Source organism: Tetrao urogallus (assembly GCF_951394365.1).
Source record: "Tetrao urogallus genome assembly, chromosome: 20".
Classification (NCBI taxonomy): domain Eukaryota; kingdom Metazoa; phylum Chordata; class Aves; order Galliformes; family Phasianidae; genus Tetrao; species Tetrao urogallus.
Genome location: NC_136833.1, coordinates 365,836 through 503,289, shown reverse-complemented (window position 1 = coordinate 503,289; position 137,454 = coordinate 365,836). Strand labels below are relative to the sequence as shown.

At 55.6% G+C, this 137,454-nt stretch overlaps 11 protein-coding genes across 12 annotated transcripts; 8 read left to right on the top strand and 3 right to left on the bottom strand.

Moving 5' to 3' along the window:
- Positions 1–12,276: 12,276 nt before the first annotated feature.
- LOC306954187 (fibrinogen-like protein 1-like protein) lies at positions 12,277–15,799 on the top strand (the record flags this gene model as incomplete). The annotated part of the gene is made up of 4 exons (XM_079545253.1): positions 12,277–12,391; positions 13,122–13,265; positions 14,425–14,469; positions 15,171–15,799. 4 exons carry the CDS (start codon positions 12,277–12,279, stop codon positions 15,797–15,799), a joined length of 933 nt encoding a protein of 310 aa, XP_079401379.1.
- Positions 15,800–20,659: 4,860 nt separating this feature from the next.
- Positions 20,660–35,240, top strand: MLXIPL (MLX interacting protein like; the record flags this gene model as incomplete). The annotated part of the gene is made up of 16 exons (XM_079544959.1): positions 20,660–20,955; positions 24,221–24,327; positions 24,499–24,581; positions 24,836–24,925; positions 25,594–25,638; positions 25,858–26,056; positions 26,393–26,473; positions 30,332–31,135; positions 31,372–31,445; positions 31,805–31,979; positions 32,561–32,673; positions 32,830–32,949; positions 33,160–33,287; positions 33,622–33,745; positions 34,806–34,935; positions 35,131–35,240. The coding sequence occupies 16 exons, from the start codon at positions 20,660–20,662 to the stop codon at positions 35,238–35,240; spliced, it is 2,679 nt and encodes an 892-aa protein (XP_079401085.1).
- A 329-nt stretch (positions 35,241–35,569) lies between these two features.
- TBL2 (transducin beta like 2) lies at positions 35,570–39,692 on the top strand (the record flags this gene model as incomplete). The annotated part of the gene is made up of 7 exons (XM_079545121.1): positions 35,570–35,687; positions 35,761–35,891; positions 35,959–36,143; positions 36,544–36,695; positions 37,756–37,882; positions 38,720–38,872; positions 39,236–39,692. The coding sequence occupies 7 exons, from the start codon at positions 35,570–35,572 to the stop codon at positions 39,690–39,692; spliced, it is 1,323 nt and encodes a 440-aa protein (XP_079401247.1).
- Positions 39,693–40,206: 514 nt separating this feature from the next.
- Positions 40,207–42,689, top strand: BCL7B (BAF chromatin remodeling complex subunit BCL7B; the record flags this gene model as incomplete). 2 transcript variants are annotated; one of them, XM_079545176.1, is made up of 6 exons in its annotated part: positions 40,207–40,298; positions 40,666–40,741; positions 40,849–40,945; positions 41,723–41,893; positions 42,104–42,183; positions 42,597–42,689. In XM_079545176.1, the coding sequence occupies 6 exons, from the start codon at positions 40,207–40,209 to the stop codon at positions 42,687–42,689; spliced, it is 609 nt and encodes a 202-aa protein (XP_079401302.1). The 2 variants fall into 2 exon arrangements, with proteins under 2 accessions (XP_079401302.1, XP_079401303.1); XM_079545177.1 differs by lacking the exon at positions 41,723–41,893.
- Positions 42,690–46,326: 3,637 nt separating this feature from the next.
- On the top strand, positions 46,327–57,056 carry MKS1 (MKS transition zone complex subunit 1; the record flags this gene model as incomplete). Its single annotated transcript, XM_079545251.1, has 17 exons — positions 46,327–46,406; positions 46,480–46,657; positions 46,908–47,063; positions 48,038–48,135; positions 48,332–48,460; positions 48,769–48,873; positions 49,269–49,377; positions 50,178–50,234; positions 51,025–51,067; positions 51,576–51,638; positions 52,372–52,442; positions 53,204–53,273; positions 54,526–54,633; positions 55,114–55,247; positions 56,146–56,228; positions 56,311–56,408; positions 56,890–57,056. The coding sequence occupies 17 exons, from the start codon at positions 46,327–46,329 to the stop codon at positions 57,054–57,056; spliced, it is 1,749 nt and encodes a 582-aa protein (XP_079401377.1).
- Positions 57,057–61,375: 4,319 nt separating this feature from the next.
- Positions 61,376–106,311, top strand: STX1A (syntaxin 1A; the record flags this gene model as incomplete). The annotated part of the gene is made up of 10 exons (XM_079545169.1): positions 61,376–61,405; positions 71,046–71,123; positions 72,212–72,311; positions 89,671–89,745; positions 91,723–91,796; positions 98,910–99,018; positions 103,512–103,585; positions 103,846–103,983; positions 105,803–105,913; positions 106,234–106,311. 10 exons carry the CDS (start codon positions 61,376–61,378, stop codon positions 106,309–106,311), a joined length of 867 nt encoding a protein of 288 aa, XP_079401295.1.
- A 3,674-nt stretch (positions 106,312–109,985) lies between these two features.
- On the bottom strand, positions 109,986–114,255 carry BUD23 (BUD23 rRNA methyltransferase and ribosome maturation factor; the record flags this gene model as incomplete). The annotated part of the gene is made up of 12 exons (XM_079545151.1): positions 109,986–110,040; positions 110,190–110,279; positions 111,206–111,267; positions 111,499–111,544; positions 111,754–111,839; positions 112,406–112,456; positions 112,778–112,874; positions 113,560–113,656; positions 113,728–113,810; positions 113,901–113,996; positions 114,085–114,122; positions 114,208–114,255. 12 exons carry the CDS (start codon positions 114,253–114,255, stop codon positions 109,986–109,988), a joined length of 849 nt encoding a protein of 282 aa, XP_079401277.1.
- A 124-nt stretch (positions 114,256–114,379) lies between these two features.
- Positions 114,380–115,151, top strand: DNAJC30 (DnaJ heat shock protein family (Hsp40) member C30; the record flags this gene model as incomplete). Its single annotated transcript, XM_079544931.1, has 1 exon — positions 114,380–115,151. One exon carries the CDS (start codon positions 114,380–114,382, stop codon positions 114,992–114,994), a length of 615 nt encoding a protein of 204 aa, XP_079401057.1. The 3' UTR covers positions 114,995–115,151.
- A 5,157-nt stretch (positions 115,152–120,308) lies between these two features.
- VPS37D (VPS37D subunit of ESCRT-I) lies at positions 120,309–121,501 on the bottom strand (the record flags this gene model as incomplete). Its single annotated transcript, XM_079544964.1, has 4 exons — positions 120,309–120,701; positions 120,851–120,933; positions 121,047–121,218; positions 121,379–121,501. The coding sequence occupies 4 exons, from the start codon at positions 121,499–121,501 to the stop codon at positions 120,309–120,311; spliced, it is 771 nt and encodes a 256-aa protein (XP_079401090.1).
- Positions 121,502–124,282: 2,781 nt separating this feature from the next.
- On the bottom strand, positions 124,283–128,148 carry LOC306954184 (fibrinogen-like protein 1-like protein; the record flags this gene model as incomplete). Its single annotated transcript, XM_079545250.1, has 4 exons — positions 124,283–124,911; positions 126,093–126,155; positions 126,896–127,036; positions 128,145–128,148. The coding sequence occupies 4 exons, from the start codon at positions 128,146–128,148 to the stop codon at positions 124,283–124,285; spliced, it is 837 nt and encodes a 278-aa protein (XP_079401376.1).
- A 4,016-nt stretch (positions 128,149–132,164) lies between these two features.
- On the top strand, positions 132,165–134,833 carry LOC306954183 (fibrinogen-like protein 1-like protein; the record flags this gene model as incomplete). The annotated part of the gene is made up of 4 exons (XM_079545249.1): positions 132,165–132,221; positions 132,433–132,496; positions 133,082–133,201; positions 134,199–134,833. The coding sequence occupies 4 exons, from the start codon at positions 132,165–132,167 to the stop codon at positions 134,831–134,833; spliced, it is 876 nt and encodes a 291-aa protein (XP_079401375.1).
- Positions 134,834–137,454: the final 2,621 nt, after the last annotated feature.

The following is a 137,454-nucleotide window of genomic DNA, read 5'->3' as shown; positions in this document are numbered from 1 at the left end:
TTTGGGTACGGTCAGACGATATCAATATCCCTCCCTCAGTGACCCTTATCTATTCATGTTTAAATCCAGAGATTATGCTGTTGAAGAGCAAGCGGCTCCCTTGTATAATTCATTCAAAATAATTCAACACCATCTTTCCGAGTATCTGCGCAGTTCCTGTGGCTGCATCTCCTGCTGAGCACAGCAAGAGAGCCGTGTCGGGGCTACCACCCTGCTGCTGGCTGCTTTCCTTCTTACTGCGGTAGCTGTCACTACGTGGCTGCTTCTGCCGCACCTACTCCTGCAGTCGCTCTGCAGTGGCTTCGCCTCCAGTGGGCGTTGGGTTTCCCATCTGTGGATCCATATATGCGTCTCCTGCAAGCATTCAGATACTTCCCTCTGTAGTCTTCTCTTCGGCCCAGCCTGAGATATCCCCACTGCAGACTTCCAGACTTTCAGAGCACCTGCTGCTGAAGCTGAGCACCTTTGTGCTGAGGAAACAGCACCGTCCTCTGCAACGTGTGCTTTCATACAAATGAGAAAACCCAGCATGCTGCAGGGCAGCGCCATGCTGACTCACAGACATCAAGAAGCCACCAGCTTGTGTCAGTCAATGATGAAATGGATTTTTGCACCCTTCCGGCTGCAGGAGTGACCTTGCTGCATTGCAAAGAGCCTTCCTGGTTACCATCACCATAAAACAGTATTTTCTGCTGACCCTTGCAGTGCCAGTCCCCCACTTACTTAACCCAAATGAACCCATGCCATTTCCCTGTGTTGTGTATTCTGGACGATATGCAGAGAGCCTTCACATATTCCCAACAGCCTTGAAATTGCAATTTGTTCTCATATGAAACCATACTGATGGCTCTCCCCTATTTTTGCTGCACTCTGCAAAATGACCCTCTTTCACCTCTTCGTGGCCCTGAAGCTGAGCTGTGAGTGCAGTTTGCCAACGTTGTTTTTTTCCATATTTTATTTTTTCACTCAAACTGAACACTGTTTTGTTTTGTTTTGTTTTGTTTTGTTTTTTGTGGTTGCTTTTTTTTTTTTTTTTCTTCAAAATCTTTCCCCCCAGTAATTTCCAAGTTCCTTAGCAGTCAAATTCCATTCTTTGGTGGAAGTCCATTTGCGTGCTGAGCTGAAGCACCTTCCAAGAACACAGAACTCAGACTGTCCTCTAGGGTGTCACTTCTTGTCCCTCGCTCTGCATTTAGGACAAAGGCTCACTTCTGGCAGGCAGAGTGCAGAGGTGGGACAAGAATTAAGACAGCCGATCGTTACGTGTTCCGCACTCACACAGAATTGGTCATCTGAAGGCTTCCAAGTCCTTCCTACTCCCAAGCTGCAGTGCAGCCCCTCGTGAGGAGCCTGCTGGAGGTGGCACTGAGCAGGCTGGGCTGCCACCTTTTCTGGGCTTGGGCTTTTTCCAAGCAGCTCCCTGGCACCAGAATGTCAGCAGGAGCTGCTGCTCCCTGCAAGCCTGCGGGGCTGCCAGCAGTGCTGATGCTCAGCAGCTTTGTGCCAGCACTATTAATCTGCAGCTCTCTAAGCTCTTGACAGCTATTGAGTTAATTAAAGTTTACACTCTCCCTTTGGACTGAATGAGCTAAAACCCATTTTGGTTTGATGGAGATCTTTTCAGTGGTGCTCGCTTATAGCCTGGCTCTCAGGAACACAGAAGCCTTTTCCCATCACTCTCACAGCATGAAAAGACCCTGGAGGGTTTGTAACTCACCGCTAACTTCCCTCAGTGTGATACAGGAGGTGATTAATCGGATAAATTGCCACAGAGCTGTGTTACCTGTTCTAAGCTGCTGCCAAGTGCTCCCATTAGTTGCCTTGTGCTGCGCCTCACTGTAACCCAAGGTGTCAGAAAATGTCAATTTTCTGTTCCTGAAAAAGTGTGTATAAAAAAACTTTATGACTGCTTAAATGCGATTCTGCAGCTTTTATTTCCGACAGAGAAGTCTCTGTGTTTCTATGGAAGATGTTACGGTGAGAAACAGTAACAGAAGCCAACTTATTTTGATACTTCCATGGCTTCTCCAATACTTCTGCCCCTTAGCGATCCCTATGATGTATAAATGAAGCTATCCCATCTAGCAGCTCAAACCTAGTCAGAAATGCAGTTCAGTTCAGGGTAAGTCAGAACAGCTCCGATGGCCATGGGAAGACCAGTCTTGAGGCAAAGCTCAGGCCTCTGCCCTGTCTCCAGCGATGGGAGCCCGCTCTCCAGGCTGCTTTTTTTTCCCCATCCTTCTGCTCCTTGCCAGCTGTGAGGCACCCGAACCCCTGTGCTTCCACACATACAGGTGTGGGGTTTGGCTCATGCGGACTTAAGAACTGGGACCAGAGCTTGAGCAACTGAGCCAGAGCTGTTGTCCTTTTCTGCAACATCTAAGAGCATCAGCGTCGCGCTCAGAGGCACAGCTGATGGGGTCACCGTCCATGGAGGTGTTCAGAGCCACGGAGATGTGGCACTGAGGGATGTGGTGACAGACGTGGTGGGTGCATTGGGGTTGCTCTTAGTGATCTTAGAGGTCTTTTCCAACCTTAATGATTCTATGATTCTATGAAGCAGAGAGTTCTGTTCTGAGTATCCTTTGACATGCAGAAATCAGTGAAAGTATTTTTACATGGTTGTTTAACAGGCTGGAGATTTTGGTAATGCAGTGATGCCCAGCACTGGATGTAGCTACAAAGGCATCTCTTTCTCCCTCCACCAGCTGCAGTGCATGGATCAAACAGTATGCTTGGAGAAAGGAGATGGTACTGTAGTGACAGCAGAAATCAGATCCAGCCCAGATGCTTCTGTGTTGCCAGAGAGGTCCCAGGTGCATCAGCCCATTGGCTTCCTGCCTTCCTGCTGCCACCTCACCACACCAAGCAGAGAGAGATTAATACATTAATAGATTACTACTGAGAAAGAAAAAAGCTTTGTTATGTTTATGCTTGCCCTTACTTGCTGCTGCTGCCAGAACTGAGATTAATGCCATAAATCCAGTGGTGAGTTTAGGAACTGCTGTTGAGGTTTCCCATTACCTCTGTGAGATGCTGTAGGAGCTGTAGGAGTTATTTTCAAAGCAGTGGGGTTGCAGCCGGTGGAAGAGAATGGCATGGGGCATCTTGTAGGACTTGTTTTCATTGCTTTCAGCTTTGTCGTACACCAGCTGCTTGGGTTGGAGTTCCTCGTGTCTCGTACCTGCCACCCTGGGCTGCAGGGGAAGGTGAGGAGGAGAAAGCATGGGTTCAATGACTGCTGGTAGGTGGTGGGATCTTGGGCATCAGGTGCAGACCTGGGGCACAGCAAAGGTTGGGCCAAGAAGGAAGAGCCCGTGGAGAGGTGGGGAGATCTGCTGCCCTCTGTGCCCCTCACTGGGCCGTGCCTCCATCCCAGTACCCATCATATCCACACATTCTCGACCACATGACATCAAAACTGTTTGGGGATGGTTTCCAGGGGCTGCTGCAGACCGAGTTTCCCGGTTGCCCAGGAGATGGCAGTCCTGCATTCGGACAAGATATGCAGGCAGTCCCCAGCCGGCGCCCGTCATTTACTGGAAAAGGAAACCCGAGTCGTTGGCTGTGTGTTTGGCTCTGCTGGGGAGGGAAAGGGCTCTGTCTGCAGTGACTGGTGCTCTATCCTGAGCTGAACAAGAGACACTGCGGTTGGGAGGCGAGTCCTGGATGTGCAGCCCGGGAAGCGCAGCCCTTCACAGAGACTGCTGGACATTGGCAGCAACAGTTTGGGATCTAGTTCTCATCATCCTCCTACTCTAGGTACTAGTGGGTGTACTCTAGGTACTGGTGGGGATATGCTACATATGGTGGGAAATTCAGGATTACTGCAATTTGTCTTTGCTCTTACAGATCAGGAGGCACTAAAATTTATTTTATTTGGATTTCTTTGATGTTTGCAAGGCAGAAAGTTGAACCTATCAAGGGAACCCATGGTTGAACCAATCTCTGTTCTTTCTCAGCAAGGGGTGGGTAAGTGATGTGCCAGCCAGGGTGCCATCTCCATGGGCACGACCGATGTGTGCCACCTCCCAGCTGCATGTCCTGGGCTGCAGCTTCAAAATTCCTCTTCCCTTTATTCTTCTCCTTGAAAGAAGCAATCAGTGTTGGTGGTGGTGAGGTGGTGCTGCACAGAGCAACTGCAAGGAGACTTCAAATGGCAAATGTGTCACAAACAGAGCTGGTACCTGTGGGGACAGCTGTGCCCAGTGGGTTTCACCAAAAGGAGCATCTTCTCAGATGAGGAGTTCCCTTGTAAGAGAAATCAGCAAGGGAAAGAACTGACCTTCAAAGCAAGAATGAAAACTTGCCAGGATTGTTCATAGGGTAAAAACAGGACTTTCCCTTTTCCACTGTAGTGGAAAAGGCTGTTGCAGTGCTCTGCTTTGCAGTGCAAGGAGTGCCGGTGGCAGTCATGCTGCTGAGCTGTAAGCTCCCTTGGGAAATGAGGATTCTTCATCCCTTTTCTCTTTAAAATCACAAAAGCAGCAGCTCTAAGTTCCCTTATTTAAATTCCATTCTTTAATAATAGCTCTGTAGTCTTCACTCTTTAAACTCAGAAAATGTTTACATGAAGTTAACTGAAGTTACCAGTTATTTCTTTGTCACTTTTCTAGTGGATGGCAAATGTTGTTCTTCAAACTCTTGCAAGTCTAACATCTTCTTTCCAAATGTTTCTTTGCAAATGCATAAGATCAGTGCCTCTATGCAATCACCCACAGATGAGCATGAGATGACTCCATGTACAGACAGCATCCAAAAATCTGCCTGGAATGGCTACTGTAGAGAACCATTTAGCAAGGATTCCCTCCCTATTAGCTGGGCAAGTTGTTATTTTGAGATTCCTTTGCAAACTCAGGACAAGAAGGCAACCTGTTCCCCTGACCCATCAGTTCTTCCATTGTTGCCTTCCTCAGGCTGAGGGCTGTAAGAAGCACTGGCATTAACAGGCAGTTTTAAAGTTGGAAGATGTAGGTAAAGGAAATAGAAATGTTTGCATTCATCTGGAACAGCCTTCCTTTTAAATCCTGGTGTGGCTAAAAGGATTTATGTGAGCAAACGAAATGAATACAAGAAGGAGATAGAACTGCCTCTCGGAGAATATTCTCATATTACCCTTTATAGAGACAGAAGCAGAGCTGCAGGTTGGACAGATGTGTGTTTAGAACGTGAGCCTGGGGAGCTGGTGACCCACAGGAGCAGGCAGCCAGTGAAGTGTGCTGGAGCCATGCTGCTGGCTCCCAAACACCGGCTTTGGCTCGCAGATCTGCTGGCTTCTTGCACTTCCTCGGGGCATTTCTTTTCTTTTCTTTCCTTTTCTCCCTGATGAACCCTTGAATTCACGGGACTCTGGACACCATGTTACAGAATCACAGAATCGTAGAATCACCAAGGTTGGAAAAGAGCTCTAAGATCACCATCCAACAGTCCACCTATCACCAATATTTGCCACTAAGCCGCGTCCCTCAGTACAACATCTAAACATTTCCTGAGCACTTCAGGGATGGGGATTGTTCAGCTGTTCTCGGTATCTGCACCTGAAAACTCTCTCCTCTTGTCTTTCTGCAGCATGACGAGTGATGAGCAGTTGTTCCTGTGTCACCTTCCCCTCCTTCCCATGACTCAGCCCCCTCTGCTCTTGCAGCTGCTGGCAGCCCCACTGTCCTGCAGCACCATCCCCGGGCCCATTGCCCTGGGTTGGGGGCCAGGGTTCCCACCCACCATGCCCACGTTTGCTGGGAGGCAGCATGGGGCCCTCAGTGCATTGCGCCCGGAGCTGCAGGTAGCCCGGGGCCCATCTTTCTGATAAAAAGGAGAGAGCCAATTAATTCTGGAGCCAGAACAGCCACAGAAGAGGAGACTTCAGGGAGGATTTAGCGAGCAGTGGCCCAGATACATCAAACCGTCTGCAGCACAGTGCAGTATCCCATTAGGGCTCCTCTGTGTAACAGCTGATGTTACTTATCCTATTAGATGACTGACGCTGCTTTGATGTATTCCCAGGAGACTGGGCCATGGTTTTCCCAGGTGGATTTCTGCCACCCCTGACGTGAGGTTCGTGCCCACCAGGCAGGGTTCTGAAGTGAGGATGAGCTGCGTGGCTCTGCTCCTTCCCTTTGCTTGGAGGTGTTGTCCCCAGGCGTGCCAGCATCACTGCTCTTTCCCTGTTGCACTGGGCAGGCTCCTTGCTGACCAGGGAGGCTGCTTTGCTCTGCTGAGTCTGCTGGCCTTGCGCTGGAGCTCTCCTGCCTCCAGCCTGGAGTTAATTCTGCTGATTCCCGGTTTCTTCCCAACAACATGAGCTGTTCACCTCCACCAAAAGGTGGAGTGTTTAGCTAATCAAAATCCATTCTGAAATTAGGGACTGATCTGTTTCTGTTGGCATTACCTCACCCACTTCCTCCAGGTCTGCTTAATGCAGATCCCCACACATCCACTGCGGTTTTGCCATGCTGAGGGTCTGCTAGGCAGAATGAACTTGAACTTTGTTCACGCTCAGCTGGGGCTTGGCTGAGCCCTGACAGAGCAGCAGGGCTGGAGCTGTTCTCAGATTAATGGGACAGAGCAGAAAGAAAAGTCACATTGCTGCCTACCACCTGGGGAGCTGTGAGATGCAGCCTTGACCTCAAATAGTTCCTATCTGCAGGCAGAGAGAAGGGAAGAGGCTGCTGTGATCAAGTGCTGGAGCACTGCAAAGAAGCAATGTTTTGTTAAACTGATAAAACCTGGCACTCACATCGCTGCAGGGCTGCACATACTGTGAGTGCAGATGAAAATTCACTGGCTTGGAAGTAAAAGGGTGTTAGAAGTGCCTCTTTGGAAGATGGCTGCGGGGTGACATCTGTATCATCTTCTGTGCGTGGGCTTGGAATGTGAAAGATATTTCTGGAGAGCTGAACCTTACCAATAAAGCTGGCTATCTCCAACAGCCAATAAAGCTGGTGAGCTCTGACAACCAATGAAGATGGTAAACTCAAACAACCTCATGTCGTGTCCTTGTGAACCCATCACCCCGCAGCGACCTCACATCTGCTGTGCTGTGGGGTGATGCACGCAAACCCAGTGAGGAGAGTCCATCCAGGAGAACGTGACAGAAGTTTGGCTGTGGAATGGGACCAAAGCTCAGCATAGCTGCTGCACTGCAGAGCCATTAAACGTGGTTTGGGATGTGCAGATAACCCTGCACAGCTGGGGGACAGCGCGGTGGTCAGCGTGCAGGGAGAGGGAGAGATACGACTAGAGATCCCAGCCAACATTTTGAGTTTCAACCCCAGTAAGATTCCATCCCCAAACAGCCCTTGTCACTCAGCCTGGTGCCAGTGCCACTTTTCAAAAGCCACATCCCAAACTGTCCCTCTGCTGGGAGAAAGAAGAGGACAGACTCTTTAGCGGGGTCTGTTGTGACAGGACAGGGGGAATGGTTTCCAACTAAAAGAGGGGAGATTTAGATAGGATGCAAGGAAGAAGATTTGTACACTAAGGGCAGTGAGGCACTGCACAGGTTGCCCAGAGAGGCGATGGTGCCCCATCCCTGCAGACAGCCAAGGTCAGGCTGCAGGGGCTCTGAGCACTGATGGAGCTGTGGGGGTCCCTGTGCACTGCAGGGAGTGGGACCTGATGGCCTTTAGGGGTCCCTTCCAACTCCAGTGATACCCTTGGCAGAGGAAACTGGCCAAGGAAACAGGAAAGGACGATGGTACAGGAAAGTGCTGCAGCACCCATGCAAAAAGGGACCAGCAGAACATATGCAGATAAGAAGGCAAGCTTTGCCTTCTGAATTAAGGATCAGGAAGTAGCAACATGGTCATAAATATTGCTTTTCAATAACTGCGCTTGCAGGCATTGAATCCATCGAAACCTAAGAGGAAGGAGAGGTTCCTCCATGAGTGAGATTGGAACCAAAAGCCCCTTCCTCATCGTGCAGATGCTCATAGAGCCTGTAGGTTATCACGAGAACTTAGTTCTGGCCCATACTCAGATGATAGTGGATTTTTAGTCCTATCTTCCCGATACATTAATGTTTGCTTTAAACAAATCTAATCCCTCTTTATAACACCATAAGAAAGCACAGAATGTGGCATTTATATCGCAGTAAAATTTTATGTGTTTGCACAACTACTTGACAGCACAAACATCGGTGTTTCCTTAGGGGATGCGCTTTGAGGTTTCCTGTGGGGAAATGGGACCGCTCACAGCTCGCCACTGGGAGACAGGCATTTTCCCTATTGCAGATGCTCCAGAGGCCAGTAAGGAAAAGGAAATTGTCAAGGGCAAGAGCTACCTGTACAACAGGGGATTGTATCTCACCATCAGCACACAGCTCCTCGTCCTCTCTGCAGTCACACTGGGGATCGACTCCCTCTGAATTTGTTGCTCCAGCACTGTGCAGGGGAGCGAAGCAGAGCCTGTGCTGGTGGGTGAGCTGCCCTATGGCTATGGGCATGGTGCCTCTGGGGAGCAGACTGAGTCCTGGAGAACTCATTCTGTCATTTTTCTTAGCTTGGATTTTGGCAGAGAGGCAATTCCAGGCACACCGTGTCCTTCAGAACTCTAAAAGTTTGTCATCTTCCTCATGATCCTCCATGGGTCAGAGACTCCTGTCTCCTCAGATGGGACTTTTGCGAGCCTAGCGTGGCTTCATGGCCACCCCAGTGATCAAAGATCTGGTGACTTGTGGCATTCACACGGACCCATCAAGAACCATGAAATGCTGGGCATGGATAATGTCCCATCCCTATCAGAGATGCTGTTCAACCATCTCATCTGTGCAAAAGTGATTTTGAAACATCATGTAAGAGATCATGCAGGTGGGAAAACATCCCATTTTTTGATTCACACAGTAACTTTCTGGAAATCCTGTCCATCTCCCTGGGTGCTCTGATCCAGTGGCTGAGCTGCAAGCTGGTGCTCAGGAACAGCTCTGGAGCTTTCCTGAGGAGATCTGGACTTCTCCATGCAAGCAACACAATTCAATTCTGCACACTCTGCCTAAGGAGAAGGAGATTCTCCTGGCACCAGGTGCTCCCCAGGGTGATGCTTGGGATCTGAGAGTGGGACACAAACAATCTTGTGTTTCAGCTGGCCCCTGATATGACAAGGTAGACCATTTCCACCATCGTTTTGGTTCTGCTTCATGCCTGCTGGACTCCCATTGAGCCACGCAACATGTTCGTTCCAGAAGGAAGCAGGGATCTCACTGCACCCAGCTCCTCGCCACCTCGGCACAGATCCAGCAGGAGAGACTCTGGCGTGACAGGGCACTGCACTGAGCGGGGCTGCATCTCCAGCATGAACACTGAAGTGACAGGGGGGAGCTGAGCAAACATCTTGGAAAGCAGTTGGTATGTGCACAGGAGACCTGCGTTGCACACGGGGAAGCGCACCGATGAGCTTTTCTAAGAACTTGCTTGCCACTCTGCAGCTGGAGCAATATTTGCTCTGGTCCTGATAAAGGCTCTTATCAGAGAAGATCAATCTGCCTGCTGTGGGGAAGTGACCGTTTGGGTTACAGCCCTGTTACTGGCAGTCATCTGTGTGCCCTAAGGTGAGCACAGGACCAGCCCTGGGGCAGCGTCAGCCGCACTCCTCCCCAGCATCTGCAGCTATAAATCCTGTGGTTCAAAGCGTGTCTCCAGACACATCCTGGGCTTCTGAGTGTTTCTGTGGAGGCAGCATGGGTGAGTGCGTGTGAAGAGCAGGGTGGGTTGCCCCCTCTAAACCCACCGCACCAGCAGAGCCCTCCCTTTGCTCCTGTGGATGGAGGACTGGCTGCCAGGGCAGTAGGATGGCACCAGGTACTTCACAACAGCAGTGGAACTGTGCTCTACACTCACCTTGTCCCTTCTTCCCACAGCTTCCCAATGTGCTCCCCTCCTGCTGCTTGCCTGTGTGGTGGTCCTGCCTGCCCTGAGTCTCATTGGTGCTGCCCAAGACCTGACCCTCCTCAGTCGATCTGTCTCGAATAGCAGTCCATCAGCTCTCAGCGTGCTGACAGACGGTAGGTACATGAAAGGCCTTCATCTCTGCAGGCAGAACCATGCTCGGGCCCATGCACAGGTGTCCTGCCCTCTCTCTGTGTCTGGTAGGATGGGGAAGGTTGGTCCTGCAGGGAGGTGGAAGTTGGGCTGGCTCAGCAAGCAGGTCAGAAAACCTCTGCTGGCCGCAGTGGTCTGGGGTAAGGAAAATCGGGTCCACAAATAGCACTAAGTGCCACCAGTGGTAGAAGAGCATGACTGATACCCATTTGGCTGGGTATCATTGGCCATGCCCAATCTCTAACGCAGCAAAAATATTTGGAAATGGGGACTTTAGAAGATAAAGGCGCCTTCTCCAGCCAGGAGGTGTTAAGGCTTTACATCTTACTGCTTGGGCTCCACCTCTGGAGACAGAAAGCATTTCCTGATCTGAGTTCCAGCTTTGCTGGATCTTCCCTACTTCTTCCAACTCTTCTCCGTGCTGTTGGTTTCCATGTCACAGGCAAGATCCGCCTGGTGAATGGCTCCAAACCCTGCTCTGGACGGGTGGAGGTCTGGTACCACAATGAGTGGGGAACAGTGTGTGGCGACAGCTGGGACCTGAAAGATGCCTCTGTGGTCTGTAGGCAGCTTGGCTGCGGGGAAGCAGTGTCAGCTCCATCTCAAGCTTTCTTTGGAAGTGGATCCGGACCTATTTGGCTGGATGATGTTAACTGCATTGGGAACGAGAGCCTCCTCACTCAGTGCACACTGAGGGCCTGGGGACAACACAACTGCAGGCACAGCGAGGATGCAGGCGTCGTGTGCTCAGGTAGAGCGTGCTGCTCTGTGTCCCTTACTAATATCCAACTGCAGGTGTGTGATGGGATGCACCTCTGTCTTCTTCGACGGGGTCTTATTAGATTCCCCTCTCCCCTGCCACACTGGCCAGTATGGGGTGGGTCCAGTGCCACTCTGTGTGGAAAAGGGCCTCACAGCATATCTCACCCCAACCCCACTCCAGGTTTAATGCTGACAGAGGTGAGGAAGTGCCCAGCACAGGCTGCAGTGCTCGTGTGTGTGTGTGTATGTGCACCATGCAGGTGATGAAGGCACCTGTGTGCTGGCAGAGGCTGTTCTTCTCTCTCCTCAGCCACAGGAAGGGGCAAGGTCCTTTTCACATCCCTGTCCAGTCCAACTCTGTTTTAGCCACACAGTCCCTTTCAGCATCTATATTGTTCTCCGAGTCTGATACCAGCATGGTCCAGTGGGACTGTTGCCCTTCTCTTGGGGCCACCTCCTGCCAGGTCCTGTTGGAGAAGATGAGCAAAGGTCTGAGGCCAACCCAGTCGCACTGTCAGGAGAGCGCATTGACCTCTCTGGGCTGGGACAGCTGAGAATCTGCGAGGTGCTCTGGCCAGTTGTCTGTCTGTTCTTCCACAAGATGAAGGCGTGCTCTTTTTCTGTTGCACAGCCTTTTATTAAAGCACACTCTCTCCTGCCCCAGGTTGGCCCAAGGACTGCAGTGAGCTCTCTGCAGGCAGCCCCAGCGGCGTCTACATCATCCAGCCCTCAGGGCTGCACCCCCTCGTGGTGTACTGCGAGATGAACGTGACGTGCTTTGGGCAGCTCTGAGCACAAACTTGGTTCCTCAGCAGCACCCTTCCCTTGCACTTCCCTTCCTTCTGCATACATTTGGTGGCAGCTCAGGGGGCTCTGCTGACCACCTGCTCTTCCCATGGCACGCAGTATGAGCACTGCCCAGCAGTGCTGTGCAGGCTGCACGTGCTCTGGGAGAGCATCCTACATGGTCCAGGAATCCATATGGGATATGGAGCCCTACACACATTCACAGAGCTCTTCAAGCAGCAATTAGAGCCAGCAGAACCACATCGGGTCTGGTTAACAAGTGAGAGGTCTCCCTTATTTCACAAAAGCTCTCAGGGCTGCTGGAGTCTCTTTCACTACAGCATATTTTGTGGTGCCAGCAGGTCCTCGCCTCAGATACCATGTGTCACCTTGGTGCTGACGTGTGAGGACACAAAGCAACCAGAGATTGTCCGAAGGAGGGCAACCGGAGCCCGAAGCACCTGGAGAGGCTTTGCCATGCAGCCTGGGTCAGGGATGCCTTCAAAGGGTTTGGTGTCAAATCCAGTAATAACGCTCCTTATCTGGAGCATTTGCCAGTCCAGTGGAGTGATGTGCAAACACGGGATGCCGGCTGCTGTCTGGTTTAGGATCTCTTATCACAGAAAGGTGCAAATGGGGAATGAACAGCGATGCTGACACACGAGGGCAAACAAACCATCCGTCTCCAGCCGGGATGATGGTGGAAGGCGGAGCGCTGCCCTCACCCGCCGAGCCCCATATAAGCACGGTGCCTCCAGGCCAGGCACCTCGGCTTCCCGCTCCACAGGGACCCTGCAGCAACATCATGGGTGAGTGCGTGCTGGGCGCTGCGCGGATGCCCCCCCTGCGCCCCTCCTCCTCCGGGCTGCTGCCGCCTCTGCGCTGGGCTGTGGGTCAACGCGGCTCCTGCTGCGCACCCGCCCTCTCTGTCGCCTTCCTGCTCCTCGCGCTCCCTCCTCTGTTCCTGAGCGCACTTAAACCCACCCCGCACCGCGCTGTGTCGTGAAGTGCCTTATATTTGTGCCCAGAGTATCGAGTGCATTTATAAACAGAGCGGAAGCTTAGTTGAGGTGCTCAGCAGCCGTCGGCCTGAAGCCTCTTAGGGCACGGGAGTGGAGCAGGCACGCTGCAGATGCTCATCTATGGGGCTGGCTGCGAGCAAGCTGTCGGGGAAGCTCCTGATCTGACACAGTCTGAAGGAGTCCGATTGGTCAGATTCCCAAATGCTCCTCATCTGATTGTGGAAGCCATGGAGTCCTGCTTTGGCCAATGCTACAGCTGAACAGCGTGACTCCATCCCTGGAAGCTGCACTTTCCCCATGGAAAATCCCCATCCCTGTAGGCTGCAGACAGTTGCGTACTTTTGCAGAATGTTTCTTTTTATATTTCTGCCCCTCGGTAAAGCACAGCGTAATTAATGCTGTGGCTTTGTCTGTTCTACGAGTTTGTTCTAACATTTGCTGAGTTTATTTATCCAAAGCTCCCTCACCAGGAAGGCTGGGTTTGCACTTCCACTCACTGTGTCTACTCTCCCTGCAGCTGCTCATCACTCCGGCCTCCTGCTCTGTACCTGCATGCTGGCCCTGCTCGCCCCTCTTCTTGCTGTGCAGATTGAAAACCTGACAAGACTGAAAGCAAATCTATCTGACATTCTTAATCTCCACTCAGATGGGCACCATCCTGGTACGTGTTTTCTCTCTTACACCCCTGAACACTGATCATCCGAACACCAGGAGCCTCCTGCTCTCTGCGCAGAGGGGAGGTGTGGAAGGGAACGGTGGTGAAGGGCAGACACGCTCAGAAAGAACAGGAGCTCAATCACATCTTCCTCCCATTTCAGATATTCTCTCCACACTGCATGATCTGGAAGTTCAGCCTTCTTTATTATTGACAAGATGTACATGGTAGCTTTATCTAGAGACCTGCAGATATCCAAAGGAAGACCTTTTCTCTGTAGTCTGTCTAAACCCCTGAAATGTCACCAGGTCAGATTGGATATTAGGAGAAATTTCTTCTCCAAAAGAGCGGTGCTGCAGTGGCACAGCTGCCCAGGGAGCAGAGGGGTCCGTGGAGGTGTTCCATGGGGATGTGAACTGAGGGACGTGGGCAGTGGGCACGGTGGGGTGCGTTGGGGTTGGGGATCTTAGAGGACTTTTCCAGCCTTAACGATTCTGTAATTCCGTGGAACTTCAGTCACTAACCAAAATGCCTTCTGAAGATTGTTCATGGCTAAATGGTGTAATAAATGAGTCACACCAATAACAGAGGTCACTGTGGGTGTTTGAGGAATGCAGATTTATGAATATGGATGCTGTGATTTCTTTATAAAGACAGCCCTGCTATCACTTTGCTTTGAGCTCCTGTTCCTGTCTGAAGGTTTTTGAAGCATTTTGTGAACTGAACACATGAATGCCTTCAGTCTGCACTGAGGAGCTGGTGACTTCAGCTTGGGGGGTTACAGCAACATCACTCAGCAGTTTGATCTAATTCCACGCAGTCTGCTTGCTTCTCAGTCCCTCTCCTCCAGCAGTCTTTCCCTGTACTCATCACTGCTGCTGTGGTGCAGTCCACACCAGGCAGCTCTGTGAAGCCATAATGCTGAGTGGACCAAACAGTGCAGCTCAGCGACTCATCCTCTGTAGTTCTGCCTCTCCAGGTGCCTCATTCCTTTGAAGAGTTTACAGTACAAAGCTACCATATAAGAAGAAAATGGAGCCGGGTGGCATTGCTGAAGTATCCTACCAACAGCAGTGCTAGAAATAACAGCCCCTGGAAGCCGGAGTTACTTCTGTGCCATGGCACAGGGCTGCCCAGCTCACTCGTTTTTCTTTTCCCAATGCAGGTGAAGATGAAGGAGACATGCAGCGTGGCAGAGCCAGTGGCACAGGTCAGCACAAACAGCCCATTCCCTGCAGGGTTCCGGCACTGGGACGTGCAGGCAGCGAGGGCCAAACAGCAGTGGGTGGGCACAAACCCAGGAACAGCACGGCTCATCTCCTGTTGGGCAAAACTCAGTGCAGAACTTTACATAGAATGGTTCCTTCTGAGATCCCAAAGGCCTCCCCAGCCTTATGTACACCTCACGCATCCTCTCCTGCCCTGTGAAGCTCTGCACGGAGCAAGCAGAGGATGCACCTCCCAGGCTATGCCAACAGGAGGTTCTCCCCTTCCTGAACCCAGAGATGAGGTGGATCTCAGAGCTGCAGGAACAGCACGCTTTCTCATTTAAGTTTCTGTAAAATAAAGTAAAAAAAGCCCTCACCAGGCTAAGCTTGAGCCCCTGTATTATTAGAAGGAAGGATAATTGTGAAAACTGGGGAAGGCTGCAGAGACAAAGATCTGAACAAAGAAAGAGAAGTAAATAGTCTGATTGCACGGCCAAAATGCATCCATGGTTTTTTAATCACTGTGTTTCCCTTACAAAGGTTTTCTGTTCATACACTTACAGTGGGAAACACAGTGACAGCCTTTTTACTGCATGGCAAATTTCCACATCTGCAAATTTTTTAGCAATCAGTCTCACAGAAGCCAACAAGCAGACCGGGTGTCACCGCGCCTGTTGGTTCTCCGTGTTTTAATCTGCCCCAGGTTGGCCCAAGGACTGCAGTGAGCTCTCTGCAGGCAGCCCCAGCGGCGTCTACATCATCCAGCCCTCAGGGCTGCACCCCCTCGTGGTGTACTGTGAGATGAACGTGACGGACGGGGGCTGGACGGTCATCCAGAGGAACAGCCACAACACAGACATCACCTGGGCCGAGTCCTGGAGCACCTACAAGTACGGCTTCGGGAGCGTGCGCGGCGACTACTGGCTGGGCACCGAGTACATCCACCAGATCGCCAAGCAGAAGGTCTACCAGGTCAGGTTCGTCATCTCAGACAACGCAGACAACGTCAAGTTTGCAGACTACAACCTCTTCAGCGTGGAGGACGAGGCCCAGGGCTACCGGCTGCGGCTGGGCTCCTACGCGGGCACAGCAGGGGATGCCATGGCTTTAGCCAATTCCGCCACTGTGCACGACAACATGAAGTTCTTTGCTAAGGACTTGGATCAGGACACCAACAGCGGGAACTGTGCTTCCGCCAACGGGGGCGGCTGGTGGTATTCGTCCTGTTACTCCGTACGGCTCAATTTCAAGGGCGGCTTGACGTGGAGCGGTCTGTGCAGCGGCAACTGCAGAGCTTCTGCCATCCTCATCAAACCAGCTACCTACTGCTAGCTGCATTTTCCTTTCCTTTCTGTCCAACCTGTGGCTAAGACTTGCTCGGCAAAGAGGTGGAAAAGGTAAAACGTGTCATGGCCAGACCTGATGCGTCGTGGGTCTTTGCTAGGTTTGTGTCCCAGCTACTGAAGAAAATGAGCCGTCCTCCACTTCTCCCTCCTGTAGGTCTCTCTGCTCCTCAATTCAGCCTTTATCCTTTTGCTCAGATCCGGGTCATTTTAATTGTGTTAATAATCAGAACAGTTGCTCCCAAAACCTGGAGTTTCCAGATGTGCAATGTGCCTCAGATAAAATGTGAAACAGCCAAACTGCAATGCATCTCTATGGCTGTGTGAGCTGACTGACATCTTTAACTTCAGACAAACAACACAACTTTCACTTGTAGAAAGATTAAAATCTCTTGATCAGGATTGCACAAATTTCCACTCTTTGCCTTCTGTACTTCAGACTTAACGCTTGTCAAGTATCAAAATAAATCTGTATTCAAAGAACTATCCCAAGTGTTAACATCTATTTCAAGTCTCTGCTGTGCTCGCACAGGTCACCATGTTCAAAAGCTTCCTCTGCTGAAGCCCTGCTTTCCCATAGGACAGGCGTTTGGGAAGGAGCTATGAATTAACAGCTTGTGTCCTGTGCTGCGAAGGGCAGTGGAGTTCAGCCACTGGAAATGGGAGGGGATGGGAAGCCAAGAGTCTGCGTGAGGACTTCTGTCTTCTCTCACCTTCAAAACAGAGGGTGCTGTGAGCTGTGAGGTGTGATTGGAGCCATCTACACACATAATTTGAAGGATTTCAGCGGCACACAAAATGATTGTCCTGCTGGAAAAACCGACCAAGTGTCCCCCTGGCTGTGCGCTCTGCCCTCCCCTCCAGGCAGCCAATGCCCAAGTGCACCTTGCCATCTTCAATCTTAAGCTGCTGTCTAATGATAAAGCTTTGTTAAATCACTATATTACATTTCTTTCGGGTCCTCTTCAGCAAGCTAGAGCGAGTTGTTTTTAATGAGCTGCTTTGTTTGTCTGCAGTCTGGAAAAGCAAATGTGTCCTTGTGAATGGCTTTAAATGACAGCCCCAAATCCCAGGTGCACCCAGTGCAGGGTCAGGGAGCCCAGAGGTGCAGAGCTGTCCTGCTGCTGTGGAAGCACACAGCAGGGGAAAGCTTTGTGCAGCAGGCACGTAGCAGCAGATACATCAAGTCGGCCCTCTGAGCACGAAACAGTCTCAAATGTGCTTCAGTTATGGCACGGACCAGTAGGAAGCCAGAAGGCTCTGACCGGTTCCATCCCCCTTGTCGGCCACTCCTGGATGCAGCCGTTCCATCCATTACACCATCAGCCCGCAGGTGCAAAGCAGCGTTTCCCATACAGATCACAGCTTGCGTTGGTCTTCAAAGGATCAGTGTGTTTCTTTGAAGGAAGATGCTGCTGTGCTCCCTGCAGTTTCTGCCGTCCCCAGAGAAGCCCAGCCACCTCGTCCTGTGGCAGCACTGATGTCAGAGGGCGCAATAAAATGTGACGGCAATGACCAAGAAGTGACTGGAGAAGCAGGGAGTTTTGCTGCTGACTTTTCTCCAGTCTCCAGAGGATGCCCTTGTCCCGGGGCTCCCCAGGCGGCCGTGGGGAGTGAAGGAAGTGTGGCCGTGCAGGGATGGGCAGGGAGAGCCACGAGGTATTGCCTGGCAGTTCAGCTGCAGGTTGCGATTTGCTCTGCTATTCGCCCTGCTCTGTTCCACTGGTGCAGGGTGGGATACGTGGGAGAGAGAGACTGAGACCTCTGGAGGAGGAAAACACAAGAATTACATCGCGCGGGTGTCAGAATTCTTTCCAAGAAGAGGAAATACAACCAACTGTCTCTGAATTAGGGTTTCCCAGCCCTTTCCTGGAGAAGGAATGGACCCTACACCTTCCTCCAAAAGGCCTTGCTGTTCTCTCAGTCAATACTCTGCATTCTGACCCATTGCCTTCTTTCTGCCCATCTCATCTCCAAGAGCAACGTGATCCCTTCTCCTCCTCTCTGGGAATGCTGCACTGTCAGCATCCCTGTGGCTCTGCAGTGTTCTCTCCAGCCCAGGCCTCCCTACGCTGCAGGACCCAGAACTGCACACAGGTCCCCAGGTGCAGCCCTACCAGCGAGGGGACCTCACTTCTCCGGCACTTGGCCACAGTGGAGCAGAGCCTGCCTGCGTGCCAGGACTGTTCAGTGACTTTGGAGTTTGTCCTAAGATTAAGGCCTTAATGTGACCCATATAACACAGCACTGAGCCATCAGATTGCCGTCTAGGCAACAAAACTGCAGCACTGCCTCCTGCTTTCACTTTCTCTATCCTCTGCTGAGTTCTGGGTGGCTTCTGAGATACTTGTTGGAATTTTCTTAATTAGAGAAAATCCTGAGAAATGGGTAACAGTGGGCAGAGTGAACCGTTTGGGGTGAGCATGGATGCTGCTGTGGCACTTTGGAGATCCAGCCTTCCCAAATGAACGTTTTCACAGCAGTACTGTGGATGATGATGCACTGGAAGCACCGCTTCGAGTCCTCAGCTCCAGATGTGGGGCTGTATCAGCAACACCTTCATCAGGATTTCACAGACTTCTAAAATTGGAAAGTAATAGAATGGGTTGGGTTGGAAGGGACATAAAAAATAATCTGTTTCCAACTGCCTGCCACAGGCAAGGTTGCCAGCCACTAAATTGGGCACCAGCTGAGGCTGCCCAGAGTCCATCCACGGCCTGGGGCACCTCCAGGGAGGGTCACCCACAGCTCTGGGCAGCAGTGCAGCGCCTCACTGCCCTCTGGGTGAAGAATTTCCATCTCGCATCTAATCTACATCTCCTCTCTTTTAGTTTAAAGCCATTCCCCCTTGTCTTATCAGCAAGACACAACCAGCACGGCACCATCTCTTTCACCTGCCAAGGAAGAACCTCTGCAGGTACTGCTGGGTGGGCTGCATCCCTGTGCCATGCGCCAGCATCATGCAGCCCACTCTTTGAATATTAGTCACAGCTCCTCTCACCAGTTCCTGTGCATGCAATGGAAAACAGAGTATGAGTTTGGAGAGAGTTGCCTGAGGGTAGGAAGGCCCCACAGAGGGATGTGGGCAGGCTGATCAGTGGGCAGAGGCCAATGGGATGAGCTGCAACAGGACCAAGTGCCAGGTCCTGCACTTGGGTCACAACTGCGCCATGCAGTGCTATGGGCCTGGGGCAGAATGGCTGGAAAGATGCATGCAGGAAAAGCATGTGGGGGTGTGAGCTGATACCCACTGACCATGAGCCAGCAGCGTGCCCAGGGGGCCAAGAAGGCCAACGGCATCCTGGCTTGTGTCAGCAGTGCTGCAGCCGGCAGAGCAGGAGCTGCCCGTCCCTCTGTGCCGGCCCTGGTGAGGCTGCATTCAGTGCTGCGTTCAGTGCTGGGCCCTCACTGCAAGAAAGACGTGGAGGCCCTGGAGTGCGTTCAGAGAAGGAATGGAGCTGTGAGGGCTGTGGAGCACGCGTCTGATGGGAGCGGCTGGGGGAGCTGGGATGGGTCAGAGTGGGGCAGAGCTCAGGGGAGGCATCACTGCTCCCTGCAGCTGCCTGAAAGCAGGTGGTGGGGATGGGGGTTGGCCTCTGCTCCCAGGTAACAGCGATAGGGTGAGAGGTGATGGCCTTAAAATGCACTGGGGGAAGTTCAGGTTGGATATTAAGAAAAATTTCAAAAAGAGCAGCAATGCAGTGGCACAGGGAACCGTGGAGATGTGGTACTGAAGGCTGTGGTTATGGACATGGTGGGGTGGGTTGGGGTTGGATTCGGGACCTTAAAGGTCTTTTCCAACCTTAACGATGCTGTGATTCTAATAAAAATTCTATCACCGTTCCTTTTCCTGGTCCCCCCAGCTCTCGTGTTCTGAAAACTGCTGAACAACCATTATCAAATTATTCCTTATTCCCCTGCAGTCCTAGGACTTTCCACGGCCTCAATCTCTTTCCGAACACGGGCATTCTGATACGACCAACCTTCTATCGCCGTTCTCACTTCTGATTACCCAACTTCCTCACCTCTGTGACTTTTTCCAACTGTTCATGCCGGGAAGCAAACCGGCACACACCTTCTAGTTAAACAGCAGAAGCGATGTCTTCTGCTGTGAGGCCTGGGGCACCGGCAGGGATGGGGCACCCGCCGCTCGGGGCAGCAGCACAACGCCTCACCGCCCTCTGAGTAAAGAACTTCTTCCTTATAGCTGCTCCAAACTGCTCTCTGTTAGTTCAGAGCCACAATCAGCCCTGTCCTATCCCCGATACCTGCCGGGTGTGACCGCCCGGCCCGGCACTGCCAGCCCCCTCTCCCACATCTCCGCACGTGCACGTCCCTCGGCTGTCCGCAGCTCCGCAGCACGGCTCAGTGACTCCGCGAGCGTTGTGCAGAGCTGGATGCCCGTTGCTATAATTTGAGTTGTTTGCGTCCCTTAATCTGTATTTGTTCCCTCGGAAGTGCAGGGAGACGCACGAGGGCAGAGGCGCTGGGTAAACACCGCGCTGCTCTCCCTGCCGGCACCCGATCAGCTCCGGGTAAACACAGCCGACCGCCAGCGAGCGGTGGGCCGGGCGCCGGGCCGAGGGAAGGCGAGCCGCGCCGCGGAGCCCGCAGCCACGAACGGCGGCCGTGGGCGGGATCAGCGCGCCGCTATAAGTGCGGCTCAGCGCCAGGAGCGCCTGCGCAGCCGGGCCGGGCCGCACCGCGTGGCTGGCGGTGCCGGCGGGCGAAGTGCGGTGAGCCGCAGCTCGGGAGCGCGTTGGCCGTGCGGCCGGGCCGGAGGGGCGCGCGGTGCCGCGGGTTGGGCGCTGCCGGCACGCGGACCGAGGGCTCGTGACGGCGCCGGGCGATGGCTCGGGCTCAGCTGGGGCTGCCGAGCCCCTTCGCGCAGCCCCCGGTCGGACCGTGCCCCGACTCCGACTTTGACTCCGATTCCGAGGACGCGACCGCGGGCGGTGCGGGGCCCGGCGCCGGGCCGCAGAACCCCTCGCAGGTCATCCATAGCGGCCACTTCATGGTGTCATCCCCGCACCGCGACGCGCTGCCCCACCGGCGTCAGCGCCGCGCCGAGCCCTCGGCCGCCGATCCGCGGAGCATTGACCCGACCCTGACGCGGCTCTTCGAGTGCATGAGCCTGGAGTACAGGTGAGTCCCAGGGCGACTCGCTGATCCCCGGCTCTTTGGAGGCCCCGGCCCTGCTGATCGCCCGTTGCTGATTGCTAAGTGCGAGCCGATGGATGGTGTCCCGTCTGCTCTTCTGTTGGGCTGTGATGTGATGTCTGCTCACAAAATGCCGTCCTGGGAGGTTTCGGGGGGAAGGAGCTGGTGCTGGGGCAGCTGTCATGGAGCAGCTGGGAACTTCTTCCTGTCTTGGCACATCTTACCTGCTGTCCTCCAGGAGAGCTGTCGTCACCTCCTGCAGCTCTCGGCCTTTGGCCGGCCGTCCCAAAGCTGTACCCACTTGTCATGTTGCTCCAGCGCTCTGGACAGGATGGCTGCACAGTGCTTTGCCCAGGGCCTCCTGAAAGCTTCTCCCCTTTTCTCCAGCGAAGTCAGATGAGTGACTGTGCGTTCCTCTGGCCACACACATCACCCAGGCCCATGGGGACAGAGACCTGCCATCCCACATCTTGGTGACAGCAAGCTCCTGTTCCTTGCGTATTAGTGCCTGGGCCCGTGACCTTGGACCACATCCCCTCTTTCACCAAGACCCCTGAGCACACTCTGAACCTTACAGCAAAACTGTTGGTACAGCTTTTCCAAAAAGTCCCAGTGAAAACCTGGGATGGCAATCTGCTATTGATGCCTTGTGAAAACAAAGCCTGAGCAAAACAGGAAGTTCTGCCCATCTCCTGGTCCCACACCAGGTCTCACTTTCAGTTGCATCTCTGGCGTGGTGCACGGTGAGGTCACTCTCAGGAGCTGGTGAGAGCAGAGCTCTGCAGGAACTGGGTGATGCAGCCCATGTTCGCTCTTGTCATCGGCGTGACAGCCAAGATGTCCCCAGCTGAGTCACCCTGGGTGCCACGTATGGGTGGCACTGATGCACAGGGTAGCCCCACTTCCCTTTTCTGTCGCAGCCCCACAGCTGCCCTACTTGCTGCATGGGGCTGGAGATGCCTGCATTGCCTTCATGTGCACTCTGAGCTCCAGAGCTTCTGGGGCAGAAAGGAGGGGGGCAGGTACATGTGGCTGGGGGGTGGAGCAGACAGGAGCTGTATGCCGTCCAGAGCTCATGCTGCAGACATGGCTCCATCCCTTCAGGTGTCTTCTGGCCCCTCCTGGGCTTCTTTTCCCTCCTGCACTGAGCATGACAGCCCCAGGGCCATCACCGTGCCAAGCCGTAGCTGAAGTTAATGGCAGCCCTTGGCGAGGAGGATTCACAACAGCTACAAAGTGTTAATGGCACCCTTGTTGGCCATCCCAGAGCCTGGAACATCAGCAGTATCTCCTGGCTGCATTGTTCAGCATCCACGGGAGAAGATTTTGGTTGGCCCTGGATTAAGAGTAGCTGTGAGTAGTGGAATCCAGCCAGGGAAATTTTGCCTCTGGATTGTACCCAAATTCACCCTTGGTTCTTCCCTTTCATGGATGCCTTTCTGTCCTTCCATGCTACCCCTCTCCATCTCACAGACATCATGTTCTGCAGCTCTCCAGTACCCTAAAAAGAGAGTCACACCAATCAGAGCTCAGGTTCTGCCTCCTCTGGAGGCTAAGGACTGAGAAATGGTCACTTTTCTGCCCACCCGGACTGGCACTGTCTCTCCTGCCACAGAACAAGGAGGGGCTCTGCTGCTGCTACCTGCTGCTCCATGTGGTGGGAGGGCCAGGGGGGCTCACGTCAGCAAGGAGGGCCGTCCCTTGGCCTTCTCCCCTGCTGCAGCCCGTTTCCTTCATGCACCAACTCATTCCTTCCCCCTCCTCTTGGCGTGGAGAGGGAGCAAAATACTCATTTTACTGCACCGCAGGGGCGGCAACACTTGAACTTCTGAGCAGGCTGAGTGCATCACGGAGCAGACAGGAGCTGCTGGCTGCAGAGCCAGGGCTGGGCACAGGCTGAGCTCCGTGTGCCACAGCCGGTGGTGGGGCTCGTGATCCCATCCCTGCAGGGCAGCAGGACACCTGTGCTGGGCCAAGGTGCTGCCGCATCCCAATCCTCTTGTGGCTCAGTGTAGCGTTCACATCCATCTCCTCTGGGCAGAACTTCAGTAAAGGGTGGGGCCTCCTTCAAGGCAAACCAGTGTGCAAAGATCAGCCTGATAAGCTCCAAAACAGAAGGGAGAGATTCTCAATAATGGGAGAAAGAAAGCAGGCTGTGGCAAGGCCCAGAGGCATCTCCCCCCGTCCCCAGCTCCCGCAGCACACTGCAGCCCCACCAGCCCCACGCAGGGCCATGCACCCTGCTGCAGTGCAGGGCCGGGGCTGTGGGCTGGAGCTGCTCCTTTAAGCCAGTGGGCGGCGTGGGCAGCACCAGAGAGGAGTGTGGCTGGTAGCCTTGACCAGCAGGAGCTGGCCACGTGCCGGGGAAAGCCGTCCTTTCCATTGGCTCCTCTGCTTGGCAACGCTATGCTGTTTGTTTTGTGCCACGGGGAAAGTTCAAAATCCCTGCTGATAGCAGAGTGGCCAGTGCAGAGATAGAGCCTTAACCCTCTGCAGGCCAGAGTGGTGGGGACAGGGTCCTTCCTGGGCCCCAGGACTGAGCACAGAACCACATCTGCATCTCTCCCTGCCCTTCCTGCGGGCAAGAGCTCTGGCCCCCGGATGTGTTCCTACGTCAGCAATTGGGGGACCTGAGGGGTCTCTGCTCAGTATCTGCCTGTAGCAGGAAGAGCGGCCATGTAAGCTACTTTGCTCCACAGAGCTGAGGGACAGGATGCCCCGGGGTCTTGGAAGCAGCAGTGGGGGAGCCCTGACAGAAGCACTGCAGAGATGGGGCCGAGCAATAGCAGTGCTGAGCTCCCTGAGGACACCCTGCTGTCACCTGCTGAGTGCTCCAGAGATGTTGCGTGGGGTACGGCACACCTACCAAGCCCAGCCGTGACCTCATCTCCTCCCTGCATGCACAGGGGTCAGTGGGATCCAGAGCAGCACAGAGATCATTAAGGGACAACCTTTTGACTGGGGAGGAGTGCATGCACAGCGCTCCATGTGCGGATGCTGCCCATCAGAAGCAGCTTTGGTACAGCCGTGGGAGCAGCCAGCATCACCTGGGGAAGGTCAGGAATCCTGCAGCTGGGGATTCCCACCTCGGAGCCACATCTGCAGACTTGGGCAATCAGTGCCTCTGTGTGCCGTGCTGTGATCCCAGGGGCGCTGGAGGCCTTGCAGGATCAGCAAAGCTCCCAGACTGGGGTTGTGCCAGGGGTCCCAGCATGGTCCCCTTCAGCTCCTCCTCTCCTCGATGTTGCAGTGGGAAGCTGGTGTCACCAAAGTGGAAGAATTTCAAGGGGCAGCGGCTGCTTTGCCGGGATAAAATCCGCCTCAACAATGCCATCTGGAGAGCGTGGTACATCCAGTGTGAGTACAGGGCCGGAGCCTCTCCTGCTGAGCACCCGGCTACCCTGCAATGGCACAGCGGGTGCCCAGCCCTGCAGGCAGCCCACCATACCAGCACCCAGACACACGGGTACCCTCCCCTGCGCAGGGAGGGAGCTGCGGACGAAGCCAACTGTGTTTTCCCCTGAGCAGATGTGGAGCAGAGGAAGAACCCTGTGTGTGGTTTCATCACCCCCCTGGAGGGGTCAGAAGCTGATGAGCACCGCAAACCAGAGGTAGAGTATGGGCTCTCATGGCACCTGGGGCTGGGAGTGGGTGCGGAGGACACAGCGAGGAGCTGAGGACACCGCAGAACTCCCATCCTCGCTTGCTGTGTTCGTGCAGTTTGAGGGAGAAGGTGTTGGTGATGTGTCCTGAGGACACATCAGGGTGCCGGGGGCAGGCATGGGCTGGCTGTGGGTGCAGGGCTGGGACCGGGGGTTGGCCCCGGGGTGCCGTATGGCCGTGAGCCCCAGTATTGCCCCTGCAGGCTGTGGTGCTGGAGGGCAACTACTGGAAACGGCGCATCGAGGTGGTGATGAGGGAGTACCACAAGTGGAGGACCTACTACAAGAAGCGGGTGAGTGGCTGTGCGCCTGCTGCTCCTGGCGGCGGTGCAGTACCTTGGCGTGCCCAAAATGGAGCTGATGGTTGTCCCCACGGTGATGGTGGCTGGGTTTTGGTGGCCCCATCCCCGGCCATGCGCAGTGCCGCAGCGCGCTCTGGCAGCCCGGATCGGGCTGGCTCTGCCCGGTGTGCTGCTCAGCCAAGGCTGGGCTTGGCAGCGCACCTGCAGTGCACGTGCTGCAGTGGGACAAGCAGCACTCGCTGCGGGGCCTGAGCTGGGCTGGGATTCGCTGGCAGCCGCAGCTCAGCCAGGCAGCACGTGTAACAAGGCCTGGTGTCCCGGTGTCACCCTGGTGTCACTCTCGGCCGTGATAATCTAGTGGTGGTTTAGGTGGCACCAGCTTTGGCTGCCCGCCACACGGGGTGGAGCGCGGTGCCAGCCTCCTCCTCGCTCATCTTGAAAAGGCTGGGGCGCAGCCCTGCACTGCTGCACTTAGCATTGAGGGCAGATGTGAAGCGGTGGCAGCCCGGGCCAGAGCCTGAGCAGGCAGCGCGGTCCTGCGGGTCTGCCAGGAGGTGACCGAGGGCCGGAGGACATGGCCTGCTGCTCCCTCACCCTGCCCAGCTCTGCCCTGTGCCCATCTCTGCTGGGGGCCGATCCAGGCTTTCTTCTCCTTCCAGCTCCGGAAGTCCAGCCGGGAGGGAGAGCTCTCCAGCCCGAAGCAGGTGAGTCTGCTGGGGAAGCGCCGGCAGGGACGGTCGGACGTCCCTGCACCAGGCAGCCTGGGAGAAGGGCAGGTGAAAGCTGTTGTTGGTGATGACCCCAATGGCTGTGGGAGGCATCGGGGTGCTGAATAGCTCTTTATGAGCACCAGCGAGCCAACCTGGAGGCCTCAGGCTGCCTGCAAGAAGTGCCCACTGGCTCCTTTGCACCATCTCATGCAGGACGAGGATGCCTGGAGACCAACGGAGAAATGGTGCAACCAGCTCTTCTGCAACGTGGTGCCCATGCTGCTGGGGGACGAGGAGGAGGAGCCGGGGGGTAGGCAGCACTTTGACTTGGACACATTCCTCTCGGACATCTCTGACACCCTCTTCACCATGACACAGATGCCCAGCGCCCACCAGGAGCTCCCCGAGGATGGTAGGTGACCCCCATGGGGCTACGCTCTTGCTGGAGGAGGAGGAGGAGCAGGCAAACAGCTTACTCATGGCACGTTGCTGCCTCTTGGCTTCGCTCCAAAAGCTGCAGCCTTGCCCAGGGGTTTCTGGGCCCTGAATGAGGCCTCAGAGTGCTGCTGGGCAGAATGGTAGGAATGGGATATCTTCAGAGGTTGGGTCCCTGTGCTGTGGGGCAGAGTGCAGCCATGCAGGGTGAGGCTGGGTACTGGGATGGCTGTTGGTGAGGTCAGCAGTGCCAGCCCTGAGGTGGGGAGCTGGGAATGCAGCACCCTAACACTGCAGCTCTGTCTTCTTCCAGCATATATCGGGAATGCTGACATGATCCAGCCAGACCTGGCACCTCTGCAGCCCAGCTTGGATGATACCATGGAGATATCAGGTAAGAGCCAGCCTGCACACCTTGCAGCCCAACACAGAGCTGAGCTGGCCTGACAACAGCAGGTGCTGCTGGGGAGCCAGAAAGCACATCTGCTGTCTTGATCAAAGCAGAGGGATGGGAAGGGGCTGGGAGCCATGGAAAGGGGCTTCTGCAAGCAGAAGGTCACATCAGGAATATGAAGCTACCTGGGCTTGGCTGCAGACAGAGAACAGCTATCCCCACAGATGGAGGAAACTCAGGTTCTCTGACACTGTTCCTCTCCTCACTGCACTCTTGCTGGAGGCCCTGTGCAGAGCTGCTGAGACCCCACGATGGGCTGTGCTACATCCTCTGAGGACGGGTCACGGTCCCTGCCAGGTTGGCCTTGAAAACCAAGTGGCACTGGTATCCAGGGCAGGCAGAGGGGCAAGCAGGGGACAAGCAGGCCATCCCGGCGGCGCCTCCTCCCACAGTGCTACCACCAGGACCTGCCTGTGACACAGGGCACTGCTGGAGCAGTGCGGTGTCCGTGAGCGCCGCAGAGTCAGTCAGGATGTGACCTTGTCACGTGTGCACTGTGCAGTGTACCCACGGCTGTGCCAGGGCCGGGCACTGCTGGTGTGGTGCCACATCGGAGACCTCAGATGCGCTGGAGCTGGTGGCATGGGCAGACTTTGCAGGGTGGGACCCCACAAGCGGCCTCAGGCAGCACCAGGCCTCGGGAGCCCTCGGAACACGTCCATGCCCTGCACACAGCCTGCCCAAGGCTCCTGCCGTGCTGCAGCCGCCTCCACCTCCCACTTCCCTCTGCTGGAGGAAGCACAGGCCCTTGCACCACACAGCCGCCGGCTGATGCAAGACCAGATGCTGGTGGGGAGCAGGGCAGCCATGGGGCAGGCTGCTGTGCCAAGGTGGGAAGCCCAGGGCTCAGCCCTCACAACTTCTTGACCCCACATGGCCCTTTGGGCTGAGCCACAAGCAAACCTCAAAGGGGTCAGAATGACACCTGAGAAGTGTCCTTCCCCTCGCATATCCTGTGTGGTGCCGGAAGGCTGTGCTGACCCCTGAAGCAGCACCTCCTGACAGTGATGCAGACCCAGTACCTCTGTCCGTGGGCAACGTTCCCTCGTGCTGCTGGTGTGAGAACAGCGTGGCACAGCCTGGGAATGGCACGTGGCACCATGGTGCCCATCCAAAGCAATGTATTTCTATGTGCATTTTCCCCAGGGTGCTGCCTGGGATAAAGCCCCAGCACTGTGATGCACGATCACAGTGGAGGTGTGGGTTGTGCAGGGTTGCAGCTTTGGCCACAGGACTGTGGGGTAAGAGGATGAAGAGCCCCTTTCAGGAAGAGGGCTGCTGCCAAACTCTGGGCGCTGCGTGCCAGAGCTGAAATGCCCCCAGCCCTGAGTGATGCCCCCGTGGCCACTTTTGCTGGCACTGTACACAGGGCCTGGGTCTGTGCCTCACAAACAAGGCCAGCAGGGCAGAGCGGGGGCTCAGGGCTCCTGTGGGGTCACGGGGCCATTCTGTGTCTGAGGACCGTCACCGAGCTCGGTGCCTGTCAGTCAGCAAGCACAAGCCAATCCCTAAATGAGGAACCACGTCGTGTCCTCAGTGGGTGCCAGAGCACAGTGTGGGGCGGATGGAGAAGTCCTGATGGCAGAAGCGAGGGAGCAGCCCAGCCCAGTGCCTGAGTGCTGCTGGCACTGCGCTCCAGGTAGGACCTGCACTGGGGCCCTGGGGCCAGGCTGTTGGGGTGGCATGACCCCATGGCACTGCCGTGCTCTCCCGGAGCCAAGGGCCAGCAATGGAGTGTCCCAGCCTTGGGAGCAGGCTCTACAACAGGGGTCTCTTTGGAGAGCAGCCTGGTATTGGAGCAGAATGCTGAAGGCATGGTGTGCTGACCGCATGGGCTCTCATCCCCCAGGTGGCATCATGCTCTGGCCGCACTGCACAGCTTGGCAGCAGGTCTGGGCAGAGTGAGCAGAGAGAAGCATAGGTGAGAGCTGCAGGGTGGGGAAGGGATGGATGAGGTGGAGGGCAGGGGGCTGCCACCTGTTGTGCCAGGCAGCATCCACCACCCACTGTGGCAGCACAGCAAGCGAAACAAGAGGAATCGAATCTGCAGAGCTGGCCATCAGAAACGCTTTAAATGCATGCATAGCTTCAGTGCTGGCAGCAGGAGATGGCACAGCATGGGCACAGATGAGGGCTGGGGGCAGTGTGGGGCCAGGTGCTGCACCCCATTGGGCTGCAACCATGCCTGGCTGTGCCCCTGGAGGGCAGCTGTGGCTCTGTGGTGCTCTGAGTGTTCGCTGTGTCCCAGCCCCAGCCTGCGTGGGACTGGGACCAGGCAGAATTCCGCTCTGAGGAGGAGGATGAACTGCTGCCCTGGAGGACAGTGGAGCTGGGAGGCTCTGAGTGCCTTGGAGGCCATTACGAGCATGGGAGTGCTTGGCAGCACTGCATACAGCCGACTGCCTGTAGCCGTGGGCTGGAAGAAGGAGGGTGGCAGTGCTGCTGCCCGCCCCTGTGAGGGGTGTGCAGCTGAACACCATTCCCAGCCAGGGCACATGGGCTGCAGCTGCTGTGTGCAGGGCGGAAGGGAAGGGGCCATGTCAGGGCTGAGCAGGGCAGGTGCAGCGTGCTGTGTGGCACTGCTGGGATGGTCACGGCATTTCCCTCTGGAGGAGCATTTGTTCCTCAGGTGTAGATTCAAAAACTTGTCAGGTCCAGAGGCTTTGGCTGTCCCAGCCAGGGCACTTCAGGCATGGGAGCCTATGCCAGAGCCTGGAGGAGCTCCTGCAGCATGGTTGGCACCAGGGGCATATTGGATGGGCAGGAGCAGCCCAGATGGGCTCAGGGCAGTGAGGGCCTGAGCTTGCACTGGAGCACGCACAACGGAGGTGTGAATGCTCATGAGCTGGAGAGCTGCTTGGATGCAGACCCCGTGCCAGAGGCTGTCAGGCGGCTGCCTGCAAATCCACCTATCACTCCCACTCTGTCTTACAGGGAAATGCGTGACCAGCAGCCCCATCCTCCCCAGTCACCTTCACCTTCTCCTGGTGGCAGTGAAACTGCACTGGCACGGTGCTGGCGGGCCCCGTCACTGAGCAGAGCTGTGTGGGGTGATGTGCCTGCAAAGCGTGTTTCAGTGGGGAGGTGATGCCCCAGGCAGCAGACAGCGCTCCGTGCCACGGCGTCTGGGCCTGCGGAAGCATCAGGGCTGTGGGAAGGAGACAGGAAGGGAGAGGGAGTCGTGGCTGGGTCACGGGGCTCAGCTTCGGGAAGGCCATGGGATGTGGTTAGCCACAGGCAGCACGCACTGCAGCACTGGGGCTGGGAGGCAAACGCTTGCCCCAACTCCAGTGGGACCATCCCCTGCGGCTCCAGGACAGTGCGACCCACAGGGCTGCCCCACATCTGCCCAAAGCCAGCTCTGCCACTGCCCCACAGCACAGGGGCTCAGTTTCTGCGCTGCTCAGGGCTGGCTGTGGGGGTGCAGGGAGAGCCCAGACCCCTGAGATGCGGTCTCAGCTGTGTGTTGGGGACGGGGTCTCCACCCCTGGGTGGTGTTCCTGGGCGGGTTTTCCTGTCCCAGTGTGCATGGCAAGGCTGGGCTGAGCGCGTGAGCTGCCTCTTCCCTCCCACCATGTGAAGCTCTGATGTTTCACAACCAGAGCACCAAATCTGCCTGCAAAGCCAGGAGCTGATCCAGCTCTGCCAGGTGAACGTGAGGCCAGCAAATCCCTGCCAGTCCTGGATACAGCATGCGGCTCCCTCCAGCGTGCCCCAACCTTGCATCCCCCTCTCCAGCGGCAGAAGCACTCCCTAGGCCCCCACCACCCATCACCATCTCTCTGCTTCACCCCGCAGATATTTTCATCAGCCATCGGCCGCTGCCTGCGCAGATGCCACTGGGCTATCAGGAGCCGCCCTGCTTTGAGCCTCTCTATGGCAGTGGAGAAACTGTGCCCGCCAACCCTGATGCCCCGCTCCCACCCAGCCCTCTCCTCCAGGTGAGCGGGACCCTGGCCCGTGACCCATGGCCACCGGTGCCCGAGCCACCCCTCCTGACACAGCCATGTCCCCCACAGCCCAGTGATGCCACCCAGCTCAGCCTCCACGGTGCCTTCTTTGGCCCTGAGCAGCCGCCGCTGGCCCCCGAGCCCCTCACCGCTGTGCCTGGCTGCCTCAGCCCCCAGCTCAAACCCAAGCCCTTGCTGCAGTATGGTTTCCCTGGCAAGTGCCTCGGCACGGAGCCACTCGGCCTCCCTTACGCCGCCCCCAGCCAGGCCCCTGGCGCACCATTACTGGGCTCACAGCCGCCGTTTTCCCCTGCCTCCGCACCCCACTCCAAGTTCCCCTTCACCACCTCGCCCAGCCCCTCACTCCTCACCCACCCTGCATCCCCGCTGTCCGCGCCGTGCTTTGCCCAGCACACCCTGGGCCTGGGCTACGCCATGGACGTGGTGCCCCTAGGGTACCCCAGCCCAGCCGCGCCCCAGCACCTGCCCCCCGCCGCGCCACCTGGGCCCAGGTTTGCTACCCCAAAAGGGCCGACCCCAGGCGAGCGGCCGAAGATGAAGGCCGGCAGCACCAAGGCAAAGAGGCCGGGTCCCCCTGTGACTACACAGCTGACAGTGTCCAACGCCTGCCTGACTCAGCTGCTGGCCACAGGTGAGAGGCAGCTGGGGAATCGAGGGTGGCAGTGATGGGGTGATCTGGAGGTAAGCAGGGGTGCTCGGGGGTGCTGGGAGAGGTGGGCTGCTTCCTGCAGCTGTCACAGCCTTCCCTGGGGCAGATGGACAGATGGGCTGGTGCTCAGGGCTGGCACCGCCATGGAGCAGGAAAATGTCACCAAAGCACTGACAGCCTGATGCAGAAGTGCTCTTCTGCTCTCTGACTTCTCGCAGCCAAGCAGGAGCCAGCCTTCGATGCCCCACATGTGCACGGCCCCGCACTCACGCCTGCGTCCCCAGCCTCTCCGGTAAGCACCCACCTATCTCCAGGTCGGGGACTGCTCCTTTTGGCTGGGAATTGCCTTCCTGTTGCTGAGGAATGAGGAGAGTGGAAAGAAAGCAGCACTGTGTGAAGCTCTTTGCAGAACAGAGTTTGATGCACATGGGGCTTGTGGCCAGGGTGCTGGGGGGCTCAGAGTGAGGCCGGGTGGGAGTCAGCCCCAGTTAGAGAACTGGCAGAGCAGGGACAGACCTCACCTTAGGGCCCTGTGGGGCTCCCTCCCCAGTCCCACTGTGGGTTTTGAGTAACCAAAGGGGCTCTGTAAACCTGCCACACATGGAGTGCTGACCCCAATCTCCTTCCTGCTTTCCTGTCTTCTCTCTGCAGCAGAGCAGAGTCCCTGATGTTCCTGCTGTCTTCCTGCCCAGAATGGCCCAGCTGAGCTCAGTGCTGTCTCCTGGCTCCAGCCCTTCGCAGGAGGTGCCTGTGATGCAGGCAGGTGCTGCACCAGGGCCGCTGCGGGTCCCCAAGGAAGAGCGGCTCTCCCCAACACCGGTGTGTGGTGAGTCTGGGTGCCCGCAGGATGCCCCATATCCTGCAGGGAGCTTGAACCAAATACAGTTGTTGGTTTTTTTCCTGAGAAAGCTCAATTTATTTTTTATTCCTACTGCTTTTAATTAACCACCTGAATGACAATGATTTCATTCTGCTGGGGAGGGTGCCGACCTTTCGTCTGGCTCCTTCTCTGGGGGGCAAAACCATAAACAGGAAAAGACAAAATGTAGCAAGTGTCAGAATGTGGTTTTGAAAACCAGAGCTTGGTTTTAAGGCCGGAAACACCCTGCTTTCACCCACAGAAACCAGACTGGGGCAGGAAGCTCCCTGCTCATTTCCACTTCCAGTTGAGTGCTGTAAACCACAGCCCTCAGGACTCTCTCCAGGTGGTTTCCACTCTGCTGGAAATTTAAAATGTCATGTCACAAACGCTTCCATTTGTTGTAAAAATGAAAGTGATTTGGGATGAGATGGGGCAACAAGACGCGGTCAGACACGGGGCCATCAGCTGAGGGGTTGACTGCCCCAGAGCCAGGACAGTACTGCAGTGCTCGCACTCTCCTCAGCGCACCCCCTCTCATCCCCCAGGCAGTGACTGGCCCAAGCCTGGCCAGGTGTCCCCAGGAGCTGCTCCACCACCCGGTACCACCACCTCCCTGCACCACCCACCATCCCGTCGGGGCAGGCCCGACTCCAGCAAGGTATGGTGGGAGCGAGCGTTGCCTTTTACAGGGGCAGCTTCTCCTTGTGCACCCCCTTCCCACTGACCCCACATTCATCCCCACCCTTGATGCATGCTTGGGGCCAGCCTGTCTCCAATGCAGGGAGAGGCCCAAGGCCATCTCTGCTGCCTGCAGATGGAGAGCCGGCGCATCACACACATCTCTGCTGAGCAGAAGAGACGTTTCAACATCAAGCTGGGCTTTGACACACTGCACAGCCTGGTGAGCACGCTGAGTGCCCAGCCCAGCATTAAGGTGAGCACACAGCGCTGCACGGGCTGGCGCTGGGCATGCAGGGACGCGGGACATCGCTCGGTGATGACATGGCCGTGGCTGCGCCGGCGTGCACGCACTGTACCTAGGGCCTGCTGCCCGATGCCAAGGCTCAGCAAAGGAGCACGTGGCCCCTTGTACCCTGCCTGCCCCAGGAGCTCCCTGCGCCATCCCACGTCTGCCACCCTGCAGGTCAGCAAGGCCACCACCTTGCAGAAGACTGCTGAGTACATCTGCAAACTGCAGCAGGAGCGGGCGGCCCTCCAGGATGAGGCGCAGCGGCTGCGGGAGCAGATTGAGGAGCTCAACAGCTCAATCAAGTAGGGGGGCATGGCTTGGGGGGGCAGCAGGGAGCTGCTGCCTGCGTCAGCACAGCCAGGCAGGGCAGATGGCAGTGCCAGGGGCAGCAGGCTGCAGCATCTCTTGTGAGCACTGCCTAGATCCTGCGTTTATCTGTGTTCCCTGTCGTGGGGCAATGCTCAAAAAGCGGTGCTGTGTGTGATGTGCTGCCCTGAGAACAAGATGCTGTCTGCTTGAGACGTGCAGAGCTACTGAGCCCTGCTGCACACTGGGGTCCTCTTCCCGTGTGGGGCAGCTGCCGTGTGCCCCACAGCCTTATACCTGCGGCCCCACAACACTGTTTGTGCCCCACAGCCTGTGCCAGGAGCAGCTGCCAGCCACTGGGGTGCCCATCACGCGCCAGCGCTTTGACCAGATGCGCAGCATGTTTGACAGCTATGTGCGCTCCTCCACACTGCACAACTGGAAGTTCTGGATTGTATCCTTTGGGACAACATGGGCTTCTCACTGCCCCTTCCACTGTACACCAGGTCCACTCTCCCCTCCAGCTCCATGTGGGATCCCTCCTGCTTGAGAGGCTCTGTGGGCAACATGTGGAGGAGACATGCTCAGATACTTAGAAGAAACTCCTGTTACAAGAGAGCAACCAGAGTAGGAATAAATGGCCACTCCTTGGGGAGCAGGGGAGTCACCAGAGATCTGAGCTTGGGATTGCCATGCAGGCATTTGCTCCCAATAACTTGTGTTGAGATGCAGCAGCCATCTGTTAGAGACTGGGAAAGGATCAGACACAAACCCAGGAACATAATGGTTTCACCTGGGTGGCCACCATGGCTTACCCTGGAGAATGGGGATTAAGTTGGATACAAATATTTGCATGTTGGAAGGATGGAGGGGAAAAGGAATGGTTGCCAAGGAGGTCAGAAGGCCGGGCCATCTTCTCCATGAAGGGGGATTACACACATTGTAGCCAAGTCTGAAAAGACCATGAGGTCTGCAAATTGCCTGGCGGTAGAGGCGCACGCAGAACATGCACAGACAGTAGCAAGCAGCCCCTGACACAGGTTTTGGGAGATAGGGTTCCTTCCACAGTGCAGTGAGGGTACTGAAGAGGATTCCAGGATATGGGTATGGTGGAGGCACCTGCTGGGGATTACTGCACACACAGTCGCCACCCCCCAGCATTGGGTGCACCCAAGGGAGCACACGTGCTGGGTGCTGCACCCTGCTCTCAGGCACCTGCAGAGGGCATGGCAGGAGCTGGCTCTAGGCCTTGTTTAGAAGAGCTGTCCTGCATTGGGGCAGCCCTGGCTGCAACATGGGCTGTGCCTTTCAGCCTCTGGTTCCCCACACACTGTGGTTCCTTGCCTGCGAGCAACAGGTGGGGCTTTGAGGGCCCCTTCCTGGCTGCTGCCACCCTGGAGGCCACCGAGTTGCACAGGGCACCCAGCACAGCTGCATTGCATGCAGGAGAGGGCTGTTCACACCAGACAGGGCACCACAGCCATCACGATGCTTATCTTTAACCACTTCAACAGTTCAGTGTCATCATCCGGCCCCTCTTCGAGTCCTTCAACGGCATGGTGTCCACGACCAGCATGGAGAGCCTCACGCAGACGTCCCTGGCCTGGCTAGAGCAGTACTGCTCCCTTCCGGCGCTTCGGCCCTGTACGTGGCTCCGTGCGGCCCCGCCGCTCCCGATGGAAGCCGGAGGCCCCGGCATAGGCACCGCTCAGTCCCTCGGCGCTGCTGCCACCGCTGCTGCTCATTTATGAGCTCGGTGCCCTCATAAATGACTGCGGCGAGACCGGGGGCTGCCACCCGCCCCTGGCCGGGTCCTGATGTCCCCGCGTCTCCCCGCAGCCATCCTGAGCTCCCTGCGGCAGCTGAGCATCTCCACCTCCATCCTCAGCGATCCCGCCCGAGTTCCCGAGCAAGCGGCGCGGGCCGCGGCCAGAGGCGGCCCCTCCTAGCGCCCAGGGACCGGGCCGGGCAGCGCCGACGAGAGACAACGGAACAATTCGGGAGAGGGAGGGAGGAAGGGAGGAAGGGAGGAAGGGAGGGAAGTGCCACCGCAGCACCATGCAGCGCTCGCGGAACCCGTCCGCGTCCGCACCATAAAGCCCTCGGAAGTCCGCAGCGCACCGCTCCTCCTTCCGGCCGTGTGGGGCCAGCGGGGCGGGGCCAGCAGGGGTGTGGGCGGGGCCAGGTGGGAGGGGCGCGACATGGAGGGGCGGAGCCGCGGCTCGGCGCACGCGCGCTGGGTGTCGCCGCCCGGCGACGCTGAGGTGGCGGCGGGAAGATGGAGGCGGTGGGGCTGGGCGCGGGGCTGGGGCTGCTCCTCGCGCTGCTGCTGCTGGCGGCCGCCCTGCGCCGCACCGCCCCGCGGGGATCGCCCGCCGCCCTGCCGCGGGATGAGGGTGAGTACGAGTACGAGTACCAATCCCTTTCCCCCTCCGTCCCGTGCCCCCCGCTGAGCCCCGCTCCCCGCAGGCGCCGGGGCGAACGGCCCCTCCGCCGCCAGGCCCGAGGGCCCCCGGAGGACGAAGCCGCCGGTTCGGGCGCGCAAGGAGAAGCCGGGACAGCACAGCTTCACGCACCGCCTGCTGGCCGCCGCCCTCAAGGTACCGCGCCGCCCCGCCGGAGCCCCCCGCCCCCGCCCCGCCGCCCCTGACCGCCGCTCCCCCGCAGGGCCACAGCGGTTCCGTGAGCTGCCTGCACTTCAGCGGCGGCGGCAAGTACCTGGCGTCCTGCGCCGACGATCGCACCGTGCGGCTCTGGAGCACCCGCGACTTCACGGCGCGCGAGCACCGCTGCCTGCGGGCCAACGTGGAGCTGGACCACGCCGAGCTCGTCCGCTTCAGCCCCGACTGCAGGTGGGGCCGGGAACCCTGCCCGCCCCTCGCGGAAGTCCCGTGGGGGATCGGCAGCGCCGCCGATGCGGGACCCGCCACGTTAACGCGGTGCTCGCCGCCCCGGTGCGAGGGCTGTGTGCGGGGAGCTGCGAGGGCCGCGGGCTGGGAAGGCTGCGTGGAAAGCTTTCCTTGGTGCTGGTGAAGCGGCTCTGCAGAGTGGAAGGGATGTCACTTTCAGGTGTTCCCTTCCATTCGGTGCCGCGGTTGAGCTAACACAGGGAAAGCTTGGTGCCCTCATAAAACACAACTGATCTGTCACCTTTCCTCCAGGTGCCCCGAATGACTGATAACTCACCTGCCGTAGCTAGGCTGACAGTGGCAACCTGCTGCTTAATGGCTCAGTTACCGTCCTTCCACTTAGGGCGATCATTGTCTGGCTGGCAAATGGAGAGACAATTCGTGTCTATAAAATGACGAAGAAGGACGACGGCAACTTCACCTTCACTGCTTCTTCTGAGGACTTCCCAAAGAAGCACAAAGCTCCTGTCATTAACATAGGAGTTGCAGAAACAGGTATGGCAATGGCGAGCTGCTCACCTACTGCGGCCCTCCGGATCCACCTTGGTTTCCTTTTTGAGCAACAGCTGCTGGGTTGAAAATGTTAAGAATTCTTGATTTACCCAAGGGCTGCTTGATTCTCTGTTTTTCTGGTTCTTATGTTTTAGCCTTTGCTTACTACTGAGTGAGTTGGAAGACATAATTGGAGGAGAGAAATTTCTGTGTAAGCTCAGAATTACCTGATTTGTACAGGTATTATTTTAGGCTTTTGGGAACACTGCTGAAAAGAGATCTGGTCTCAGTACTGAGAGCATTGCTATTCTCTGGCTTGGCAGTCTTGCTTTAGCCAGTGAGAAATGTCTCCAGTGAAGTTCCGGGATTCAGGAGCATAGGATGTACCTTGGACTTCTGGTGTCTCCTAGAACAGAACCTGAGGAGGGCGAATGTTGATGGCTGAGGGCTTGGTGGATTCATGCTTCAGCTGTGTGACAGTGAACAGTTGGCAGTGGGTGGATGCATGTTCCACTCTCTAAGAGAAAAGCCCATAAAATTTTAAATGAGGTCTTTGTTTGGCTGCAAGAGTGAAAATTGAAACCCTGTAACAAGTAGCTTGAAGGTAAATTTGTAACTCAGTGTCCATGCTGAGACAAACAAGGGGAAGCACTGCAAGTGGAAACCAGCAAATACCCAAAATGCTGACACCACCAGTAATCAGGGACAAAAGTAGTGTGACTTCTAATCAGCTACAAGTCTACGATCCCTGACTTGAAAGCTTGAGATACCTCTTCTGGTTAAAATACAACTTGATCAAGTCTGCTACATTACCTGAGCATAGTACTGAGCTCAGCAAGTGGGATCTGAAAGATACTGGGCAGGAGGTGAGCCTGCTGCCACGGCTTTTCACTCTGTGCCAGGACAGAAGCACTGATGTTTTGGTGCTGCTTTTTGTTTTCTTGACAGCTCTGATGCAGACAGGTTGCTCTGCTCAGGACTGTTACAGCTGTTGGTGACTGTGGCAGCTTTAGGCCTAGGAACTCTCCTGATCTCTGCCTTTTTTCCCCTCCCTGCTCTCCAGGAAAGTTTATCATGACAGCTTCCAGTGACACCACCATCCTGATCTGGAACCCGAAGGGTGAAGTCCTTGCCAGCATTAACACTAACCAGATGAACAATGCCTATGCTGCTGTGTCACCCTGTGGGAGGTGAGGAACATGCAGGTATTCCAGGCTGCTCCTGCTGAGTTGGAAGCCATGACAATAACCAGGAACCACTCTCCTTCTCAGAGGACATCATCAGTTCAGAACATCTGCAGTTTGCTGTCACTGTAATGCAATTTTCTGAGGGTTCCACGTTTTTCTAATGATTCCTGCTCCCAGGAGGAGTCTCTCTGGGAGTGCTGACTCCCACCCGTGGTCTCAGACATTTGGTGCTTTGTTGGAGTGTCTCAGTACTGCTGCTCCTGCTGACCACCTTCTGAAGCACTGAGGAGAGCAAAGAACATTGGCAGTGATGGCAGAGCTGGGCCAGGGCAAACTGTTTGTGCAAAGCGAGTAATGTTCCTAGCAGTTGTTTTTAAATTTCTAAATATTAATAACAAAATTGGAATTTTTACAACCAAGAGGTTACTTATCAGGAAAACCTTGTTCTTGGCTCTGTCTCTAACCTGTTGCTGTAGCAGGACAGTTGTTATGCACCAGTTACAGTGACTCTTTGGGTCAGAGAACTTAAGTTTCTTAATTTTTACTAAGGAGTTTCTCTTAAGGCTGTTAAGTTGTAGAGTTGCCTTGTCCCCTGGTGGCCTTCCATAGTGTTCCCTTTACCAGCCTGGTTTCAGTGAAAATTGGAAAACTCTTTTCCAGCAGACCAAAGCAAAGATTTGAATGTAGGTATCTGGTTAGGACTGATTCACAGAGCACTTTCTCTGCAGCCCTCGAGAGGCAGGAGGAAGAGCTCTGCAGTGCTGTGGCTGAGAGCTGACCCTATGACCCAGCCACAGCAGTGCTCTGTAAGAGCCTGGCTCTGTTTTTTATTTTATTCAGGTTTGTAGCATCATGTGGCTTTACTCCTGATGTAAAGGTTTGGGAAGTGTGTTTTGGCAAGAGCGGAGACTTCCGGGAAGTGACCAGGGCTTTTGAGCTGAAAGGCCACACTGCTGGTGTATATTCCTTCTCCTTCTCTAATGACTCAAGGCGGTAAGCGTGCTATATCACTGTGTGAAGGAGTACCCTAAGGACACGTGTGCTCACCCCCTTCCTGTGTGCCTGAATTGCCCATCCATACTCAAACCTGTGACCACTCCTGCCCCGGGGGCCTCCCTGGGTGTCTAGGGACTGCCTTGGTCCATCCTCATCCTCCCCATGGGTTTCCTCCTGTTGTTTGACCATCCTCCTTGCTCTGGGAGGGGGACAATGACCCCATGTGTACACACGTTTCCAGGCTCATGTTTTGCAAATCTCTGTCCACAAAGCAAAGGATTCCTGCTTTGCAGAAGTGAAAAGCGAACAAGTGTGACCCAACTTCCTCGCAGTCACCTACGGTTTATGTCCCGCCTTTAGGATGGCAACCGTTTCCAAGGACGGGACGTGGAAATTCTGGGACACAGACGTGGAATACAAGAAGCAGCAGGACCCGTACCTGCTGCTGACCGGGAGGTGCGAGGTGTTGGAGCCGTGCCGCATCGCGCTGTCCCCCGACGCTCGCGTGGTGGCCATCTCCTGCGGCACGACCATCGCCGTGTACAACACGCGCCGAGGGGAGGAGGAGGAGCGCTTTGTCGGCGTTCACGGACAGCACATAGCAGACTTGGCTTTTGACACCACCGGCCGCTTCCTGGCGTCCTGCGGCGACCGGGCCATCCGCGTGTTCCACAACACCCCCGGCTTCCGCGCCGTGGTGGAGGAGATGGAGACCATGCTGAGGAAAACCACCACCAAAGCCACCCGGGAGCGGCTGGAGCAGCAGATCGCCGGTGCCAGGAAAGCGCTGGCTGCCATCTGCGGCAGGAAGCAATAGCGGCTCCGTGCGGGAGCGGCGCGCTGGGTTTGACCGATAAAACAGCGAACAGATTGCAATAAAAGAGCGCTCACGGCTTTCCCTGCCTGCTTTCTGCCCCTGGCAGCACGGAGGGCGCACGCTCCTCTGGCGGAGGGAGGGGCGGGGCGGGAGGAGCCGGCACGGGACCGCTGAACGGGCCGAGGCTGCGAGGAGCGGCTCCGGCCCACGGCTGCCGGGCGCGGGGCGGCGCGGAGCGGCGGTAGAACCCTGCGGCAGCGCCAAGCCCCGCCCCGCACAAGATGGCGGCCGCTGGCCCCACCTTCGTGCCTCCTCCTCGCGCGCTTCGGGCGGGGCGTGCCGCGCAGGCGCAGTGCGCTCTCCGCGCGGCGGGCGCCCCTCCCCTGCCTCCCTCCCCCCGGGCGTGGCGTGCAGTGCGCCGTGACGCTGCGCGCAGCGCGTGGGCGGGGCGCGCGCATGCGCAGGGGACGGCGGCGGGTGCTGCGGAGCCGGGGCTGCCGGGGCTGCGGGCGCCATGTCGGGCCGCTCGGTGCGCGCCGAGACCCGCAGCCGCGCCAAGGATGACATCAAAAAAGTGATGGCGGCCATCGAGCGCGTCCGCAGATGGTGAGAGGCGGGGCACGGGGGGGTGGGGCCTGTCGGCCCGCAGCCAATCACCTCACCACCCGTCTGCCGGTGGAAGCGCTCCGGGAGCGGGCGCCCAATCAGAGCGCTGCATGCGGCGGCGGGCGGTGCTAGGGGGGCGGCGGCCAATCGGCTAGCGAGTGTGGGAGGGAAGCGGAAGGGCGGGTGACGGACAGGCCGGTGGGCCAATCACAAGGAGGGGCGGTGGCCGAGCGGCGGGGCGGGCCCGCGGTTTGGACGGGCGTTTCCCTGGGCCTATCAGAGCCGCCTGTGCTGCGGGCGGGTGCTGTCAGGTGTGGGCGGGGTCTACCGCCGCGGTGCCGGGCGCGCTCTGATGCCGTGCCTGCAGGGAGAAGAAGTGGGTGACGGTGGGCGACACTTCGCTGCGGATCTTCAAGTGGGTGCCGGTGGCCGACAGCAAGGAGGTGGGTGCCGTGCTGACCTCACCCTGCGGCGCTCCGCGGCTGCTGCCGGAGAGCTGTGTCCCACCCGCCCCTAACGTCGCCTTTCTGCTTTCCTTCCTTTCCTCAAGAAAGAGAAATCCAAATCGAGTGGCGGCGTTGCACGGGAGCCCAATGGTTTCCCCGCTGACTCGGCTGCCAACTCCTCACTGCTCCTCGAGTTCCAAGGTGAGTGCAGCCCGCGGCAGTGCGGTGTGCAGGGACACGAGGTGCGCCCCTATGATTTGCTCTGATTTGCTCAGACTGCCTCTGTGAGCCCACAGGCGGTGTGTAGCAGAGCTGAGCAGCACACAGGCCAGTTGCTTGAGCCGAACATGGATATATACCTGTCCCAAGCCTCCCCGCTCAGCCCTCAGTGTGTCTGAGGAGCATCAGGCTATGCGTTAGCACTTCCAGTACATGCAGGGCGTAGGTCAGTCTTGCAGATCTGCAGTTTGGCCCCCACTTTACCAGGAAAACTAGAGCTGCCTTCTCTTCTGGGACAGAAGTTGAGTGTTGCTCTGGCATTAGATTGCTACCTTGCACACAGAAGAGGCACAGAGCTCTGGTACCAAAGTAAGAGGCCTCATCCTTTTGAATGTCTGTGCAGTAGGGAGAGTCCACGGTGGCCTTGCACAAGCTGCAGGTGTGAGATCTGACAGAGCAGAGCTTTGTGTTGCCCCTGTACACTGCGTTTATTTTTCTAAATTGCTCAGGGTCACTTCTCTTCTGCTCAGCCTCTGCATATCCCCAGGTAGAATCATGCACTGTCCTGTGCGTCAGCTGTATCCTAATGGAGAGTGCTGCGTTAGGAAGCTCTTGCTGCTGATCAGTGACTTTGTGAATCCTCTGTACCTTAAACACTGTGCTCTTCCTTTTCCATGAGATCCTGGCTCTCAGTGCTGCCCTTGGCTGCTTGTGCTGCTGGGTCAAGGTACTCTTCTTCACTAGGTGCTGTTTCTGCAGATGAGAACAGCAACCAGAGCTCCCTGTCAGACGTCTACCAGCTCAAGGTGGACAGCAGCCCCAACTCCAGCCCCAGTCCCCAGCAGAGTGAGTCCATGAGCCCTGCCCACACATCTGACTTCCGTACGGATGATTCACAGCCACCCACGCTGGGGCAGGAGACTCTGGAAGGTGAGCTCCATGACATCTGGGCATGGCTGCTTAGCTGGGGAGAGGGAGGCGTCCAGCTGGACCAGGGAGCCCAGGGAGGGTGCTGCTGGGTCCAGGACAGAGCTGCCTCCTTTGTGCGGCTTGTGGGGCAGGAAGGCTTAGGCACCTCTGCCTGAGGGCTCAGCAGGCTGCACCTGAATCTGCCATATGTTAACTTTCTCTTCCTTCCAGAGCCCTCTCTGCCTTCCTCGGAAGTTGCTGATGAGCCTCCCACTCTTACGAAAGAAGAGCCGGTCCCCCTTGAGACTCAGGTAAGGAAGGGAGAATAGAAACCATGTCTAAATGCATGTTCACCCATCTTAGTCCTTTCCCCTGGGCACCTTTCTTTGATTTCTCATTATAGCAGAAACATCAAAAAGTCTGAAACTGCCCCCAGGAGCTCCCCAGACCTCCTGGCAAGTTGTGTTGTGGTTCAGTTCAGGTTTTAGGGCATACATTGTGTGCAGAAACTACGTGGAAGTGGATTAAAAAATTGGTTATAGTTGGCTCCAGGGCTGGAGTGGATTCTCTCTCTTGATGCCCAGGGGCTCATTTAGCAGCCTGACTCACAGAGGAGAGCCCAGGCTGTCTCCACAGGGTGACACACAGCCTCGTCCAGCAGCTCCACGTGGCCTTGCAGGCGTGCTGAGCTCCTGTCATGGCTGGTGACCTCTGGCTCTTGCAGGTAACTGAAGAGGAGGAGGACTCTGGCGCACCGCCTCTGAAGAGATTTTGTGCCGATCAGAACTCTGTGTGCCACACAGCCTCGGAGAGCTAGCCTGCCCATCCCCGGGGAGAGCCTTCGCCAGACCCTCGCAGAGCTGCCTGCCCTTCCCTGGGGAATGGGGTGCTTCCCTGGCCTGCCCTTCCCAAGGGACAGGGCGCTCCTGCTGCCTCGCCATCCAGCCTGCCCTGCCCTCGGGGGCAGGAGCCTCCCACCAGCCCCTGCAGAGGCAGCCTGCAAGTGATTTGCCCAGCTGAATGGGGCTGCCACCAGTACCTGCAAATTTGCCTCTATTTATTGGCTCCCACTCTCCCTGCTGATCTGTGCTGTAGTGGCGTGGGGTCTCTGGTGCGTGGTCTGCATGCGCAGGGGGAGGGATCCTTGGGATGCCCCGCTCTCCATCACCCCTAACGCGCTGGCAGATGCTGTTTGCCTGCTTCTGGATCCACTGTCCACCCTGTCCCGCGTGCTGGGAACAGAAGAGCCATGTCCCATCTGCAGAAAGTGATGTGTCTTCTCCCTTGTGACCGTAGTCTGGGGCGTTCCTGCTGTAGGTGCGAAGGGCAGAGGAGGGAGGGGGGAGCACCCTGAGAATGAAGGCAGTGGCCCTCCGTGCCGCTGGGACACCGTGCAATAAGCTGCTACTAAGCCATTGGAAGAGGGAGGAGCGCTGCCATTTTGGAGGGCAGGTACTGAACACATCAGCCGTGCCTGCCGCTTCTCTGCCTCCAGGCCCTCACAGAAGCTTCTGCCCTCACAGGACAGGCAGGGGCTGGAGAGATGTGGGGCTGGGAGGGAGCGGGGCTGCCGGCACTGCCGTGTCCCAGCTGGTCCTGCACCCTGCTCCTCTCCTGCCCACCGTGCTCCCCAGGTACGCCCCGTCCCCTCTGGACAGGACACAGGAGGGTGCAGGAACCCCTGGAGAGCCCTCCCGTGCCCCCATTCCCTGCTTCCCGCACCGGCACCCCGCTGGGCCCCCCCACTGCCACTGCATGTCCCGCCATCTGTGATCGAGCCTGGCGAAGCTGAAGGCGCGGCCGCGCGTGGAAGTGGAAAGATATTTTAGCACTGAATAGAATATTTTTAAAATTAAACTATTTGAAATACAGTGCTCAGTGACTGCAGGGTGCGCGGGCAACAGGTGCTGCTGGGGTAGGGACTCGGGAGCAGATGGTGGGCAGCGCCAGGCTGAGCCGAGGAGAAGTGCCCTGCTCCCAGCCTGAGCTCAGTGCCAGCACTGCGGGCTGCTCCCGGCCAGGCCTGATGCTCCCCAGCGTGGTGTGGGCTGGGGCCTTGGGGCTTTGCCTTGCGTGGGGCTGGTGCTGTTACCCTGCTGGCGTGGTTGGGCTGGGAGTGGAGGCTGCAGGGCCTCACCGTGGGCAGCTGGGCTCCTCCAGGCTGCATCCCTGCGAGCTGCCCTTAAATCCAGTGGTGTCACACACAGCCATAGTCCTGTAGCAAAATGTGCGGTGCTTGTGCTAAACGTGATGAGACAGAAATCTGACGTTATTCCATAGCTACAGCTGTGCCTGAGCATTCTGAGAAGCCAGGAGAGGCTGCTGCTCTGTCAGGTCACCCAGAGCAGCCCTGCATGCAGCCGAGATGTCGGAGCACAGCTGTGTGATGGCAGATGCACACAGAGCCGTCCAGACCCAAAAAGCTGCGCAGGGGGAGCCGCCCTGAGCACCCCTGCCTGTCTGCACACCCCAGGCCCTGGGTTTCCCACCTCAGCCTTACCTTATGCGAGAGGGTCCATTCACTTAGATTAATTAACACAACATGTCCACAGGTATCTTTGCGGTAGTCTTTGGTTTGTCTTTGTGCATTGCAAAGAATGATTCTTATTTTCCAGTTTATTAAATTGAATGTATAAATCTAAGCCCAAGGTGTGCAGCTCCCTCTGTGTGACCATCACGTGGGGTTCATCACTTCTCCTTTCAGGCTCAGTATGGACAGATGGGGCAGCAGCTGTGGGTTAGAGAACAGCCATCTTGGAGTTACGGATAATGGGAAAATATTTGGGGGAGGGGAATGCAGAAGGGGTGCTGCTAGTTGAGGGAGGGGAGATTGAGGTTGGATGTCAGGGGGAAGTTCTTTACAGAGAGAGTGGTGAGGAACAGCTGCCCAGAGAGGCTGTGGATGCCCCGTCCCTGGAGGTGTTCAAGGCCAGGCTGGATGGGGCCCTGTGCAGCCTGGGCTGGTATGAAATGTGGAGGTTGGTGGCCCTGCGTGTGGCAGGGGGTTGGAGATTCGTGATCCTTGAGGTCCCTTCCAGCCCTGGCCATTCTGTGATTCTGTGATTCTGCTTCAGACCGACATCCTGAGCGCCTGTGACAGAGCAGAGCAGCTGCCAGGCTGCGTAGTGCTAAGAATCGCACCATTTACTGCGTTGTTTTCCACGTCTCTGAATCCTGGTTTGCTGCAGGGGACCGAGCAGCCCATGATGACTGCAGGCCCAGATAACATGTGGGGGAAACCTCCAATAATTTCAGTGCCAACTTCATTTCTGCCTTGCTTTGTAAATCTTCAGGAGTGACCAACTTCAGTCTCGTGTTCTCAGCAGCTCCAGAAAAGGGGCTTTTCCTCCAGCACAGCCACAGGGACCAGTGGTCACTGCATAGTAAAGGGCCTTCAACCTCCAATCGTGGCTTGGAGCTCTCCGAGTGGGGTCGACAGGATGCTTTGAAGCACAACCAACTGAAATGAGATTTCCTGGGAGCCCGTATTCCTCTAACCGAAGCCAATAGATTCAAAATTGCCCAGAAGCTTCCATCCCTCTTAATGAGAATTGCAAAATACTTTTGAAGCTGACTTTGTTAAGATGCAACGTTTCTTCTCCTTTTCCACCTTCAGTGCTAATAACATCTGTAACGATATCAGCAGCACTGCAGTACCTACTGAAACTTTTCAGAGAGCAGCGAGATCTCATCAGAGATCTTCAGGGTTTTTCTGCAACCAATCCCAAGGGAGACGCCCCCCTCAGGGTCGCTCCCAGCGGGTCAGATGAGCCCCTATTGGCACAGGCTGCTCCTGGCATGTTTTCCTCATCTTGCTTAACTGGTCGGACTCGAGATGAAAGTCCCCTTTCCCATTCACAACATCGTCGTTCAGCTTCTATAAAGGTGGCTGAGTTAGGAAAGACGCTGCTGCCACTGCTTCCCCACCTTTTTTCAGGGAGGTTCCTTTAATTAGAGTGCTATTTATATATTAGGGCAGTTTTAGCTCTCCTGGGAGCTGAGCCGCGTGCAGCACGCGGAGCATCAGCGATTGTGAGAGATTCGGTTGTGTTTCTGAATCCGCTGCAATCCCAGAAGCCCAACCCCACTGCAGCAGAACTTCGGGCATCGCGGCACTTCGTTTTTTGCACTAAAGGAGTGGAGTGGCCGCGTTTTCTCCGTACTTCCACAACCCACCGATGCCGCACCCTGCCAGACACGCCAACGCCGTCAGCGCGGCTCTCCGCACCGTGGCAGCCGGTCCGAAGCTGTGGAGGCGGCGCGGTCCGCATTGCCCGCAATGCCCGCAATCCCGCAGTGCCCGTAATGTCCGCCGTGCCTGCAATGCCCGCAGTGCCGCAGTGCCCGCAGTACCCGCAATGCCGGCAGTGCCCGCAGCCTCGCACCGGCCGCAATGCTCGGCTCCCCGCGGCCGCCAGAGGGCGCTGCCGCCGCCCCGCGTCCCAGGCGACGGAATGGCGGAGCCGATGTGGAGCGCGGAGGCGGGCGGCGGGCTGTACCGCTCCCGGGACCCCGTGCGCAACCTGCGGCTGCGGTGAGCGCCCAGCCCGCCCGGCTCCGGCTCCGGGCCGCGCTCCGTCTCACGATCCCTCCCTCCTTCCCCGCAGGGTCGGCATCCAACGGGTGACGGCCGCCGGGCCCTTCCCGCCTCAGGCCGCGCCGTCCCCGAGCGGCGGCCCCGAGCTGCCGGAGCTGCGCGCCCGCACCGCGCACGGAGCTGCCGGGAGGCCCCCGGCCGAGGAGGAGCGGGCCGAGGTGGGCTGGCAGCAGAAGCTCTTCAGCCAGGTGGGTGCCCGTTGCGGGCCGTGCCGGCTCCCCGCGGCCGCCCTTCCCGGGCTGTGCGGCCCCTCGGGCCTCTTCCCGTCCCCCCGCTGCTTTTCTCTGATCGGGTTTCCAAAACCGCGCCCGGCCCCCGAGTGTCTGTGTGACCGACGCCCCGTGTGTGCGGACAGAGCCTGTGCTGGGCTCCGTGAACCTCTGGGCTCTGCCCGTCTCGAAGAAATGGCTGGAATTGACTCCCCTGTGATGCTTTCAGTTTGAGGTGGATCTGTACCAGAATGAATCCGCCTGCCAGACTCCCCTGGACCGGCAGTACCACGAAGAGATCCTGAAGCTGGAGAAGGCCGGAGGTCGGAAGAACCGCCGCATCTTCACCTACACCGATCACGACCGATTCACCAACCTAGAGGAGGTACGGCTGGTAGCTCTGCAGAGTCCACACAGCAGCACCAGGCTCACCGCAGGGGGATGTTTGTTGTTTTGTGGCCGTGGCACAGTGTGCCAGGTATCCCGAGAGCAGGAGAATGTACTGCTTCTGCAGGGCAGCTTTGCTTGGTGTCCCAGACAGGATGAGGTCTTCACACTTCAGAGCGGTGGGCAGGGACAGCGTGGAGGCACTTGGCTCTGCAGAGTTGTGTTGTTACAGAAATTCTCAGCTGGCACATCGCTGACCGAAGTGAGAATTCTGGACACTGATTGTAGTCACAGGGCACCAGATTCAGTTGGAACCCTGAGCAGACTTGCTTACAGGTTTTCTGCACTTTCAGATACGTAGTTACATGTGGTTATCTCATCTCTAATTCATAATATTGCTGAGTGAAACCTAACAAAGCAGCTTTCGATTTATCACTGCAGTGACTCTTGGAGTCAGCCTCTTAGTTGTGATGCCAGACATTGGACACCACAGGCTGTCAAGGACATGTCAGAGGGGCTGGGATTCTAGGATCTTAGCTGTCTGCAAGTCTGCTTTGTTCATTGAAGTGGCAGAGCAGCAAGGTCTTTATCCCACGGGTTGGGCTGTCTTTCTGGTCCTTGTGATCAGCAAGCATCTTTTAGTTTGCATGCTGTTTGAACTAGTAAAATTCCACTTATAAAATGTAAACTACTATATATATATATGCACATACCAACAAAGTTAACAGATTTTCGTGCTACAAAGACTGGTTGGTAAAATAGTGAGGGGAAGATCACAGTTATAGGTAACCTGCTGGGTGGAGCTCAGCTGTGCTTTGCCACAAGAGCAGTGAAGGAAATCTGCAGTCTTTAAGCAGCTTTTCCTTACACTTGCATGTATAAATACTTATTCTGACTTCCAGGGGCAGAGTTGCATTTGAGAGAAAAGTCCTGTTGTAATTAAGCTAGTTCTATTCTGTTTCTCTCTTCCAGCACTGCCAGAAGGTAACTGACTCAGACTGTGAGATGCCATCATATCTGGCAGAGAGGATGGCCAATGTGAGGAGGAGAAGACAGGACCGTAAGCCACTGTGAGTTCAGGCTCAGGCTCAGAACTTGAAGCAGGTTTCCCTGTGTCCCGCTGCAGGGCAGCCTGTTGTGTGCAGCTGTTGCCTTGAGCTGTGCTGGATTCAGAATCTGGCAGTTTGACTCCTCGCTGGGGGGGCTGTGCCAGGCTGCTGGCCTGAGCTCTGCTGAGCCAGAGTTGTGCTCTTCTGTTACTGACAGGGAAGCGAGTTCTCTCAAGTCAAAGATCATCACCTGGGAGCCCTCAGAAGAATTTATAAAGAACAATCATGTGATTAACACTCCTGTTCAGACTATGTACATCATGGGGGACTTGGGACCTTATGGGAAGTAAGTAAAATCTTGAAGTGATCCTAATTTCCCAGAAGCAAACCCATCTCCTTACTCAAATCTCCCACTTCTCTCTTTAGTTGAGGGAATTCCAAGTGCAACTCCAGCTGCCTTTTCTCTCTGGTGTTTACCTCACTGGGGGGTACTGAATGTGTCCCTCCAAAAGGTTTTTTAAACTAATGTAGGGAAGTATGGGTGTATTTGTGCCTTTCTGTGCCCCCGTGTCCCTTCACAGCTCTGCTGTTCCAGAGCAAGTAAGCGTGTGCTCTGTTGAGACTTCCTTTGTGCTTCTTGATGTCTTCCATTAGGCTTGGTCAGAGGGAATACGAACACGTTCTTTGTACAATCAAGGTGGATGGCAATGGGGTGATCACAGTGAAGCCTGACTTTACTGGCAGCAGAGGAGCCTACTGGTGAGTGGGGCAGGGCTGGTGCTGCTCATGGGGCTGAAACTGCTGTCTCTTGATCAGCAGGGTGGCTCAGTGCTTAAATTGAAGCATATTATTGAGATTTGTTCCTAAGGCTGTCTAAGGCTGTTTCATTCTGGTGTCACTGTGCATGTGATGTGTTGGGCTCTGGAGCCAGGCCCTGGGGGTGCAGGCTGTGTGTGCACCACACAAAACGGAGTCTCTTTTTGAGTCACTGATGCTGGCAGGCACTTAGCAGTGAGGAGAGGGCCGTTAGTGCCCTTGTGCTGCCACACAGGCCTTGCTGGAGGGATTGCTGCCTCAGGAGGCACAGCTGATGTTGGTGCTCATGCTGTTTCTTATGTAATGCAGTTTTTCTCCGTGTGGTTTGGGTTCTGCAGGATTGAGCTGGGCGGACAGAAGCGTGAGTTGTGGAAATACACCATTGAGAATGCTTCTGTGCAAGTGCAGCAGGAGGAGGAGGAGCGTGAGCAGCGTGTGCTCAGAGATGTAAGAACTGCTCTGCACTGACGACATTAACCAGTCCAGATTTGACAGAGGGATCTCAGCCTCTCACATAGCACGTAATCGTTAGTGCTGCAGACACCAAAGACTGGCAGAATGAATGTTGCTGGCGGTGAGTTTCACCGTGCCCAGTGATTTCAGAACTCCAGAGTTCCCTCGCTGCTCTGTTTCTTACTCTGGGCAGATGGCCGTGTCCGTTTGCCACTGCTCTTGGTTGTGTTGGCCACTGGCTGCAGCTGATGGATGTAGTCAGAGTTGACGCAAGAAACCACCCAAACTCACGCCTTTCTAGAGTGCCCTGCCTAAGGTTTTCCTTTCCTTTGGAGCAGTGGGCAAACCCTTTCCTTCATCTTCCTCTTGCTGCTGTGTATGTACTCATCAAATGATCTCTTGTTACCTATAATGGCTTCAGCTGTTTGGATCTCACTTTGTGCCATGTGTTTTAGTGTTAAATTTGTAAGCTTACCTGTTGTTTTTGTGGTCAGCAAGGGAATCCTAATTTACCTGCACTGATCTCCCATTGTGTTTTTTGAAATTTGCTGATTGTAGCTTCTTTTTGTGGTGGATTTGGCTTGGTGAGGTCTTTTCTGAAGCTGGTTTCATGTTATGCAGTTAGCATGTTTTATTTTGTTTGATTCTTATGTCTCTGTATCTGCTGTAACAACAAAAAACCTGTTAGAAAAGTCCATGAACAGTGTAACTAGCTTTTAAGTTACGATTTTTTGCACTAAGTAATAACGTATAACCCAAAATACCCTTTTTCTTATCCTGTTCTGTGTTTTCAGCTGTACAGTCGGCACAGGGAGTACCTCAGCAGCCTGGTAGGCTCAGAATTTGAGATGGTGAGTCCCAGCAGTGCTCAGCAGGGATGTGGTGCTCTCCTGGTCAGTGTGGCTGCCGGTTGTACCCCAGTCTCAAAGATGTCCTTGTTCCTGAGGTGCACAGGCAGCTTTTACTTTGTGGCCTCCTGCTGAAAATTGGGCAGAAAGGTACTGATTTCAAGGGATATTGGGGCCTGCAAAGGTCACATGCATCCGTCAGGCTTGCAGCATACTGAGCACTGCATGCATTGCTGAAGACCTTAGACTGTAAAGATGGTTTATGTATTTGGGGTAGAGGTTGCTGTTAAATTCTTGAATGTCATATGCATCTGTGTATCAATTTGTTCATATAAACAGCTCTCCCCATCCCTCAAACTGATGCAGTTTCCTGCTCACTAAGTTATCTGGACTGCAATCTATTTTAGCAAAAAAGTCTTGCTTGCCAAAGTGGCAACACTTGTGTAACACTGCAGAAGAAGCAGGACTGTGATTTCGTGGTTCCTGCAGTTGACTTCTCACTACATTTTACATCCATCTTGAAGTCTGTCAAAAACTGATTTACAGAGCAGTGAACTCCTGCAGAATGGGAATTTAGTCTTTGGGGGGAGCCTCTGTCTGGGAAGAGCTGTCACTTCTGGGAGGGATGTCAGGACAACATGAGAAGTGATGACTCCTCCCTGACAAGCGAGCTGAAGCACTCAAGTACAAGTATTTGTGAAGTATCCACGTGAGACCTTGCAAGGAGGGACTGTGTGAAGTTCCACCAGTGGTCCCTGAGCCCTTTCTCTCCTTCACCTGCTTGTTCTTACAGACACTTCCTGGCACACTGCGGCTTTTTGTGAATGGAGAAGTAGGTGAGTCTCACTGTGAGCTGTAACTGGGGGCAAATCTGCCTGCTGGGCAGCTGAAGCTGTGAAGGGTCCAGAGATTTCTGGTTCGTGTCCTGGTCCACAGTAGGTGTTTCTCTAGAAACCTTTGCTGTTTCCCTCTTTTCCCCTGCTCTTGCAGACAAATCTGTTGTGTGGCAGTTGCAGGTTAGGGGTTACAAATGCTGCAGCTGTGCTGTGCAGACATACAGACGTGAATAAAGGGCAGCGGTTTGGGCAATTAATAGACATGATTAAAAAGAGAGCAGTTAAGTATGTAACCTCCCTGGTCTTGTCAGTTTTATGGGGAAGGGCTAGACTTGAGAAAGAATAATCTCTGAGGGCCACATCTGTTACTTTAAGGACCCTGGCCTTTCCCAGCTTCCAGCAGTAACTTTTTCCCCAGTGCTTTGGGCTGCCTCTCTCAGATGTCTTCAGTGAATTCTGGAGGAGTTTATTTGGAAGTGAGTGGCTGAAATTCATTTTCTTTTCTCAGTTTCAGCTCAAGGCTATGAGTATGACAACCTTTATGTTCATTTCTTTCTGGAGCTGCCTAAACGTGAGTATTCGTGGTTCTAGCCATATCACAATGATGTAAGGAGTGAAGCATGCTTTGGCTTATCCATCAGATCAGCTTTGCTAAAAGTTGATAAAAGTTAATGTAGGGGCTGGGATCTAATCAGAGATCTTCAGAACTGAAGTGCAGAACTCAGTGGTTTGAAGGACACAGACATGCTGGGGAACATCAGCATCTTCCCTCTGTGTCCTTTCCAAATTGGGCTGGGTTTGATCCATGGGCTTTTCAGCCAGTGACGATGCTGTCTGGCAAATTACTGCAGGTTCATTCCTGGTGCTGCAGAGAAGAGCCATCCTTTTTCTTTGTCTCAGCAATGGCCTTATCTGATTTCAGTGCCCACCACTGTGTGTTCACGTTTGGTGCTCTTTTGGCTGGTCACCTTCCCAGCACTAACGTGTACATCTTGCTTTCTTTTTAACCCCCCTGAAGCAATGCCCCTGGCTTCCCTCCGGTTATGCCCTGATGTTTGATACTGCCTGTGCTGATAGGTACCTTTAGATAAGGTGGTAGTCTCATGGTAAGGTGGAGTTGGTGTTGTCAGTTCCAGGGTGATCTGGGAGCAGTCATTGCCTGGAGCAAGATGGAGCAGAATACACGTAGGGAAATTCAGTGTGGTGAACATCTAGGTCTGGCTTTGTCCTTCAGGCAGCTCTGGTACACGAGTCCTTCCTCCACCCAGAGCATTCACCACTATGCTCATGTTCTCTCCTCCCAGACTGGTCAAGCCCCGCATTTCAGCAGCTGTCAGGAGTGACTCAGACCTGTGCCACCAAGACAGTGGGCTGGGTAAGGACACTTCAAAACCTGCAGAGCAGAGTTGGAACAGACATTCTCTGAGGTGAAACGTGTAACAAGCTATGGATTTATCCTCACGACAGCTCCTTCCAAGAGCAGACCATATGAGGAATCTGCCTCATTCTGGTGGTACTTGACATCTTACACGGTGTTGCTGTGTTCAAATTAAAATTCAGAGCAGTTTCTGTAAAAGCAGTTCCTCACTTTTTTCTTCCTGCTGTCTGATTGCTTTTGGATCTTTGATTTTTGTGTGCTTTAATGCTCAGAGTTAATGAAGCATTGTTCTGGCTTGCCTGGGAATGGAGTGCACAGAGTCTCTGAGCTGATTTCTCAGAATGTTTCCCTCCTCCTGTCTGGGTAGTTCAGTTGCTCCAGCTCTGCTCTCAGATGCAGCCACTTTTGAATGCTATCAACTTTCTGGTGTTGTTTATGTGCTCTAATTTGGATGCTATAATATTCATTGTCATGCAGTTCTTCAGTAGGAATGTTGTTTGAGGTGCTCTGTAAAGACCGAGGTGGTGTGTAGTAGCTATGCAAATAGCTGAATTGTCTTTTGAAGTGTGTTACTCTTTCTCCTTTTCCGTTCTTTTTAGCAGCCTGTTCTATTAACATGGCAGTGGGAGTGCATGCAGGTCCTTCGGACGTCATTACTTCTGCCTTTTATCTTTTTCTCCCTGCAGTCTGTGCCCCTGCAGTACCAGTGATGAACTCTCTTGACAAGGAATCTGACCTCTGTGCTGTTCCTTCCCCAGGATAACGTGGCGTACTTCTGCTACCCCTTCACTTTGGAGATGTTTTTTACCCAAGAGGACGAATCAGAAGGCGTGTCTCCTTGTTTCTCTGTGATATGAAACTGACTTCTCTTGATTGCATTGTGCCACTCAATATGTTGCTGCTCCCTTGCCAAGGAGAAAGGACAGGAGTAAACAAGGGAATTGGGGAGTCGTAGAACATTGCTGGTTGGAAGGGGCCCATAAGGATCACCAGCTCCAACCTCTGACTCCACACAGGACCACACGGAAGTCAAACCATCGTTCTAAAAGCGTTGTCCAAATTCTTCCTGAACTTTGGTGGTGCTGTGACCACTTCAGGGAAATGTTCATTCAATGACATGCTCCCCATCACCACACAGCCTCTGCACACATGCCATTTTAAGCCCTGCATTCTGTTTCTATGTATTCATTGACACTGCTTTGCTTCCAGCTTACAGTCAGCTCCATCTGTGTGCAGAACGACGTGGATCTTAGTCTGTGTGTCTCAGAATGCCTGGTGTGTTGGTCTGCACTGCTGTTCTGTCGTACTGCACTCAGGGGTGGCTTTCTGCAGTGGAGGAAACAGGCACATTTTTGTACATAGCTAAAGCTCTGTGCTGAGTCTGATGTTTGTAGACACACTCAGTGACCTGTATAATCTTTGTGCAGTCCTTATCACTTGGAAATTTCCTGCTCTATTTTCAGCAGGGTTCCTCTGCTTCCTTTTCCTACTGCTTCGCTGCGTTGCTGCTGCTGCTCAGTCCTCACCAGCCCTGCTGCTCTTTGGTTTGCAGTCGCTCTGGGCAGCTTTGCAGAATGTCTTGCCACTAGAATCTAACATATGCATCAAACCAACACTAACAACCTTCCTGCCTAATGATGGGTTTGTTTCACCGTGGAGAAAATAAACGCTTGGAGGCCTGTAAGACAATCCCAGTTAATAGTCCAAGTTAATAGTCCCCAGCAGTGATGAGAAAGATCAGAAATAAAAAGGCTCCTCGTTTTTTCATCAGTTGTTTGTGAATATTGTCATAACTGCCCAGAGACAACTGAGAAATCAGTTTGATGATTCTTGGAGACTCAACAAAACAAAGATTTTTTCCCAATTTTTTAGCATTTTAGCAATGTGTTTTCATCCTCAAGTCTGAGGGTTCATCTTTTACATGAAAAAATAATCATGGATCCATCTAGGTTTGTCATTTTGGGGGAAGTAGAGAAAGGACTCCTTGGTGATGGAGTTTAAGCGTTCAGGAATGTTTTGTCTCTCTGATAGTCTCCCTCTTCACCATTCAAAAATTGTAATCTGCACCCTTTCCTTGCAGACTGTCTCCCTCAGTGGCCCGTTCTCTACTTTGAGGTTCTGTCCCTGGATTTCTGGCAGAGGTATCGTGTTGAAGGATATGGTTCTTTGGTGCTGCCAGCATCTCCAGGTAAAAAAAGCAAGCGTCTTTGGGGCAGCATGTTAAGTGTGTAGGGAAATGGGAGTTCAGTGGCTCTCACGAACAGCTGCACCGAGTTCTGGGAGGCTTTGCATTTTGAAGCGAGCAGCTTGTCGTCTGCGAAGCAGCAGGGAGTGCTGTGATGTGTCCTGCACCTTCTGCCATGTTGAGAAGCATTGTGTTCTGCTGTACTTGCTCTGCCAGTGGTTCTGTTGGAGAACTGTGTGTGATAAAGCTCTGCATGTCCATCTTCACAATAGCAGTAGCCCCTCCTGTCCCACGTGAAATCCTAGGCTCACAACTAGTCTGACATCATCACATAGTGAAGGGGATAGTTGCAGTGCTGGCTGGGGCTTGCTCATTGGAAAGCCCTGGGAATCAGTAGGCATTCATCAGCAGGTATCCATACACCATGATGTCCTCCATGATTGTTGGTCAGTACTGCTACATTGTCCCGTTCTTTTGTCTCAGGTCTCCACATGCTCACCATCCCTACCTGGCGCCCTGTAGAGCTGGGTGCAGTTGCTGAGATGAGGAGATTTTTCATTGGTGGGTCTCCTGAGCTGGAAGACATGACCTACGCCAGGATACCAACAGCCTTCAAGGTAGGCTTAGGTATGGGATGTTGCTCTTGCTGGGAAATGGTGGATTATGCTCTTGGAATCATAGAATCATAGATTATCCCAAGTTGGAAGGGGTCCAAAGGATTAAGTCCAGCTCTGGGCTCTACACAGGACAACACACAGCTGAAGTGCATGTCCTGTGTCCAGACACTTCTCCAACTCATAGAATCATAGAATAACAGAATCACAGAATGGCCTGGGTTCAAAAGGAGCACAGTGCTCATCCAGTTCCAACCCCCTGCTGTGTGCAGGTCACCAACCAGCAGCCCAGGCTGCCCAGAGCCACATCCAGCCTGGCCTTGAATGCCTGCAGGGATGGGGCATCCACAGCCTCCTTGGGCAGCCTGTTCCAGTGCCTCACCACCCTCTGGGTGAAAGACTTCCTCCTAATATCCAATGTAAACCTCCCCTGTCTCAGTTTAAGACCATTCTCCCTTTTCCTATCACCATCCACCCTCACAAATAGCCGTCCCCCTTCCTGTTTATGTGCTCCCATCTCCAGCAGCTCCAACTTCAGCAGCATGTTCCATGCCCAACAAGCCTCTTATGGAAGACTCCTCACCATCTTTGTTGTCCTCCTTTGGAATCTCTTTAATAGGTTGATGTCTTTCTCCTGTTGTGGCACCCAAGCCAAACACAGTGCTCAAGGTTGAGCCCTTCCCCCAGCACTGCACTGTCACCTTCCCAGGGGTTCTGCCCTCAGCACAGCCTGAAACTGTCTGCCTGTTTCTCTGACGTCAGTTTCTGTTTGAAGCAGGGCAAGGAGTGATTCTGTGCCTGCAGGAGTGCTTGTCCTGGTGGGGCACACTTATTTCTGCGGGGTCAGCCTGCTGTAATAGGTTACAGGCTGTAGGTACTCGAACTTGTTCTGTTTCTGCAGGGAAAGCATCTGAGCCGCTTTGGTTTTCGCACAGAGACAACAGGGAATGTCACGTTCCGGCTTTACTGCCTGCAGCAGTCCAAGTGAGTGCAGCACCATGAGCACAAGCTCTGTCTCGTGTGCTGTGTTCTTGCAGCCCTGACCTCGAGCTGTACTTTTGTGCAGAGCCTTTCTGGAATCCAATGCCTTGAGGCATCGCACGCAGAGTGTTCTGGACCGGCTTGGAGGCTTCAGCCAGCAGAGCTCTGTCTACAATGTTTTGGGTAGGGCCTTCAGTCTTCCTTTTTGTGGAGGGCCTTTGGCTCTCTTTAGCTCCTTTTTTACGGGGTGGTCAGGATATTTCAGGAGATTCCATTGCTGGCAGTGGAATTATCCCCCACTGCGAGCTCTCTCTGAGTTAAAGCCGAAGTTTAATGTTCTGATCTGACATCGCTGGAAATTTGAGGAGGTGTCAGCGCTGAGCAGGCAGGAGGGATACTCACTCCAAGAGGGCAAAGCCTGGGCTGGGCTGCCTGGTCTGGCACCGAACACAGCTTGTGGCTGCGGTGCACGGGGTCGATCCCTGGTCCATTATGCACACAGCAAAGACAGCGCTTGGAAGTTAAGAGAGCAGCAGCAGGCAGGTGGTACTTAGCGAGACTTAGCGAGACTCCCGATAGCTGCTGTGCACTGGGCAGAGTTGTCCTTCCACTTCCCTATGGCTGTCTGATGCATTCTGACTTGCTGTCATTTGCTGTGCTGCAGAGGCTTTCCAGCGGGCTCGGCGTCGGATGCAGGAGGCCCGTGAGAGCCTCCCCCAGGACCTCATCAGCACCTCTGCCTCCAGCGTGCAGCGGCCACAGGAACCCAGACTGACAGACAGACAAACTGACAGCCTCTGCTCCACGGCTGGGCAGCCCACACCTCTCTGACGGACCTCCCAGTGCCCTGCCCTGAAGGTCTTTGCAGCCCTTCCTTTGCAGCTCTCTGGACGTGGGCAGCGGTCTGTAGCCCATCTGTTCTGAGAGTCACTGTGTTTCCACAGGTATGCTGTTGTTTCGAGGCATTTTGTTATCAGGCCCTAATGATAGAGCCAGTTGTTCATGTTTCTGCTGAGCAGACTGAAATACTTACATGAGACCTGTGAGCTTTTTGAATACTGAATTGTAAATGATCAGAAGAATTTCAAATCTACTTGATAGATTTACTTCTTAAAGAAGAGAGTGATGTTGAAGGTCATACGAATGTTGTTTGAGATTTAATTAAATGAGTAGTTAACTTAATGATAGAGCATCTGTAGCTCTAGGTCAGTTTTCAGTAAAATCTGACCACCTGTGATTTAAGACTGGTTCGTTCCTTGAGAAAGAGAGGGTCCTCATCACATGGAAACCAAAGCAAGGAAGTTACGTGTGACGGAGTCCAGACTGGAGGAAAGGGTTACGTTCTGTATTTCTTTGTGTCTGTGGAATTTCTGGCTCTTCTATCTGCAAAGATGAGCAGAAGGACTTTGGGAATACAACTGAAAACAGATATTCTTTTTAGTTCATAGAAGAGCTGGGTTGGATGTTTTGCAGATGAGAACGGATTGTAACGTTTGCACAGCAGCTGAACTTTGAACTGTTAAGCTCTTCATCTGAGCTGTGGCTCATTGCTCCAGCTCTGCAATACACTGCAATGTTTACCCAGTTTTTACCCATTTTCTTCTTCTTTTCTCAGCCTTTTTTATTCCCCTGTTTTTGTTCCTGGCTTGTGTTCACAGGAGTGAGATTACCTGCAGACCAACAGTGATAGGAAGAAAAATCTCAGGCTGAGCTCACACAGGGCTGAGTACATCTGAAAAGCCAGAATTCACAGGCAGGACACAAATAGGAACTGGTTCCGTCCTCTTGTTCCCCATGTTCCTCCCTAGCAGGGGATGGCTGTCGAGGAGGAGGTGCAGCACATGGGCTTGGGGTCGAGGGGTGAACTTGACCATGGATGCTGCCACAAAAGAGGACTTTGCTTGCCTACCTCACCTGCTACCCCTCCTTTTCAGCAGAAGAGCTGCCAGCCTGGATGAGGAAGCACGGCCTGTTAGCACAGCAGTGTTCTTGGCCCGGCACTGGGTGATGTCTCGTGAATGAGTCAGCTCTCCAGTCGTGCTGGGCGATGTGATGTGGCAGATAAGGCATGATGGATATGAATGCTGAGCTCTGGAGTAGCAGAACTGAGCCTTCTGTGGTCCCTGGGGATGCAGTACAATCCAAAGGGACTGACCCACGCTGTGCCTGGGATGAGGGGTGCTCATGGCACAGAGCTGCTCAGTCTGCTCAGCCTTCTACCTGGGTTTCATGGCTCGTGTTGTAGCCCTGTATGTTTATTGCCAGTGCACAAACAATAATTAATTTCTGTTGGACTATTTCCGTGTGCTTATCACTGGCAGCTGAATCACATCTCTCTGAAGCACTGCATGGGGTCTGAATCAGCAGGTCTGAGAATGTCCATTTTGTTGGGATGGCACGGAGTGCAGAGGACAGAGCCCTCTGACAGCGCGTGTTGCTGCTGGGCTGAACAGTAAGGTTATGCAGCTGCAGTGAAGTGCACACAGTAGTACAAGTTTTGATAGTTAAAACCCTGATCTTACAGAAACGTGAGAGCAAAATTTGAACATAAAAACCAGCAATAACCAAAGAGGCATTCTTTCAAAGCAGGACATGGGTGATTCCCACCCCGCTGCTCACAGCCTCAGCCGGGCACAGCGAAGTGCTGCTGCTCCTAAGGATGTTTTAGGGAAAGCCTTCAGCGAGTGCTCTTTGAATTTCCCCTTTTGCAGATGAAATTACAGCATTTCCAAATGTGGGCACACATAGGAAAAGGTCACCCATCTTCTAATCAGAACGGGCAGCTGGTGCAGGGCTGCGTTCAGGGCTCACACAGACGCCCGGCCGGGGGAACGGGGTTGCGTGTCTGCCGGGTACCACAGATCACAGTGGCAGATGGGGACACACAGCATGGGGGCCACCGATGTTCCCTGAGGAGGAGCGTCCCTGGGTACTGCACGGGGGGGGCACCTCTGTGGCCGTGCGGACTTGAAAGCAACGGGAGGGGAGGGAGCTTTGGCAGGGAGGGGTTACCGGGGGTAACTGCCTGGGGGAGCCGGGGTGCTGCGAGCTGGGGGCGGAGGCAGGGGAGCGGCCCCCGGTCCTGCAGCACGGAGCTGCTTTCCGAGCATCGCCTGCTGCTGCTGCTGCAGAGCGGCCGGGGCTGCGGTATCGGCTGCGGTGTCGGCGGAGCTGCGGCTGCCCCGCGGGCCTCCGTGGGAGGCTGCGTCCTGCGGCGCTCCTGCTGATGCGCTGCGGTCCGTGCGGGGCTGAAGGCGCTCGGAGCCCCGCGGGCCGCTCCGTAAATAGACGTCGCAAACAAAAGGCGAGGGCAGAGACGTCGCCTCGGCGGAAGAAAAGGCTGCGGGCAGTCGGCAGGGCTCGCAGGATGCGAAGCGGCAGCCTCCGGAGATCCCGGCGCGAACGGAACAGAAAAGGAAAAAACTGGAAATGAGTCGTTTGGTGACGGGGGGACGGCTTCGCACCGCCGTCAGATCCCGGCAGTGGGTTTTACTCAACAGAGGAAGACGCGGGGTGCGATAACCTCAAACCGCGGAGCTCCCGCGTACCCCCGGCCCCGTGTTTTGTGCGGCGGGTGGCGCTGCGGGCTCTGCGGTGCTGCGGCTCCGGGCGGGGAGGGGCGCGGAGATGGGGGTCCGGAGTGGGTCAGTGCGGTGCGTGCGGACGGAGAGCCCCGGTCGCGGCCGCGCGGTGGCTGTCGGCTCCGCGCCGGGGCGAAGAGCGCCGGCGCTGCCTGCCCCCCCCGCCGCCGGCGATGCTCGTTGTCTCTTCGAGGCAACACCGCCTGCGTTCTGGGAAGCCGAACCCAACGCTTCAGCGCGCGTCAGAGCGCAGCTGACCGGAGAGACGGCGCGCTGCATCGGATCGGCCAAAAAATAAATGGCTGTGGACTCCTTCTGCATCGGAATTACGCGGGTCTTTGAGCCCTCCCACCTGGCGCAGCCCCGTGCTAAAGCAGACGGGGCTGACGCAGTCACAGACTGTGATTAATTCACAACGTCTTAAATGTTGAAAAAAAAAAAAACAACTGACTTTCAAAATGGTTGTGAGGTTCTGCAGTGTAAGAGGAATTCCTGTTTGGGTGTTCCGGGTGGGTTCTTGCTGAGCTGCGGGAACGAGGATTGTGGGAAGGTGCGTTTCCCACCGTGTGTCCTGACCCCGGGGAGGCATCCAGATGTACTCCCGCGCGTCGGCTCAGTTAAGATCACCCCAACATTGGCCCGAGAGCCGTTTGTTCAACTGGTCTTGAAACGAAGATGGAGACCACAGATCGTGCCTTCCAGATGTTTTGTTGGCAAGGGGCACTGCTCTGCCCTTTTGCTCACATCGCACAGACACCCTCCTGGACGCCCAGGAGCTTTTCTCATCCCTTGCAGCTCTCAGCGTCGCTTTTTCCCCCCACACGCCCTCCCCCACGTTGCTCACGGTGCCCGGCCGCCCCGCGGTGCCACGGGCGGAGGGCGGCAGCGCGCCGCTCGTCTCTCGTCACGGTGGGTGCCGGGCGCTGCCCTCCCCGTACCCTCCGTTCCTCGACATGCGGCCGCTACGCCTCGGAGGGCGGCGGTCCCGTTCTGGGGAAGGTCGGGGGAACAGCGCTGCGCAACGATGGGTTCTGCGGGTCTGGGCCCCGAGAAGGGGGGAGATACTGACGTGAGGATCTGAGAGCGGAAGGATGGAGCACAGCCCCGCCGGGAGGGACGCGGGGTACCGGCGGGTGCGCCCGGCGCAGCGCGGCCAGCAGGGCGGGCAGGGACGCGCCACTCATCTGCAGCGCTCACGGGGAGCGCTCAGCGCAGGAGAGACGCGGAGATGTCGGAGCGAACAGAAACGCTCCCGGGAACGGGGCCCCCCGTGCGGGGCCGCGCCGAGCGCCGCGGCTGGGAGAAGACAAAAGATCACCGCGGGGGAAGGGAGGGGGGGGGGGGACGGCGGTGACTCCGCAGCCGCGTTACGGGCAGCGCTGCGAGGGCGGTGGCACCGGGGGCGGATTCTCCTCCCGCACCGCCCCGCGCCCCCCCGCGTGCCGCCCCCACCACGTGACCCCCCCGCCGCTCCCAGAGGTCCGCGGGGCCGTTCCGCGCCGCTCCGCCGTTCTGCGCGCATGTGCCGCGCCCGCACTCCCCCCGCGCGGCCGTTCGGAGCGGGGAACGATGAAGGACCGCACCGGGGAGCTGCGCGCCGTGAGTGCGGGGCGGGGGATGCGGGGCGCTCCCGGATGAGGAGATGGGGGGCTGCTCATCGCCGCGTTCATCCCTCGGTCGACGCCGGTCCCCGCCGGTCTCCGCGGCCACGGCGGCGGTGCGGGGCGGTGCGGGGTCGGGTCGGGTCTTTCCGCGGCCCCCGCGCCCATTTTGCATTTCTGTTCTCCTCGCTCCGCTAATGTGGCGCTGCAGCCCCGCGTCGCAGAGCCGTGCGGGTCCCCGTGCGGGTGTGCGTCCCCGCTGGGAAATGGCTGGTCGGTAACGACAGAGCCGATGTGTGCGGCTGTCCTCCCGGCGGGGCCCGCGCCTACGTCTGCCCGGAGCGGCGCTGGCGATGCGTGGGGCGTTTGAGCATCTCTCGGTTCCTCTACGTGTTGGGTATGAGGGGGAAAAAAAAAACAACGAAATAAGAATCTCAGAAGAGATTTCGCCTCTCTCCTGCGGGAGATCCCCGCTCCGTGGCAGCACTGCGTGCCCGCAGGGGCGGTGCGGGACCGCTGCTGTGCCGCCACACGGTATCGGGGACGGGGGTTCAGCTGTTCCTGTATAGCGCAGGTTACGGTGCGCGGGGATGGGGTGGGATGGGGGAGCCTGGATGAGATGAGGTGGGGTGGGATGGGATGGAGGAGCCCGGCTGCTCCGTGCCCCTTTGGGCGGCTGTACGCTGCGCTGCGTGCGGTCGGAAACGCGCGGCTGCAGGGCTGCAGGCAGCACTTCGTGCGGCCACCAGCGGTACTGGTGTCTGTAGGTCTTCGGTGACTGTTGATTGTTGGCTTCCAGTGGGGCTGGGAAAGGCCCACCCCGATGGGCTGCCGGGCTGTGCCTCCCGCGAAGCGCTGCGCGGTGCGGTGCTGGAGCCAGGGTGCTGCTGGGTGGGCTCAGCGCCTGTCCCTACTGGGCTGTGCTGCGGGGAACGCTGCAGACATGCTCTCCTCCGGGCACAGCGGTGAAGTTGACCAAAGTTGCTTTTTGTAACAGAGCCCTGTGCCCCTGTTCTCCATGTGAGCATCTTTGTGGTCCACGGTGCCAACTCTTGGTATGCAGAAGGCACCGTTAACCCGGGCAATAGATCGATTTACTCTTTTCACTGCAGGATTCCTTTCGTTTTATAACTGTCCTGGCGACGTGCCGCGCTTTCACGCTGTCCTCTCCAACCTGAAGGGCGGTGTTAGTTGTTCAGCCCTGCTCCTGCCGCCTGCGTGGGCACCAGGACTGTTGTATGGGAGCAAGATGGTGGGGGGGCAGTGGGGGAACAGCTGTGCTCTGCAGGCAGCACGCTGCTCAGCGAGGTGTCACTGCGTGGCCACGCTGCGTCCCCACTGAGCTGCTGTGCTGGGGGGCTGCGGCACACCGTGTCCCCTGGTGTGCGGTGGAGGCTCAGCCCGGCCCTTGCTTCAATTGTGAGCGTCTTTGCCTTTGTGCGAGCTGCTCGGAAGCTGTACAAATGTTTGTTTTGCCGTGTATCTCCCCGCTAACAAGATTGCTCAGGAAATATGCAAAATGATCACTACGGGCAGAATACGTACAGTAAGGCTCATTAAGCTAAGCACTGTGATAAATTGCTACTTCCAGAAAATTATGTGTGCTAACAAAAAGGAGGAGGGAAGCGCCAGCGCCGGCCCCGGCAGCTGCAGTGGGCACAGACAGCCATGGGGTCAGCGTCAGAGCAAAGCCACGGAGAGCAGACAGCAAACGGAGCGGTGCGGCTCAGGAAACAGAAACAAAGCCGTGTGCTGTAAATAACAGCCCAGGCATTGGACCAAGGAGAGCGCTGGTACAGAAACATGGCGAGAGCCATCTCTGGAGCAGGAGGGATGGAAGGACTGCAGAGCCGCTGTGGGGAGGGCAGCTGTTCAAGGTGGAGCAGAGCTCGCAGAGTGGCTGAGGTTGGTGGAGATCTGTGCGTCATGGAGTCACAGTATGGTTGGGTTGGAAAGGGCTTCACTGCCCAACAACCCCCCCTGCCAGCCCCCCCGCCATGGGCTGGGTACCCCCAGCTCAGGCTGCCCAGAGCCCATCCATGGCCTGGGGCACCTCCAGGGATGGGGCACCCACAGCTCTGGGCAGCAATGCAGCACCTCACTGCCCTCAGTGAAGAATTTCTTCCTCACATCTAACCTAAATCTCTTCTCTTTTAATATGAAATCTCTTGTCATATAACTACTCAGCTGTCCTGTATGCCCTGTTAGGTGCTGGAAGGCCGCAGTGAGCTCTCCTCTCTTCTCCAGGCAGAACACCCCCAGCTCCTTGGCCCGGCTCCACAGCAGAGGTGCCCCAGCCCTCTGAGCACTTCATGCCCTCCTCTGGACCCGCTCCAACAGCCCCACGTCTTTCTCGTGCTGGGGGCCCCGGGCCTGGACGCAGGACTCCAGGTGGGGCCTCACGAGGGCAGAGCAGAGGGGGACAGTCCCCTCCCTGCCCGCTGCCACCCCTCTGCCGATGCAGCCCAGGCTGCTGGCGGCTCTCCGGGCTGCACGCTGCTGGCTCAGGTCAGCTTTCCCTGTTCCAGAACCCCAAGTCCTTTCTGCAGGGCTGCTCTCAAGGAGTTCTTCCCCCCTTCTGAACACATATCTGCCATTGCCCCTACCCCAGGGCAGCACCGTGCACTTGGCCTTGTCAAACCTCACATGGTTAATGGGGGCCCACTTCTCAATGTTGGGTGGCCCATGCAGGGACACCCACAGTGGGTGCCCAAGCACACGTGCAGGCAGCTTTTGACCACCTCAACAGAGGAGACTCCAAACCTCTCAGGTTCCTCTGCCCACACAGCTCCCTGATGGTGTGGGGAACCTCCTGGGCTGCATTTTGCTCCCATCCTGGCACTTCCTAGTTTCCCATCCTACAGCGCTTCTGCTGCAATGTCTGTTACAAATTCTTTAGCATTAAGCCTTCCTTTTGTCTTCCGTTGCTTTCAGATCTTCCAGTGGGACCTGTCAGACGTTCAGCATGCAATGCACAAAACAAATGTTCATTTTGCCAGGAGACATTTCAGCTCTGCCTTCTGGGAAGGCTGATGTCTCTTGTGGAGGGTGCTGTTTCCTTTACAATCTAGATGAGAGCACCCAAGAAATTTCATCACTGTGTTTATAGCCAGCAAAGTCTGATGGGAGGGATGCGGGTGTTGCAAGCTGCATTGATTTTCATGTCTTTCCCAGAGAAGTGAGTTGTGGGAGAAAAGGGGAGGGGGGGGGGGGGGGGAAGCTTTCAATTTCTCAGAGTAAATCTGGGTTCATAGAATCATAGAATGGCCTGGGTTGAGAAGGACCACAATGACCATCTCGTTCCAACCCCCTGCTGTGTGCAGGTCGCCAACCAGCAGCCCAGGCTGCCCAGAGCCACGTCCAGCCTGGCCTGAATGCCTGCAGGGGTGTGTTTGAGGGAGAATGAGCAGGGAGGGTCCCTTGGTGGAGGCATGTGGGGCAGAGCTGCTCTGAGCTGCAGCCCTGCCTGAGCCCTGCCTGCACAGAGGGACGGAGAGCACCTTCATGCCATGCTGAGCCCCTGCTCTGAGCTGTTTGTACCCATAGCGTGTCATTGAGGAATCCTTGAAGGCTTTGTGGTATCATGGATGCACCTCAGCAGCCGGGTGGGATGGAGCGTGTCTCCTTCCAGAAGGGCTCTTAGGAGTTGGCCAGAGCTCTGACAGAGCTGTCGGGCTTCATGCCAGAGGTTGGTAACATAATTCTGCAGTGATGAAAATAAACACCTAAGGACAAAACTCTTGGAAATCTTGTTCTCCGTTGTGCTGCTGGTGTTGGAAATTGGAAACACATGATGACTCATGCGGGAGTGATAGTCGGTTTTGCCTTCAACTTTTATTCATTGAACGTTGCTGGTCCAAAATGCAAACTGGTTGCAATAACGCTGGAATTGGACACAACAGAAGGGTCCTGTGGGAGCTGCCTGGTGTGGGTGCCAAGCTGCTCTCCATCACATTTGAAATATCGTGACTGTCAGGCTAAAGTTCCTGAGGACTGGAAAAAGGGAAACATTGCTGCCGTATTCCCATATGGGGAACTGCAGGCCTGTGAGCCTCAGCTCTGTGCCTGGCAAGACCGCGGAGGAGACCTTAAGGCAGAGGGGAGACGAGGTGACCGCAGGCAGCTGGCACAGCCTCAGCAAGGGCAGAGCACGGCTGGCCCTCCTGGTGGCCTTCAGTGATGGAGCGATGGCCTTGGTGGGCAAAGGGAGGGTGGCCGATGTCACCTACCTGGACTTGTGCAAAGCTTTTGACGTGGTGTCCTTGGAGGTGTTCAAGGCCAGGTTGATGGGGCCCTGGGCAGCCTGGCTTAGCATTAAACGTGGAGGTTGGTGGCCCTGCATGTGGCAGGGGGGTTGGAGATTCATGATCCTTGAGGTCCCTTCCAACCCTGGCCATTCTGTGATTCTGTGGTGCCCCACCACATCCTTATCTCCAAGTTGGAGAGATCTGGGTCTGAGGGGCGGGATGTTTGGTGGGTAAGGAATTGGCTGGAACGTCGCAGCTGGAGGGCTGTGGTCAATGACTGCGCCAGGTGGAGGCAGGGATGAGTGCTGTCCCACAGGCTGCTCTGTGGGACCCGTACTCTTCAACAGCGTTATCAGGGACGTGGATGATGGGATTCAGTGCACCCTCAGACACCGAGCCGAGCGGTGCAGCAGATGCAGCAGAAGGAAGGGACGGCATCCAGATGGACATGGACAGCAGGCCATGGGAAGCACCTGAGGCTCAACAATTTTCAACAATCAATCAGACGTGAGGGGAAATCCTTCACTCAGAGGGCAGTGAGGTGCTGCGCTGCTGCCCAGAGCTGTGGGTGCCCCATCCCTGGAGGTGCCCCAGGCCATGATGGGCCCTGGGCAGCCCGAGCTGGGGACACCCGGCCCATGCAGGAATGGGGCTGGATGGTCTTTAGTGTCCGCTCCAACCTGAGCCTTTCTGTGATAAATAAATGATGGTCTATCTGCTGTAAAATATCTAGGGCTGTGCACTACTCCATTTATTATGCTTCCTAGCTGTACTGTATATATGTAGTTGCAAAAATTTCGGAGCCCAGTTGATAGCACGAGCCGTGGTCTTGAGTGACACTCTCCGGAAACCATCCTCAGCTTTGGCAGCACCTCCTGAATTGCTCCTGGCAGCACTTCTCCCTCTGGACTCCTGAAGCTCACTCGGGCTGTGGCTGTAAGGCACAAAGGGTCAGCAGAGCCCCCCAGGAGGAGGTGGTTGGTCGGTGGCAGGGGAACTCAGAACCATGTTCATATGAAGCAGAGCTTTGGTGACCTGCCCTTGTGCTCCTGAGCATGGCAGAGCTGCATGCAGCCAAGCTGGGATGCGGCCTGGTGTCTGTGCGTTGGTGCTAGTAGGCTTTTAAGATGGCTGAGTGGAGATTTTTCTTGCAGTTCATCACTGAATTATTCTGACCTCATCCATCTTCACAGCGACGTGCAAGGCAAGGAGCTGGAGCTGCACAGCCAGTGAAGGATGGCAGGAGCTCTGTGGCTGCTGAGGGATTTTGGGGGCTCCTGGGCTGGAGGCAGGAAGAGCCAAGTGGTGTTTGGACACGTGTGTGCAGCTCAGCAGACTGTACTGCAGAGGTGTCTGTTCAGTGAGAACGGGTTCACCACGGAAGGGATGATGGAGAGCAGCAGCCTGCACTTCTGAGGGAAATGTTAATTTAATGGTCTTTTAAAGGGGGTAGCAGCTGTTGTGGCCTTTTTCTGACCTTCTGTGCTTCTGTGAAGCTTGCATTTCCTCCCTTGGTGACGCGGGGTGGCACGTGCTGCTGGTCCTGCGGCCGTGCTGACATGGGGTGGCTGCGGGCTCCGGCTGCGTGCTGCCCGCTGCAGGCCTTGCCTAGCAAGGGTTGTCTTGCAGGGCTGGGCAGCTGGCAGGGGTTTGTGCCATCCCCTGGGCTGCTGAGCGCGCCATGCCCTTGTGAGGTTCCGCTGCTGGCTCCTCAGATGCATCCGGATGCGGTCAAATCGATCCGCAGCGCGCACGGCACAGAGCAGGGGATGAGCTTGCATGTGGCTGCTGCAGAGATAATAGAGACCTCGTTACCATCATGTCACAGCTCTCCCTGCCTGGGGCCTCTTGGTTTTCAGTGTGGAGCAGCAGGCTTCCAGCCTTTTCATTGGGGTTTGTGCTTCTCTGCTGTCTTTCAGAAATGAGGCTTGGCTGAAGCAGAGGGATGTAATCTGCTCACTAATGAATGTATTAGCAGTGTGCCTGTTACCAAATGCTGGGAGCTGGGAAGCACGGGGTGCTGGGCATCCTCCCCAGCCCTGCTGTGCCTTGTGGTGCAGCTCTGTCTCCTGTACCAGCTGCTTCCTGCGTGGTGCTGGGGCTGTTGGGGTGACAAGCTGACCTCACTTGGATCTAGACCAGAGCTTCACAGGTGTCTGGCCACCTCTTTGGGAACTTGGGGTGGCCGCACCGGGACATCTTGTGCAGCAGCTCCTGGTGAGAACCCCACATGCTGTCCCTTGGGTCGATGCTTAGGTTTCCATGGGGAAGTTTGCTCAGATTCGTGTCTGCTTTGGCAGCGGTGTGAGGGAAGCTGCTTCGGCCCTGGGGTGATGGCGCCTGCAGTGCAGTGCTGTGGGAGTGAAACAGGGCGAGGGGTGAGCTGTGCCGGGGATCGCTGCGAGCTGAGGTGTGCTCTGCCCACCTGGGGACAGCTCTGTCCTTAGGGAGTCCTGCTGAGCCCCACAGGTATCCGGGGGCCGCTGCTGCTCCTTGCCTGTCCCTGGGGCCGGGCAGTCAGCTGGGCGCTGCGTGCTGGACGTGGCACGGCGCAGAGGGTGCTTGCAGTGACGCGGCTGGGACAGATGGTGCCATTATGGAGCCCGCAGTGACTTTGTGGGAGTGACATGTGCCCTCCCCGCCATCAGGCTCCATCCGTGTAATTTCCTCTTCCCAGCCGGGCTCTTGTGTCGCTTTCCCTGCACACAGCAGGGCGGCACCGCTCAGTGCCTGCCCTAAATAACAGCACGCTGTGGGAGGGGATGACAGAAAGGAGCATAGGGGGACCTTATGACCTCTGGTGCTGTTCGGGGTCGCACCAGCACAAGGAAGACAGAAGAGGTGCTCGCTGCATGTGCTCAGCTGCAGATCTCCTAACAAAATGTCCCCTGCCCTGTGCAGGACTGGGGGGCACCAGGCGGCCGCTGGTGGGCGCGGGGTTTCCCGGCTGTGCTGCAGTGCCGTCTGTCTTAATTAGCGGCAGACGGTTGATGCTGAAAACGAAGCACAGCGCAAATGAAGTGGGATTTGTGGTCACGTGTAAAGCAAAATGCAAACGTGGATCCCAGAGCATTTTGCTGGCTTTGGGAGATGATGCTGTAACTTCTCCCGTGCTGCACTGCTGGGCTGGCTTCTGGAGTCTTCTTCATCATCCCGGGGCTTGCCGTGTGGCGCCATGGGTAATTCAGACCAGTGGGGGAGGAGGAGGGCAGATGGTGAATTCTGGGCTTCCAGAAACCAAATTGTGGGTGGGCTGAGCTTGGGAGGAACCTCTGGAAGCTTTGGTCCCGCTCTGCCACCCAGGGTGGGTTGCCCCACACCATGTCCAGATGGCTTTTAAGCATTTCCAAGGAGGGAAATCTGTGGCCTCTCCGGGCGGCCTGTGCCGGTGCTTGGTCACACACACAGCATTCATCGTGTTCTGAGAAACCTCCTGTATTCCAGTGCCTCTCATTCTGGCCCTGGGTGCCGCTGACAAGAGCCTGGCTGTGTTCTCTTTGCACCTTCCCTTCAGGTACTGACAGACACTGATGAGATCCCTCTGCGTCTCCTCCAGCCTAAGCAGCCCCAGCTCTCCACCTCTCCCCATAACATGATGTTCCGGACCCTGAATTATCCTTGCAGCCCTTCACGGGTCTCTCCCCAGTGGCTCCAGGACTCTCTTGTGCCAAGGATGGAGATCTGGATCCAGGACCCCCATGTTGAGCAGAGGGGAAGGGTGACCTCCCTTGGCTGGTGGGCACTGCTTGGTCTGATGCAGCCCAGGATGCCATCAGCCTTCCTTCTGGGAGGGCACATCACTGCCTCACGGTCAGCTGCGGGCCAGCTGAGCACCTCTCCTCATTGCCTGCTCTGTCCTTTGGAGGGGGATGTTACCATCAAGGCACCCCAGCATGCAGGGTTCCTAGAAGGGGTTTGTGATAATCTCTGTGGCAGTGCTGTGTAGGCACTTGCTTACCTACAGGTGCTGGAGGTGACTGTACTTAACTTTAAAAACTCCCATTTTGTTGATCCTGTGATCCCTCCATCACATGGTCTCATCCCTCCTGCACAGGGCTGCTGGTTACTCCTCCCTGCAGTTCTTAGTGCCTTCCTTATGAAGTCAGGCATTGCATCCTCCTGGCAAAAAGTGTCTTTTCCTTGGTTTGCCAGGTGGGTCCCATCTCTCTGAGTGGATTCTCATCCTCGTCACAGAACATCAAACCCTGCTGCCAACAGCAGATCTGCAGCCCAGCATTGAATCATGCTCTGCACGTACCCTGCTCCACACAGACAGGGCTGGGGACAACATCTGGTCTTTGCCCCACAGCTCTGTCATCCTTTCTGATGCTGGACACCCTTCTTTGTGCCCACGGATGGGTCTGGGCAGCAGTACTGCTCTTTGTACCCATTGGGGGCAGTCTGTCACTTGCACCTTAGTGCTCTTGGATATCTTTGGATACTGCTTTCATGGCTACCAAAGCAAATGGTGCCATGAGCAGTGGCTAGAATAGAAAGCTGGGGTCTGCTCTAGAGGGCTCCACCCAACCCAGCCATCCTAAGTTGAAGAAACAGTTTTCAAATGGAAAAAGCTGGCTGTCACCTGGCATATTTCAGCGTGAGAGGAATTCTGTAGATCCCTGCTGTCTGTATCGGCCAGCTGTGTGCATGTGTGAATGGAGTGCAGGGCAGTGAGCTGCTGCGTGGCAGCGTGCAATGTGTGTGGCAATAATTAGATGAACAAAGACAGTCCTCACTGCTAAATCTTCCCCATACCTCTTGCTGCTTCAGACAGAGTATGAAGAAACTTTTCTACCCCATTACTTTTCCATTTCCCTCTGTCATCTATCTTCTTTGGATGATGTCTTTTAAATGCCTCCATATACAGAGGACATGAAGACTGTCATTTTTCTTCCCGCTGCGAGTTTGTGTTCCCCGCCTTGCTGGGACACGAGGTGACGGTGACACACACGTGTTACTGCAGAGAGGGACTCCCCCCCTCCTTTACCTGCTGAGCTTTTTCCAGTTTGGATGTATTTTCTGTTCTGTCCCACCTTTCCCACGCTCTGTAACATGCGCCCTGTTGTCCCATTCCTGTTGTTGCAGAGCTGAGGGCAGCTCAGCGAGCACATGCAGTTCTCCCATCAGGTGTATGTGGCTGTCGTGAGCCTCCTACACTCGCCACAGCAGGCTGAGGGCTGGCACGGCCTGCTGCACAGTGATGCTTGTCGTGTCTTTATTGCTGGAGCCGGATGCCATCTGCTCTCTGGAGCTGCCCATGGTGCAGCAGTGCTGTCCCAGCTGCTGGGAGCTGCTGAGGGAAGGGGCAAGCGGTGGTGCGCCAAGGGGAGCTCCTGGGTGGGTCTGTCTGTTTGCAAAGAACTCGTTGATCCTTCTCTCTGTCTTTTGCAGGCGAAGGACAGTGATGACGATGACGAAGTCACCGTCAGTGTGGACAGGGACCGCTTCATGGACGAGTTCTTTGAACAGGTGAGAGCTCTCGTCTGTGATGCGGGTTCCCAGGTGGGCGGTCCAGTTGGGGTTGGATGTCCTGCCCTGACTGATGCTGCTCTGCTGCTGCTCGGCTTCCAGGTCCCCGGGCTTCACCGAGCGCTGAATAGCGGCTGCCACGCAGGTCTTCCCTGACCCCAGGGCTGCTCCTGTAGAAAGCAGCGGGGCGACTGAGCCAGCTGACTGCTCAGTGGGAGCATGGGAGGCTGTGGACACAGGCTGCCACGTAGGAGGCTTTCTTGCTGCAGCATGCATGCCATCAGAGCAGACAGGCTCTAACGTGTCTCCTGAAGGCACCTCTGCAGAGTAGCACTTTCTGCATGGGACTGATTTAATTTTGTGCCTCTCGTTACCAAACAAGAGGCTGTCTTATGGCATGTGGGTGGCAGTGAGATATGCACGCGGTTTTTAGCCTACCCTTAGCATGGCATGTGTGTAGGGGGTGTAGAAATGTATCTGTGCAGGCAATGGAGTGTGGAATGAAAAATCTGACATGCGGTTGAATGAAGATGAGCAAAGCGATGGTGTGAGTTGAAGAAGACAGAGCTGAGTGTGTGCAGGCAGAGGGCACAAGTAGAGGTTCCCAGTCTCGAGGTTGCTGGCTTGCTTCCTCATTTCCTTGAGGTGCAGGGAAGATGCCAGCATGGAGAAACCTCATCTCATTTGGCCTTGCTGCCACCACGAGTGAGGGACAAAGAGGAGTCCTCAGCCCTTGGAGCAGAGGCTGGGGTCTGAGCCAGAGCTGGGCAGTGCTGGTACAACCGGAGCCACTGCTTCATGTCAGAGCTGTGGAGTCTGGAAATTCATAGATCTGATGCTCATTTAAACAGGTCTCCAGTGTTTCTCAGTTTATCACAAGGCATGCAGGGCCCAGAGCTTATACTGCTTTGCTCTGACTGCAGAGCTGGTTGCTGTGATATGGAAAGCTTGATTTCATGGCAGCCCTGCAGTGTGAGAATTCACTGCAAAACGCTGGCCCAGGAAGACCTTTGTTAAAGGTCAGATGTGCCAAGGATGCCTTTCAGTAGCTTCTCACGGTAGTCTTGTGTTCTTTTCTGTCGCCACAGGTGGAAGAAATACGAGGGTTCATCGATAAAATCTCAGAGAACGTGGAGGAAGTGAAGAGGAAGCATAGTGCCATTCTTGCTTCACCCAACCCTGATGAGAGTGAGTGGGCCGGGAGCTGCTCATGTCCCTGCTGGCCGTGGGGCTGCTCCTAGGCTGGGCAGATGGGTGGAAGTCTCCTTGTCCTCAGGCAGTGGTTGCTGGAAAGCTCCATTCCTGAGGTGGCTGATGGTTGTGGGGGTCTCACATGGGAGGGCAGTGCAGCTCCACCATGCTGCTCTCTCACTTCCTCAAAAGCCTGTGGGAGAGAACATGAAAACAAATTGAGATAAAGAGAGGGAGATCACTAACAGCTACCGTTGCGGGCAATACAGGCCCAGCATGAGGGAGGCTAATGTGATTTATTGCCTGTTACGCACAGTGACAGTGCTGTCACTGACTACCACTTGTCCTCCCCCTGCCTTCGCCTCCCTTCCCCTCTGAACAGCACAGCGGAGCGGTGCTGTGCTCAGCCCCTATTGTTCTGTCTCTGCTGCTCCCCCGCTGCCTCTGCTCCACGTGGGCTCCTTCACATCTGCACGGGGAGATCTGCTCTGCCTGGTGCCCGTGGGCTGCATGGGGACAGCCTGCTCCTCACCCTGCTGGGGGCCAGGAACCTTGCTTTGTGAACCCAGTACAGTGGTCCATGTGAGAGAAGGATGAGACCTACGCAGAAAAGAGAAAGGAAAGACTCCTGCTGGCTTTCTGACCTTGAGAGAGAGAGGGTGAGGTTTCAGAGAGGCTGGTGGAGAATTCCTGAAGGACAGGGCAGCATAGAGGCTGAAAATAGCAGTGGCAGTTTTGAGGCTGGGTGGCTTGCTTTCTTGCTCTGTCCAGTCCAAGTGCTTGTTCAGCACCTCCGTTTGTATCTGTTACACCAACTGCAGGCAGAACAGGCACAGCCCGTGCTGACTCGGCATCAGGAGCCAACGGTACAGCCCTGTGAGCCTCCAGGTGTGCACTGTCCCCACCGTCCTTCAGGATGTCTCATTGCTGACTTGAAGCTGTCCCAGGTGCAGGCTGTGCCCTGGCTGCCAGCTGAGGCGCTGGGGCAGTCACTGGAGGTATTGATGAGGGCAGCTGGTGTTCTCAGCATGGGGACTTTCCAGTTGCAGAGAGGAGCACCATGTCTCAGGCTGCTGTTTGCTGTTCTCTAGGCTCAGTTGCTCCGTGCTTGCAGTGTAGGATTTAGCAGTGTTTCTGTTTGGGTGTTGTTAGGAAGGAGCTGTTGCTGCTTTGCTTCCCGCTGCCGGGCACACACAGCATGCAGCAGCCTGCTCAGTGCTGAGCCACCGCTCCAGCTGCAAAGGGCACTCATGGCCTCGAAGTATGATCTATTTAAAAGTCTGAGATCTGTAGCGAACGAGATACTGTGACATTGGTATGACTTCTAGAAGCAGGAACATTGGGAGTGCTTCTGGTTTTGTTTTACAGAATTACCTTGTCTTGGTGTTGCAGAAAATTCAGCTTATGATGCCAGAAACCATTTGGGCATCGCAGAGGAGCCTCTGCATTGTTAAGTAATCCATGTTTTGTAACACTGTCGCACATGGAGAAGGTGCAGTGGGGTTGGCCAGGTGCTCAGTGGTAGGTAGCAAACCAAGAGGCAGCGGCAGATCAAAAAGAGCTGGAGCTCAGCCCTGCATTTTGGTTGGTATTTTAGGAGTTGAACCCTCGGGAGCATTGCCTCAGTGCTTCAGCGTCTTGTAAGACCTCCATTGCAAAGGTGGGGGGAAGTGATTCCTCTGAGTTTCAGAAAAAAAAGGATACAGACTTGTAATTGCTGTCTGGAGGCAGCTGTGCTGCTGGTGGTGCTGCCTGGCTCGGTGTGTGGTTTAGCTCCTGCACGAGGAGGTGCGGAGCAGCACAGGGAAGCACATGCTGGAGCTGCGCAGCCTTGGGGCAGGGCTTCGGAAGTGGGAGCAGAGCGGGGCTGTTAAACTGGGAAACAGATCAGCAGTGGTTAGAGATGCTGCTGGAGCACCAAGAGGATGGATGGATGGATGGATGCACAGTGGCTGAGTTGTTCTCAGGGCATCTAACAGAGGAGAGGCTTTGCAGGAACAGTCCTGCCGGAGCCTGCCTTGTGGATGGCCGTGCTCAGGCAGGCACAGGTACTGCCCCTGTGAAGTGGAGGGGTCAGGGCTCAGTGTGACACCAGCTGTGCCTGCCTGCGTGGTGCCAGGCTGCACTCGTGTCATCGCACTCCTCTCCTCCCTCCCCTGGTCTCTTCTGGCTGCACAGACTGTTCTCGGATCTGTGTGCCGCTGCCGCCTGTGCTTATTTTGGTGCCCTGTGGGTGGGCATCTGCCTCACTTTGCCATCGTGCCAGTGAGGTGGGGGGACAGCAGCACCTTCCTGCTGAGCAGCTCTGCGCCTGCTGCAGCTCCACCTGCAGGCGTGGGCACTGGGGCTGTGTGCCTGCACAGAGGGGCTGCTGCTGCTCCTCTGGGTCGAATAAATTCCTGCTAGATCTGTTCTTAAAATCCTTCCTGGTAAGCTGCTGCGTCTGCTGCCCCTCGTGGTGCTTGAAGCAGGCCATTAGCCTGTGGTGCTTGGGCTGGGCTGGTTCCCAGAAGGGGTGGCTTTGAATGTTAAGACACCTCTCGGAGAGGGATTAAATGATGTTTTGCTGGAGCTGTCGGGAGGGACTTCTGTGCCATTCATCTTCTCGGCACACAGCTTTCCTCCCCGCTTCCATGCCCGTGGTTCCTTGGTGCTGAGTTATATAAGAGATGCTGTTTGGTGAATGAGTTGCCTCCGGGAATATAAATCTTCAATCTGAAGTCGTGTCTTTCAGCCTGTCAGCTCAGCCCCTCTCTGCAGGCTTCAGAAGACCCAACAGATATCTCAAACCTCGCAGTGGGTCCCTTATTGCTCTGCAGTGAGGCAGAATTTCCTCTGGTGCAGCTCCCAGGTCTTTGCACAGCTTTGTGCTGCAGGAGGTGCGAGTTATCTGGGGAGAGGTCTCATGTTCCTAACAGAACATCTGATGGCAGAGAGCTATTCCAGGTGGTCGAGGAGGCAAATCGTAGCTGCTGGGCTGTGTGTGACATGTGGAAGCAAAGCTGTCTGCTGCTAAGAAGGCGATTTTGGGTCATCTCAATGCTCAGCGCTGGCCGTGCGCTGAGCCTCTGAGGGGTCCGTGTGCTTTCACTGGCGGTAACCTTGCTGCTCGCCAGGTCCTTTGGCAGTGTGTTACAGCTGGCAGCCTGCTCTCCAAGCATTGGGGCAGAGCACAGGCGCAGCCCAGCGTTGTGCCACGCCGTGAGCGCCCGCCATGTGCTGAGGATGGACAGGGCTGTGCCCAGGGCTGCTCCTGGCTCGCTGCATCACGCCTCTGTCTCACACCGAGATGCTTTCCATCACCTTTTGTGCATTCCTGTGTTTCTCCAACTCCAGCTTGAAGTAGTTTTGTTTCTTGTCCCAGTAATTCCTGTTGAAGGGCCGCTCCAGGACTTAACCTCCAGTGGTCAGGATGCATCTTCTCATTTCCAGCCTGAGTCTATTTATGATCAATTTAAATACCGACGTCATTGCAAGAACAAATATATTTAGCTTAAATAGCTCTTTGCCCTTCTGGCTTCATCCTGTCGGTTCCATGCAGCAGTCTGTTCATTCTGGGAGGACTTTACACAATCTCTGCCCTTCCCCATCCCCTGCCTCCTGCCCCCCCCAATGGCTGGGGGCTGCTCTTGCCCCGTGGAGCTGTTTGCCGTAGCAGAGCTGTATCCCTGTTTTACCTGGATGTCCGTGCGCTCAGCCCTCAGCTCCTGCAGCTTTCTGTGGTGTGCCAGTTTCCCCTTTCCCCATGCAGCTGTGCTTTGCTTCTGTCCCAGTGGTGTGCCATGTGCTGGACCAGCTCAGATTCTCCTTCAGCATGCAGCCCCTTACATGCCCAGGTTTGTGGTCTCCGTTTTCTGCTCCATCATCCTGAGTGCTGCTGGGTGATCTGCCACACTGAGTGAACGCAGAGTAAATAGCAATTAACTGCAGTCTGATTCATTGGCAACATAAAAAAAAGAAACAAAAACAACAACAACAAAAAACAAACAACCAACAAACCAAAACCAATTGTCTGCTCTGTGATTATTTTGGGCTTAATTTAGACCAAACAGTGGTCCTTTTGGAAGATGTGTGTGTGGCCTTTGCAGAGCTGCCCCTGGGTGGGTCTGCATCCCACAGCGTGCCGTGCCGTGGGTTGGGATGGGATGGCAGCAGGTGATCCCTCCAGCAGACAGCATCCAGACGCAGCAGCACACGCTCAGCAGCTGTACCTCGGCTTTCTCTCACTAAATCTCCTTTGTCTTGGTGTTGACAGACAGGGATAATCCGTTATTTGCCAAAATGAGTTTAGTGAGGCTGAGATGAGCAAGCTGTAAATCCTGTTACCGGGGATTACGTGGGCACTGCTGCACATTGCAGGGCTGGGGGCCCTGAGCTTTCCAGGCACGCCGAGAGCAGGAATACAGGCTGTGGCCACAGCTGGGACAGCAGGATGGGGCTGGGGACCCTGCGGTCACCCACAGCCTGCAGGGGGTTACAAGAACTGGCTTTGCAGAGCTATAACTGTGTGCATCCTGTACTGTGGGACGATGGATTGGAAACAGCTGGTGGGGATTTACTGATGAAAACCCATCTGGGATGGGGTGGCTGGAGAAATAGCTGCTGTGTTTCAGATGAGAAGGAGTTGTGGATTGAAGTGGAAATTTCAGGCAAGTGGTGTAGGAGGGAGCAGGGTGATGGAGAAGGACATCGGAGTGCTGAAGGGGTTGGAAAGCGTGGAGAAACCCTAGGAATTCTCATATCGCCATTTAGAGCAATTTTCTTCTGATGCACCGGCAGCAAGAAAGGTTCCATCCCTTGCAATAACTGGGAGAAGCGCTCCGTTTCTGTGCATGGCGTGGGGGAAAGCCGGGTGACGCGTCGGTGGGAGCCCAACCTGAACTGTTCGGTGATCCGGCAGCTCCCAAGCAGTGTAAGGAGGCTCCCAGCTCCCCTCCCTCCGGGTGACGGCACGGACGGCGCAATCCATGCGGCGTCGGCCAGGAGCGACTCCCGTTGCCCCCTGCTCCCCCCCGGCGCTCTGCCCCCGGGCCGCTCCTGACCCCGCTGCGCGCGGCGGCTGCGCTGCGCCCGGACGTTCGGGGGGGGGGGCGGAGAGCGCGGGGCCGCGGGGCGATGCGAGTAGAACGATGAGCACAGACAGAATGTGTGCTCTCGGCTCGGAGAGGAACGTTTGATTCGGTGCTCAGAAATCGTACGCAGAAGGGTGGCCTAAAACTACGGCGTGGTAAAGAAATAAATTATTTTTAGAGGAAGACTTGGAAAATAATCCTGTTTGTTTACCGGAAAGCTGCTAATACTGCGCTGAAGTGTATCTGCTTGAATTGCTGCAGTGTTGCGATGTTGTTCCAAATCTTTCAGCGCTCGGTTTTGGGAGAAAATATTCACGCAGAAAATACCTCCCCGACCTCCCTTCCTCCTCCCCAGATGCCGTTCGTTTGTTGCCTTCCGTCGCCGCCCACCCGCAGCACGTCGCTCCCGCCTACGGTCCCAGCGCGGCGCTGCTTTGCTCCCGCTGCTGCCGTGACTGCGGCCGGGGCTGCTGCCCGGCGGAGGGGCGGCTGCTCTGCAGTCGCACGGCGGCACTCGGGAGCGCCGAGCACCGGGAGGGCGGATAATTGCCGCAGGGGACGTTCTGCCCGCTTGCTGTTAGCTGGGAGCCCTGCGGAGCTGCGCTCTGGCAGCGACCGGCCCCGGTTTGCCTCACGCTGCCTCTGCTGAGCTCCGCAGTGCCGCTGGGCGCCCTGCCCGTGTCACAAGGCACGCGGGTGACCACGCAGGTGTTCATCGACCTGAGCAGGGTGTGCAGGCTGCTAGGAGAGCGAGAGGGAGCATCTCTCTCCTTCCTCTCTGCCCTGGCCTCGGAGCGGCGGTGGCTGCCCACAAAGACACTGCAGGTGGTTTTGCAGTGTGTGTCTCTGGGCTCTGCCCCACTGCCTCTCTTGGCGCTGAGGGTGCTGGAAATCCAAGCTGCCAAGTTTGCTTAGAGTCGGCTTATTCTGTTGCAGCTCCTTGAAATCTGCTTCTGACCACAGAAGACAAAGAGGAGGTATGAGCAGGAGCTCGTTGCAGCTTCTCAGCACATAAATCACGTGGTGAGAGCTGCAGGCGTGCCGTGCTGTGCAGCTGCAAAGTGCAGCAGGGGCATCGTCTGTCTGGGTGTTTGGGGTTCACCTAAAACTCCAGAGGGCTCAGGTAGGGGTGAGCTTTGTAAAAGCTCGACCTGCTTGGGATTAGCAGTGAGTTTGCAGCTTGCTCACTAAGGTGCAGGCCTTGGTTAGCAGCCTCCCTTCATTTGCCCTGGTGTGCCTTTAATTCCCAGCACGTGGCACGGCTCGGCAGCCGTGTGCGCTGCGTTCCGCCCCGCCGCCTCCGGGTGCAGATCCCCTCACTGTCCCCCAGCCAGAGCTCTGCAGCGGTGTCATTTCGCATCAGTGGTGACAAAGCAGCTGTGCTGCAGGCTGTCCTGCCTGTGGGAGCATCTCCTGGGCCATGAGCTCAGCCCTGCGCCCGTGCCGGCTGGTGGCCGTGGGGCAGAGTCCCACCGTGTAAGAAGCCAGTCCCCTCCTGCTGGTAAGCTCCCCTCGTGTACCTGCAGGCTGCCGTGAGGTTTCCCCTTGTGCTCATCCCTTTTCCTTCACCCAGGTCATAGTTTGCTTGGTTGTGTTTTCTGTTGTCTTGAGGGAGGTGCTTTGACCTAACCCTATTGCCAACACTTGGACTTGTTGAGGTTTTTCATCCCAGTGCCCCAATCCTTCCCTTGGTGCCTGTGGGTACTGGATTACTGGGCTCTATGTCTGCTCACTCTCCTGAGCAGGCTTGTGGTGCTTCTGATTCAGTGGGGACTTAGGGTATGTCATCGGTTCTTATGCACAGAATCACACAATTAGAGGCTGAAAAAGACCTCTAAGATCATCCAGTCCAGCTGTCCACCTACTGGCCATATTGCCCGCTGAGCACATCGCTCAGTTCCACAAGGTGTTTCCTTGAACCCCTCTGTAGATGGTGATGCACCACCTGCCTGGCAGCCTGTGCCCCAGTAGCGCTGGTTGCGTCACAAGAGATGGCAGTTGCATTTGGGATGGCAGCTGTTGGGGGGATGCAGAAACTGTCACTTATCCTGGATGTCATGGTGCGTAGGGCTTGGCTGTGGGGTCATTTGGGATCTTGTCTTCGAGCAGCTGCAGAAAGCTGGGCATGCTGTGGAACTGCTGGGGGTGATGGCGAGGTGACATCCCACCTTTCTCACCTGTTTTCCATCTCTCTGCTCAGCTGGTGGATTTCTGCCAGAATGGAGCTTACAGCAGCTGTAATGATCACAATGGTGATCAGTAGCTGATCTGCTTCAGTCTCCCTTTGCTCCAACAGCTCCAAAAGGAGTGGTCTGTGCTCTGGACAAGCAGGTGGTGTAGGTGCAGGGAGTAGGGCTGAGCCCCACGTGGCAGCTATGTAACGCCCAGTGCACATGGGCAGGGACCCCAAATCACAGCCCTGTGTGGGCTTGTGGGAAACAAAGGATGTGGGGGAACAAAGCCTCCTAAAAATGCCAGTCCGAATTCTGCATGTAATAATAAGCAAATGAAGCTGGATGGTGTGTGGAAAGGCTGCACTTGTGTGGGAGCAAGATGTTTCTGGACGTGAGTGCACAGAATGTGACAGACCCTGAACATCAGAGCAGTGCGGAGGGGCCGGGAGATGTTGGGCACAGGGTTATCTGGGGACTTCTCATCCACCCAGGAAACCCGATGAGTTGAGCTTCAGACTAAGCAGAAAGAGAATTCCTTTGGCAAAATAAAATGCAAATAGCAATGGATTGGAAAAGCAGTGGGGAATGTGCACAGCTGACAGATGCTGATGCGGTTACTTTATATGAGAAGCAAAGAGGGGATGAGCTGCATGGCTGCAGCAGAAACAGCAGGAAGGAGAGGATTTGGGGCTGCAGGTACGTGCTGAAAGCCAGCAGCTTGCTGCCCATTGTAGCTGGTAGCCCTGCAGCAAGGTGCACGTGTCCTGTGCCAGCATCCGTGCGCAGGGTCTGTAACAGCAGAGTCTACACATGCTACCTGAAATGTCAGCATCAATTTGCCAGTACGTTTGATTTAAAAAAATAAAATAGCGTGCATTTGCTAGGAAAATGGGGGAGAAAGTATTGTCATTTGAAGCAGGATGGCTGCAGCTGCACAGCACTGGGATCTAAGGTGCACTGAGCAGAGCACAGAGTGTATGCCCCCCAAGCTCCCACCTCGGTGGCTGTGCTCCCCTAGAGCCCCCAGCTGTCCTGTCTGTCTGAGAGTCTGGGGCTGCTGCAGAGAATCGCCTTCCGAAGGCAGGCAGCATCAATCTCGAGCTGTTCTGAACGTCAGCGTTGCCTGCTTTGAGCGTCTTGCAGTCTGGTGGTATTGTTAATGAGCTTCCAGGCCCCACAGAGGTGGAGCAGAACTGCATTTCCCTAATTGAGTTATCAGATTAGTAGCAAAAATGCAAATGAAAGAGCTGCGTTGGATACAAGGGAAAAGAGTCAAAACTAAGCCCCGTGGTGTGGTGGTTAATCAGCAAGGGAGGGTGAGGGAAGGAGATGCAGAGCAGCTGGGATGCGGCTGCTGATTTCAGGCCGGCTGTCCCCTGGCAGATCTTCCTTCTTAATTAGACGAAGCTGTAGATGATAGATGCATTTATTGAGTCATTTCGTGAGTGCACCCTGCTGGTAAAAAATCTCACAAAGGGTTAAATGTGATTAATCAGCACTGAGGTACACAATTAGTCAACTGGTGTGGACTCCAGCAGGTCAGAACTTGGCTGCACATGGGGTGGATGCAGAGCTGAGGAACAGCTCAGGCACTGACTGCTTATTACTGCCTGCAGTTCCTCCTGAGCCACTGAGTTGTGCATCTCTAACACAAGGAGTGGTCCCTCCTTTGATGGCTCAGATGTCAGAAGAAGGAGGGCTGGCATTTCAAAGGGCACCTGACTCTCAGTGTCCTCCTGTGCTGGAGGGCTGCTTGGTTTGTGCTGAGCTTGGAAGGAGCAGTGCCATCCCTGCTCCACTTCTTTGCATCCCACTCTGTTCTTTGATGGAAGACAACCTGGAAGCACGCCATGGTGGTTGGCAGCCTGAGGTCCTGGGGTCCTTCAACCTGAGCTGTCCTATGACTCTCATCTCCAGGTGTTTGGAGCCACCTGAGTGCCATGTTTGCTGTAGAAGCATAACCCGTGATGAGTTTTTGAAGAATGCAGTGTGTGACTCATGCATCCATCGCATGTGCAGCCCAAGTCGGAAATTAGGGCAGTTTTATGCAAGACATGTTAAAATGCTCTTAAAATGCTACAGCTATAAGGAGTGCCTTATTCTTGGCATCCATCTGGATTCTTGCAAAGGCTGTGCTTGGAGTGGGTAACAGCACCATGTATGGATTCCGTATCTCACTGTGACCAAAAGGAATCCGGAGCTCCCAATCTGGGAGTTAATTCTGTGCCTTGAGAGTGCTGCGAGGGCTTAGAATAGCTTGGAATAGCTGGTACTGCTGCAGGAGGCAGCCGGGCAGGAAAACGACATGGAGAACATGAGCAGAACCTCATCTCCCTTATTTTCCTCTGGGCTTTAGGGACGTTCTGCTTAACTGTTTGCACGTCCCACCATGTGACTACAGTGAGCCCAGGTGGCAAATGCCACTCCATCTTCTCTTGCTGCATGAAGCTGCATTCAGCCCAAGTGAGCTCAGTGCGGCTCAGATGCTCCTGTTGGTGTGGGAGCAGTGAATTCACTGATATTCATTGCTGCTTGTTGAATGCTGATGGAAACCAACCGGTGGGTGTGAGCACAGAGAGGGGTGCGTGGTGTGTGCTGCAATGGGACACCAGCAGCGGATCTGCTCCGCTGGTGCAGGTTTTGATGGGCATAGCATTCAGGCTCCTGTTCATCCATGGTGAAAATGCACAGCTAACTGTGGTGACTGTGCTGAAAAATACTGTTTGTAGCTGGGAATTTGCTCTATCAAGCAGAGTTACAGTGCTCGTTGCATTGGTTGTAATTTCCATGGAAATAAATAGGAGGCATTACTTTTGGAGCAACCTAAATGGTGTTCCACTTCACTCGTTGTGGCTCAGGCAAGCCAGAAGGTTGGGCAGCCGTATTTAATTAGTTATTAAAACTTCGCATGCTCCTTATTATGTCTAGTAGGATGTGCAGTAATTAATGATAAGAGGAAGTCTGTTTGTCCCAGATACTGCGTGTGCCAGAAAGGGAGCTGCTCTATTGCTGGCACTTGTGTCTGTAATCACTGTGGAAAGGCAGAACCAACAGCAGCGGTTGCTGCTCCAAACAGCGTTGTGCTGGGAAACCTTTTGCCAAACGTTGCTCAGGTTCACCCGTGCCAGGCTGGCTGTGCGTGGTGCTGCGGGGCCGGCGGTGCCGCTCCTGCTCTCGCTGCTGCAGCCTGGCTGAGTGCAGTGCTGCACAGCCCTGCTAAGTTCCTGGTGCTGGGGTGCGCCGGCAGCGTGGGGAGGTGAGGAGCAGTGAGACTGAGGTTGGCAAGGACGTGTGAAGGTCAGCGGCCCAACCTCCTGCTCACAGTGAGCCTCCTGGTGTCGTGTTTGAACATCTCCAGTAATAGAGTTGTGGCATTTCTGGGTCACCTCCCGATAAAAAACAGTTCTTTACAGAGCCACGGGGCGGCTGAGGTTGGCGGGGAGCTCTGCTCCACCTTAGAAGGCAGTGGGAGGTCAGAGCCAGGAGTGGGACCCGTCCATCATTCCTTCCTGATCTGATCCCCCAGCTGGGGCTGTGTTCCTGTTGCTGCATGGTAATTAGCAGCGCTCTCCTCGTTGCCTCACCTTTGTTGCAAATGTTTTTATTCAAATCTGGTTTGGGAAGAAGGACCCGTAGCTGAGCTACCTTGCCATATGCAGGTGTCTTTGCTCTTGCTTGGTGGTTCGATTTTTAAGGGATTTTTATGCTTGCACACAAACGATGAGAGAGGTAGCACTGTTTGGCCAGGCGAGATGCTGGTGCTGGGGTGGGAAGGCTGGCGGGGCAGAGCCTGCTGCTGTGTGCAGCCATTAGCGAGGAATGAGCAGCGCTGTGAGTGGGGAAGGCAAATCTTGGCAAAGAGAAACGCAGAGCATGGAGTGGCAGCAGAGGGAGAGCTGCAGTGTGGGGAGAAGGAGAGGCTGGGGAAGCCGTAATTAAGGGAGACAGACTGCAGCTCCAGGAGGAGCCCAGCACAGCACTCAGTGCTGCTGGCGGTGTCTGTGGGTGTGAAGGAGCAGATGAGCCGTGCTGGGGAGGAGGCACAAGCTGAGTTAACGGAAACATTAACTATGCAGAAGCTGAGAAGGTCAGATGAGCGCTGGTAGCTGGACCTGCATCCATCCAGTTTGCCCCATCACTTCCGCACAGATCAAATGTGTCCTCAGACAATTGGGCTTTTTTCCCTTCCTCCCACCGTTCCCAGAACGGACTCTTATTTCAGGCAGAGTTACCGCTCCCTTCCCTGAGCAAAGAGGGGTCAGGTTTGGAGCTGTGGGTTTACTGTGGAGCTGCTGCGTTGCTGCACAGGTTTGTGGTCTTTGTGGCCCTTTCGCTTTTGGGGTTCCCCATTCTCCTCTCCCTGGTGCTCCTTGGGCGGCAGGGCTGCAGCCCTCACTTTGCTGGGGGCAAGCATGTGTTCCATTAACATTACTTCAGCTCCACTGGAGGTGAAAACCCTCTGCCCCCCCGAGGATGACTGCTGGCCATGTCCCCTCTTGGAGGCTCTCAGAGGTGGCAATGGTGACATTGTGTCAGAGCCGGGAAGCACAGAGCAGGGCTGTGGTCTGACGAATTACTGAGCACCAGGGAGGCAGGGGCTGGTGACACGGCAGTGACGCTGGCAGTGACACAGCATGGGGAGGAGTGGGGTGAGCGTGCTGGGCAGCACGTCTCTGTGCTGGGGAGGAGGGAGGGCCGGCAGTGCTGAGCTGCTGGGCAGCAGGGGGACCAGGGGGAGGTGGTGGTCACCGTGCAGCCTTCATGCTGGGAGCTGCAGGGTGGGAAGAACAGAGAGAAGAGCAGGGATGGACGTAACCTCACTGTGCTGCTGCCACCCCTCCTCGCTCAGTGCTCAGCTTCTGTGGCGTGGGTGACTCCAAATGAGGAAGGAATCCAGCGCCTGGAGCTGGGGAGAGCTGGCTGTACTGCGGTGTGTCCCAGGCACGGCAGGCAGTGTGGGGGTCCTGCAGCCCAGCGCTGTCCTCACGGCACATCCCAGCGGAAAGGTGCTGCAGTCAGTGCCGAGCCCTGTGAGGTGCAGCCTTTTCCCCGTTCTGCCATTTCCCATTGCTTTCTTACTGCCATTTAGTGATGCTCAGTGTCCGGGGCTGCTCCTGACAAGTAGTGCCTGTTTCTCTCCGCTGATTAAATGCGTTATCATTGTTGCTCGTGTGCTGCTGCCTATTGAAGCATACCACTGCGCAGTGCAGCCCGTGTTCCCATGTGTACAGTGCTGCCAGAGCCATGTCTTGTCCCCAGCCTCGTGCCCGTGGGAGGGGGATGGGGCACAGCTCCCTGGACTTGTCTGGCCGTAGCGTGCTCAAAGCTGTGTGCTGTGAGACCCAGCAGAGCAGCAGGTCGCAGCGGCTGCTGGGTCTGGCCAGGTATGGCACCAGCAGGTCTTGTGCAAGTGGCAGCGGTCAGATGGGCACCGTGTGTCTGTGCAGCTGCTGTTCAGAATGGGGGGAGCAGTGGCAGAGGATCTGCAGCCCTGCTGAGTGGCCATGACCCCTTGTCTGTGCCAGGGCTGTGGGCGAGTGTTCAGAAATACAAAGCAGTCCACTTTTTTTCTGAGAATAATGGCTGGATTGGTCAGAAGAGATGTCTGAGCTCTGCAGCAGGTGCCTTTTGGTACTGCATTTCATATCTGCTTCTATAAGAGAGTCACAGGCTCTTGAAGAGCTCTCCTGCAGCTGAAACTCCGGGTGCTCAAACTTGCTCAAGTAGTTTTTTCCCACCAGCACCAGGAGAAGGTTTTTCCAGTGATAGGTGGCATTTGCTCTTTCTCATGGGGAGCCTCCAGCAGGATGAAATGCCGTGGGTTCAGTGCAGGTGGTCACGACTAGATGACTTACATCACACACACAGGGAATAAATTTGAAGCACACTGCAGGTCCTCCGCACATTCTTTTCTTACTGCTTTTCAATAACTCCTACTTGGGGAGATTTTCTTACCGCTGTCTCTGCTTATCCCTGCCTGGCTGAGGAGGAGGAGAACGCATTCTCCTGGTGCTGCAGGGGCACAGGGCAGTGAAGCAGCCTGAAGGATGGCCGGCCTGCCTGAAGTGCCCTGCAGCGGGAGCAGATAACGATCGGCGGTTCCAGCACATTAATCAATGACAATAGTAGAACAATGCAGAAGGGATGGAAATGTAAAGGAAATGCCTTTTTTGAGTGCTTGGGAAAAGTGATTTACTTTATGATGATTGAATTCTTGCATTGCAAGAAGAGTTTGGATGGTTCTTAAGCAGCAGACCCCCAAAATAGACCACACTGGATCCAGTCTACCTGGAGGCATCAATAGGGAAGCTTGCAAAGAGCTGAGTAAGGTGGTTTGTCTGCCCTTAGTGTTGATTTCCACTAAGATCCAAATACCTGAGAGGCTTTGGGAGCTCAGAAGGTGGCACAGCATCCACTTTTGGAAAAAGAAGGGGAAGGAGCTGAGTTCTTATTGACTGATTAACTTGACATTGCTTCTGGCAGAATAATGGACTCCTTGAAGTGGAATTCGATCAATAGAGAATTAAGGGAGGATAATACAATTCGTGCAGTTCCGCAAGGCGTTGGTAAGTGGGTCTGATCAGCTCCACACGGTGCTGAGTGCCCTGCAGGCAGGGAGGAGCTCGCAGCCTCCCACTGGGGGGACTTGGGCTCGTGGGATGTCATGTTCGCAGCCCATGGGAGCAGCCAGTCAGAGCTGTTGGTTGTCCCAAATCTTGCAGTTTTCATTGGGTGCCCCGTGAGGAGGCGGCTCCTGCGTGGGCTGGGATGAGTGGATGCCAGCTGCCCGCAGCTTGGCTGCTTTAAGCCGTGCTATAGAAGGGTCTCACTGCTAGGAAAGCAGAACTAAGCTCGCTGGTTTGCACTGTAACTCGGGATGTGTAATTATTGCTTTTGCCTTTGAGTAATTGGAAAGAAAATCAAATCCCGCCACTTCCTCCCAGAAGGAGGAAAGGCACCAAGGCACTGGGCTGTCTGTCTGTCTCCTCCACCTTTCGCACAGGTTGGTCATAAAATCAAATTGCTTCTTGCATGCAAAGTTCAGCCCCATTGTTGGGTGCTGCTGGGATGTAACCAGCAGGCAGGCAACAGCTGCTGGCGGAGCTGATGGACGGCGCTCAGGCTGCAGGCTCTGCCCAGCACCAGCTGCACTTCATCCAGAGCTCTCACTGCAGGACAGGACGGGCGGTGGTCAGGGTGATACCTTCAGCCCCAGGGGATCTGTAAGAGCTTTCCTGCGCACATCATCTCTCTTCTGCTCCCATGTAGAGGCGTGGGGACATTTTGCGCTGACATCGAATCGTGGCAGTGATGACATGATGGTAGTTGCCTGTCATAGTGGGATGGGAAGTCTGCTGCCTGCTGATGTTGAGTGTCAGCGCCCAGGCCAGGCTGTAGCAGCAGCCCACATGGGAGTGTTCAGTGGGTTGTTTCATCCCCTCCCCTGTCAAATAGGGGGTACTTCCAGGAGCTCAGGAATCAGCAAGGAAGCGGAATAGGAGGGAATATATTTCCCTGCTGCCAGGGAGCCATGCATTGCTGGAGCTTCCATTGCCAGCCTGGGCTGGGTGGCAGGAGGCGGATGCCCTCTGCAGATCAGTGCCTGGCTTGCTGTCAGACCCTGGTTTTATGGGTCTTGTTGCCCTACTGTTTTTTAATGTTTTGAGAAACATTAAAGTTAAAATAAAACTTAAAATAATTCTTGTTACTTGTATACATTAACTATATCTTTTATGAAGGCTGCTTCGAAAGTAATGCCTCCCATTTTATGGTGTCAGCCCACAATGTCAGATGTTGGCGGCACAGCAGTAGGGGTTGAACCTTCTCACCAGTGCCCCATTTTGTGCTGCTGCTGTGTGACAGCTGGCAGGAGACGGGCAGTCTGACAGAACGGTGTCAGACACAGAAGGGTGGATGGAGCGAAGTGTGTCATTGAACTTCTCCATGCAGAATGAATGTCTCCAGTGACATTCATTGATGCTCGTTGCATGCTGATGGAGACCAACCAGTGCATGTGAGCACAGTGAAGGATGGGTGGTGCATATCAGCAGTGGGTCAGCTCCACTGGTGCAGCTTTGTGCCAGCACAGCTTGCAGGCTCTTGCTCCTTGCTGCTGAAAATACATAGCTAATGGTGGTGACTGTTGAAAACTAGTGTTTTGTAGCTGAGAATTTTCTCTATCAAATAGTGTTATTGTGCTCATTTTATCGGTTGTAGTTTCCATGGAAATAAATAGGAGGCATTACTTTTGGAGCATCCTGCATATACGGGTTCCTCTTCACTATTTGCAGCCCAGGAAGCCAAAAGGTTGGGCATCTGTTCCCTATCCTTTCAGCATCTATCATCACCTTCGCAATGGCAGTTTTTCCCACCTGCAGTTGGGATGACCCACGTCCCACTTTGCTCCGTCTCTGCTTGTGATGCCCTCCGCACCTCCCAACAGCATCTCCCTCCTGCTCTCTCCCCATTCCCACTGTGCAGCCGGATGTGGCCGTGGAGTCCTCTTTGCTTTCCTGCTTCCATGTGAACAGACACAGCTCCCAGCTCTCCTCATGTTCATGGCAGCCTGGCTGAAGGTACTCGCAGATGCTCCTTTCCTTGTCTTCCCAGCCCCTCCGAAGCTCCTAGCACTGAGTTGAAATGTGTACAAGTGTCAGTAGGATGTGACCTTCCCCCAGCACATCATCATGGTTTTCTAATTCTGCCTGTGACTGCCAGCTGGAAGCATACAGCATCGCAGCTACAACAGCCATCGAAATGACTCAGTTAATGTGCCTAGAGACTATTCAACAGAGTTCTATTCAGTGAAGTAAGTCCTGATCTCATCAAAATCAAGAAGGAGTGTTAGGATGGCAGCATTGCTGAGAAGTCACATTGGAATGGCGGGTGGTTTGTGCTGTATTGGGATGCGGGTTGCTGTGTTGTGCAGCTGGGCATAGAAGCCAGAGCTGGCTGCCACTGAGCCATCTGAGCTCCCCGTGCCGTGCTTTGATGGGCGGCAGGCCTGGCCTCTGCCACCGGCACCTTGGTTCCTGGGAATGCAGATGGAGGGGCGCCGCTCTGATCGGGTTTGCCAAGCACTGGTGGTGGTGTGGAGGTGCTGCAGTGCAGGGAGAAGTCCTGCAAGGTATCTAGAGATGTTCTAATGATGGCACTGTTGTTAGTGGTGAGCTTGGAGCCTTACTGCCTAACTTTGCTGCTTGCACGTGGGAAAGAGGATAGATAGCCGTGTGCCAAACCTTGTCTGTGAGTCAGGGCTCGCAGCTGATTTACTGCTCTGAAGTGTGTCGTACACTTTGGTTTCCTTCTCTCTGTAGCCAAGTCAATACCCCTGGCAGCCCAGGAGGATTACTGCTAGAAAGCTTTTGCAATCCTTGGGAGAAGGCGTTGGTGACGGCGGGGACTCACTGCGGGGCTCCGGGCGCTCAGCAGGGCTCTGCTCCCAGCAGGAGCCCGCAGCTGCTGGTACTGTGCTCTGGGTCTGCATGTGAGCACATAGGGATGTGAAGGAATACAAGGAGGAAGGAACTTGCTTGCCTGTTTTTGTTTGCACCTCCTGTGCCCCTGCACACTGCAGTGTGAGGGCTGCGTTACACAGCCCTGCTACTGTGCTCCCCAGAGCCATTTCTGAGATATGGGACATGGGACTGGGGGTGTTCTCTGGCCTTGTGCTGCTGCAGCCTCTATGTTTTTTGCCAAAAGCAGTGAGTGTGCACAAAGTGGCTGCTAATTGGATGGTGTCAGAGGTGCTGTGGCCATGTGGCAAGAGGAGCCAGGGCACAGCTGGGCTGAGTCCTAGTGCTCAGCAGGGGGGGAGCAAGCTGAGGAGCAGCAGGCTGTCCACCGGGGAGATGTGTCCTGAAGAAGGCTGCCCAGCCAGGCAGGGCTGTAGGGAAGTCAGCCCGCACTGCGGCACTTGATGTGCAGAAGGGCTTTGATGTACAGCAGTCGTTTTCTCTCCGCTGTGGGAAGCAGCGCTGCCAGCAGTGTGTTTGTCTTTCAGCAGGAAGGAGCAGTGCTGCCTGCTCCTGCCCCACACACTGTGGGACGGGTGAGCAGATCTGAGCAGTGTCCACAGCACACTCATGTTTGCTCTTTCTTTCTCTGCAGAAACAAAGGAGGAGCTGGAAGAGCTCATGTCAGACATCAAAAAGACAGCGAACAAAGTGCGCTCCAAGCTAAAGAGTGAGTACACACTGGTGCTGCTGCTGCAAGGCACTGGGGGGGGTCTGGTGATGTCCCTGAGGCCGGCACTTCTCTCTGATCCCTGTTGTGCTGTGGCAGTCACTTTCCCCAGTTCTGGTGTGAGCCCATCACAGAATGGCCCAGGTTGGAAGAGATCTCAAGGATCATGAAGCTCCAACCCCTCCACCACAGGCAGGGCCACCAATCTCCACATTTAACACCGGACCGGGCTGCCCAGAGCCCCATCCCACCTGGTCTTGAATGCCTCCAGGGACAGCCCTGCAGAGGCAGCCCTGAACCCCCTGGCCTTGGGCACCTGCTGTGCTGGGCAGTGACTGGGCAGAGCACAGTCTCACCTGGAATATCGGATGTGCTCTCAGTTTTCTCTTGCTATCCAAGTGATTTTTCCACCTCCAGTTCTCTCAGCACCCTCAGGTGGGTCCCATTCGGCCCCACAGATGTGCTGCAGCCCAGGTTAGAGCAGCAGCTTGCTCGCTCTTTCCTCCTGAATCGTGGGCATTTACTTTGCTCCCACCCCTGTGTTCCAGCTCAAGGACTCAGTACCCTGAGGATAAGCAGTCTGTTAAAGACAGAAGTAGAGAGGGGTTTGAGAATCTCAGACTTTTCCTCATCCTGATAATGCTCCCTGCTGCATCCAGTTAAGGATAGACATTCTCCTTGTCCTCCTCTTGCTGTTACAATATTCATAGAAACATTTTTTATTATCTATAACAACACTGACCAGATGAAGTTCTTGCTGCACTTCTGCCTTTCTGCTTTTCCCTCTGCATACCCTGTGCACATCCTTGCACTCTTCCCAGGTTGCCTGACCCTTCTTCCAAAGGTCATAAACTCTCTTTTTCTCCTGGAGTCTCAACAATTGTTCCCTGTTCCAGGCCAGTCTTCTTCCCCGCTGGCCCATCTGAAGGCACACAGGCACCTGTGCCGTTAGGATTTCCTCCTTGAACAATGTCTGGCTTTGCTGGGCCCCTCTGCCCTTCATGGCTGACTCCCATGGGATTCTTCCAGCCAACATTCTAAGCAGGTCAGCTTTGCTGACCCTCCTGACTTCACCAAGTGCAGAGAGCTCCAACATTTCATGGTCATTCTGTCCAGGACAGCTTCCAGGCACCACATGCACTGGTGACGCCCGACCTCACACTGGGAGAACAGCTAAGCGTGGATTCTTCCTCTTGTGAACGTGTAACCAACTATACAAATCACAGGTTTTCAGGCTTCTGTGCAAAAAAAAAGTCCTTTCCCAGACCTGTTGCATTTTGTGGGTTTGTTTGTTTGTTTTTAAAGGAGCCCAAAGAATGGCAGGGCAGGCTGTGGTTCCCCTTCCACAAAAGACACATCAGTGCAGTGTCTCCCTGTCGGTCCTTGTGCCTTGTCCCACTCCACCTTGTGGCCGGTGTGATCATTGGAAGGGAACGGTCAGGAATGATCAGAAACACCATCTGCTCACAGCGGATCGACTCCTTTAGGAGAGAGATTGCTCATGCAGTGGCTAGTTCTGATTACTGGCTTCTTGGGAAAATGTGACTTTATTAATTATTGTAAATGTACAGTGTTTGCCAATACCGTTCCTTGGGAACAGGGAACGACTGATGACAAATGCTGAAGAAGGCCGACTGCTGATGAAATGGCAGGGAAATGCTGGCAGGAGCTTTCTTCCACGGTTTTTAGCAAAATGAAAAGGACAACCCAGTGCGGTGCTGCCGGGCCAGCCCTGTGCAGCTGCCATTCCTAGGGTCCCAGGAGAAGTCTCAAGCTTTGATGTTTTGCAGGGTGTTTCAGCTCTGGGTTCACTCCTCTGTGGGCAGGCAGCCAGCCTGTGCTCCTTTTTGTTTGGATACGGGAAAGCTCCAAGATCAGAGCCAAGCATTGCATCCATTTCTAAAGTCTCTTTGGCAAACAATCTCTTTTTCTTCTCTGACCAGCCTGAAATAATCCGTGTTTTTCTACCCTGACCAGGTATTGAGCAGAGTATCGAACAAGAGGAAGGACTTAACAGGTCATCTGCCGACCTGAGGATAAGGAAAACTCAGGTGAGTCTCTGCCCTGGCCAGTGTTCTCATGGCTTTTTGGGGGAATGGGGCAAAGTTGTTCCATAAGAAATGAGTGTGTTATGTGACATTAACAAGCTAAATTGGGTTTTGTTAATGAGACTCAGGTGTTAAGGCTGTACCTTTTCCTCCAGGCATGGCCCATGGCTGCTCAGTTTTGACAGATGTGTGCTGCTCTCATTTCTGGTCTTGTCAAGGGAGATGGAGTGTGTTGGCTTTATGAGAGATGGGGGCTGAGGGACATGGGGTTCTGTGGGTCCAGCAACACACACTGGTAACCGGGAGTCACTGATCCTGCTTTGAGCTTGATGTTGGGCTGCATGACCTAGTGAAGTCCCTTCTTGGGCTGAAATATCGTATAATTCTGAGTACATCCCCTCCCACCACCTCAGAAAGAAATAGTGTCAAGAAATGTCATGTACCTCAACTTCAGTGCTGCTTTTTGCACTGTCTCCCACAACATCCTTATAATGAAGCTCAGGAAGTGTGGAGGTGTTCCAGAGCCATGGAGATGTGGCACTGAGGGACGTGTTCAGTGGGCATGGTGGGAACTAGATGATCACAGAATCACAGAATGGCCTGGGTCGGAAGGGACCTCAGGGATCACGAAGCTCCAACCCCCTGCCACACACAGGGCCACCAACCTCCACATTTCATACCAGCCCAGGCTGCACAGGGCCCCATCCAGCCTGGCCTTGGACACCTCCAGGGATGGACAGGGCATCCACAGCCTCTCTGGGCAGCTCACCACTCTCTCTGTAAAGCACTTCCCCCTGAAATCTAAATTTCCCCTCCCTCAACTTCAAACCATTTCCCCTTGTCCTGTTATCTACCCTTTCAAAGAGCTGACTCCCCTCCTGTTTGCAGGCTCCCTTTAGGTACTGCAGGCTGCAATGGGGTCACCCCGCAGCCTTCTTTTCTCCAGGCTGAACACCTTAATGATTCTGTGGTTCTGTGATTTACTGCCTCACAGCTTAGTGATGCTGCACCGTCTCTGTTGTGGGTTGGCCAACCTACCAGTGGGCCTTCAACGAGGACACACCTTGCAGAATGGGGCCATTGCTCTGGCAATGCTTCTTTGGCCTTTGCTTCTCCTTTTCTTCAGGGCAGGCTCTGGTGCTTTGTCCTCAGTGAACGCACTGGCAGATGTGAACAAAAACAAGGCATCTCAGAGCAGACAAATGAGGCCTTGTTCTGCAGCAAAGGTCTTGTTTTAGCATGCCATTAAACTGATAATGCAAATAAGAGCTGCCAGCATTGTTCTTCAGTGCCCGTGAGTGGGGGGATGCAGGCAACTTCATTCTCATGGGGGTTTTTCCCACAGCTATAGCTTACCAGGAATCTTATTTTCTCAAAACACTTTGCGGGGAAGCCAGAGGAATTTGACTGTTTTTATTCCTTTTCAGCATGGAAAGCCTTTTGCACAGTCTGCTCCCCTGTGCTGCAGTCAGACCCTAATCAATACCCCAGTGACATTAGTAAATCTCTGCAGAGGCTGCTGCCAGCATGGCGTTCTGCATGATCCAAACCCCACACAGGTGGAGGGAGGCTGAGCCTGAGGCGGTGGGCAAGCAATGCTGTGCAGAATGAATGCAAGAGAAATGCTTCAGATGTGTCTCAGGAGCAAGCAGGAATGCCAAGTGCTGGGCCATGCTTTTAGCAGGACACAGCAAAGCTGAAGCAAAGCACAGTGCAGAGTGTGCAGCAAAGCAGGATGGCAGCAAGCCCCTCTGTGTGTCCTCTCTTCTCTCCTGCTTGTAGGAGTCGTGGCACAGCTCTGCTGAGGCTGCAGAGTCCTAGGGACCATCCCCAGAGGTCATTTTCAGGCAAAGGAACAGCAGCAGAGCTAGGACCTCTGAGCTGCCATCTCTCTTCATTCCTTAGTAGGGACAGAGGAAATTTGGGCCACCTCTTACCTCTTCTTGCTCTTCTGAGTCCTGGTGCTTGGGCTTGGCCATCCAGCAACAAGCCAAAAGCCCAACTGGAAGTCTGACACATGGATGAGGTCCTGACAGAGGGATCACAGTGTGTTCAGTGGGAGGGGACCACAGCCTCTGCCTCAGAGCAGTGCCATGCCAGGCTGCTCATGGCCTTGTTGGTCTGCATTCTCACTGTCTGTGAGTATGGACACATTATGGACACCAGGTTCGTGGCTCCTCTGGGCCCTGGTCCAGTGCTTGATCATCTTTGTAATGATTTCCACCCCTCCACTCCCCTCTGTCCCTAATCCCTGTCGGATTTCCTATGGGAAATTTCCAATTGCCAGTATCCCAGCTTGGTCCACCACCTGTTGTCCCACTGCTCTGCACCTCCAGAATGAATCTGGCTCTGGCTTCTCACCTCCCATTAGGTTGCTGTAGTCAGCAATAAGATCCCTTCAGCTGTGTCCCTCCAGGTGATCATACTTGCCTCTCTCAGCCTGTCCTCATTCATCCCCTGCTCCAGCCCAGACCATCTTGGTCACCTCAAAATCTGTTTGGACTTAGTATCACTGTTCACAGCCCTTTTTGCCTAGCGTTTTTTCCCTCTGTGTTATCCAGCCTGCATCTCATCAAAGGCCTGAAACTCAGGGTGTGCACACTGTTCCCTGACCTTCCCTCGTCTGCACAGCCGCTCATACCATTGGAGAAGACAATCAGACTGGTACAGCATGATTCACCTCTGGAATATTCAAGCTGGCCAATTCCAATTTTGTTTACACTAAGGGCAGTGAGGCACTGCACAGGTTGCCCAGAGAGGCAGTGATGCCCCATCCCTGCAGACAGCCAAGGTCAGGCTGCGGAGGCTCTGAGCACTGATGGAGCTGTGGGTGTCCCTGTGCACTGCAGGGAGTGGGACCTGATGGCCTTTAGGGGTCCTTCCAATTCTAACTGTTCTGTGATGATTCTATGATGGTTCTGTATCCAGCGACTTTGGCAGTGACTCAAGGATGCTGAGCAGGCGTGGGTTCCCACGTCCTCCTCCTGAAAGATTGGTGTCACGTTTGCCTTTTGTCAGTCCTCTGGGTAACTTGCAATCACCTCTGTCTGCAGAAGATTCCATAGAGGCAATTTGCAGTAAATTGGTTTCAGCTCCACGCTCAGATGCATCCTGTCTGGTCCTATGCGTTTGCTTATCACCAGCTGTATTGAGTGCTGCCAGAGTTCACATCACTGTGGCCAGGCTCACCTTCACTTGGCTGTGCCGTCTGGAGCCAAAGAAATGGTTGGGAACCAGACTGAAACTAATTTTAAATCACAGGTCTGTGAGGAAAATTTTGCAATGGCTAAACCTCCAAAGGTGTCAAAATTGTCACTTCTAAACTCTTTTCCTGCCATACGTTCAGCAGCATGCTCTGATCTGTCTAGAATGAAGCCCAAGGAAGCCATCCTTCTTCTGAAAGGCGCATTTGTGCGTGGGAGTCAGGACAGGTTGAACTGGAGATCTGATTTAGATGTCTGGTACATGAAGTGCAGTCCTTGTGTAGGTATTTCTGCAGTGAGGGTTTCGCTGCTTTGTGCTATGAGCAAACCTGAGTGAAACGAGCTGATTCTGCGTTAGCAGGCTGTAAATCAGGAGTGGCCAGGCATTAAGATTATGGACTTTTAAGTATGAAAGTAATTTTGAGTTCATAACGGAGCGAACACTGGCATTTATGTTCTTCCAAATGTCAGTGCTTGTTATTCAGAATAGCTTTTGCTTTAATTGCTTCTGCGCTTGGTTTGTGTAGCTGGAGGAAATACTCGCCCAGCAGGTGGGAGCTGTGCAACCCTGTAGCACAGGGGAATCCTGAGGGAGGGCTGGGCTGTCCCACAGGAGCCCCTCAGGACGAGCACTTCAGAAGCGTCTCTTAATGATGGAAGCACTCAAGGACAAGCACAGAATCGTAGAGGCTGGGAAAGACCTCTGGCATCATCCAGCGCCCCCCTGCCACCAGCGTTGCCCCCTGACCACGTCCCTCAGTGCCACAGCTGCCCTTTCCTTACACACCTGCAGGGACGGCCACTACCCCCCGGGCAGCCTGTGCCAGTGCTGCACCCTTCCTTCTGAGAGGTTTTCCCTCACACCCACCCTCACCCTCCCCTTTAGCTGAAGCAGCTCCATTTCAGAACTCCAGTTAATATTTTCTGTTTAAAGAATTTGTTTCAAATGCAAGATCCATCGCGATGTGCTTTTATTTACTCTGAATATTCAGGTGGCTTTTATTTAATGACTAAAAGTCTTTTAAAATGCCTAAATGCCTTTTCTAGCCCATTTTCATGAAACTCCATGTTCCTTGAAAATCAGATGCATTCTGTAGACATGTGGGATGCCCGTGGGAACAAAAAATAACAATCTGACGAAATAAACACCGAGTTAAATAACTTCTTAAGTAAAAGAGAGTGGGTACGCTATGCTGCTGAGCAGCAAGGAGTCATTCAGCACCCAAGGCGATATCTGGCTTCAGAGCAGCGTATGTTGATAGCTTTTGGCAGGATGAGCTGGATTTTAGGAAGACCGTTTTGAGAAGGCAGGATGAGAGTCTCTCGGACCGTGTGTGGCAGCTGTGTGGGGTTCTGAGCCGTGAGCTGGGGGTGACGGCAGCCGCTCCGATCGTGCCGTGGCACCTGGAGCAGAGGCTGCCTGCCGACGTGGGAGCTGCCCTGGGCTTCCGTGGAAGATTGGCCAGCAGAGGAGGAATAAGATTGCCTGAGCCTGAGGCTCTGCCATAAATACCGAGCTGCTGCTTGCTGAGAATAGCTGTGAAGCAAAGGCAAATGTGGCTGAAGATGTTTCCAGTGCCGTGCCCAGGGGCAGGGGCTGCGTTGGCTCAGGACACGTGGACGCGTGGCAGGAGCACGAGGGGCTGTGTGCATTGGGCCTGCTGGGAGCTGCAGTGTGGGGAGATGCCGTGTTGCCCCAGTCCTCCCCACATATGGGCTCTGAGGTTCCCTCCGGCTCAGGCACAGCCGTGGGGTGCATCTCTCTGTGGTGGTGAACTGCTGTGAGGATGGGCTGTGCTGGTGGACCCGAAAGTCACAGGGGAAGCACTTGGAGGAGTTTCTGCATCACATCAGTCACTCCCAATTTTTTCTCTCCTTAGATGCTTTCTCACCCATTCTGGATTTTCCCATCTTTTCCATTCCCTCCTCTCCTTTCTCCCTTTTTTCCATGTCTGTTTTGGTTCCTGTTGCTCCCTGTTCCTGGGCTCTGGCTGCACAGGCGGGCTGCAGGGCTAATGCTGAGGGTGGCCTCCTCCCTGCTTTGCAGGCCATCAGCTAGCTCCTGCTTGCGGGTGCCCTGTGAGTGTGCTGCTGGGTTGTGCACCATTCTTGCCTCTGGAAACTTCTGGCACTCTGTAGAAAGGGCTAATTTAAGAGGTGGGAGGGTTTGGAGGTAGCTTGCGTGGGGTGCTGTACCCTAACTCTTCGAGGACAGCCTCAGGGCTGTTGGCTGTGCTCATGTTTGCTGGCAGCTGGATCACACAGCATCCTGGCACAGACTCCTGTCTTATTTTAAGATATACAGAAGACAGGGAGATTACCAGCAGATCTTCACAGAGGGCACATCACACCTTGCTAACCTGATAATCTTCTATGGCAGAGTGGCAGCACTGGTAGAGAAGGGAAGAGAAACCAGTGTCATGTGTGTTGACTTGTGCATTGCTTTTGTAACAGTCCCACAGAACATCCTTGTCTCCAAATTGGACACACAGGGATTTGATGGACACACTATTTTGTGGCTAAGATGTTGTCCAGGACAAGTGACATCCCTCAGGGGGCTGCATTAGGACCAGTACTGTTCAGTACTTTCAGTGGAGATATGGGCAGAGAGATTGAGCGCACTCCCAGCAGTTTGTGCACAGCACTGAGCTGAGCGATGCAGCTGATAGAACAGAAGGAAGGGATGGCATTCAGAGGGACTAGGATTGAGAGGTAGGGTCAGTGCAAGGTTCTGCACCTGGATGAGGGCAATCCCAAACATCAGTGTGGACTGGGGTGTTAATGGAGTGAGGGCAGCCCTGCAGAAAGGACTTGGGGTTCTGGAACAGGGAAAGCTGACCTGAGCCAGCAGCGTGCAGCCCGGAGAGCCGCCAGCAGCCTGGGCTGCATCGGCAGAGGGGTGGCAGCGGGCAGGGAGGGGACTGTCCCCCTCTGCTCTGCCCTCGTGAGGCCCCACCTGGAGTCCTGCGTCCAGGCTCGGGGCCCCCAGCACGAGAAAGACGTGGGGCTGTTGGAGCGGGTCCAGAGGAGGGCACGAGGTGCTCAGAGGGCTGGGGCACCTCTGCTGTGGAGCCGGGCCGAGGAGCTGGGGGTGTTCTGCCTGGAGAAGAGAGGAGAGCTCACTGCAGCCATCGTGTTAGGACAAGGGGTAACAGATTTACTAAAAGAGGGGAGGTTGAGATGAGATAAAAGGAGGAAATTCTTCACTGAGGGCAGTGAGGTGCTGCATTGCTGCCCAGAGCTGTGTCTGTCCCATCCCTGAGGTTCCTCAGGCCACGGATGGGCCCTGGGCAGCCTGAGCTGGGGGCACCCAGCCCACAGCACGGATAGGGCTGGGGTCTTTGAGGTCCCTTCCAACCCAATCACGTGCTGTGATTCCATTACGATTTTTGAAGGCTCTGCTGTCACTGAGGTTCCTGAAGAGGGGCAGTGCTGTGTGGAGGCAGCAGGGCACGGTGTGACCTCCATCCCAGGCAGGCCCTGGTCCAGCCGCTTTCTGTGGCCGCATCCAGGTGCCCCTGCCCGTGCCTCATGAGCAGGAGGGCTTGGGCTGCACACCTGGGGCTGCCGCTCACTGCCTGCTCCCAGCGAGGACAGCCTGGTTCAAAACCAGTTCAGTGATGTTTTGTCTGCCAGCGGCGCCGGCCCCGCTCCCTGCCCAGCAGTTCCCTGTTGCTTCTGACAGATCCCTGCAGTGCTGTCAGAGCCACGCGCTGCAGGAGCAGCTGGGGAGGTGAGCGGGCGGTGCCGGGCTTCCAGCTCGGTGCTGCTGTGCGCCGGCCACGAGGTCGGCACGGGGCGCTGTGCTGAGGCTGCAAATCCTGCATCCCTGCCGCGGTCGGAGCAGCCCGGCCTGCAGGCGGTGCGCGGGCGGCCGGAGGCGGTGACGCTCCTGTTGCTTTTCCCTCTGCAGCACTCGACGCTGTCACGCAAGTTTGTGGAGGTGATGTCTGAATACAACGCCACGCAGACCGACTACCGGGAGCGCTGCAAGGGCAGGATCCAGCGGCAGCTGGAGATCAGTGAGTAACGCGGGCCGTGCGCTGCACCGCTGCTGGGCTCTGGCAGGAGCACACCGGGGCTGCGGGCAGTGGGATGGCAGCCGTCATCCTGAGGGTTTGCGGTGTAATGCCACGGTTGGTGCTTGTTCAGCTGCTCAGGTTAAGGAAGGCAGAGAGCCGCTCCTTGTTGGGGCTTCTGTTCCAGGTGTGTGACGTAAGTAACAGGAGAAAACTAAGCTCTTGAGACCCGGGCACTCTGCCCCAGTGTTCCCCCTCGAAGCAGCCCTGTCCCAGCATTGTGACCACAGAATCATTCGATCACAGAATTGCTCAGGTTGGAAATGACCTTAAAGATCATCGAGTCCAACCGCAACTTCACCCTAGATTACTCTCACTCTAACAACCCACCGCTAAATCGTGTCCCTGAGCACCACATCCAGACGGTTTTTAACACATCCTGGGATGGTGACTCAACCTCCTCCCTGGGGAGCCCATTCCAGTGCTAACAGCCCTTTCTGTAAAGAAGTGTTTCCTGACATCCAACCTAAATTTACCCTGGTGCAACTTGAGGCCATTTCCCCTCATCCTGTCAACAGTGAGAAGAGACCAACCCCACTCTGATGTGAGCACCTTTCAGATACTGGAAGAGAGCAATCCGGTCTCCCCTCAGCCTCCTTTTCCTCAGACCAGACAGCCCCAGTTCCCTCAGTTGCTCCTCGTAGGCCATATTCTCCAAGCCCTTCATAAGCCTTGCTGTCCTTCTTTGGGCCTGCTGCAGCACCTCCATGTCTTTTCTGTACTGAGGTGCCCAAAGCTGAACACAGAACTTGAGGCGAGGCCTCAACAGTGCTGACTACAGCGGCAAGATGACTTCCCTGGTCCTGCTCACCACACCATTGCTGATACAAGCCAGGATGCCATTGGCCTTCTTGGCCACCTGGGCACACTGCTGGCTCATATTCAGCCCACTATCCATCATTACACCAACGTCCCTTTCCATCAGGCAGCTTTCCAGACACTCCTCCCCAGGCCTGTAGGTTTGCCTGGGGTTGTGACCAAAATGTAGGACCCGATACTTGACCCTATTGATGTGATGGCTCTGAGCAGTGGTGGTGTCCTCTCCCTGCAGGCGGGCCCCAAGTGACACCTCTGAGGCTGCAGTAGCTGTGGCACTGAGATCTCCCTGGGACCCCCCATGTAACCCAGAGACCGTTGCTTGCTCTGGGGAATTAGTGGCACCTGGTTTAGCTTTAGAGAAATGGGTCATCTCCCACCAAAGAACAGCCACCACCATAACTAGGGAAATAAGCACTGAGTCAGGATGAGCAGATCACAGAATCACAGAACAGGCTGGGTTGAAAAGGACCACAATGACCATCTGGTCCCAACCCCCAGACCAGAGCCACGTCCAGCCTGGCTTTGAATGCCTGCAGGGATGGGGCATCCACAGCCTGCTTGGGCAGCCTGTTCCTGTGTGTCACCACCGTCAGAGTGAAAAACTTCCTCCTAATATCCAACCTAAGCCTCCCCTGTCTCAGTTTAAAACCATTCCCCTTGTCCTATCACTATCCATTCTTGTAACCAGTCTTTCCACAGACTTTGCTAAATGGCAATTTTTTTTTTTCTTTTTTTTTTCTAAAAAGTCAGTGCCTCTTCCCTTTAAACCCACCTTGAACAACAAGGTAGGGCCGAAGGGGTTCCCGCAGGGTCACCTGGGGGGGTGGAAAAGTCATCCTGCCTGTGAAAGTGGGTGCTTGTGGGTATGGGCAGCTCCTGCGGAAAGCCAGGAGGTTTGGCTGTGTGCATCGTTCCTCTGTGCGATGTATAGTGATAACAAGTGTTTATGTTGTCTGAGTGGAAGAGGGACACAAGGCTCAGCGAGTGCTTGGCATTCAGTGGGAAGCAGGATGGAGAGTGTGTGTGAGCTCCTGCAGGTGCTGACATCTGTGAGCTCACGGCATGCTGCAGGTGATACCAGCCACAATGGTGTCCTACAGCGGGCAGATGAAGTATCCTTAGTTCTCCCTTCTGAGAGAGAAGATTTGGAAGAACTTACCCAAATCCTAATCATCTGCAGAGAAGCTGTGAAACAAAGCTAAAAGGAACTTTTCTCTGTTTTTTTAGGTTTTGAAAGGACTCTGCCACTCTGCTTACATTATGCAGCACTTTGCCCGTGCTACACAGCTGTCACGTCATGCCAACGGGGCATAAGGAAGAGACTGCTCAGGGCTCACAGTGTTGGGTGCAGTGGTGTCCTGTTAGTGACGCTGAGGGTCCTGCCCTCTTCTGGGGGCAGCTGGTGTGCAGGGTCTGTGCACAACCCCTTGGTTCCTGTGGCCTGTGGCAGCAGAAAGCCTCTGGTGTCTTGTATGCAGTGGCAGTGTGCTGAGGCTGTTGGGAGTGCTGCCTTCCTTGCTGCTCCTGTGGTGGTTCTCAGCAGCTGTGCTGACTACACACAACTGCCTCTCATAGTTCTGAGGTGCTGCAGCTGGATGGGCACAGCTGGCCTCCCACAGCAGCACAGCTGTGGTGTGATGAACTTTGTGCTGCTCCAAAGCCATTCCCGTGCTGCAGATAAGGTGCAGCCTTCAGGCCCCATGTTTTGCCTTGGCATTAAAGCAAGCTCTTTGTAGCAGCTTGACCAGACCTCCACTCGCTCATCCACACGGTGCCCTGAATGCTTTGGGGCCTTTGCCAGCCTTCTGCTCTGCAGAAGTGGAATGGGGCAGTGAGGAGACAGCCAAAGCCGGGGAGCCCATCATCCTATCTGCCTGCACACACAGTATCTCCGGGAGCTGGTCCTGCTGCTTGTCCTCAGCGCTGTCTCCAGGGCTTGCATGTGACAGAGCAAAGGGCCGTTGGGATGCACTGTACCCGGCACACTCCTTGTCACTGCTGGTGGCTGCTCAGTGTGGAACAGGATTGACGTAGGGGCCAGTGACATTGTGCTGTTCCAGCCATTGCTTTCCTTCTCTGGATCTGGGTCAGCTTCAGCTGGAGAGCAAGGAGCCGGCAGCTGCCCTTCAGAGCAGGCAGCCTGCCTTTCTGCAGGGCAGGGCTTCTCTCAGGAGCTGGTTTGTCTCTGTGGGCCGTTAGAAGGAATGGTTGACTCAAACATGAGAGGAGCTCTGACAAGAGTCGGATGTTTTGACGGAGAAATGAGGTCCCTCAGTGTGGGAAGCAGGGTGGGCCACACTCAGCACCAGCGGGCTCAGGGTGGTCTTCCACCAAAGTTAAAGAACTGCTTGCAGAACGAGCTCTCATCTCCACAGAGGTCTTTTTGGAAGGATAACTTGCCCTCATTTGTTTGAGCCTTCAGAAATCTCTGACTGCCAACAATTTCCCAGTTGCCAAAGCCTTTTAGGACTGTTCTATTTGGAGTTGTGGAAGGTTTTGTCTGAGGTAGTCTTACTTGCAATTAAAGGTGGTGTGTGTTTCCCTGGTTGTGTTGCTGGAAGTTGTTGGGCTGTTGAGTCCCTGTAAAGCCTCACACTGCTGCTCTTCGCCCTCAGTGCTTCCTTGCACTTTCACCTCATGGATGGACCATCTGTCTTGTGTTCCTTCTGGGCTGTGATGCCCTACATCTCTGCTCTCTCTGCTCAGAGTGTACTCTCAGGAAGGTTCAGGTTTTTGCTCATCCCAGGAATGGCTGCCTCATGCTACCTCCAAAGCTCCACATCACAGAGGATGTTCACAGGGCATTTATCTTCCTGCTGCCCTTCTCATCCATCCGCATTTAGCACATGGCTAAGAAAGCCCACAGGAAGCCCCTGCTTTGGGGGTTGCCACTGGGGAGGAGGCCACACGTTCCTGGCCCGGCTGTAGGCATAAACCCATTTGTTCCATGGAGAATCAAAGCTGAGAGCATGAACTGCTAATGAACAGCCTTTACTCCAGAGCCCGCCGCTCACTGGGCGTGTGTTCCCTGCACTGGCAGAGCAGCGCACATGAAGTCCCCTGGGTCAGCAGCCCGCTCCCGTCCCTCACTGCAGTGCTGTGTCCCACATTGCCACCGTCTCCTTGGTTGTGCTGCAGGGGAGGGGTTTGCAGCTGGGTACGGCCCTGTTCAGAGGTTCAGAGATGCCCTGGACTCATACCAGAGAACGTTGCTGTCCCTTTTGATACCTTCTAAGAGACCCCGTGGATAGTGTGGTGGGGTGTGCCGTGCCAGACCTCAGCCCTTCCTTGCAGTCTTTCTGTTGGTTTCAGGCAGGCTGGGATGCATTCCTGTTCTCCCCTCAGTGATAGGGTTTGGGCTCCCGGAGAGCTCCAGCCAGAGGTGCAGCGCTGGTGTGCAGGTGGAGCTGGCTGTCCTCGTGGGCTTGCCAGGCCAGGGCAGCCCTGTAGTCCGTCCTCCTGTTGGGTTGCTGCTCTCCATCCCATCACTGCCCTCTGTGCTCAGGGAACTCAATTCTGCTCCTTGGGGATGGCTGGAGCCAACAGAGCCCTGTGTAGGGCTGCAGGGGCTGCAGCCAGGGCAGGAAGTCCCATTGATTCCTGTGTGTTGCTTGCAGCTGGCAGGACCACCACCAGCGAGGAGCTGGAGGACATGCTGGAGAGCGGCAACCCGGCCATCTTCTCCTCTGGGGTAAGTACCGCAGGTCAGCCCTGCTGCCAGCCTGCAGCCACGCCAGCCACTCTCCCTGGAGGAGTTTTCTGGTGGCCCTGCCCCAAGCACTGCCCTGCAATGGGGACGTGGGCACATGCAAAGTGCTGCTGGGGCCTGGCCGCACCTTCCTGTCTGCCCCAGGAGTTGCTCTCCTTCCCAACCCTCCCCTCACCCCTCCTGGTGCCCCATCCCAGCAGTGAGGGGCTGCGCTGAGCTGCGTGCTGGCCATCTCCCCACAGATCATTATGGATTCCAACATCACCAAGCAGGCTCTGAACGAGATCGAGACGCGACACAGTGAGATCATCAAACTGGAGAACAGCATCCGAGAGCTGCATGACATGTTCATGGACATGGCCATGCTAGTGGAGAGCCAGGTAGGGACGGCCGCGGCTCAGGGCCAGCTCACCCCAGGGCTGGAGGGGAGCAAGGCTGGGGCACAGAGGGCACAGGGGTGGGCAGCCTTCCCCTTGCAGCTCCCTGCTGGGTGGGCGCTGCGGGGAGAGTGGGATCCTGTGCGTGGGGCGGGAGGTGCGGGTTGGCACAGGAGGGCAGTGGGTGTCCGGCACCTGGCTGCAGACCAGTCCTTGTCCCTGGAGCTGGGCACTGGCACTGGGGGACCTGTGTGGGACTGGGCCCCACTGCAGAGCCTGGTGAGCCCCAGGTCCACGCTTCCTTGTCTCTGCTCACCCCCCTTCTTGCCCGCCATGCTGTCGTGGCCCGAGGAGACATCGGTGCAGGTAAAGCCTCGCCTGGCCTTTGCCAGTGCTGCATGCTCAGCTCTGCATGGCTGCACTCTGCATGTCTGCTGCTCTTGTGTGGCACTGGGGCAGGCCCAAGGACGCGGGGGGAGGGTGGAGGTGTCTGTGCATCCTGCCCATGGCACACCCGGCCCTCTGCATCTCTACAGCTCTCCCCTGATTTCTTCAGGGCATTGGGCTGGATCTGCTGAGCTAGGCCAGGCCAGGTTCCCCAGGGCAGGTCACAGGGCAAGTGCCATCTGCCTCCGAGAGGAGTCTTTCTATCTTCTGTCCCCCCTAACTGGCCCCAGTGTGAGCAGAGTGTCAGTCTGTGCAGGGCCGCCCTCACCTTGTTCAGAGCTGCCAGGTCCTGTGTCCCCACTTTGCTATTACTTTGGGATCGCTGCGCCTTGTCACCTCTGCTGGAAACCCTGCCTGTCCCCACTACATCCTGGTTCCCCATGAAGCCCATGGACGGTGAGTCCCCCATGGTACGCACAGACGAGGAGTGCCCTTTGGGTGACAAAGGGCACCGTGACCGTTCCTGACCTTGTGTGCTGCCAGTATCTGTCCTGCCACCCCACAGTCCTGTAGGTCTGTAGGGACTGCAGGACCCAACGATGCTGTGCAGAGCCTGTGTGGGAAGGGGCACTACCAGCCCTCACCTGCCTTCTCTGGGAGAAGCAGAGGCACAGAGCTGTGCAGTGGGCTGCCGTGCAGGGCACTTGCCTTGCTGTAACCACCAACGCCTTGCATTGCCCCATAGGGTGGGGGGCTCTGAGCTGCTGGCACAGAGGAGGCAGGGAGCAGAGGAGCACCGCATGTTGGCAGCTGCTGCTCTGCCCCAGATGTGGCACTGGTGGGCACAGGAAGCAGTTAAGACGAGAAAAGAGCATTGTAAATCTGCTGGTCATGACCCCCAGCTCTGTGCCATGGGGAGGATGTTGGGGTTCAAGCCCCTCCGTGTCCCTGGAAAGTGCGTCATTGACACATGCAGGGGCTGAAGGGTGTGGGTCGGTTGGGCAGCATGTCCCCAGATCCCAGGGCAGAGTCGAGCGGAGCAGCAGCTCCTGCAGGACCCAGTGCTCCAAACTCACCAGCCTCGCACCAGGAGACTCTGCTCTTCTGCAGGGCGCTTGTGCAGATCAGAGCAGTCATCCCTGCATGCTCGTGGCTTTGTGAGCATCCCACGTGGTGCTGCAGCTGTGCTCTTGGCTCTTGTCCTCTATCCCTCCTGCTTCTCCCGTGTGCAGCACAATGTCAGTGCACTCTTCAGTCTGAGCCCCCACCCCAGGGCTGCCTGTGGTGCCTGCTGCCTGTGAGCCTGCAGCAGGTGGATGATGGTCTCTATCTCCTCCACAGGACCAGGGATGGGCAGGGCGATGTCTGCATGGTGCCAGGGAGCAGCGGGGAAGGAAGGAGCTCACGGCGGGTGGGCTCTGTCCCTGCTCTGCAGGGTGAGATGATCGACCGCATCGAGTACAACGTGGAACACTCTGTGGACTACGTGGAGCGAGCTGTGTCCGACACCAAAAAAGCGGTGAAGTACCAGAGCAAAGCCAGACGGGTGAGTGGCAGCACGGGGTGGCTGGCAGGGCTGGGGCTGAGCACCCAGACGTGGGCAGGCAGCACCGGGAGGGAGGTTGTGGGGCAGGGCTGCCACATGAGGACAGGAAAAGGGACAGAGTGGACCCAAGGGCCGGGCTGGCTGCGAGCCTAAAGGACGAGGAGGCGGTGGAGAAAGGCAGTAGAGCTCTGACCCCAAGCACTGTCCTGTTCCCCAAGCTGAAGGAGGGTCAGAGCCCGGGGAGCAGGGCAGGCCCCAGCCCCCAGCACTCACGGCCCCCTCTCCCCTCTCTCCCTTTCGGTGCTGGGACACCCGAGCAGAAGAAGATCATGATCATCATCTGCTGCGTGATCCTGGGTATCGTCATCGCCTCCACCTTTGGCGGCATTTTCGGCTAGACTCCCCTGACAGGACTGCTTGCGTGTGACGGACGGAGCCGCGCGTGTTGTGGGGCCGGAGCGAACCATGCAGCCCCGGAGCCCCCAGCAGCATTTCAGTTTCTAATGCATGGTTGTTTGTGATGCTGTGTGTGCGGTGCATCTGTGTGGAGGGAGCGCCGGCCCCGGGGCGCAGATGGGGTGCAGGGGACGGTGATGGGTGTGAGGGGGACCTTCGGGGCAACCCGAGCTCTCATCACTGCTCGGCCTGGGAGGCTGCCGGGAGTGGGGGAACAGAGGTACTGTTGGGCACTGTGCTGGGCCAGGAGCCTGTCGGTGACACCCAGAGATGAGACCAGCGTGGGGTGTTACAGGCTCCTCAGGAACACAGAGTCCAGGCAGCCTCCCCCCAGCTTTTCCCATCACCTCCGGCCAAAGCTCTCATGTCTGTCAGCCGCATCTGTGCTTGCAAACCACTTCCATTAGGCTGCTTCTCCTACGGGGTGCTTCCCAGGCCCTCCATCCCTGCTGCCCTGCTGCAGGTGCCCGGTGCTGCTGCTGGGTGTGCTGCTGCTGCCAGTGGGTGCTGCGTGGTGAGTGGCTCTGTTCCAGCCCTGCCCAATGGAGCAGCATGGGGTCCATTGCTGAAGCCTGGGGATGGGGACAGCTGCATGGGCTCAGTGCTGTGGCCCAGCACCAGGCTGGCAGAGCAAAAGGTCACAGGGACTTTAAGGGCAGCGAGTTTCACTGGCTGCCTGCCCTGCTCCACATCTTCCTTGTTCTTTACTCAGCTCCGGCACACAGTGACCCTGGGTTTTACCACCCCCAGGCCTGGCTCTGGTTGTCAGTGTTTGGGAATAGCTCGGACACCCACAGCCCTGGTGGTGCCCCCTGGGAGCCAGGATGTGCCCAGCACTGCCCCTCCACACAGCGCCCTCGGGCTGGGGGTTGGAGGCAGGAGGGCTTGCTCCTACCACAGTCCCAGGGAGCAGCCCTTGTTGCATCCACCCCCACAAACTAGGAGCAGCAGCCTTCCTCCTCCTCTTCCTCTTCCTCTGTGCCACCAACTCCTGAGTAGGGCAATGCCTGACTGCTCCTTCCAACTCCGCCACATCCTAGCATCTGCCTGCCACCTTCTCCTGGGACAGTGCCACGCTGCCTGCCCTTCCCCAGGCCACCCAGTGAGACATCCACACACTGTGGGTTGCAGCCATGTGCTGCCTGCTGCAGGTGACCTGAGACTGCTGCGGCAGAGAGGCCTGCATTGCCACCGGGCTGTCATCCCTGTGCTCCTGCCTCAAGATGGTTGCAGGGCTCTGCCCTTGTGTTCCTCAGGGGACTGCAGTGCTGTGGCTTGCTCACAAAGTGCCAAAGCACTGTGGAGGAGCCTGAGCAGGGCAGGTGCGTGGTGCCAAGCTTGCAGTCATGCACTGGGGTGGAAGTTGGATGTGAGCCCAGGCACTGATAGCAGAAAAGGGTCACTGTGGCAGCACACACAGCTGCAGGCAGAATGCTGTTTCCCCACTCCAACCAGGGCCAGATGAGTGCATCCAGCCTCCACATTCCCCAAGGGCTGAGGGGCTTGAGCTACAAGGCGGGGTGGGGGCAGGCCTTGCTGGAGCTGAGCCCTGCTCACACCCAGCTCCATCCAGTGCTGGCACCAGCCTTGCACAGCATGCTTTCAGAAGGAGAGTGCAGACTAGAATGCAGTGCTCCCTGCCACCATCACCAAAAGTCCCACCATGCGGCCCCTGCTTGCGTTCGGCTGCTGATGGGGAGTGTGTCCAGCTGTGGCTGTCAGACATCCAAGACTGGAGCCCCCTTCTTTCACATTCCTGTGGTGACCGGTGTGAGCTCCAGTGCTGCAGGCTGTGTGGGCACGAGGGTCTGGGGCACTGGGATTGCTGCCAGCAGGGACAGGCTGGGTGTGAAGCTCCCCTCCAACGTGGCGGTTGGGCATGGGCACAGCCCTTGCTTTGTGGGCATGTCTGGCTATGGGGCACAGAGCTGGGGCTGACATGCCCCACTGTGCAAGTGCCTGCTCCTGCAGTTTGCACACAGTGCCCTGTTGAGTGAGGGAGAGCACCAGGCCCCCATGGGAAGCAATAACACTACTGCTGGTAGCACCGCTCCTAGGCAGGCAGGCAAGAAAGTTCATCTCAGGCTCTCCCCGTAGCAATGCCCACTGCTAGCACAAGGGGATACTTTTCTTCCAACAAGTGGTTCCTGTGGCACAAGCTCACATGACATCAGGGCTTCAGCCCGCCCCAGTAAAGGCAGGAGGCCCAGAAGAGTGCTGAACAGCTGATGCTTGTTCCTTGTGAGCGCCGCCACTGCCGGCAGCAGAGCCGTGATTCTGCCACTGGCGCTTCACTGGGTCTGCACAGGCAGCAGTGGCCGCAGGCTCTGGCACGAGGGAGGCAGAGGAGCACGCTGCCATCGCTGCCCCGCAGGCTGTCTCGCACTGCCCTCACTGTGAGGGGAGGGTGTTTTGGTGCAATAATTACCCCTGCACTACGGGAAGCCCCGTTCAGTTCCTTTTTACCTGCCTGTCATTGCATGTACAGACCAAATCACCAACAGCGTGGTTGTGCTTTGGAGAAACATTTCACTTTTTCTTTCTAACCTCCAACCTCAGCCCACTTGTCCTTTGGGTTCCACCACCTCTGTTCCAAGTGCCACCTGCCCCCCAGCGCCGGGAGCATGTTGATGCAGTATTTTACGAGCAGTGTGGGGCACACACAGCTTGCACTTGAACTGAGGATTGTTTTGGGTTTTTTTTCAGTTTTTTTTTTTTATTATTATTATTTTTTTTTAGTAAGTAATGTACTTGAAGGCTTTCCAAGCCCCCTGTGGAGTTGTACTGTTGCTGTACTGTGAGCTAAGTGTCCTTGTTTTCTATGTGGATCTTGACCCTGGCTTGCTCTGTCTCACTGGGCTGGATGACACTGTATTGTTGCCTCTTATCTCCTTCACCCTTTCCCCCCTTTCCCACTCTGCTGGCCTGCCTTTCTTCTCCCAAAAGCTTTGGGTGCAAAACAGCTTCCCATTTTGTGGAATTTTTATGTAGAATAAACATTTGTAACTGTAGAGCTCTGGCTGGCACTTCTGTTAAAGGGGAAGGGTGGAAGTGACAGGGAGCAAGGACTGGGGTGGGGAGACTCCAACACCCTCAGAGCAGTAACACAGACAGGGGGGCTGACGTGAAGAACACGCGAGAGGAGTCACCGCAGGAGAGCTCAAATAACAGCTGTGCCCACCTGCCCAGAAGATGTGCACCCATGGAACACACACCTCTAATACTGCCTGGCTACTTCCTGGCACACAGAGGGGAAGCTGGCAAGGAACCAGCTACTCTGTTTCCCAGCTCAGTGCTCCCCTGCACTGACATGACACAGGAGACCAGCAACTCTTTCAACCTGTTGACTGTTTAGAGAAAAGTCTGCATATAATGCTCTGGGCTTGCCTGAAGCTCCAAGTGGCCAGAACGCTGTGCTGCTTTCTCTTCACAAAGAAAACAGCTGGAAGCTTTGAAGTTAGCAGTTTGGCTGCACCTGAGCCAGTGTACAGTTGTTGAGACAGGTCACCGTGGCTCCTGCAAGTCCCAGGCCTAGGAAGCCCATTGGGGCCATCCACAAGAGGCTCACTAACGAGGCCAGCACACAATCCTCCATGTCAGTAATGTCCACAGCAAATCAGAACTGAGGGCGGCGCTTCCGACCGGTGTATTTTGTGTCTGCCCGCACTTCCCTGGGGAGAAAAGCAAAGAGCAGCTCAGTGTGATCCACAGGCCACTCTGGGACAGGAAGGGAAGGTAGATCATGGCAGAAGTCTAAGCGGGTGACAGCAAGCCAGGCCAGCAGTCAGCCTCAGCTGAAGCGGGACCCAGCTGAACTTACTTGCCCTGTCGTCGTCTGCGTTCTTTCTTCTCAAGAATCCAGTCCCGGCTTTTCTTCACAGACTTGCCCTTGGCATTTCTGAATCGTATCCTACAAAGAGAGCAAACAGAAGCTAGGGAGGAACTGGAGTGGGGGCACACCTCTGTGCTCTGGAGGATTCCCACTCAGAAACAGCAAGGTGTGGCCACACCGTCCAAGCCCAGGCACTGCTGCAGGAGGGAGGCTGCCACCAGCCCTGGCTCTGAGCAAAGAGACACCTACCCTTCGCAGTTGCAGCAGGCCAGCACTGCCCTCTGCTGTATCTGATACACGCACCTTGTCTGCCCTACTCTGAATGCAGCAAAGGCCCCAATTTCCCAACCGGCTGTCAGCTGTGCTACAGACTTAATGATGAGATCCCCTCTGGACTAAGTGAGCAGAGCACCGCAGTGTAAGAGGCAGGAAAACATGACAGCCACCAGCTCCTGGCAGCCACGACGACTTTCCTCTGGTTTTTATTCTCTGTCTCTTCCCACTGGCTGCAAGAGGGACTCCTCCTTGCAGCGCTACCACGGGAGGAGACCCGGCCAGAAGGAAAAACCACCCAAGCAGCTGCTATGCAATCACAGCAAAAAAATTCACTGGGGAAAGAATGGAATATAAGACTTCAGACATAGCCTTCCCACCAAAAAACAACCTCCTGAAAACAACCCCCTCCCACCATCAACGGCCTATGCTCCAGCACTGAGTGCCAGACAGAAGTGCACCTCCAAGTAATTGCTCAGCTGCAGTTTCACAGTAAGCATCAAGGACAGCTCCCTGACAGCACTGCAAAGCTCTCTAGTCGAAGCAGCTTGTCCTGCCCATCCCTTCAGCACGACAGAGCAGTGCCCATCTGGGCTGCAGAGAGCCACCCTAGTGCCCCCATCCCCTCCCTCCAGCCGTTTTATGCATGGCAGCACCGCAGTCCTCAGCCAGCAAAACTGAGTTCTCACACCCTCTGACACCTGGGGACAACTCCACTAAGCAAACAATACCTCTCATTGGTGAATTTTGCCTGACGTATCTCTTCTCCATCAGCACACTCAGTACCAAGGCCCTGAAAAACAGAGACTTTTCATCTGGAGAAGACAGAGCCGATGGTCACTGCCATCCAATTATGGGGAGCAGTGCTTCGCCAGGAGAAGGACTGTGGCAGAAGCAAGCTGATTTCCCAGAAATTGTGGCAAAGAAACACGTAAGCTGTATCTGCATACATGGGGCTGCCCCCGGCCCACAGCTCTTCCACATCAGCCGGCAGCCATTTCTGCTGCTTGGCTGAGTTCCTTACCTTTGGTAACGTGCCAGATGTCCCAACAAAGAGACAGAGGAAGAACCTGAAAGAACAAGAGGAGCGTGAAGCGAGGAGGCAACGCGCGATTCCCAGTTCTGAAGCAAGACTGTCAGCTTTTATAATACAGTCAGATCCAAGCTGTCATCTCTGCCCAGGACTGTATCCTGGGAGAAAGGAGCACAGCTTACAATAACAGCTGCTGAAGCTATGCTTCACCCCACACATGCCCATACACAAAGACACAGGACTCACTTCTTAGCTTTGGTGCTGTTGGGGTAATCTACGACCATGCCACCAGTGAAGCCAGCTCTCATGGCTTGGGCCGTGATGAGCTCCAGCTGAAAAAGGAGCACAAACAAAAGACATTTATTTAGCACTCACCGCCCTGTGTGGCCAGACACAGCTGACTGTGTGTGCCAAAGACAAGTCAACCCTGCTCCTGTTAAACCCTGTCCCAAGCCCTCAGCTCTGCGTTAGGATCCAGACAAAAGTCTGCAGCATTTCCTTAGTTCTCCCTGCTCCTCTGCCTACCCTGGGTTAACTGGAAGAGCAGATTCTCAGAGGGGGATACAGGGAAGGATTTTCCAGCCTTAGGAAATTAACTACAGCACTGATGACTACAACAGCCCAGTCTTCAAACCCATCACACAAAGGAACACGCTGCACAGCAGCTGTAGATCACATCCTGCCAATTCCTTGGATTTTAAGGCTCAGCCCAAGACCAACTGTGAACAGGGGAAAAGACATAGGGCATTCTCCTAACTGTTGGTTGGTTTTTTTTCTTTTTTTTTTCCCCTCTAGTTCTTGCAGAGCTTTACAGGTGGGAGGAAGGACACAAAGACCCAATGCAGGAAAACATAATGCATCCTGAGCCTTAAACATGCATGTCACTTCTCTGCTGTACCTGTTCTGAGTTCTCAGGGTACAGCTGCAGTACGGCTCGGGATCCTCGGGCCTGTGGGAAACAAGGTAAGTCACAAGCGTGGCTTAGAGCAGGCTTTCCCTCTTACTGCCCAGTCCACAACCCTCAGGAAGCCTCCTGGAGAACCTTCCCAGGAGAGCAGCTCAGATGGTAGAGCCGGAGTCACCAGAGCACAGCAAGGCACAGGGCTAGCAGCAGGAACTGCAGAAACACAGGCACTGTGCAGACAGGGAAGCAGTCAAGGAATGGATGCTGCAGCTAATCCTACATTTCAGTTACTCAAAGTCTTGCTACAAGGCACAGGTGGGGATATCAAAATAGGCAGAGGGCTGACTGAGAGAACATGACACTTACCAAGGCAGTATAAAGAGTTGAAAAGAACCGATAAAGGCGTTTTGGAGGACTGTGTGACTTCTTGTCAGCGTTACAAAGCCACTGCACTGCAGAGATACTGCAAAAGAAATCAAGACCCGCAGGACACTGAACCATCAATTCCTCAGCAGCGCCTCCCACCTCCCTTTGAGCATTCTTTTAGTACTGAGCGTGTGCTTGGCTTCAGAGAAAATTATTCATTTTTCTCCATATAGCCTTACCTTACTTTGTGGTAAAGCCACTATAGAGACTCACTATGTCATGCTACGAGCAACCTGGTGCAGCAGTTACTCAAGCAACAGAAATACCAGACCTCTCCTTTAGGAGAGTGTTCAGGTGCTTGGTTGTGGCCCTAACAAAGTCCATAAGTAGCCACACAGGTTTGGTGACAGAGACACCAAAGAGACAGCACAAAGAGCACCAGAGACAGGTGCTCGCTGTACCAGTACCTTTAAGAAGCATTCTCTAACAAAAGTGTTAATTTCCTCCACGCCTTCGCCCCCAAACCAACCATCAAACCTCTTCTCAGCTGTGAGGCCAGTCCCTCAATCCGAAATGCTTTGGTGCACATCTCAACTCACCTGAAAGTACATCACCTGTAATTTATTTAGTCCAAATATCCTGCTGATTCACTGCCACAAAAAGAGTCAGACAGCCCACAGCGCTGCACGTGCCAGCAGAGCGAGGAGAGTCACAGTGCTCTCTCACACAAGACGAGCACACTGTGCACACTGCAGAGGGCTCATTCAGGTGCTCAGACTCACCTGATGCAGCCATCAAACGTGCCAGGCCTGAAGGGAATGCCATCGCCCATATCCGCGAGGAGCAGATCTCCTTCGACCTCCCTCTCCACAGCCACATCTGTGCAGGGAGCGCAGCGCTTAGCGCACGCCCGCGGCACTCCCTGCAAAGGGGTGCGGAGGGACGCTCACCCAGCATGGCGCGGCTGATGTCCACCCCGATCCAGCAGTGCCCCTCCTCGGAGATGTGCTCCCCGCTCAGTCCGGAGCCGCAGCTGCAGACGGGTAGGGGACAACGGCGACTCACGGTGCCCTCCCGGGACGGCCCCGCCCCGCCCCCCCGCCGCGCACCGCGCGCCGCTCACCCCACGTCCAGGAGGAGGCACGGCCGTCCCTCGGGCAGCGCCAGCAGCTCCACGGCCCGCGCCGCCATCTGCGCCTGGATCTCGGCCACGCGGGAGCTGCGGTGCGAAAGGCGGCGGGTGGGCGGAGGCACTGCGGCACACGCGGACCCCCCGCCCAAGCCCCCGGTCCCACCGCCCGCCGTACTTCTGAGTGTACTTCCGTGCCTCCGTCTCATCGTAGAACTGCAACAGCAGAATGGAAAGGGGGGGAGTGGGATGTGAGCCCGGGCCCGGCCCGGTTTGCCCGCACGGCCCGCCCCGCCCGCACCAGTTCGGGAGGCCCGCGGTGCTCCGGCCGCCGCCCGCCGCTCGCCATGCTGCGTGATGATGTCACCGCACGGCGCCACGCGTCTCTGCGTCGCGCCAGAGTGACGTCACGATCAGTCGCGCCCGAGTGACGTCGCGCCTCGGGCAAGATGGCGGCGCGCGGGCGCTGAGCGATGGGTCCGTTGCCGCTGGGCCTGCGGCGCCTCCTGCTCCCGGGACCGGGACTGGGGCTGGGCGCGGCCCCGCGCTGCGGTGGGAGCTCAGAGAGCGGCAAGGCGCCGCGCCGCACGCTGTATGAGGTGCTGGACGTCCCGCCCACCGCCACGCCGGCGCAGATCAAGGCGGCGTACTACCGGCAGTCCTTCCGCTTCCACCCGGACCGCAACGCGGGCAGCGCGGCTGCCGCCGAGCGCTTCGCCGCCGTCAGCGAGGCCTACCGCGTGCTGGGCAGCGCCGCGCTGCGCCGCAAGTACGACCTCGGCGCCCTCAGCCGCGACGACGTGCGCGGCGCCCCCCGGCCCTCGAGCCGCGCTCCCGCCGCGCCGCCCCCCGCACGCGCCGCCGCCGCCCGCCGCGGCCCCGTGCCGCCGCCCTTCGACTTCGACGCCTTCTACCGCGCGCACTACGGCGAGCAGCTGGAGCGGGAGCGGGCGCTGCGGGCGCGGCGGGAGCGGCTGCGCCTCTGCCGGGAGGAGGCCGCGGCCCAGGGCCGCCTACGGTTCCTGACGGACCTCACGGTTGGGCTGGTCTTCGTGCTGGGCTTCGCGATGCTCTACGGCCTCAAGTAGCGGCGGGCCGGCGCGGTGCTGGCAGCCCTCTGGCTGTGTGGGACCCGTGCGGGGGCTCGGCGTTGCTTCTATAGCCGTACGGCCCCACACCGCCGCCGCATGCCTCGTTTGCCAGCAGACCCCACGCAAGGCGCCCGGCGGGGACATTGACCTTTGTGGCCCCTGACATCTCCTCCACTGGCACTGTGCTGTGACCCCGGTGGGAACCACATCTCTGTTCTGCTGAGCCACGGTAGAGATTAAATAATTGCCAGCGGTGTCTGTGTGCTGCATGCATTCCTGGAGATGCTGTTGCTGATGTCAAGTAATTTCTCTCTGTGGGTTCCATTAATCCCAAGTCGCTGCTTTTGTGCTGTCACACTTGGTACATTTATTGAGTGCTGGTCTCCAGCCTGCGCTGTGACCCTGTGTTTCTCTGCTTGGGGCCTGCCTCACTGTGCTGAGCGCAGAGCTCTCGGTTTTGGCAGCCTGAAGGAATGGAACGTGGGCCTCTGGTTGCCTGTGTCCCGGTCAGCGTGTGCCATCACCCGGAGGTGCTGCCCCAAACACCTGGCTGTGCATGGCAGCCCGCCTTGGCGAGGGCTTGCTAGGAGCTTTGCTGTCCGTACGGCCGTTGGGCTGGGAGCGGTACGCTTTTGTCAGTGGCAATATTTGTGTTTGACATGTCTGTGAGCACTTTTTGCACATAGGAGTATTTCCTAGTTAAGTACTGAAGTGATTCAGGAACTGAAGATTGTCTCTAAGAGTGCCTGTCTTTCCTTGGGTGAAGGTTTTACCTACATGGTACTGCTGGCAGAGAGCGAAGCTTGCTGGAACACTGTGTTGCAACACCCGGAGTGCCAAGGACGACGTCTGCAGTACTTTGCGCTGTGTTTGCTGGGCTGGACTGTGCCAAAGCCGTGCTGTCCCCTCACTGCTGTGATGCAGGGTTGTGATTTTTCCCATTACAAACAAAAGCAAACACCTCGTGTTTTTCAGCGATGGAGTTCTGTGATTAGAGTTGTGATACTGTTGATACTGTGCTGATACTGTGTGATACTGAGCTGAGCCCAAGGCAGCGGCAGGGCAGAGTGCAGTGTACTGGTAGGTGGTATGTGCTGCTACAGGAGAGTCTCCTGTCTCTTCTGGAAAGAATTGTACCACTCTTAACTGCAGAGGCTGCTGTGTGTTTGGGTAAATTCAGCACAGGAAAAGAGAGCTTTCCAGGATCCTCTGTTGTTGTGATTATAGTCCTAAAACGTTAGCATGTGGAGAGCAGGGGGAGCCTGGCATTCGAGGGCACTGGTTATAGAGTGGAAGCGTCTAAAGCTGTGGCTCTGTGCCAGCACAGCCATGCACTTCTGTGCAGTGAGCCTCATCCCTTACTGCCCCGAGAGGCGACTTCGCAGGAAGAGCTTGGCCAGCAGCATTCTCTCACAGGCTGGAAGAGCTCTGCGCAGCCATGGAAGCAGCGGGTGCTACAAGGAGCATCTCTTTAGTTCCTGGTGTTGTGATTTGCCAGTTTTTAAGGCTGTCCTGCCAAACGCACATTGTCTTTGGGTTGGTCTCTTTGTGTATGGTGCTCGGGCTTCCAGGCAGGGAGTGGGTTGGGTGTAGTGCAGCATGGAGCAGGAGGAGCTGAGCGCTGTGCTGCTGGCACTGCTCTGGTCCCTGGCACTGGACAGGGAAGCACTCCTTTGAGACGTCTGACTCTCCTGATCTGTGCTTGTGTCTGAAATCAAGGCACTAAAGCTGGGCTCATCAATGTGCCTTACCGTGGTGGTGAGGGCAGTTCATAATGCTGGTTCTTCCTGTTCCTCTTCAGGTCTCCGTGACACATCCTGAACGTTAAAATTATCCATCCATAAACTAATGATGAACTGACGTGTCTTTCTTTTGACAGGCTTGAGCAGTAAATATTCTTTGTACTTGCTGGAAAGTGGGAGGTGGGAGGGTGTTCACTCAGTGACCACAGTAGCCTGAAAATGATGCTTGTGAGGAGGTGCCTTTTTTACCCTGAGACCTGTTGGAGGGGCAGCTTGCAGTCACTGGGAGTGGGTGGGATGGCTTCTGTGGGCAGACTTCACTCCTGCTACTACAAACAGTGCTGCCTCTGGTGTGCTTGGGCTGAGCTGTGACGTATCTGCTGGGTTCACTGCTTTGGAAGAGGTGAGTAAATGCTCAGCTTTGCTGCTGGGTTTGGTTGGAGGAGGGGAAGCCTGGTATGCAGAGTATGGGGGGAATTTCTTCCCATTAGCTGCTATAGTGCTATTTTTGCACTTTGTATACAGTATGCATGCCCATTACAACCAGACACTGTAACACCCCAAAAGTAACATCCCTGTGTCTGGGATGTTACCAGCACCATACCTGCTAATAGGAAGAAAAGCATCACAGAATGGCCTGGGTTGAAAAGGCCCACAGCGCTCATCCAGTTCCAACCCCCTGCTGTGTGCAGGTCGCCAACCAGCAGCCCAGGCTGCCCAGAGTCCAGCCTGGCCTGAATGCCTGCAGGGGTGGGGCATCCACAGCCTCCTTGGGCAGTCTGTTCCAGTGAAGTAGCTCTATTCCAGCCAAAAGCTGGACATTGGTTTCTCCAGTTTGTCACCTCTGTTTCTTGGGCAGAATGGCCAGCTGCTGCAAGACAGAAGTCAGGAAATCAGGTGCCTAGAGGTTGGAGGTCGTCCGGATTCACAGACCAGCAGCCACTTTCCAGCACATGAGGTTTCTAGCCTCCCATTGCATTGTGTCCATGCTGTCATCATGTTCAATATTTATTCTCGTTCCCCAGTTGTTTTCCCTGATGGAGAGCTGCCAGGAGCACACGGCTTTCCTTTAGCCAGGTGAGCACACTCTTTGTGAGCTACCTGTGCCACGAGTGCCAGAGAACATCTGGCAGGATTGAGCTGTGATAGCTGCAGTGTCACAGCAGGGACCGTGTAAGTTGTAAAAGCCCACGGGGACCAGCAGCTCATGGAGAAAAAGGGGAAAGAGGACAAAAGCAAAGCTTAGCTGTTGCGATGCTGAATCAAATGAAAGCTCCCTGCAAAGAGAAACAGGTCTGCACAGAGCCTGTCAGCCCCTTGGAAGTCAGGCACAGTCCACAGGTTGGTGCTGCAGCAGCAGTGCTGTGATTGCTGCTTCCTGCTACTTGGGAGCTGCAGGCGCTGCCCCCACACCTGCAGCCATGGCTGCCCTGCAGCCTGAGGGGGCACAGGAGCTCATGAGCTGCCTGCAAAGGCCACGTGCTTGGTGCTGCGCTGGCTGCCCTCCCCCAGCCCAGTCATGGGCTGCTCTCCCTGGCTGTGAGTGGAGTGGTGTGTGGGCATAGGGGTTCCGTGCCTCAGGGCCTCTTCAGCCATCTGGAGAAGCCAGGAAGGACCTGGTGCGTGGCAGGCCTGTGGGCAGGACCAAGGGAGCTGCAGGCTGGGCAAGTAGGGGTCCTGAGCAGCAGCAAGGGGACTCTGGGACCCTGGGACAGCCCCAGACCTGCTTTGCCCTGGGGTCCGTGGGCAGAGCAGTGCCCCCAGCCCTGCTGCAGTGGGTCCTGGTGCAAAGTCCCAGGGCAGAGCTGCACGATTGGCAGCACCTGCTCCCCTCCCATTCAATCATGCCCTGCAGTGCACCTCTGTTAATAGAGTTCCCCATTAACAGCCCTGCTGCTAGCTCTGCACTGCCACACAGGGAGACCCAGGGGGAATACTGTACCACGTCACCACTGCTGTTGGCAGCCCCACCCCAGGGATTTTATCCCCTGCAGAGCAGCCTTGTGGCGTGCAAGGTGTCCAGGCACCTGCCTGCACTGGGGCACTCCTCTGCCTGCCCACGGCTACTGCTGGCCCACCAAGCCCAAATGCGCCAGGCTGGGGCAGCCAGCTCCACCCAGTGTGGTTGTGCAGTCCCACCGCTCATGAGCCAGGCAGGGACCCAGAGGGGCTGCAGGACCCACAGAGAAAAATCAGTTAAGGCTGCTGCAGTGTGGCACAGGATCGCGCCTCGCTGTGGGTTTGTGTTTCTGACTGCCTTCATGGGCTTGGGAGAGGCTGTTGCTCGCCTAGAGGAACTCATGCTTCTTGGGTCAGAGGGGTCCTGGAGCTGATGCTGAGCCCGGGAGCACTTGGCCCTGGCAGCCCAGTGGGAGGCGCCAGGCACACCGGCAGCTGTGCTGTGTTCTGGATGCTGTGACTCCTCCGAGACAGCCACACGTACTCCAGTCCCAGTCGCAGTCCCGGTGCTGCTTCAGGTCTTGTCTTGCAGGGAACTGCCACATCTCCACACCACTGCCAGCGTTCAGCCCATGCAAGTGCTCCACCTGAGCCATGTGCTGTGTTGGCCTTTCTCTCCCAAACGTGAGTAGCCAGATCCCCAAGGAAAAGCCTTGTGCTCACCCCCAGACCCCATACACTGAGCCCTCGTGGCTCAGCACATGGCACTCTGTGTGTGCAGCAGCACTCATCACACTGCTCCCTCAACTCTGCCTGAGCCTCAGGGCTCTGGGGCACCACAGCACAGCCCACCAGCACAGCCCTGAGATGGGTGACATGGAGCTTCCCCAGGGAGAGGACCTGTACAGCATGATCCCTGTGGCTGGCCCTTTATCCTCATCTTAAAGCCATGTTTTAACAAACCAAAGGGCAGAATCAGCAGCATGGGAGTGGGGAGGAGTGCCACAGGGCAGTGGCTGAAAGATGCAGAGCTTCCCCACTGCCTCCCGCCTGCATCTCCCTGTCCATCCCCTGAGACTGAGGACCACAGCAGAGCAGTGTGGGACAACACGGGGTACGTCCAGCAGAGCTCAGCTCAGCGCTCTGTGGCCTTTCCCAGGGTCAGGAGGGCAATGGGCACTGAGAGCACTGCAGGGTGCACCCAGGCTGTGCTTACCTCCCATGGGTGTTGGGAGCAAAGGGGAGCTGCTTGGCACAAGGCCCCCACATGGCCCCAAACCGTTGCCATGTGTGGGGCTGAGCTGGGGGGCCATACTTGGTGCCTGGCTGGGGGGGAACCGCACTCCTCGTGCTCACGGGCTCTGTGTCCCCCCTGGAGCAGCCATTGCCACCCCCGGGCGCAGCCCAGCCCAGGGGTCTCTCCAAGCCAGGGAACCGCCTCTCCCTGCCCCATCCCCCCGCTCACAGCCGGACCCACGCGGTGTGGAACAAAGCCTTTATTTGGGGAGCGCGTAGCGGGCCGCGCTGCCGGACCTCCTTCCCCACTGCCTCCAACCTCCCGGGCCCACCGACGCACTCTCTGCCCCCCTCCCGCAGCGGATGCAGCCGCTTCTTCCCCGCACGCAGCAGCTCCCGGAGTTCCGCGCCCGCCGCTCCCCGGTCCCGCACCTCTACGGCTGCAGCGGCTCCGGCTCCCGGCGGCGGAAGGGCCGGGGGCTGAGCGGGGTCGCGTGCGGAGCAGGGTGCGGGGCGACCGGCGGCTGTCCCAAGGCCGGGAGACGGTGCTTGGGCGGCACGGCGAAGGGTACAACGGCCGCCGCGGGGACAAGGACGGCGGGCACGAAGCCGCAGCGCAGCTCCAGGGCTTTAGGGGAGGCCGCGCCGCGGTCCGGCGCCGGGTTGAGCCCCGGGGTCTCCCCCGCAGGCTCCCGGCCCATCTGCAGCAGCTCCTGTAGCTTCTCCAGCTGCGTCCGAGAGACGTGGGAGCGCGCGCGGCTCCGGCAGAAGGACTCCAGGAAGGCATCGAGGGGCACCTCGTGCGCCAGGAACCTCTGCATCTGCGCCTGCGGGACGGGCGGTGCGGGTGCGTCGGGCGGAGCGCTGTACAGGCGAGGTCCCCCCAAATCCCCGAGCCCCGCGCCGTCCCTCGGTGCCCGCATACGGCAGGGCACAACGCGGGGCTCTCATCCGCCTCCGCTTCACACCCGCTCACCTCCGCCTCCGCTTCGGACGAGTCCAGCGCGGCTCGGAGCCGATCCAGGGCGCGCTGCGGGCCGCACTCCTCCAGGTACGCCTCTGTGCGGGGACAGCGCGGCGCTGCCGGGAACCTCCCCTCCCGGGGTCCCCCCTTCCGGCACGACGGGCGCTCCCCCCGCCGGGAAGCCCCGCACCCATCGCTCCGCACTCACCCAGGCGCCGCAACTTGGCCCGGCACGCCTCGCGCACCTCGCGCAACTCCTGGTATTTGATGGCCAGGGCCGCCTTCCCGTCCTCCAGCCGCGGCCGCAGCGCCAGGTTGTCCCGGGCCAGCGCGCTGTTGGCCGCCAGCCGCTCCTCCCGCTCCCGCTGCAGCGCCTGGAACTGCGGCGGGCGGTGAGCGGCGCGGAGCGCGCATCGCACCGCACCGCACCGCATCGCACCGCACCGCACCGCACCGCATCGCACCGCACCGCACCGCACCGCACCGCATCGCACCGCACCGCATCGCATCGCACCGCACCGCATCCCGGCCCGGCCCTACCTTCCTGCTGAGGCGGACGGCGCGCTGCAGCCGGGGCTCGTCCTGCAGCAGCGCCCGCAGCTGCCCCGTGCTCAGCGCCCCGAAGCAGCGCGGGGCCCCGGGAGGCGCCGGGGGCCGGGCCATGGGCCGGGCACGGCCGGAGCCCCCCCGCCGCCGCCGCCAGCACCGGGAGCCGCAACCCCGCGCCCGGCCCCGCCGCGCCGCCCCGCCCCGCAGCCTTAAAGGGGCCGCCGGCGTGCGCGGGGCCGTCCTCGGCTGTGCTCGTTCTGCACCGCACCCTCTGCGTGCATCCTGCATCGAGCCTACACTGCGTCCTGCACTGCACCTGCTGTGTGCGTCTGCACCTGCTGTGTGCAACCTGCGCTGCTCCCACTGTGTGCAGGCTGCAACTCCGTGTATGTATGCAGCACTGCCTCAGATGGGGTGGCTCTCGCAGCGCAGTGAGCAGCTCCTACACCGCTCTGTGTGCCCCATGCAGCACTATGCTGTGCACATCCTGCTTCGCAGTGTGTAGGCCTGCATTGCACTTGTGCATTCTGTGCACATGCTAGCACTGAGGCCACTCTTGAATGCTTTGCTGCCCGCTGCCACCCTCAGCGTGCTCAGGGCTCAAGACTCTGCTCCCCTGCTGAAACTTCAGGGAGCATCCCTGCACCCCAAAGTGCCACCAGCACCTCGGTAGGAAACAGGCACTGAGTGCTGCACCCTCAAGGTCCTCCTGCCTGGCTGGTGCTGAAGGAGAAAACCGTGCAAGGGGCTGTGGGGTCCAGTATTTCATTGTGAATTTAGGAGTTCCTCTAATAAATGACTACAGCAGTTTCTAGGGTGGTCATCCTGACCTAGACAAAAGTACGTCTTTGCTGTATCTAAAGACACACCTGCAGAGACTTGTACAAAGGCTGGTTCTTAACTGGCCAACAGCTGGTTTCACCCTGATGGGCAGCTGCACGGAGTCGCAGAACTACAGGGATGGGGAGGGACCTCTGGAGCTCTCCCAGTCCAATTTCCCCCAGCAGGTCTGTGCAGCAGGTTGCACAGGAAGGCATCCAGACGGGTTGTGAATGTCTCCAGAGAAGAAGGCTGCCCCACCTCCCTCAGCAGCTCTTCCAGGGCTCTGGCACCCTCACAGCAAAGAAGTTTTCCCCTGTGTTGGTGTGAACTGTCTGGGTTTGTGCCTGTTGCCCCCTGACCTATCACTGCACAACAATGGCCCAAGTGGAAGTCTTCCTTTCCCCAGACTCTCTCTTACCACCGTGGTCTCTACCATGTGGTTCTCACTCCTCTCTGCAGAAGGACAGGGGGAGAAAATAGGATGGAAAAGGGCAAATGTGTTGAGATAAGGAAGGGAAGATCACTCACCAATTACTGTTAGATCCAATACAGACCTGGCACAGGGAGATTAGTATGATTTACTGCCTGTTGCTAACGGACCAGAGCAGTGAGAACTAACGGCAAACTTAAAACCACTTTCCCCAAACCAGCGTCCCTTCCCTCCCCTGAGCAGAACAGCAGACCATTTGGTCTCCTGATCACGGAATCACAGAATCGTAGGGGTTGGAAGGGACCTCTTGGTCATCCTGGCCTATGTTGCTGCTCTGCTTCTGGGGAGCTTGAGCAGAAAGCAGCAGCACCTCTTGGTCTGGCAGTGCAATCGCAGCTCCATTTTGCCTGCCGTTAGAAACAGCAGAGGCATAGGGGGAGCAGCACCATTATTTCACAGCCTGCTCAGTGACAATCCATGGCATGGGACCTTCTGGCTTTGGAAGCCAAAGCCACTCTGAGGACAGTGGGAGTGTGTGTGCATGGGGGGAGCACCTTTCCGCCACCCACCCTCCCATTGCTGCCACCTCTTCCAGCCGCTGCCACTCTCACGGAGCTGCCCTGGGCGCTCCCTCCCCATGCTGTGCCCATTGCAAAGGAAAACATGGCCTTTTCCTGGGACGGATGTTCCCTTCTGGGTTAGGGGATGACTGACTGTTGGCAGAGGCACGTTTATGTTTTCTAGTCCATCTTTTGTGTAGCAGAATTCACCCCAAACCAGATCTGGCTCTCTCATTTAACTTTGGGTGCTTCCAGTTCTGGAGATGCTCCCATCTCCACAGAGGGCCCTGTGACGTTGCAGTCCCTGTAGGGACTCTCTCCTCGAAGTCATGTCTGTGTGGATCCCAGCGGGATTCCCAGCCAACACACCTCCCAGCAGGCACAGACCCTGGGCAGGAACAGATCCACGGCATGGGGGCAGCACCACAGCACGGAGTGCAGGGCTGTGAGCACAGCAGTGGTGTGGGATCGTTCTCTCACGTGCCTCATCCCTTCTGGCCCCCCCAGCGCAGAGTTACAGGTCTGTTCTCTCAGCGTAATTGATTTAATTAACTAACATCCATCCCAATAAGAATCACGTAGGACCTTCCCCTCACTGAGCCCCATTGCTCCAACCAAGCACCCACTGTGGGATCTCACTGGCTGCAGCAGGATGTACAGAACAGACCAGTGATGTACAGTGAGCTGAAGGAAGCGCGTTTATTAGCTGCTCTAACAGACACCACGGAGAGGTGCTGATACGCGGACATTTGTGGCACGTGGCCCTCCTGCTGCTGTGAGTTCTGGAGACAACTAACAACCACTGGTGAAATGTTACTCCAGGGCTCTGTGTTTTCCTCCCCCGTGGAAGGTACACACAGAATTCACACATTTTGCAAGTATTTTTTTTCCCTTTTTTTCTTGATTATGAAGAAAACAAAAATTAATCATTGGCAAGCACAAGGAGAAATGGGCAAAGAAGGGGAAGAGAGGGGAAGAGCAGATGGTATTTCACCAACCCCCAGCACCCTTAGGCTCCCTCTCTGCCCCAGAAAGGCCCCAGCCTTGCAGAGCATCAGAAGCAGACAGGAGGGAGAAGAGGCGCTAGCAGTACGGAGCTGGTTTGATGAGGATGAGGGAGGATTTGCAGTCCCCTTTGCACAGGCTGCCCCACGTCAGGCCGCCCTTGAAATTCAGCCGCACGGAATAACAGGACGAGAACCACCACCCGCCCTCATAGCTGTAGGCACAGTTCTTACTGTAGTTGTCCTGATCCCGATCTTTGGTGGAGAACTTCATGTTGTCGTGCATAGTGCTGGGATTGTCTGAAGTCATGGCATCCCCCGCTGTGCCCGCGTAGGAGCCCAGCCGCAGCCGGTACCCGTGGGCCTCATCCTCCACGCTGAAGAGGTTGTAGTCTGCAAACCTGACGTTGTTCGCATTGTCTGAGATGACGAACCTGACCTGGTAGACCTTCTGCTTGGCGATCTGGTGGATGTACTCGGTGCCCAGCCAGTAGTCGCCGCGCACGCTCCCGAAGCCGTACTTGTAGGTGCTCCAGGACTCGGCCCAGGTGACAGCTGTGTCCTTCTGGTTCCTCTGGATGACCGTCCAGCCCCCGCCTGTGGCGTTCATCTCGCAGTACACCACGAGCTGGTGGAGGCCCTTTGGCTGGATGATGTAGACGCCGCTGTGGCTGCCAGGAGGGATCTCACTGCAGTCCTTGGGCCAACCTGGAGCAGAAATGTGATTGTTACATCTCACCTGACACAAGGAGACACCGAACACGTGGGATTAGTTCTACACCTGTCCTATTGCACAAGTTCCTGGGATGTATTCCTGCCATGTGACTACAGGAGTAAATTAAAGTATTGAAATGATCAAATCAAGAGTTGGATTTCACGTGTTTCCAAGACAGAAATCAACCTTACATGGACGCACAGGTCCCACTGCCTTCAAACAGGATGCAATGCAAGCTTGTCCAGGTTGGATCACTGCAGTGAATCCCATGTTGCCTGTTGGTGATGTATCACCACACAGGGAAATGCCAGTCTGGGCTCTGAAGCCACTTGTATGGAAGGTTTAGGGATTCAGTCATCTTAGAAACCCTGGAGAGGGCGTGCTCAAGAGATGCATATTGCTCATAATGATGTCAGGAAACACTTCTTTACAGAAAGGGTGTGAAGCACTGCAATGGGCTCCCAGGGAGGAGGCTGAGTCACCATCCCTGGATGTGTCTAAAATCCGTTTGGATGTGGTGCTCAGGGACACGATTTGGCAGAGGGCTGTTAGTTGGGGTAGCATGGTTAGGTTGTGGTTGGACTCAATGATCTTTAAGATCTTTTCCAAACTGAGCAGTTCTGTGATTCTATGATTAGGACAAACCCATTGTGCTGACCCAAGTGGCAATTTAGGGGTTTCCTGACTTGTTTCATTTGACCACAGACTTTCTGTTCTCCAGAATGGAAACTCCTTATGCAGTGAATAGAAATGCACTTCTGGGTGAGGACTGGCTCTGCGGCCAGAGCTGTGCTACCCATTGTTTGCACCCAAAGAAGCCGTGCCGTGTGGCCATGGCTGGTGCTGACTCAGCCAGTTCAGTTATGCAGTTACTCTCTGTCTTAACCAGCATTGTCATCAACTGCACAGCCAAAATCAGGTAATAATCAGCCACCACAACCCGAAGGCAGATAATGAATCATCAATTTCCAGTTTGGGTGTTCAAGTAGAAAATTCTCTCAGCACATTTTAAGTGCAGAACACGACTGGTGCTACGGTCTATCCAGGATGGTGAGCCGTGGTACCTCTGTTGCTCCTACAAGTGCGTACAAAGGGCCTGGAGCTCTCCACGAGCCTCTGGGCTCTTAGTGAAGGTGAAATCTTGTGAGCAGATGTACTTCTTGCACACACTTACCATGAGCTGCTGGTGGGTGTGGGGCAACATCTCTGACCTGTCGAACGTGGTGGTCCCCCTCAGCTGAATAGACAAGAGCAGAGGAGACAGGAGTGAGTTTGAGATCAGACACTGATAGGAGAGCATGACCCTCCAGATCATGATCCTGTTGTTGTGGCTACTTCTCACTCCAGAGGACACTCCCTGCAGGTACCAGGGCCACCGGCAGCATGGGGGAATTTCCGTGGGTCAGATGCTTCCTTGTTGAGAAGGGTTTGAGCACCCTGCACATGAAAGGACCCCAGTAGGTGATAGCAATACCAGGAATGCAGTTGCTAAATTACAGTAGGAGTCAGGAAGGGACAGAGGTAGAAGACGGATGAGGAGAAATAAATGTTAGCGTGGCCACAGGAGAACAGGCTCTGGTGTCTGGGACAGACAGGGGCTCAGAGGGGAGTTTGAAGGACTGCTGGAAGAAAGGATGGCTCAGAGTAAATGAATGCAGTTCTCTCACAAGGACATCTTGTGTACGTCCACAGATGAATCTGTCCCACCTGTGAGCCCAGGGGCTCTGGGGTTTAGACCAGTGGGCTCACAGAGGAGTTGAAGAACTTGATGCCATGTAGCGGATGAGGCGGGCTGCGATCAGGGGACTCTGGGATAAGACAGCACACATTGTGCTGGCACTGTCCACACACAGAGCAACGTATAGTCCATCCTCCATGACACAGGGCTGGAGTTGGGCTGGGTTGGGGCACAGAGCTGCATAGCATCAGACCAAACATGACCTTGTTTGCCTCTCCATATTACACAGGAATACTTACCGGGCTGGACGGGCTCAGGGTGAATATTCATAATCTCATCCATTGTTCCATTTAAGAGATGCAAATTTTTTATGTCAAAGACAAGAGGCATTGCCAGGGCCAGCAGGGAGGTGAGAATCAGGAGACAAAGGCACTGGGTAGCTGAAATGAGAAGAAATTGGGGGTGGGGAGGCAAAGAAAAAAAAGCACATAAATCTTCAGTTAATCCTATTTGACACTTGCAGAGTAAAATAGGAAAATAAAATTCTTTCTTTGTGAAGCTCCCTCTGGAGCTGAAAGTCCTGTTTCACCTATCTAGAGGAGCTACCAGATGTTCACTGACAAACACCAAATACTTGTGGAGTCATCAGCAGGAGCAGCTGGTACCAGTGATTTTTCTTTTTGAGACAGAAAAAGTGTGAAAACCTCATTCAAACCCAAAAGTCATCAGAAATGTCTAAGAAATCCCTGTGAAATCCAAGTCTTTCCTTCCAGCTCCTGTCACCCCTGGCAGATGACAAATGTGGCCCCTTCCTTTAGCCACTGACCCCTTGTTCTGCCCTGGGCTGCTGAGTTCAGCAGAGTTCCTTGAGGTGGTGAGAAGGAAGATGTTCGAGGCAGGGCTGCCTGGAGTGGGGGGCTCTCTCCTGGGGTGAGCATCCCTTCCTGTGAATGCTGGAGCTCCCAGCTCTGTGCTGCGCTCTGCAGCAGAGCTCTTCTAAACCACCCAAACAATTCACTTCTCAACTGCTGCATAGTATTTGGTGATTCGTGTTTAGGGACGTATTTGAAGACATCTGGCCTTAGGGCCACTGGAGAAGCAACACTCCTCCTGCTGCTGGCCCTCACCCCAGGCAGGGCCATGGAATTCCAGCAGGATGGAGATGCAGGAGAGGAAATAGCCACTGCTGGGTGTGCTGTGACAACTGTGTGCCTTCAAACAGCTAAACTCCACATCGTGATTCCTCTTCTAGCGCTCCTTACACAAGAATATCTAAAAAACCAAAAATCCATGTCCTGCGCTAAAGTATGTCATATTTTCTCTGCAGAACAGACCATTATGAGGAATATTCAGCCGACCGGTGGTTTGTGCAACGGCTGCCTTGCGCTCCACCTGCACACAGCGTGCACTGAGCAACGCTTGCAGCGCCTGCTGCAGCTCCCACCCAGGGCAGCAGGGGCACAGCAGCATCGTGCTGGGACAGCTGGGGCAGCAGGGAGCCCTGCACAGACCTACGACCCCATGACCCCCCACCCAGCCCGCACTCACCCATACTGTCTCCGAAGGGACCCTGCAGGGCAGAAGCCGGGCGGATTTGGCCTGTGGGAGGGCTGTGCGGCCCAAAAGTTATAGGGCTCTGCGGGTAAGGGGGTGGGAGCACGAGACCCAAACCGCAGCACTTGTCCCGCGGTCTGTGACAGCACTTTGTGCCTTGTTTGCTCTTCATCGTGAAGTGACGCGTCCTTGGGCACAGAAGGCTGTGTCTCACAGAGGTGAAGAGCTTTCTTCAGAAGCAAAGCAAATAGCAAGTTGCCCATGAGGCAGTGCCTCGGAACAGCTCCGATGTAGGCAGCCCCCATCCCCCACCTCCCCCCACTGCTCACAGGGTTTCCCCAGGGAACTGTGTCCTCTGAGCACCTGCCAGCGTTTCAGCACATAAGTAAACACCCTGATGGCGTTCCTCTCCCAGATGGAAATCAAATGTCAGGGCATCAATTGCTCTCTCCAGAACAGGCGTTGAGCCCAGCAGCCATGGGGAGCCCACCTTGGCCCTCAGGAAAGAGGCACTGGAGTGCTCCTGGCAAACAGTGCTTTTTTCATCTAAGCACCACATTTCAAAAAGTCCCACTCCAGCAGCACAGCGCTGCTGTTGTGCAATCTGTGCTGTGCTCTGCCGGACTCACTGCCCCTGCAGCTTTGGGAACCGGGGTGAAATGAACATGGAATAATCTCAGTCCAAGCCTCTCTCTGTAAATAGGAGCACTTACAACATGGATTTCTTCAAGAAAATTCTAGTCAGACCTTTTTCTGTGGATCGGTACCGTAGAGAGAAAAGCAGACTTCGTGGTCTGCACAGCCTGGTGGGTGCAGAGTGTGGAGCCCAGTTGTTTTCAGGGGTACTGGGATGAGAAGCAATGGATCTAAGTTAGAACATGGGTAATTCAAGCTGGGGACTATCTACAGCCTGAAGTTGGTCACATACTAGAACAGGTGTGCAGAGAGGCTGTGAGTTTTTCCTCCTTGAAGGTTTTCAAGTGTTGACTGGATGAGGACATCACACTGTAGATCTGCATTGAGCAGAGGGGTCAGACTGTCACTTCCAACCTAAATGAATACATGAATGCTGTGATTTTGCAGCTCTGGAGGTCCACAGGGCAGGATGAGAGGCAACAGACACTAGGGAAGGAAGGGAAATTACAATTAGATTAAGAAAATATCATCCTGAGGCTCTTCAAACACTAAAAACAAACAAAACAAAACAAAAAAACAGTTGTGGAATCTCCATTCCTTGACATGTTCACAACCAACCTTGACATGACCCCAAGCAGCCCATTCTAAATCACAGACTCACTGAACTATAAAAAATCATCTGGGTTGGAAGGGACCCCTAAAGGCCATCAGGTCCCACTCCCTGCAGTGCACAGGGACACCCACAGCTCCATCAGTGCTCAAAGACCCTTCAGCCTGACCTTGGCTGTCTGCAGGGATGGGGCATCACTGCCTCTCTGGGCAACCTGTGCAGTGCCTCACCACCCTTAGTGTACAAATCTTCATCCAATCTAAATCTAGTTTGAAACCATTTTCCCTTGTCCTGTCACAACAACCCCTGCTAAAGACTCTGTCCCCTTTCTTACAGCCCCTTTAGATACTGAAGGCCGCCCTCAGCTCTCCCCACAGCCTTCTCCTCTCCATGCTGCACAGCCCCAGCTCTCAGCCTGTCCTTGCAGGGATGTGTTCCATCCCTAGGATCATTTTTCTGGCTCTCCTCTGGATGCACTCCAACAGCTCCACGTCTCTCCTGTGCTGAGCACTCCCCATCTGGATGCGGTGCTCCAGGTGAGGTCACAGCACAGAGCAGAGGAGCAGATCCCCTCCCTGCCGTGCTGGCCACACTGCTCTGGGTACAGCCAGGGGACGGTTGGCTTTCTGGGCTGTGAGGGCACGCTGCTCGTGCCCAGCTGCCACCCACCGGTACCCCCAGATCTTTTTGGCAGAGCTGTGCTCCATCCTTACACCCCATAGCGGGGGTTGCCACAACATAGCTGCAGTTGCACTGGATTTATTGAACCTCATGTGGTTCTCCTGGACACACGGCTCAGCCTGTCCAGGTCTCTCTGGACAGAATCCTATCCCTCAGGCATGTCGAGGTGTCATCCAAAACTGCTGAGGGTGCACTCAAACCACTGTCAGTGTCATTGATAGAGATATTTAAGAGCACCAGTGGCAGTACTGACCTCTGAAGGACCCCACTCAACACTGATCTCCATAAAGCATCCCTGCCCTTTTGTGGAGGTCAGACCGGCAACATTCGAAACTCATCCTACTCTTGGTTATCCCTTACCTCTCCAGTTCCCTGAAGAGCACTGCTTCCCCTGCCCTGCATGTACAGCCATGGCACCAGGCTGTGTGTAAGATACAGAGCTGGCTGCATCAGAGCATGCTCTGTGGTCACTTTATGGGCACGAAGAGCTACGGCAAAAGCTAGGGGACACAGTCTGAAGGCATGTGAAGCACGGCAGACCTGCACAGCCAGGTGCAACTTGCTTCTTTCGGGATTAACTGCTGGTGTTATAGTCCCGAGTATATCAGTGTGTTCTGATGGCCAAACAGCCCCACCTGCGGCCTTCTCTTGGACCAAGCCATAGAATCACGGAATCATAGACTTATTACTGTTCAAAAAGACTTCCGTAATTGCCAAGCCCAACCTCAACCCACCCCTACCAAGCTCACTGACCATCAGTGCCACATCTCCACGGCTTTGGAACACCCCCTGGGACGGTGACCACACCACCTCCTTGGGCAGCTGTGCCACTGCACCACCACTCAGAGAAGAAATTGTTCCTAGTATCCAACCCAGCGCCATCCAACATGGCACTGCCCACCACTGTGGCCTCTGCCCAGCTGCCTTACCTCTACTTTTCCTTCATTGTGGCAAAATGGGAAGGATCATCTTTTTCTCTGAAGTATCTGGCTTGTAGATGAAGTAAAGCCCAACTGTTGTTCAAAGGAAGGAAGACTCATACTATCTGTCTTCCAGGAGCAGTGGGTCCCTAAGGCCCATTTCAGCTCAGTCCTACACCTCCAGCCCTGGGCTCTGGTCCCATCCTCTGCCTTTGCTTTCCGGATAGGTCTTAGACCTGTACTGTGCTTTTCTGCTGGATGGACCACTCAGTTCCATGTTGTCGCATGTCTCCAGTCCCATGTCATTCTGCCCAGGATCCTGGCTTTGGTTAGTCAGCCAGGCTTCCTTGCCTGGGGCTGTTGCCACACTCAGCTGCCTGCTGTGCTCACCTCTTTGGTAAGGACACTGCTTTCACGCTTCAGCTCCTGGCTAGCCTCAGCTCCAGGCTTTGCTGCTCCCCAGGAGATAGCTCCAGCCTTCCTTCTCCTGCCTCAATTCCTGCATTGTACCACAGGCTTTACACAGTGTACTACTTGGCAAGAGTTCCTGCAGGACAGAGTTTGGTGGGAGCCTTACGTTGGTGCTGGTTGATGGTGCACATCAGGTTTAAAGCTATGCATCAAAGAAGATATGCCAGTTCAGTACGATGCTGAAGCCAATACTTGGCATCCAGGACAAGAAAGAAGAAGTGCTACTTCTTCACCTGGTTAAATTAGCGTGACAAAGCCTATGCTCTCTGGCCCCAAAGCAGCCCCCGTGGACTCCCACCCTTGGAGCATTTTGCCACACTCCTGGCTGGCATTTCTGGCACTGCAGGGCCTTGCCAGGCCAAAGACCAGGCTTGGGAAGAATGGGAAATGGACCCACAGGCACCTGCTTGTCACCTGCAGCCCCTGCCCGCTGCTCAGATCATGCAGGCTGTGGTGCCAGAAGAAGTTGCACATGCAGCGACTTCTGGCTGCTGGATGGCGACTCCAGCTCAGTGACTTCACCAATCGATCCTGAAGCCTGTGAGTGGAGAGCTAGCAGGATGGCCTCTTGAGGATCTGCACTCATCCTTCTGACGTCACCTTTGAAAGTAGGCAAATAGGAAACCTAACCTCAACTCCCTCGCCAGTTTGTTTATGTCCTTAGAAAAAGCCAGGTCTCTTCGCTGCAGTTTGATCATGGGCTCTCCAGAAATTACTCCAAGTGGGCAATTCACATGTAGTGTTTGTGTAATGGTAAGAGTCAATAAGTGAAATCTCTCCACGTGGAAGGGAGTATTTTGTAATTCTCTGGCTAGAACGGCATGACTCCCTTTCCCCATGGGCCTTATTGTGCTGTAAAAGGATCTGAAAGCTTCTTGAGTCTGCAAGCATCTCCTAATGCCTCTACAAACAACACGTGTGAACACAAGTGGGAGTGTACAGTGCCTATAAAGTCACCATGTAGAGCCTGGCATGGGGAGGTGCACCACTGGGTTCCTGCTCTCTGCTCAGCTGTGCTGTTGTGATGGGTGAGTAATCTTCCCAGAGTTAAGCTGCATTCAGGTGTGCTGCTGGGCTCAAACCAGACCTGCGCGGGGTGACTTTACAAAGGCAAGGAGACCAAAACCTGGCCTGGTGACACACGGCCTGGCACCGTGATCTTAAAAGGGATGCAGACAAAGGAGGAGGTGACATACATCCATGGTGGCACCTTATGCTTTTGCAGGTTACCTAATCCTGTCCCATTAGTAGGGAGCCCTGCATTTCAGCTGGTCCTTTCCCCTCCTAATCTCCTCCTAATCAGCACATGTAGCACTTGTGGTTGCACTGGGGCCCTTCCCCACATGGGACTGGCATCTCCGCCAGCACTGAGCTGATGCAGAACATGGGTTTGTACTGGTGGCCACCGACAGTCCAGTGGTTTGGGCTCATGTCACCATGCGCACACAAGAGACTTTCTCCTATCTACCTGGTATCTGGCATCTGTAGCATGGGACTCATCCTCCGGATCTTGGTCCTGCAGCTCTGCATTCCCTGGCCACAGCTCCCCACAGCCGCCGAGGGGCGGCAGGCTGCCCAGGGGTCCTGATGATGCTGCACCCTTCCCTCCCCAGGGCTGCAGGCTGGGACACGCCAGTTCCATGGGAACCTCGTCCTCCTGCCTGTGGTGGCGGTGATGCTTCTCCACTGTGTGAGTGCAGGCCCAGGAATGCCCACTGCCAGCTCGCGGAGTGGTGAGTATGGACCTGGCTGGGGGAAGTGGCACCAAGGGCAAGAGAGCTTCAGCCTGGCTCAGCACCAACCCTTGGGTCTGCCAGGTGCTAGACAGGCTGTCATGCAGGCAGACTGGCTGAGGCAGAAGACAAGAACATCTCGACATACAGACTCCTGAACTCTTTGAAAGCTAAGCAGCCTGACCCGTGTCAAGCCATCCTTTGGTGGCTCCAGGCTGAAACCAAGGGGCTTCTGCCTAAACAGTTCCATCAGAGCATCAGAGGTCATCCCAGCACTTTATTATTTATTTATGCATTTATCTGTAGCTCTTGTTGAGTCTTTACCCCCTCCATGCAGGCAGGGTAATGTTCCATGCAAGATGTGTTCCACAGATAAGCAGAATTCATGGGCTGAATTTGAAGAACCCACAGTAAATTGTCCAACATCAGAAGCAAAACAAGAAAAACAACAAAATAGGTGGCAGATTAGTTTAGCAAGTAAATGATGACAGATAAGTCTTGTTAATAGATTACCTGAAGCAAACTGGGGGTGGAGATGCCTATCAGAACAAGGTAGAGCCTGCCCTTCTTTTGCAGTGCCACGACCCCAAGGGTAAACATAAATTTTCATTACATATCCTCACCCAGTGGAGCATTTTGCACACTTCTGATTTTGCAGGACAGCATCTCATAATGTCAAGGGCCCAGTAGCAGGCCAGCCTTGCCTGCAGCACACACTGGCATCTGGGAGATCTTTTTCCCCCTCCATCTTGGCCAGATGCATCAGCAGCTCCAAATGCAAGGGCAAGTCACAAGCAGGATGCTTAGCAAGGCCAGTCTTTGGGCCCTTTGTTCTCCCTACAAGAGCCACTGCCAGTGCAGAAAAGACCACAGATAAAAGCATCCCTTTTTGTGCAGAGTCCTCACTCTCTTCTAGGAGCTCCTCGTTGCCCACACAGACTCATACAGCCCTTCTCTCTCCCACCCCGCTCTCTGTTTGCTGCAGTTCCTGTTGCAGGGTTCCCCGCAGACTGCAGCCACCTTCGCAAGACCAGCCCCAGCGGGGTGTACGTCATCCAGCCGGCGCGGTCCCCCCCCCGCGTGGTGTGGTGCGACATGGACACCGAGGGCAAGGGCTGGACTGTTGTCCAGAGGAACTCTCATGACACTGAGATCGCGTGGAAGCAGTCCTGGACCACCTACAAGTACGGCTTCGGGAACGTGCAGGGCGACCACTGGCTGGGCACCGAGTACCTGCACCTGCTGACACAGCAGGGCACCTACAAGGTCCGCTTCGTTGTGCGGGACAAAGCCAACGTCACCCACTATGCTGAGTACGACATCTTCAGAGTGGAGAGCGAGGGCAGCGGCTACCCGCTGAGGCTGGGCCGGTTTTCTGGTGAAGGGGATGACTATCTGACCGGCTACTACCCCAAGAAGGGCGGCATCCACGACAACATGAAATTCAGCACGGTGGACAAAGACCAGGACCAGTACAGTGGGAACTGCGCCAGCAGCTATGGGGGGTGGTGGTATGACAGGTGCCAGAACGTTGTGCTCAATGCCCAGAAGTACATTCTCTGGCCGGGATTCTGTGATAAAGGCGACTGCACATCATCCCTCATCCTGGTCAAACCCACCGACGTGTGCTGACTGTGCCAGACGTTGGGGAAGTGCCACTGTCCGCAGCCCGGTGCCCCATCCCTGTGCCTGCCAGCTCTGTGCCAGCCCTGCTGGGCGCCCTGCGCCACCTGCAGCTCCCTCATGGCCACCAGCTCCAACACTGCAGCTCTGGGGCTCGGGAGTGATCTCCTGGAGCCCCGGGCACATGGGCAGCTTCGCCCAATGCTGCTGTGTTGGCCGGCACCGGGATGCAGGCACTGCTTTGGGATGGGCGAAGAGGAGAAGTGCAAGTTCCCTTCTCTGTGCATCAGCATCTCCCCGCTTTGCTCTTAGTCCCATAATTGCTACCCACATTGTGAGAAATCAGCTACAATAAACCCCAGAGCCAGACTTTGCTGCCTCCTGTCTCCTTGCTGTGCCGGTAATGTGAATAAACGGAGGAAGAACCACTCTGTCCAGACCCCAGGGTGGTGGACTCAGGAAGGGTGGGTGCATTATGTGGTGTGCTCTCACAGATCTCCTCCTGGACAAGAAGATGCACACACCCAAGTGGCCCCAGACCTCCCTGCAGCACACACAGCACATCTTTCCCATGGCTAGTGTGCAGGCTGCTCATTCTGAGATGGTTTTGTCATCCTGAGATGGGTTTGCTGGGCCACATCAGCGGTGGAGCTGATGATCCTCCTGCACTGAGCTGGTGCAGAGCAAATGTGCCATGCAGGGGTTTTCTGCTGATGTTTATTGTTTTGCTTTTATTCTGAAGTGCTTAAAGACTCCTCAGCAGAAAGCCTGAAACTCATCCCCTCTACTGCTGGCTGTCCTGAACATGTCCCTCTGGTTCCCTGATAAAGAGTCCATTCTCAGCTGTCCTGTATGCCCCATTAGGTGCTGGAAGGCTGCAGTGAGCTCTCCTCTCTTCTCCAGGCAGAACACCCCCAGCTCCTCGGCCCGGCTCCACAGCAGAGGTGCCCCAGCCCTCTGAGCACCTCGTGCCCTCCTCTGGACCCGCTCCAACAGCCCCACGTCTTTCTCATGCTGGGGGCCCTGGGCCTGGACGCAGGACTCCAGGTGGGGCCTCACGAGGGCATAGCAGAGGGGGACAGTCCCCTCCCTGCCCGCTGCCACCCCTCTGCCAATGCAGCCCAAGCTGCTGGCGTCTTTCCGGGCTGCACGCTGCTGGCTCAGGTCAGCTTTCCCTGCTCCAGAACCCCAAGTCCTTTCTGCAGGGCTGCTCTCAAGGAGTTCTTCCCCCCTTCTGAACACATACCTGCCATTGCCCCTACCCCAGGGCAGCACTGTGCACTTTTCCTTGTTGAGCCTCAGGTGCTTCCCATGGCCTGCTGTCCATGTCCATCTGGATGCCGTCCCTTCCTTCTGCTGCATCCGCTGCACCGCTCGGCTCGGTGTCTGAGGGTGCACTGAATCCCATCATCCACGTCCCTGATAACGCTGTTGAAGAGTACGGGTCCCACAGAGCAGCCTGTGGGACAGCACTCATCCCTGCCTCCACCTGGCGCAGTCATTGACCACAGCCCTCCAGCTGTGACCTTCCAACCAATTCCTTACCCACCAAACATCCCGCCCCTCAGACCCGGATCTCTCCAACTTGGAGATAAGGATGTGGTGGGACACCACGTCAAAGGCTTTGCAAAAGTCCAGGTAGGTGACATCGGCCGCCCTCCCTTTGCCCACCAAGGTCATCGCTCCATCACTGAAGGCCACCAGGAGGGCCAGCCGTGCTCTGCCCTTGCTGAGGCTGTGCCAGCTGCCTGTGGTCACCTCCTCATCTCCCCTGTTCCACGATCTTCCCAAGACAGTTGCACCCAAACCCCGAGTGTGACCCCCTCCATACAGGCAGCCATTCACTGCCAGCAGAAGGATTGCCAGGAAAGGCCCCAGGTGTCCTGTTGAGCAGCACTTTGCCAGGAGTCAGCAGGATGCCCTTGCAGAGATCCAGGGCTGCATTAGCAATAGCACAGCCAGCCAGGGTGGCTGAAGTGGTCATTTGGCTCTGCTCGGCACGAGAATGCCAATCCCAGTAGCACTGATAGCAGCCTGGCCTGGGGGCCCTGTTTTGGTCTCCAGATCAATGGATATGGCTAAATTGAGCTGGTGCTTCCTTCCTACTCTCTGTCACAGATGGAATCTACACCCTTCGCTCGTAAGAGAGAAGCAGCAGTATATTTATTGATGTAACATAGCAATTTAACAAACTTTGTAGAGATTTAGCAAAGGATTTGAGATGTCAAGGTGCACTCAATCATTTACTGCATAGAGGATAAGCTTGAACGTGTGCTCTACCAGGAGACTTTCCTGTTCGGTCACGAGGTTCAGAGCAGACCCTCTTGCTTTCTCAATTCCTTGTTAGAGGAATCTAGGTGTGGCTGGTTCCAAACCCAGTCCCAGATTGGGTTTATGTCTGTGACCTTTCCATTGGGCTATGGTGCTCAGAGCAGAGCAGACCCCCTGGTTCCTGCATCCCTTGAACTATGGAGGCAAGGAACCCTGCGTTAGTCAGTGGTTTCTGTCTGAGGGATGATATACTCACAATCAATCTAAGACATAACCTTAGCAAAGATAACACAGCTCAACCAACTGTTAGTCACTTACTAAGCATTTGTTTTGGCAGAGCCTCTTAACACCAAGGCACA